Source organism: Notamacropus eugenii, chromosome 2 (genome assembly GCF_028372415.1).
Source record: "Notamacropus eugenii isolate mMacEug1 chromosome 2, mMacEug1.pri_v2, whole genome shotgun sequence".
Classification (NCBI taxonomy): Eukaryota; Metazoa; Chordata; class Mammalia; order Diprotodontia; family Macropodidae; genus Notamacropus; species Notamacropus eugenii.
This window is the reverse complement of record NC_092873.1, coordinates 51204892-51311838: the sequence shown is the minus strand read 5'-3', so window position 1 is coordinate 51311838 and position 106947 is coordinate 51204892. Positions and strand designations below refer to the sequence as shown.

Genomic DNA, 106947 nt, shown 5'->3' with positions numbered 1-106947 from the left:
TACCCCTCCCCGATTTGGGGCAATAATGTATAGATTGGTATAAAATATTACTAAGACCTGAAAAAAATAACACGATATATAAAAATAACATAATAATTCTTCTAATAAAGAGTGAGTGGGTCATTAATGTCATCTTCAAGGTTTCTATGTTGAAGCAGAGTCCTAAAAATGGTGCCCCATGTTTGTACAACACTTTGCAGTTTATAAATTACTCGTACGTACTTATTTTAGCCCAGGTGCCATCGATTTTTACCAGTGAAAAAACAGGCACAGAACTAGAAAGAATGCTGTTACAGCAGAAGAGACTTTAGAGACTCCATTCCAACCCATCTGTTATACAGGGGAGGAAACTGAGCCCTAAAGAAACAGGGATTTGGCCATTTGGTGGCCACTGTAGAACTGTAAAACCCAGTCCCCTTATTCCCAGTCCAGTGCTTGAAAAGGATTCTCATCACCCATAGTATTGGAAGAGGAGAGAACAGATAACACCCTGGCAAAGCACCATGATTTATTTGCAGTAGGGGATACCTTCCTAATTACAAATGACCTAGGTTAATAACAATGTCCTGTGCATTCTTGGAACATGCAGAGGTCAATGAATGGGACTGGCAAGCCAAACCATCATTTAAAATGAGTCACAGATAATCAAAAGCTGGTTGTATCTAAAAGGTACCTTTTAAGTAAATATTCAGATATCTGTGAAAACCTCCCAGATAGTCTCAAGTGGTGGTGACATTTAGGTGTCTATAATGAATTTCATCTTTACAGATAAAACAGGCAAGAAAGATAGTCTGGTTCGGTAATGACTTGCTCAGCTGGTTAAAACATGCTAATGAAGCGTGGTGGGGCCCTATCCATGAGGCGGGAAATGTCAACTCTGTTCCTAGGGAAGCTACCTTGAAGGCAGAAATTGTGGCTCTGTCCCTCAAAGTGCTTTATTTTTCATAGTGGGGCACTCAGTAAGTGTTTGGGTTTGGCCACCATTCAAACAGACACCTTTGAACATTAATGGGGATGGTTGAGACCATATATCCATTAGCACCATCATTGGGCAGGGCAGGGGGCGTGGGGCATGTACATGGCTCTGTACATGAAAGTAATTATCACAAATCACAAAATTTAATAAAACTGGAGGCAGGTGGGGAAGATGTCTGTTTGGTTCAGGACTTTTTAATGGGATTGGGTTTTTGTTTTTTTTGACAGATAAGACCCTCAAATTGGCTATACTCAGCCTTTGTCTAGTAGCAGTCTTCCTGCCTCCAATTTCTTTCCTCCCAATCCATCTTAGGCAGTTTACAAAATCTCCCAAATGGGGAGAAAAGTCTGACCATGTCAGTCCCAAGACCTTCAGTGGTTTTTCTGTTGTCTACTAGATACAATACAGAAGAAGCCTTGTCTACCCTGCTCTAACCTACTCCACTTTATGCACTCTTAATAGTGATCCAGCTGGGATTCTTCACCTGGTTTGTGTCACAGACCCCTTTGGACATCTGGTGAAGTCTACAGACTAGACCTCAGAATGTTTTTAAATCCTTAGGTTCTCAAAGGTAACCAAGTACGTGGAAATAGCTATCAGAATATGTTCGCAGGCCCTAGTTCAAGCATTCCCTCTTAGAGGTTCTTTCTATGCAGAAAAGGAAGACCCCTTACTCCATCAGAACCTGTTGAAGTCACCTTCCTCCCTAACCTCATCACCCCATCAAGTGGCAACCTCCTCCATCAAGCTTTCCCAGATTCCCCCCCCCCCCCCCCCCCCGCCCCTCCAAGCTGAAAGTCCTTCCAATTGATGTAAAACACTTTGGATCTCTCCTACATCCAGTCTCTGTGAACATACCATATCTTCCTTAGATTATCCATAGGGCCAAAACTATGGCTGCCTCAATGCCTTGTACGCATACCCACACATGTTTGTTGAATTCAGTAAACTGAGTGTGTTGTTTGTAAGGTAGGGTGGGATAGTACCGCCATTTTGCAGATAATGAAATTTAATCTCAGAGAATGTGACCTACCCAAATGAATGTCGGAAGGACTGCAGAGAGATGATCAGAATTTAAGCCTCACTCCTGTTCTAATGGCCTATCCATTACATCAAACTATATACACTTGGGAATGTTTCTCTTGCAGATGGAATTGTGGAGAGAAGTAGGGAAATAGGATATCTTTGCCATGGATTTCTGGCTCACAGTGCACATACTCTGGGTAATGCCCATTTCCTCTCACAGTTTACCCATAGATCAGTGTAAGGAGCTCATGAAGAAGTAAGGCTGTTCTAGATGTTTTGATTAGGGAAGGAACAATCTCTATCGATTATTAGCCATTTGACCTTAGGGAGTCACTTCACTGAGACTCAGTTTCTTGCATGAAAAGAGAGGGCCACACTAGGTGATTTCTGAGAACCCAGGAAGCTTAACTTCCTCTAAATGACTGCCCCTGCCTCCCTCTAGAGGTAAGGAGCCAGAAGAAGATCTAGAAGCATTACCTGCCATGAGCAGGTCAGGGATGTTCCCTGCAGAGATGAGAGTGAAACTGGACCCCTTGGGGAGCTAACTGTGCCATCTTTATTGGGAACATTTCCCAATTTGCTTTTTCAAGGAAGAAACTCCATGGAAAGTGCTTCTCTGAATCACTACATTTGTAGCATTTTTTCTCTCTTGGGAGCTAGGATCCTGTCACTGCCTGAAATTTGAGGGTCTGTGCTCACGTATCTTGACCATCAGAGAAGCCAGGCCCTGGAAGAAGCTTTAGATTTTTATCTCCCTCCCCTCCCTTTACTGGTAGCACTTTTTTTCGGTGTGGTAATTTAGCACCTGATGGAAAATTAGAGGAGACTGGAAGGTAGGAGGCCCACCTTCCCAGGTCCCACAGAGGAAGCCACTACTACACACTGGGAGTTCTCCCTGTCTAGGCATCAACTCTGATTTGGCAGCAGGAAAACATTTCCTTTGCATGGATTAACTGTACCCCGCATCTGAGCCTATAATGCTTTCCTCTGGCAATTGGTATTGATTTGACCCACTTAAAACCAAGTTGTATCAATACAGGGGCTGAAGCAGGGTCTTTATGGGAGCAAAATGACCTTTGTATGTTGGTGAACTGCTCTTCAGCAGGTAAAGGCCAGGGGATCTTTGCCAAGTTCCCAGGAATATCAAATACGGGTGAGGATCCCCCCAGAAGGGAGAACTGCTGACAGGTTTTTGAGGACCCCTAATGAAGGACCATTTCTATTGCCTGAATGGAGGGGGGCATGTACATTCCATCCTGCACACCTCAGTGGCCCCAAAATTTCTTCTTGGACAGGAGGGATCCTGAGGCAGCAGCTCCCACTAGGGACCTGGGATGGGAGAGATGGCATTAAAAGCAGGGATGGGGTGGCAGCACCCAAAGCATATCAAACATTCCCAAGTGAGGAAGCAGACCCAGCCCTTCCAGAATGGGAGCTTCTTGCCCTGCCCCCACGAGGTATCAGAAGTGTAGGCTATCGATATGGGCTTATTCCACACAATCACACACCCAAGCCGGTGGTAAGGGACCTCCACAGCCAGCTTGTCTAACCCCAACCTGAACAGGAACCTTGCCTGGCCTCTGCTCAGAGACCCATGAGAGGGACAGAGAGCTCACTACCTTCTGAGGAAACCAATTACCTACTGTACAACTCTCATCACTTGAAAGTTGTTTTTTCCCCTGAAATCAAGCCCAGATCTGCCAATCTGCAATTTCATGGTATCCTAGATGTCAAGTTGGAATAGTCATCAAAGGTCTTCTGGTCCAACTCTTTTATTTTATAGATGAGGAAACAGGTCCCAGAAAATGAAATAACATTATAGATTGAGAGCTGGAAGATTCCCCTTCATTTAGAAAATAGAGGATGTCCAGGGAGGTCACATGGGGAGTATGCATCAGGGGGAGGAGTTGAACCCACAGCCCCTAACTCTAATTAAAGAGTCAATGCTCTCTCTACCGGGGCCATATCAGTGTACTCTTTGGGGCCAAGCTGATAAATTTACTACTTCTTCAAATACTAGAAGAATCTTTAAGTCCCTCCGTGTGGCTTTTCTTCTCCAAGATAAATACCCATGGTCTCTTCAAAAAAGCTACATACAGCATCATTCAGAAGCTCTGGGTGTACAGGAAAGTACAAATGGGGTACCTTAATGGACCCAATACTCCAGATACAATCTGACCAGGGAGGAGAGGACTTTGAAAAGTCCTGGACTTTGAAGATCTCATTCCCTTTTTTGGCGAATGACTCCCTCTCTTGATTCATTAAGGCTGTAGTCCACTAACACCCCAGGATCCTTTTCAGAGGACTGGTTGCATGCAAGCACTGACTGGGTGCTTGTGGTGGGGCAGGATAGGTTGGTCAGGGCTAGACCAGTCCCAGATCTGGAAAGTCCTTCCTGCCTCAGCATCCTTCTCCCTCATCCCACTGCAAGGCTGGGAGCTTTGGAGGCTGAGCGGGCTGGGAAGGTTCTCTCATGCTGCCACCTTCAGAGAACAAGCCTGAACTGCAGCCTGCAGCTGGACCAGCGAGTTAACCCAGACAAGCTTAGGGTGGGACTAGGGAAGGTCATGGAGGCGGAGGAGAAAGGAAGGAGCCCAGACTCCCTCCTCCCTAGAACTTAGAGTTTTAGGGAGCTGCCATCTACGCTGAGAGGTTGCCCATAGTAGAACCCAGATGTTCCTGACTCCAATGCCTTGTCCTCTACCAGACTGTGATGGCTATCACCTAGGCCAGAGGAGACTGGCAAAACATTCATTTAGGTCTCCAGTCGCCTGTGAGGACCTTTGGGCTACAGATTTGGGCAGAAAGGAGAGCCTTTCTCGGTGCCTTCTACAATATTTGAAAATCAGATTTCCTTGAGTTGTGGGACTTTAACGGCAATGGGACATTGGGACGTTGCCCCATTCAGACCACGGAGTCAGTGTTGAGTATTCTCTCATCATAGGCCGTCTTTCTGCACTTTACTCATGTGTCTTTAACCCCAGGTTTGTAGCTTCGTTGTGTGTCTGGGGACCAGTGCCCATGCACGAGTCTTTGTCATGTCTGTACACGCAGGACCTAAGTTTGGGTGGGGCTGAATGTGTCCAGTTCCGGATTGGGAGAGAGACAGACTTCTAGCTTCCACTTACCAAGAGACCTTGGCCAAGTGCCTTCCCTCCTGTGAGCTCCCCACCCCACCCCCAGTCAAATGATCATCCAAATGAAGGACTCTGGACTACTCTCCAGCCCGACACCCTGCTTTGCATCCCTAATGCAATCTATGTCCCTCACTTCCCCAGTGTCCCCAGAATTAAGCCAGTCCTTGGTACGTGGTGGGCGCTGAATACATATCTGTTGACTTGACTGTCTAGTCAAGGGCTGGTCTGGGTCCGGCTGTTCAGGCAGGCTTATGTTCAAAGGTTCTTGTTCTGCCAAACGTCGCCCCCACGTCCTGTACTCACTCTACACGCTGCACCCACCCTCCTCACTCCCCCGCACTCTGCATCCGCGCCCCAGTTCCCTCCACACTCTGCCCAACACCCCAGATTCCTAGTTTTCCGCGTTCGCTCCCACACTCCAGGTTCCCCCCACCTCTTCTCCCGTGGACTCCTGTTCCTCGCACTACACCCCGTACCCCTAGTCTGTCCCCCCACCCCCAATTCTCTGCGTTTGCCCTCGAATCCCCTCCCCATATGGACCCCCACTGTCTGGTATCCGCCGCCCCCTACCTCCCCAGCCTCCCTGCATCCCTGCATCCCCGCATCCCCGCATCTCCAAGCAGTTGGTTGGATCAGCTAGACTGCAGCGGCACGCCCCATCCCTTGGGCAAAGGCTCAGTCCACCAATCCCGGGTCAGCACGGCCAGCCAATGGTAGGGCGAAGGCTTCTCGCGCTACTCCAATGGCCTGCCTGTTGCTAAGGCTGGGCTCCCTTCTTTCTTGCCTCGGGGCAGGCTAGCGCTTCCGCGCCCCCAGTCCTGGTAGGAGAGTGAACGCGCATGCTCGGGTGAGGGAGGGGTAGGTCCGCCCCGCGTCCTCCTAGAAGCTTTCGGGCGTGGGACTCTTGTTTATTTCTCTGGTTCACGTGGGATCAGTTTCTAATAATCCCAACTCGGGGGAGCTTTATTTCTTTTTCTGGAGGGGGATATGTGTTAGTGATTGTGATGCAAAGTAACAGAAAAAAGAAAAATCCTTTCTAAAAATAGAGATGACAATTCAGCAAGGGTTGAGGACCAGCTAACTGGGCGCCTGAAAATTTGTGTGTATGTGTGCATGTGTGTATGTATGTATGTATACACACATATACACGTATGTATACACACATATAATATATTTTAAAAACGAGCTATATGGAATACATTCAGTTTCGTATACAGTCCTCTTTATGACCTTTACATATGGAAATGTTCATGATTTTCTAGTTCTAATTAAAAAAAAAATAGCTCTCGTCCGAAGCCAAGTACAAGGTAATTTGTTATTGGTCTTACGGTGGTAGATGTGGGCTGCAAGGGACCTTCAGGGTCATCTCTTTTAAAAGAGAGGAAACTGAGGCTCCAGGAGGGCAATAGACTTGCTAGTTAGTAAGCAGTTGAACCCAGACCCTGGGACTCCATATCCAGAGTCAATCCCAGCCACGACTCTGCGACTGGAAGACGTTAACAGAGATTTAAGCGTTAATCTTTACTTATCAGTTTCCAAGGTGTGAAGAATGCAAAATCCTTGGAGTCAGCCACTGTTCCATTTTGTTGTTTATAGCTGCAGCCCAGAGCACTTAAGAAATATTTGTTGAACTAAAATACTATTGTGAATAATAATATTATAGCATGTATATAGTGCTTTGCAATAATATAACAAAATAGTATCCCATTTATAAAATGTGTTAGGGATTACAAAGCACTTTACACATTATCTGATTTGTAACAGGGATGGTCAGAGGAATAGGTCTGGGGAGCCCTTCCCATCATCCAAGTTAACATCTAATTACTATCATGTACTATTATAATTGCTGTTACAGTACATCATGTCATGTCTACACAGAAGACCTATTGTGTCCAGGATGGAGAGTGAGGAAGGGCAGAGTGAGGCACTCCCTTCTCCAACCAGCCTCCATAGCTGCCAAATGAATCTGCCTAAGACACAGGTCCGCCCATGCCAGCCCCTGCTCCAACAGCAACCTGCTGCCTCCATCTGAAAACATAAACTTCACAGTCTGGCTCTTACTTCCGTGTTCAGATTTCCTTCCATTTACTTTGTATATATCTTGAATATGCTGAGTTATTTACATCCCCATCCCCACCAAGAGAGCAGAAATGTTTTTTCTCAGTGCTAGTATACTACCTGGTACCTAATAAATGCTTACTCACCAACTGGCAGGCACATAATTCCCCACTCATTCTCCTTTTCAGCCAAATTGGCCTTCTTTCCGTTGCTTGGACATTTCATTTCAGCTCCTGTTTAGGCTGGGTGTGCTGGTAGATATTTAACAGCTCAGTCACCGAAAAATGTAGCCAAGACACACTGTTTTTTTTTGGAGGGGGGACAGCAAGGCAATTGGGGTTAAGTGACTTGCTCAAGGTCACGAAGTCAAGTGTCTGAGGTAGGATTTAAGTCTATTCACTGCACCACAAAGCTGTCCCAAACACTTTTAAGTTTAATCTGAATACCTGACATTTTAGTCTGTCACTTTTCTTAAGCTTAGACAATCAACAAAAACAATAAATGAAGCCTGAATTTTTAGCACTGACCAGTTTCCAACATGTAAATGCTTATGTTGAAATTTTAACGATCAGAGTTGCCTTTAGGCTTTGTCCTGGCCTCATTGCTAGATTTCTGTGTGACCTTGGGCAAGTCACATCCTCCTTAGCTTCAGCTCCTTCTTCTCCAAGAAGAGAGCATTGATTTGTTGAGCTACCAGATCACTGACTGGGAGGGTCTTGAGTTCTGCGATCAATCCCTGGTGTTTGCAGAACACTGCCCTAGGTGGTGGGGAAAAGGCAAACGCAAATAACCTGAATATGCTTCATTATGAATGAAGCCCAGTAGAGTGACCCACAGCAGGTAGTCCCAGCTATGCTACAGAGAAGACAGAGGCTGACGGATCTCCTGTGTTCTGCAGTTCTGAGCTGCAGTTGGGCTAAGGTCAGCCAGTGTTCTCAGTGAAAGTCAGGCACGATATGATGAGTCTAAGTGGTGACTGTCCAGGAAGCGGCAAACTGGCCCCAGTCAGAAGCAGAATTGGTCCTGTACAAATAAAATAGAATCAGGCTGTGAGTGGCTGCTGCCCTTCCAGTTGAGAGGAGATGGGAAAATTAAAAAAAAAAAAAAGGTAAGTGCATGAGAGTGGCAAGCCATGTGTCATATGAGGTAGAGGGAGACATTGGAGAGGGAACCGTTGGTGGGAGCTTCTTGGAGGAGGATCATTTGGACTGAACTTTAAAGGATACATAAAAATTCAACTGGGGGACAGAGAGTGGGAGCCGGCATTCTGGGCATGGGAAGTAGCCTGGACAAAAGCACAGATACGGGAAATCCGAGTTCTCCATAGCTGCAGGACTGAAGAGCTGTCCAGTTTGGCATGATGGGCCTCGGGACTGCAAAGACTTCCCCTCAGGAAACTGGCCAGAGTCCCAGGATCACACCTTCATCCCTTCTACAGGGAGATGCCAAGTGATGAAGTAAGCGATGTGCTCCCAGATTTTGGAGAGCCTCGAATGGCAGGCACAAGATGACATGCTACCCAGCTTAAACAGATTATTTCTGAAGGTTGTTCCTGGTTCAGCTGTCAGATAACAGGAATATATTTAGAAGGTGCTTCATAGTGATCAAGAGCTTTACCCACTTGAGCCTCAAAACAGCTCTGTGAGGGAACTTGGCTGTTTTATAGTGGAAGAGGCAGACATCCACAGACTCCCAAAGGTACATAACTGAGAAAAGAACCCAAATAGGGTTCCCAACACCTCCAATGTGTTCTTTCCATTGTACCACACTGCCTCACAGAGGTGACTTAGTCAACTGATGTTTGAAGGTTGAGGCCAAAGAGCTGTCATTCGCTGTCCTGAAATAGAGCCAAAAAAAAAACCAAAACAAAATGAAATTCAACTGGTAGGGTTCAATTAAACAGTGCTGGAATGGTAGAATTTCCCAATACAGCTACTCCAGGGTGGCACACTCCAGGATGAAAAGGGCAATGTGGAAATTAAGCTAAAAACCAGATATTCCCTAGGGAGTGAAGGCAGATTTCATGTACCCACCAGGCATTGCAGGAATCTGCTGGATTTAAATGAACAGTTCCAAGGGTGTGTGTGTGTGTGTGTGTGTGTGTGTGTGTGTGTGTGTGTGTGTGTGTGTGAGAGAGAGAGAGAGAGAGAGAGAGAGAGAGAGAGAGAAAGACAGAGAGAGAGGACAATGTGTGTTGGTGTGTGTGTTTGAGAATATGTATGAGAGAAAATATGTGTGGATGAGTGGGTATAAGTGTGAGAGTGAGTGTGTGTGTGTGGGAGAAAGAGAGAGAACGTGTGTGGGTGTGAGAAAGAATATGTGTGTATGTGAGAGAGAGAATGTTTGTGGGTGTGTGTTTAAGAGTATGTGTGAGAGAATATGTGTGGGTGAGTGTATGTGTGTGTGTGTGTGTGAGAGAGAGAGAGACAGAGAGAATGTGTGTTGGTGTGTGTGTTTGAGAATATGTATGAGAGAGAATATGTGTGGGTGATTGGGTATAGGTGTGAGAGTGAGTATGTGTGTGGGAGAAAGAGAAAGAACGTGTGTGGGTGTGAGAAAGAATATGTGTGTATGTGAGAGAATGTTTGTGGGTGTGTGTTTAAGAGTATATGTGAGAGAATATGTGTGGGTGAGTGTGTGTGTGTGTGAGAGAGAGAGAGAGAGAGAGAGAGAATGTGTGTTGGTGTGTGTGTTTGAGAATATGTATGAGAGAGAATATGTGTGGGTGAGTGGGTGTGGATGTGAGAGTGTGTGTGGGAGAGAGAGAATATGTGTGGGTGTGAGAAAAAGAATATATGTGTATATGAGAGAGAGAGAGAGAGAGAATGTGTGTGGGTGAGTGGGTGTGGGTGTGAGAGTGGGTGTGTGTGTGAGTGAGAGAGAGAGAGAGAGAGAGAGAGAGGTAAGGAGAGAGAGAGAATGTGTAGGGGTGAGCGGAGATAGATTTCTGGATCCCCTCCCACCACCGGAAGATTAGAGAAACAAAAGGACCAACAGTGCAGGAGAAAGGCCTTGGAGTCCAGAAACTTGTGTTTGAACCCTGAATCAGCCATCATGGCCCTTGGGCAGCTTGGCAGGTCAGTGAGACGCTGCCTATGATTCTGGGCAAACCCCTTTGCCCCTACCAAGTCATGTCAGCAAGCACTTCTTAAGCACCTACTGTGTGCTGGACGTCGTGTTTAGCCTGGGGATACGAAGGCAAAAATCAGCCCCTGCCTTTGTTGTTGTCTTTCACTTGAAGAGGAACAGGACCTCAGACAGGTGATGCTCTAACATGCAGGTGACTTGGATTGAAGTGAGGCAGGGCTGGGCAGTCACCAGCCTCACTCTCTCCTCCAGAGCCATTTGGGTCTAGTGGCCTGATGGAGGTGAGGATCACTGGAGAGGGCCCAGGATGCCATAGGACACCTTGGTCTTTTCAAGCTCAGGTCTTTAACAGGTCTCAGACTGAGGCAAGCCCCTTATCATGATCAAGGCTGAGCAACACAGGGAAACAAGATCTGGACAGGGTAAACTGGAGATAACCTCAGAAGGAAGACATTAGCATCGGGGAGGATCTGGAAAGTCTTTCTGTAGAAGGCAAGATTTTGCCAGAGATTTAGCTGCCTGCCTCAGTTTCTTCATCTGTAAAATGGCATTAATAATACTACCTACCTCCCAGGATGGCTGTGAGGATAAAGTGAGGTTTATTGTAAAGTGTTTGCAGACCTTAAAATGCTATATAAATGCAAGCTATTACTTAGCATCTCTAGGCCTTATTTTAGTGCTCCATAAAAAAGAAAATAACACACATAGGACCTGTGCCTCAGAACAAAGGCCCGGAGTCTGATCTTGGCAGCTTCTCACACTTCCCCACCCTGGCAACATCGGAAAGTGGCTGGAGTCGAGCCCTCTACAAAAAAGATAAAGGGCCTTCAGCTCCCATGCAAGCACTCAAGCTAACAAAACATCAAATATAGGACAGGTTTCATTTATCCTGACCCAGAAAAAAAAAGCTATGGAATACTTGAACCCAAGCTCATGAAAAGGCAAAATGCCTGTCTTCTCCTGCCCAAAGAGCCCCACCCTCTCTGGGGACTTATCCTCTAAACTTATAGGACTACTCAGGGGTTGAGTCCCCAAGTGCCTGTGTATGCTCCAGACTCTGATCTGGGTTCCCTCTCCACCTTCTCCTCCCCTCCTTACCCTTCTTTTTCCCTCTCTTCCCTTCTCTTCTCCTCCTTTGCCCTCCCTTCTTATCTCCCCTCAATAATAGTTGATTATACAGGTGACTCCAAAACCTACATATCCAGCCCTTACCTCTCTTCTGATTTTCCAACTTCTTTCTAGACACCTCCACCTGAATTCAACATATCCAAGGAAGAACTTGCTACCTTTCCTCCTAACCCCACCCCTCCTCCCAACTTCGCTCTTTCTGTTGAAGGTACCACCATATTTCTAGTCACCTAGGTTTCCAAGAGTCTTCCATACTCTTCACAAGCTAGCTGTGTTGCAGTGTTGGGAGCAGCCAAGTGATGCAGTGGATAGATTGATAGAGTGCATAGAGCAAAGACATCTTCATGAGTTCAAATCCAGCCTCATTCACTTACTAGCTGTGTAACTCTGGGTAAAAAGTCACTTCAAACTCTGTTTGCCTCAGTTTTCTTAACTATAAAAATACCTCTCAGGGTTAATGTGAGGATCAAATGAGATAGTATTTTGTAAAGCACCTAGCACACGGTAGTAGCTATATAAATGCTCAGTCCCTTCTCCCTCCCACTTTCACTTACCACCCTCCCAGCCAATTAGTTGCCAAACCTTGTTAATTCTATCTCCTCAACATCTAATTCTCTGACTTCTTCTTTCCTCCTGCCACATCCACTCCAGTCCAGGCTCTCATGACCTCTCTCGCCTGCATTATTTCAATAGCTTCCAACCCCTACTCCTAGAATCTGGTCTCCTCCTTCTCTGATCCAACTTCTGCACAGCTGCCCACCGATATTTATGAAACAGGAGTCTGAGTTTGCCGTTTCTCAGTTACAAAAGTTTCAGTGACTCCTCTTTGCCTTAAAGATATTATCAAAACTACTCTGGTATTTAAAGCCCATCATGAACCAAATCTAACCTATCATTATTGTCTCATGTGCATTCTGGGCTCCCACCACACCAGCCTGATTTCTGTTCCCCATGCACAGAATTTCAACTCCCTCCCCTAGGCTTTTGTACAAAGCTGGTCCCCATGCCAGGAATATGTTTCCTCCTCATCCTTACCTTTTGAAGTCCTTCAAAACGTTCTTCTGCAGTGCTACCATTCCTGACTCCCTCTAGTTATTTGTTCCCATCTCCTCCCAATTACTGTGCATTGATTTTGTGTTTCTCCTGTATCTACTGTTACATGAACATTCTATGTTCTCTGAGTAGGATGTAAGCACCTGGAGGGCAGACTGTCTCACTGCAGTCTTTATATGTCCAATACCTACCACATTATCTAGCTCATTAATAAAAAATGTTTTGTTGATTGATTAACAATTAAAGTGCAGTGAAGGGTACAGTTTCGGGAAATACTGTTTGTCCTTTGTTCTCCAAGAGGACCATGGCATTAGGGAGGTGAGGCCAAGACCTGCAAGTGAATTGGATTTAAGTGAAGGAGGGCTGTGCAAAGTCACCAGCCTCACTTTCTCTTCTGGAGTCATCTGGGCCCAGACATAGATCAGGAAAATTAGAGATGGTTCAGGATGAAGTCGAGGACTTTGGCCTTTTTAAGACAAGATCTTTCCCAGGTCTCAGTTTGACTGAGGCAACACCCATTCGGTGATTAAGGTAAGAAATGAGGCAAAGAATGACCTCTTTTATCTAGTTAAAAAAAAAAATCATAATACTTTTGGAAAATGAAGTTTCTTATGTAAGCACAGCCCTGCTTATTAGGTCTAGACAGACTATAGACCAATTAGGAGAATCAGGAAAGGGGCTGAAGGCTGTGGAATTTTTTACAGAGACAGACAAAGGCAGACAGAGCCTCTTAGAAATGCACCAAAGCAAGGGGTGCAGCTATCAGACTAGATAAGGATAATGAGAGTGGGGGTGGAGGTCCCCAGGGTGTCATGGTCTGCATTCCTGGCTTCATCAGTCATTCTAGCTGTTTCTGTCCACCTGGCTCCCCTCCTCCCTGTGGTGCATGGGGCCTGGCTAAACTAGCCTGCATCAATCTCCTCTTCTCAGTCTAGGAATCTCACCCCTTATCCAGCACTGCCCTCCTTGTGTAGCAGTGTGGCAGTTTTAATCGTGGCTCAGGAAGCTTTTTTACCAGGTACCTGCTGCCATCTCCAGGGCCTTGTGCTTCCCTGGATGGGTTTTGAGGAAGCCAAAAGAACCTCTCAAATTATCTCCTCCCCCCCAGATGTGTCCAAACAAATGCCATGTGGCCACATCTGTGGCATAGTGGAAAGCACAGTGACTTTTGAAATGGACAAGGATCTGGGCTCAAATCCTGTCTCTGCCATTGTGTGAATTACCTGTGTGATTCTGGGAATGTCCTCTAAGTTCTCTGAGTCTTCTCATTTGTGAATGGGCTGGACTAAATGGACCCTAAAATTCACTCCATCTATGATCCTGTATCTGTTTGTTGTGATGTGCCATCCAACAATGGATTCCTATACTGAGTAGCAGAGGCAGTAAGTTTTGTAGCCTCAAAGAAATCTGGTCTGAGGGGGAGCCCCTGTCCTCTGGGTGCCCCCAATCTGCCCTAAGGAAGCCCCTGTCCTGAGGGGGAAGTACAACCCCTGCTCTCAGAGAGTCCCTGGTGAGAAGGTGAAGGCATGGTCACTCAGGGATGACCAGAGTCTCCTAAATAATGCTATGAACTCCTGCAATCCCTTGGGGGATGGGAAAGGCAGAACCCTCCAGTCCTGAGTGAAGGAAGGATAAGGCTCAGCAAGTAGATAGAACCCTTTGGGAGAAGGAGCAGAGGGACTGACCCTCAGTCAGTCTGAGGTAGAAGGGGCTTGATGGAGAGAAAGTGGGGGGAGGAGCTGCTCCCCCAGTGAAAAAGGAAAAATCAGGGAAGGAAAAGGGAGGCACCCAGCAGGGCTGCTATTGTTCTAATGAATGAATTAAAAAGCGGTTTCTCCCTGAGAGCCAAACAAGCAAATAAATAAATTAAAATTATTCCGAGTATGGAATTTTCCTGCCTAAAGGGCCCCCCGGGGTGATTAAGGTCTGTGAGCCTAGGAGAGGTGTGGGCACAAGTACTCGACCCTTGCAGGGAAGGTGGGGAGGAGACGGAGAAGGGAGGTGGTGGACGGGAGTGGGAGGGGTTCGTTTATCTAAGAATAAGATTTAACCTTGCTAAATTCTCTCCCCTTCTCTAATTTCCCTGGTTACTCCTGTAGAGCTTGGGAGATGGAGGAAATCTGGGGTGGGGCGGGGCTGGGGAAGAACAGGTTTCTTCAGTCCTTTCTTTCTCCTCCTCTTGGTTCCCGCTCCAGCATCGTCTGCTTTTCTTTTCCCTCCAGGGTCCTCCTGCTCACCACGGAGCTGCTGGAGTTGTGAAAAGGCTGAGGGGTTGAAAGGAAATCACCAGACAATGGGAAAAGGCTTATTTAACAAGGAAGAGGGTAAGGGGAGGGGGAAGAGAGAGGATATGGAGGAAGGTGGGGGTGGGGGGGGCTCTGAGTTTGTCATCCAGATGCTTTCTCATTAGCCATAGATCTTTTTGGAATTGTCAGGCGCTGCAGCTCTGCATATAGAAATGTGGGAAGGTGGAGATAAACTGCAGGGTTCTTCTTTGGCAGATCCCAAATAGCCCCTCCAGGCGTACTGTTGGGGAATGGGGTGGAATTGAAAACCTCAGGGCTGAGAGAGGGGAGACCTAGCTCCTGTCTTCATGGAGCCCCTGGTCTGATGGGGAGGGGAGGGTAACACAGCTCCTACCCTCAGAGAACTCCTTATCTGATGGAGGGACATAGTTCCTGTTCTTAGGGAGCCCCTAGTCTGATGGGGGTAGGGAGAAATAGCCTTTGCCCTCAAGGAGTCTCTTGTCTAATGGGGAAATAAGACAGAATGTTGGAAATGGAATGGACCTTAAAGATGATCAAATTCAACTCTTTCATTTTACAGATGAGGAAACTGAGGCCCAGAGAAGTAAAGTGACTTGCCCAAAGATCCCAGGGCCAGTTAATGCCAGTGCCTGGGCTCTCAAATCTAAAGGCTGTTTTTGATTCACTAGGTACAGCTTCTCTGGGAAGTCCAAGCCTGAAGCAAGAGACGACATCATGAAAAGGATGGCTTAGCATTCCATAGCTGGTTTCCACATCCTAGATACTAGAGCCAGCACCTAGTCAGAACTGCAGGGAAGGAGTCTGAGGAGGAATTAGATGCCCCAGGAGTGTCCATTGTGAGGAGTGACTTTGTTCCCCCTGGAGGTAAGTGAAGTTCCAGATGGGTGTTGAGTAATTACCAGATGGAATGACAGATCCCAGGTGAACTCTTCATACATTTGTTTTACAGAATGTTAAGAGTGGGAAGGTGCTTTAGAGCTCACTTTGTAGCATCCATGGCCCTTCACATGTGAGCCCTCCATACCTACCCTAGGTTTGCTGTGTTCGTCCTTGGTTTTCCAAAAGGACTCTACCCTAGGTTTGAAGTCACTTTGGGCATCAGTATCCATTCAAAAATGCCTATGAGCCCTCACTGATATTTGCTTTTACTAGACCAGCCAAAGGACATGTTAGCTCAAAGTAAAAGGCATTTCATCAAAGAGTATTGTGAAATAAGTGAAAAGATCCCCCAACCAACAAGAGTTACACTCTCCCACAGGTTATCACACTTATTATCTGGGAGGGAACATATGCAGCAAACACATACGACCAGGGTACATGCTTGATGGGATACCCAAGTGTTAAGGAGCAACTCATGACTCCCAACCTTCTGTGATACTTACTTCATTTGGTGATGTCATTGAACAAGCTGCTCTCTCCCCTGAGGTGGGGGGGCTCTACTGCTCTGGCTTCTCTCGTTATTGAGTGCGTTTGCTGGGTATCTCCACTGGGCTGCTCCTCTTACTGCTGCTGGCTAGTGCCAAAGGCTGGTCTTAGCTACTCTGTGGCTTCCTCCCCACAGCATTGGTCAGGGGTTAGGTGGGGAGAGAGGAGGGACTGGCAGCCGTTAGGTAATAGCCCAGGGGCTATCCTTGGCTTTATCATGAAACAGACACTACTAGGGGCATTCACCCAGCCAGCTAGCAATTTTAAAGGCTTGTCCTTCTAACCTTTGGTTCTATTTTAATCTCTTAGTCAGACTCTTACCTGAATTCTAGTCAGAAAGTTCCTTTGAACTCCTATTATTTCTGAGTTCTGACAGCTCACTCCCAGAGCCTCCATTTAGCAAAACTGCAAAGAGGAAGCTGGGCCAAGCTGTGGTGAGGACACTCCTCTCAAGCATCGTTAAGTCCCCTGGGTTCCATGCAAATCACAGGAGTTGGAGTAGATGATAAACAGCAAAGGGGCTGGTGACCTTGATCTTATTCCACACTCCCCACCCCCAAGCATCACCAAAATTGTTGTTTTTCTACAAAATAATCCACTGGTTCCCAACCTTGGTCCACAGATCCTGTAGCAATTGCAAGAAGTGTTTTAAACCATTTACATGCCAGGTACGGTCATTTTTATCCGTAGAGCAGATAAATAATACATCTTGCACGTATCGCTATATGACTTTTTCAGCTGTATGTTGTTGTGTTTGTCCTTCATTTTCGAAGAACATGACATCAGAGAAATAATGACTTGCACTTGACTTTGTCTGAAGTGAGGGAGAGCTGAACTGTATGTAGAAGCTTAAGAGAATACCAATTCATTTAAAAGCTTTGCTAAGTTCCGAGAAGATTTTTGTTCTCCTCTCTCAATCAGTGGCTAGCAATTGTATAATTACTTTCACATGGGGCAGTTAGAGGGGGCAATGGATAGAGTGCCAACCCAGGAATCAGGAGGACATGAGACACCAGCTGTGTGACCCAGGGCAAATCACTTCACCCTCTTTGCCTCAGTTTCCTCATCTGTAAATGAGCTAGAGATAAAAATGGCAAACCACTCAAGTATCCTTGCCAGGAAAATCTCAAATGGAATCACAAAGAGTTGGATACACTGACACAAGTAATTCTCATATGGGGGGGTGCAAGAATTTTTTTTAATTTGCCTCCTAATTGGTCTCTTTGCTTCAAATCTCATGTCTCATGATCCATCTTTCACACAGATGCTAAACGATTTTCCTAAAGTGCAGATCTGACCATGTCACTCCCCCACTCAATAAAGTTCAATGGATCCCTATTGGGATCAAATATAAATTAATTTTGTATTGAAAACTCTTCCTAATCTGACCCCCACATACTGTTCTGACCTTATTGTACATCACCTCCTGTCCCCTTCACTCACACTCCCTTGGGCCAACCCAACTGGTCTTTTATCTGTTCCTTACATAAGGCACTGCCTCCCACCTGTATGTTTTTGCCCAGATTCTCCTCCATGTACAGAATGACTTCTTTCTCTTCTGCCACTCATAAGTCCTAATTTTCTTCAGGGTTTAGGTTCAAGCAATGCCTTCTACAATCCTTTCCTGATCTTAGGTGGCAGGCCTAGAGTTAGGGAGACCTGAGTTCAAATCCAGCCTCAGACACTTACTACCTGTGCAGACTTGAGTAAGTCACAACCTTGTTTGCCTCAGTTTCATCTCTTGTAAAAAGAGCTGGAAAAGGAAATGGCAAACCATTCCAGCATCTTTGCCAAGAAAACCCCAAATGGAATCACAGGGAGTCAGACAGGACTGAAAAATGACTAAGTAACATCCCTTCACCCTAGGTAGAATGTGAACACTTGAGGGCAGGGACTGTATTTGGTTTTGTCTGTGTACACCCAGCACCTCCCAGAGTGCCTGGCATATTGTTGTTGTATGTTCATCCTTCGTTGCCGAACAAGACCAAGCCATCAGAGAAATGATGACATGACTTGCACTTGACTTTGAGTGAGGGAGGGCTGTGCAAGGTCACCAGCTTCACTTCTTGGCATATAGTAGACACTGAATAAATGCTTTCTGAATTGGACAGGATTGACAGAAAGCTTGCCTCAACCATCCCTAACAGTCAGGAGAATGATCAGGTCAACAGTCAGTCAGGAGAGACTTTTTGGATGGGATGAACTTGAGACTAAGAGAGGCCATGGAAAAGCATAAAGTTTGGTCCACATGGGACCTTTGGAAGCCCCAGAGCGCTGACAGGGGAGGTGTTTTGTCTCCTCATACACAGACTGTCCTTCCCATTAAGAATTGCCTCCAAGCCCCAGTCTCCCCTCCTTCCCAGACCAAACCCCATTTTATGCCTACAGCCCTTCCCTCTCTCTGTTTGTCAGATAGCCAGGACTTTGGGATTCTGAGAACAGTCTTCATTCATTATAACCATTAGGCTGAAGGGACATAGAATCAGAGAAAAATCGATTAACCCAGAAATATCTTGCCCTTCCAGACAGACGACTTCCCAGCAGGAAAGTGCGGAGGGTGCAGCCAGTGAAGCCATAAGCAAGTGCTAAGTGCAAAGGAGGAGGGATAGGGAGTGTTGGGGAGGGGCTAGCGCTGAGGCTCTGAAAGTGTGCATGAGAATTTATCTGGGTCGTTCAGTGGATTTAACACAGAATGAAGGTTCAGGGCAAGAAAGACAGAATCAGAGTTGTCACCCCTGACTTTGGTGACAAAGAATTCAGCAGCAGGGGTGGGGAGATCTATCAGAGGGAGGGGTGCTTAGCACTGGGAGATGGTCTCAGTGCTGGTGGTAGAGGTGTCATGTCACAGATGGGCACCAACTGTCCAGAACTGGTGACCAACTCCTTGACTGATCACCGTGGATGGAATCTCAGTGTTGGAGACTGAAATTGAGCACCAGGGATAGAGCCTCAATGTTAGGGATGGGAAATCAGACAGAGAATGGGGCTCAGTGCTAGAGATGGTGACTCCATTGCAAGGATGTTGGCTTATTGCTGTACAGGGAGACCTGAGGGATCATAAGAGGAGCTAGTGACAGAAACTGGTTTTCTGTGCTGAGAACCAGTGAGTGGCTCATGGAGTGAAGACTTTATGCTGGGGCTGTTTCAGAGATGTGGGCTCAGAGTCTGACATGGGGGCCCTGAAATGGGGAGGGTAGCTCAGTGCTAGGGATGTGAGACTGATATCAAATCAATTTATTTCCTAAAAAATAACCTGTTATTAAGTAAATCAGTGTCCGTGGAAGGTGCCCACTTCTCAGGAGGGGGTCTGAATTACAGGGATAGAAACATGGTGAAAGATTCAGGGCTCACTGCCAAGGATGGGAGCTCAGTGTCAGGGACAGATTGCCGTTATGGGGATTGAAAATCAATGTCAGACATGGAGACTCACTGTCTGGTGGGGGTGGAGCACTCAGTGCTGAGGATGAGGAGCCAGCATTGGGGATGGGGACCTTCATCTGGTTATGGGAACTCAGTGATAGAGATAGGAGCTTATGTTCTGGAGAAGAAATGCATCTTGGGCATGAATAGGGCCTAGTAGTACAGGCGTGAGTCAAGATTGATGGGATAGGATGGTTAGTGGGATGGGGGTTTAGTGTGGAGAAAAGGAGCTCCATTCCAGTGATAGATTAGTGACAGAGATGGGTACTTCAGTGGCACATGGCTTGGGAGAGGGGCCCAGTGAGGGTGATAGTCTTGGGCATAGGGGCTCAAAGTAACAAATAGAGACTCAGTGTCAGTGTCAGTGACAGATAATCCAGTACCTGGCATGCTCAATGTTTAGAGATGAGGACTGTTTCAGGTTCAGATTCAGAAATGAGGGAACATTATTGCAGATAGGGGCTGAGAATCACATCTTTCCTCTTCTTTCCACCCATGACACCAATATTATAATTCATTTTGTCTTCACTTCTTACCTGAGCTACTAAGGTAGTCCTTGATTTGCTCTCTCTATTTCCAGTTTTTCCCTTTCCAAACCGGCACCCACACTGCTAAAATAATATTCCTAAGGTATATGTCTAATCACTTCACTAGAACCTGACTTTGATCATGTGCTTTACTTCAAATCACCCCCAGCCTTGGACAATCTAGACAAAGATCTATGCCCCTGCCCATATCACCCTGAGTGGAACACAATGGGCCAGAATTTACCTTAGGTCAAATTCTTTGTAAGATTTTCTAGTTGGGTGAGGCAGTAACTCTACCAAGATAAGATAGTCTAGGTGGGATAAATTTTTGGGAAAGGTCAGTGATCTCCCCAATAATTTGTTATTTAATAATAATTTCTCTCAGGGAGTAAGTGCAGAGAGACAACTCATACCTCTGATCTTCAGGACATTTTCTAATGATTATCATACTGTTTGCAGTGGGTTTGCTCCTCTCTGAGTGAGCTATCTCTGTTGGATTTGCATGTTGCCCCACTGGGCTTGATGGGCCTTCTTCTCGTCAGGTGTGCCAGCTCTGCTTGTCTTTCAGTTTCTGCCTTGCTGGGTCTTCATTCTGCTAGGGTATAGTGATTGTGAGGGTAGACCCTGACCTGATAGATACTTTGACAACCTTTTTTTTTTAAGTGATACTCACCACAGATAACTAACAAATGGTGGGAAGAATGCCTTAGAAGACTAAGATTAGGCCTGTTCTTTTCAAAACCAACATCTGAATTGGAGATCAAACCTTATTCCAGGTATATGTGTGCCCACCAACTGGGAATGGCTGAATAAATTGTGGCTTACAAAAGTAATGAAATATTGTTGATATGTAAGAAATGGCAAATATGATGGATTCAGAGAAGATTCATATAAATTGATTCAGAGTGCCATGAGCAGAACCAGGAGAATAGTTTGCATTGTGAATGCGATATGTAAGATTTCAGAATGTTGATGAACACAGCAGCCTATCCTAACTTCAGAAGACCGATAGCAAAGTATACTTCTTGACTATTGACAGACAGGTGATAAACTAGAGATTCCAAATGAGGCAGCCATTTTCAGTCATGACTTATATAAACACTATGTTAACTTTACTGTACTTTACTTGGTGCTCCTTGGCTTTCTCCCCTCTTCCCCTCACCCAAAAAAAACCTCCAAGTGAAAGAGCTGATGCCTGGAGAGAGACCATCAGGGTTGTGCTACTGCTGGATTTGGGGTTTGGCTTGAGACCTCTGACTCTGAGAGGGGAAGACCATGTTCACCCTGCCCACATCTGTGTTCTGTTTGCACTTGGTACCTGTGTCTGTCCCTGGCACTCATGGGGTACTTATTCTCCCACGTCCCCCAGCCCCATCCTCTTTCTGCTCTCACTTCTCTGTCTACAGCCCCTATGTGTCATTGAACTGTGTGCCAACCCCTCTCTCCACAAGGGTAAGACCCCCTTTCTGCCTCCTTCTCTTCCCCAAGTCCTCAGGCAAACTTGCATTATATAAAAATTGCTTTACATAAAGGTCTGCAGAATGGTCCACTTACATAAAGTGAGAACTCTCTGTACTTATTTGTTCCAAGGAAGGGCTTCTATTTGGAGTATGGGAAATGTTAGTAGGTAGTGATAGAGATGAGGAAAAAGAGAGAAAGAAGATAACATCAATAATCATTCTAAAATAAAGAGAAGTTCCGAGGAAGACACAAACATGGCGATTTAGTTAAAAATTTAAAATTATATTTGTTAAAAAAAACCAATACATAGCAAAAGTTCATATATAATTCTCTTGTTTTGTTACTTGGTTTTTGAAATATTCCTCTGTTGATTATTAAATAAATAATTAAATTGAATCATTTAGATTAATTAATAATTTGAATATTAAATATTAAATAATGTTAATTATCATTATCAATATTATATTCATTATTAGATAAAATAAACATTCAATAAAATTAAATAAAATAAGTTTAATAAAATTCTGTAATTAAAATAAGTTTAAGTTATATCGTTATATAATAATTTTTAGAGGTATAAAGAATATTCAAGAGGAGGGCATGGTCAATTGTTTCAAATGCTTCATAAAGGTGGCAAAGATGAGGACTGGAAAAAGGATATCATATCTGGCAATAAGAGATCACTGGGCACCTTGCAGACATGAAGATTCGATATTGGGTAAGGGTCCATAGCCAGGGATGGGGGTTGGGGCCAGTGGATGGGGCCCTGAGTTGGGAATGGGGATGAAAGGGTGTTATCAGGGATGGGAGCTCATTATTGCCAAGGGATAGAGGCTCAGTGGGTGGGAGGGAGGAAAGAGTACTCGATGGCAGAGATGAGGGTTTAGTATTGCTAGTGTGGGCTCAGTGCTAATAAGGGAAAACTTGGCTTCAGGAATGAAGCCTCTGCACCAAGAATGTAAACATAATTCTAGGCATCAGTACTCTATGTGAGGGACAGGGACTCAGTCCTAGAGAAAAGAGTTCAGTGGCCAGGATAGAGTTTCAGTATTTAGAAATGGAGTTCACTGCCGGGAACTGGGGCTCGATAACAGGGTGAAAGTTCAGTGATATAAATGGGGGCTTAGTGCAGAGCAATGGGAGCTCCTAAACGGGGCTGAGCTGAGAACTCGGGGTCAAGGATGGCATGAGACATCAGAAATGGGGAGCCCAGTGTTTGAGGAATGTGCTCAGCACTAGGAATTGAAGCTCAGTGTTGGGGTTGTGGGATTAGTGCTGGGGACTGGGGCTCACACCTGGAGATGAGTGGCTCGGGGCTTAGAATGGGAACCTAGTATAAGCCTGGGGGCCTCACTAGCTATGTGACCTCCTAGGCAAGTCACTTCATCTCTGTTTGCCTCAGTTTCCTCATCTGTAAAATGGGTATAATAATAGTCCCTACCTCCCAGGTAGATTATTTCGAGGATCTAATGAGATAGCAATTGTAAAGCACAGTGCCTAGCATATACTTGTATGTGTACATGTGTATGTATGTGTATACGTTCAATAGAACTTTAAGTTTATGGAGCATTTTCTATCATGTGCCTCTTATAACGATCCTGTGACGTAGAGGGACCAGGGCCAGCAAAGCTCAATGGGATACAAAAGAAGGCTACACAGGAAGCCCAGATTAAAAGCGAAAGGAAACAAACAAGATCCATTACATTCACACAGTGGTTTGTGTCTTTTTAAAAGGCAACATGAAGCAGGTTGTGAAAGATATATTATCCCCTTTTTACAGATGAGGAAACTGCATCTCAGAATGGTGAATTAACTTGCCCTAAGTCTTTTCTTCTCAGCTTCCTTAGCCAGGACAACTGGGAAACCTCTCTTCCCATTTTTTAGAATGAGAAGCTGAGACACTGAGAAAGACTCCAACTGGTCCCAGATCCCATGTGGTAATAGGATTCCCACTGGTAGGTCCCAGCAGCCCACTCCCCTCAGGTCCCACCTGAGTGGCCTTCCTTCTGTCCATTGGCCCCTTGATCTTTCAGGGCTGACCTTCCTCTGATTTCAGCTATACTTCTTCACTTCATGCTTTCCCCTCTCTACGCCCCCTCCTACCCTTTTTGGCTCTGAGCACTAGGGCCCAGCTCTTTCCTGCATTGCAGCAGAAGATGGGACGACTGCACTCTCTGGGGTGGAGCCAGGGCCCTGCAGCTCAATCCCAGCCCCAGCCCCTATGCTGCTGCAGCCACTGCTGGAGAGGAGCCCAAGGCAGAATCTCTTCTCAAACAAGAGAATAGACTGGACAGGTCAGTCAAGGAAACTCAAAAACAGAGCTGGGAGATCTGGGCAACTTTCCTGACTCTGACCTACATACCATTCCCTTCAAGATGACTTCTACTTCCTCAGACACTTGCCATAGAGGAAAGCCCTAGCTTCAAGCCTGATGCTTGCTAGTTGGGGGAGGTTGGATAACTAACTTAACCTCTCTGGGCCTCAATTCCCTCATCTGTAAAATGAGGAAGTTCCACTAAGAGCTGCAGGGTCCCTTTTAGCTCTAACATTCTGTTATTCTGTGTTCTTTCTCCTTAGAAGCTTAGTTCCCTCTCAGACCAGGATGGGAGATGAGAAGGGCAGGAGAAATTCATAAGTGAGGAAGTCTTTGTAGTACTAGCACGGGAAATAGAAATTACCTCATCCATTCATCTGTCTGTCTGTCCATCCATTCATCTATCCATCCATCTATCCATCCATCTACCTGCTCACCCATTTATTCATCCATCTATCTACTTATTCACCTGTTTATTCATCCACCCATTCATCCATTAATCCATCCATCTATCCATCCACTAATTCATTCATCTATCCATACATCTGTTCATCGGTCCATCCACTCATTCAAACAAACTTGGTGGGAGGAGATGTAATACTAAGGTTAGGGAATTGGAAGTAGGGAAGTTTGATTGGAATGCTGACTGTATGGAGGAGAGTTATGTACCCAAGGCCTTAGGGCAAGTTAATTCACCATTTTGAGAGTCAGTTTCCTCATCTGTCCTTCACAGTCTACTTCATGTTGCCATTAAAAAAGACACAAAACACTGTGTAACCAATCTTGTTTGTTTCCCTTTGCTTTTAACCTGGGCTGCCTGTGCAGCCTTCCTATGTATCCCACTGAACTTTGCTGGCCCTGGTCCCTCTACTTCACAGGGTTGTTATGACAGGTAAATGAGAGAAAGTGCTTTGTAAACTTAAATACATATATAATAATAGCTAACATGTATGCAGCACTTACTGTTTGCTAGTGTTTTTTTTACAATGGTTTATATTTGCTTTACAAAGATTATCTCATTAGATCCGTGCAATAACCCTGGGAAGTAAGTGCTATAATGCCCATTTTACAGATGAGGAAACGGGGGCAAACAGAGGTGAAGTGACTTGCTTAAGGGGTCACAGAGCTAATAAATATCTGATGCTAGACTTGAACTTGGGTCTTCTTGACTCCAAGCCCAGTACTCTACCCACATTGCCACCTGATTGCCCACATATGTGTGTGTATAGATGACACAGTTTTTGAAGAACAGGACCTGTGATTTCTTCATATGCAGAATTCCTGAAAAGGAAACTCCCTTTCCCAATGTTGATAGTCACTTGCTCCCACAAGTTAATCTTAGAGAATTGCCTGCAGTCAGGTGACTTCTTGACTAAAGTCTAAAGTGCCACATAAATGTGATGTGTGTGTGTGTGTGTGTGTGTGTGTGTATTCTCTAAATGGGATTACAGAGTCCAACATGGCTGAAAGGACTGAACAACAACATACATATACATATATGTGTATATATGTATGTGTATGTATATGTGTGTACATTATATATAAGTATATATACATATCTACACCTACATACCTGTTTATACACATGCATATATACACACACACGTATTTATATACACACATACCATATAAATCTGTCCTCTAGATTAAGAAGGGGCATCAGAGCTGTCTAATAAGAGAGTATTGAGCTCCTGGGCTCCCTTTGTCCAGTCCATTGCTGGTTCATGGCTGCCTTCCCATTCTCCCTTCCCTTTCGATACACAAGCCTCCCTTGGGGTATCTTGGGTAACTTGTAAAATCTGTCTTTTGGGCATCTGCCCCTTCTCCCAGAGGCCTCCACTTCCTAGGACATAGCTCTCAGCTGTCCATATCATCCTTTCTGAGGTGATGACTGATAAGGCTTAAGACATTCCCCTTCCCTGGGGTGTCTGTTTTGGGAAAGGGGACTCTTGGAGGACGACTCCAAGGAATAGGGCTCTAATGATGGGATTTTCAGATTGACCCTCCAAGTGGGAGAGTGATCTGGAAGGCAGTTGTTCACTCTAGCTACTCACAGGCCTGTTTACTTCCACCCCCTCCTCCTTCTAGTTCCAGACCTAAGCAACTTTCCTAGAACTGTCAGAAGTTCCTCCCCACACCCTTCCTCCTCTCTCCTAACTCCCCACCCCACTCCCTCCATCCTCATCTTCTCTAATACCTGCTTGAACTGCGGTCGGGTCCTCCACTAATTCAAGGCAAAGATCATAACTTCAGTGTTGGAAGGGACCTTACAAGTATTTGGTCCAACCTCTTCATTTTACAGATGAGGAAACTGAGACCAAGGGAGATAGTGACCTGACCAAGGTCACACAGGCAGTAAGCAGAATTTGAATCAAGGTCTTTGGATCCCAGTAGTATGCTTGCTTGCTTGCTGTGATGACAGGTTATCTCCTCAAGAGAATAAGGACATGCCCAGACCTTCCCCTTCTTGCTCCCCTGTAGCTCACTAGAATGACATCTTGCTTACTTGCATTTGGATCCCAGCACACAGTGCAGTTTCTCTAATGTAGTAACGCCTTAATAAATCTTAATAAATCTTCTCTAGTCCACGAGTTTAAGCCTCCCAACCCTGGGGCCTTTGGAAGAGCCTTTTGTGAATGAACAAGAGATCCGAGACTCTCACCTGGGCAGGGGCTGGGCTGTGCTTCTTTGGATCTCTGCCCAGCCCTCCCTCCCTCCCTTTCTGGGTATGTGGTCAGACACAGCAGGAAGGGGTCCTAGAGGCATCTAAGGGTCCCCTAAGGAGGGGAAACCCATGGTGGTGAGATGACCTGGGACCTGGAGAGGCTTGGTTCAAATCCCAAGCATCCAAGCACTTAGCCCTCTGCCCACTGCACCCACTAACTCTGATTTCACTCTTCTCCTTCCATTTCTAGATGAGGAAGATGGGGCCCAGAAAAGCTAAGAGACCTGCCTGTAGGGTACTGAACTCAGCTCCTTGAGCTCCAACTCCAGGATGCCACTGGGGCTTGGTATTAAAAAGGAAAAAAAATAACCCAATGGGACCCTCCCTCCCAGGAGGCACTCCCTCTCCCCACCCCCACCCCTCATCTGGAACACCTCCATCACAATCTGCTTCCCAGTGACAAAAGCTGCAATGACTCTCACTTAGGATCAACTCTGATCTGTGGGGATCATCCCTTTTCTGGGCATTTGCCTAATGCAATGGGAATGTGGGGGTTGGGCTGGGCTGGAGCTGAGCCAGCTGCGCTGAAGACTCATTGTTTCCATTGTACTGTCAGGATCTCCAGCAGGCAGCCCTGGATCTGGGCCCTGTCCCTTCTTCCCCACGGGGCTGGGACTAAGACTTCTCATCTAAGGAAGATTCTGGAGAATTTATTGTTTTAGAATCTGAACTTTGGGGAATGAAATCCCTGAGGTCCCAGGCTGAGGGGAGAGACCCAGTCTTTATCCTTGGGGAGGTCCTGGTCTGATGGAGGAATAGGGAAAGCACACACAGTTCCAAGCAACTTACAAAGAACTGTGTATTACTATATTAGCCAAGTCCTGTTATATCAAATGAGGCCTGGTGACCAGGAGACAACTCTGATTACTTGGATCTGCTGGCCTGTGTGGGACCTCCACGATCACGCCCCGTGGATTACTGTTCTCTGAAGTGTTCTCTCCAGCCTTAGCACAAAACTGAGACCTTTTCCCTCTTCCTGTTGGGAGGTAGCTAGCTGAATTAACAGTCACCAGATCACCTCTCCTTTGCATGCAAACATTTCAATCCTGGCACTACAAGCCACTGTATATTCAGGGAGTCAGGAGCTCAAAGACAGATAGTTTCAGGCTCTCAGATCCCTACTTTTCTCTAAATGGGTCTTTATCCTGATTGTCTGACAGACTGTCCCACAGGCCTAGGATCCGGGCTCTTGTTGGCACTGGGTAACTGTGGACCAATGAGGGCTGTGTCTCTGCCTTAGTTTCATCATCCTACTTTCTCCATGATTTTTTTTACTTGGCCTAAAAACACCAGGCAGCAGTAAAGCATTTGGTTGACTCATTCCCCAAGCCCTCCCCCCGTTTCAGATCTGTCTTGGGGGATCTAGGGAGGTGCCACAGTTTCAGGTAGCACAGATGGTGTATTGTTTTCCTCCCTGTATGTCTTCCCCAGTAGCCAACACCCCACTGTGGAATCCCCTCAATGCTGAATGCAATCCTTCTATAAGGGGTTCTACTTCCCCTATCTACCAGGGCTCTAATGATTGGGCAACCATAGTGGCTGTCCTAGTCCTAGAAGAAGGGGAAAGCCCAGGCCTTGGCAGAGGTGAGTGAGTCAATAAATACTGATTAAGCGCTTGCTATGTGCCACACACTGTGCCAAACTCTGGAGATACAAAAAGAAGCAAAAGATAGTCCCTGCCCTTAAACAGCTCACCATCTAATGGGGAAGACAACAAATACATGCAAAGCAAGTTCTATACAGGACAAATAGGAAATAACTCAGGAAAGGCACTAGAATTAAGAGGGGTTGACAAAGGCTTCCTATAAAAGATGAGATTTTAGCAAGGAGGTCAGTAGATAAAGTGGAGGAGGGAGGACATTCCAGGCATGGAAAACAGAGAAAATGCTGGTCTCTGAGGTCCCTTCTCCCCTTGATCTACAATCCTAAGATGCTATAAAACAAGAAAAGGAGAAAACATGGTCCCTACTTGGAGCTTTGTTAGGGGCCACAAGACTGAACAACTATGTCAACTCTAGCACCGTAGGAGATCAAGGAAGTCACTGTGGCCAAAGATGCCAGGGAAGATTGTAGCCTGGGAGTGTGGCAATTGGGCTGGGCCTTGAAGGAGGGAAAGAGTGTAGCTAGACAGAAAGGTTACGGGAGGGATCTTGTGCTGCGGAGGTATAAGGAGGCATGATCTTGGAGGGTGCCCTACAGGGAGGGCACAGGGCAGTGGGAAGAAGCCCCAGATTTATAGGAGCTGCTGAATGATGCTGGTAGGAGACATAGAACAGGGAGAAAGGAACCCAGAGATGCCTCTTGGTAGAATCCTGGGTGTCTGTTATCTCCATCTGGGCATCCCAGCTTCCTGTTGGCTCAGGTGTTGCTAAGCAACAGTCTTTGGATTTCAGGAGGGACAGACGGGAGAGGGAGGAAGGGGGCGATAGGGAGGAGACAGCCTGGGAGTGGTTCAGACAGTGCTCATGTTACCATTCTGAGTGCTACAGATGACCAGTGGTCTCAGTGAGGCCACAGAACTCTAGGACAATTGGGGGCCACCCCAGGAGGCTGAGAGAATTCTGTCTCTCCCATAAATCACATCCCTTCTCAGGGCTTCAGTTTCCTCATCTGTAAAAGGAAGGCGCTGGATGCAATGGTATCCAGGGTCTCTTCTAGCTCTGAGTCTTAGATCCTAGTTAGTCTGCCCAGGGGCTCCCCAAATTCTGAGGCAGCTATATGTCTGCATCAGATGCTCTCAGACTGAGTCTGTCCTTTAAAGAATTAAATCTGATGGATCCTGAGGCTTGTGGGAGAGGCAATTTTCTCTGTCTTAGACTATCTATCAGTGATTCAATAGGACAGAATGCCAGAGTGAGGAGAAAGATTGTTTAGTTCGACTTTCTCATTTAACACCAGGGAGAAACAGAGGCCAGAGGTGGGAGGTGGAGGAGGTGGGGAGTGAGGGCAGGTGTAAGTAACTTGTCCAAGGTCACAGGTAGTAGCAAAGCCAGAATGCAGGCTAGGCCCTTTGGCAGTAAAAAGAACAATGAATTTGGAGTCCGAGAACCCAGGCTTAAACTGTGCCACTGATGATTACAGCCTGGGAGACTTTGTACAAGTCACTGAACCTCCCTGGGCCTCAGTTTCCTCATCTGTAAAATGAAAAGGTTGGACTAGGTGCCTCCTGAGGTCACTTCCAACTCTAGTTCTATCAGCCTGTTCTTCAGAAGGAAGCAGGGATAAGGATTTTGGATTCCTGGGCTTTCTTCTGACCTAGCTTAGGTCTGGTTCCAGCATTTTCTCCCCTTTTCTGGGGCTCTCAGTAGGGAGAAGTTTGCCAAATCTCCCTTGCTGAGTCATGGAGGGGAGGGGCAGGCTAGGGCAAGCAACCTGGCACAGTCACTCTGGGCATCTTCCCTCATTCCCCCTTTCCAGCCTTCCCTCTCCAGAGCTAATCCTACCCCCTGACTCAGATGGCTGTGACCCCATAAGAATTTTGGAGGCAGGATTGAGGGGAGGGGCAGGAGGTGTGGCATGTGAGAGGGAGAAGGAGGCCTATTTGGGGGGAAAGTCTTGGAATGGCCTGCTTCTAGCTGCCAGAAGCGTGCCCTGCTCCCCTACTCATGACCCCCAAATTGCCTCCTTCACTCTCCCTGCTCCTGTTACCCTAAATAGACAGGTAACAGGCTGGATCTTGCTCTCCCCAAGGGTCTCTGAGGGCTTCTCTCACTGATGCCTGTTCTGTGGAGGGAGCTGGGCTCTGGCAGGCCCAGAGAGATAGAATCCTGCATCATTGGAGCTGGAAGGGACCATAGAGATCACCTAGTCCAGTGTCCTCTTTTTTTTCAGAGGAAGAAACTGAGGCCAAAGAGTCTTAGTGACCTGCCCATATGATTGGTGGCAGAGCCAAGATTCACATCCAGATCAGCTTGTCAAGGTCTCCACGGGGGCGATGCAGAAGGAGTCAACAGCTTGGCTACAGACAAAGTTTGTCATCTCTCCTTCTCATCATGTCTTCCCTGGGCTTGTGTCATTTAGGGTCCACTGGTGATTAGCAATTTCCCTTTGATTTTTGTCTGCCTATTTCAAGTAGGTGAACCTTAGTTGTCTAGTTAGATCTAGAGTTCTCAGGTACGACCAGAAAGGCTTCTTTCCCTGCTGGCCTGGGCACTTGAAATACCTAGTGACTGAATGAATAAATGAATGAACCCAGGAAAGCCTTAGTCATCTGCCATCAGAACAAAACTGACATCACTGGGAAGGTGAATCAGAGTGAAATTCATCATCTGATGCCTAGTCTACACCTGCCTCCTTACCCCCAGGCCTTCCATTGTTAACTAGAAGAACCAAGTCAGTTTGATACTGAATGCTGACCCCAGCCTTTTGTTGTAGCCTCCTCACTCTTTACTTCCCTGCTCAAATCCCACACTCCAACCAAAAGGACATATTCACTAGAGACAGGCCGAGGGGTAGATAAAGGGGGCAGCTTCCTAGGGCATCACAGCCAGTAGGACTTCTAAAAAAAACATTGCTCAGTTAGGTAGTGTGATGGATAGCATGGTAATCTCAGGGTCAGAAAGACCTGAGTTAGAATGCTGTCTGGGACCTGTACTAGTTGCGTAGCAATGAACGAATCACTTAATTTCTCTGTCCCTCAGTTTTCTCATCTATAAAATGAGGGAGTTGGACCATATGACCTCTGAACATCAATGACCCTATGATCTCCAAATCTCCTTCCTTTTGCCTGAAATCCCTTTTCTGCCCACTCTCCCACCTTTCAGGCTTGGCTCAAAGGTTACCTCCATGAAGCCTTCCCCAATTCTCCTTTATTTTCCTTTTTTATATCTCAGATGCACTTATCACTCTATATTAGAGGTATTTCTATACATGTCCGTTCAATTAACTTCAACAAGTACTAAGTGCCTACTATGCACACTGTACTAGCCACAAGGGCTACCAGGACAAAAATGCTCTCAAGGACCTTACATTTTTCAGGATTTTAATGGATTGGTGACCTCACCAATAGGGTCACCTCTTCCAGTGAAACAAATGGCAGCCATGAGACCCCAGAGGCATAGCTCTAAAAGGGATCTCAGAGGCCATCCACTCCAACCCCTCATTTTACAGATGGGGAAACTGAGGCCCAGAGAGGGGAAATGATTTGGGCTTGGTCACAGGGCCAGAGTCAGAGCTGGAAGGAATCTCAGAGGACACCTAGTCCAGTCTCACTATATCATTACAGGAAAACAAAGCCCAAGGATGTTGTGATTTTTCCCAAGGTCCCACCAATGGTAAGTATCAGAGCCAGGATTTGAACTCAGGGTCTTCTGACTCCAACTCTTGAGTTTTTTCCATTGCTCCACATTGACTATAACTGAGCCACACTTGCCCATATTAGACAACTATTATCCGTGTCTTTGTATCAGTTGACCACAGAGGGTCTGTCCAACATTTTTTGGGGGAATGAGGTTCCCTCAAGTTCTATCTGAGGAGTACTGTAGTGTGTAGAATCAGGAAGACCTCAGTTCAAATCTGACCTCAGACACTTACTAGCTATGTGACCCTGGGCAAGTCACTTCACCCTGGTTGCCTCAGTTTCCTCATCTGTAAAATGGAGATAGTAATAGAACTTCCCTCCCATTGTTGTTGTAAAGAGCAAATGAGACAATAACTATAAAGTACACAGAACGCCTGGCACATAGTAGGTATTATATAAATGTTAGCTATTATGTTGTTTATAGTTGTGTCTGACTGTGACCCATTTTGGATTTTCTTGACAGAGATATTGGAGTGGTTTGCCATTTTCTTCTCCAGCTCATCAGATGAGGGAACTGAGGTAAACAAGGTGAAGTGACTTGCCCAGCTAGTAAGTATCTGAGGTTGGACATGACCTCAGAAAGATAACTATTCCTGATTGCTAGCCCAGTGCTCTATCCACTGCACCACCTAGTCCCAGGCACTCTGGGACAACTCTAATCTTGAGGACATCAAGCCTAAATATGCAGCGTCATTTGGGAGCCAGCTCCCTGGCTCCTCTTTGTTAGCGCTTCGGTGTGAGCATTTATACCTTGGAATTCAGCAAAGGCTACAAGTCAGAGCTTGATCTACTGTTCTGGTGATTGTCTAGTCTTAAGAAAGTGATGGAGAAGATGTCAATAATGCTTAAGTAATAATATTATTTAATAAACATGATTAACTTAACTGTGTCAGGCCTATGCCTCCCCTCCTCCAGCTGAAACCTGGTTGTAAAACACTAATCAGCTGACCCCTGCTTCTTCCCATCACTCCTGGTTCTGCCCACATAGAAACCCTTCGGACACTTGAGGACAGCTTTCATGCCTCTCCCTGAGTCTTCTCCACGTTGAATGTCCCCTACCCTGTCAACTGATCCTTAAGTGGCAAAGACCCCCCCCCCCCCCCCAGCAGCCTAGTGGCCAGACTCCAGGCTCTGGGGGTTGCAAGTGGCAAAGTGCCCCCTCCCCCCAGCTGTTCCTACTGTACCCAAGGGAGAGTGAGAGAGGGGAGGGAAGAAGGATCTGTTCCTGTTCTTGGAGGAGCTAAAGGGTCACAGGGGAGTCCTGGGAGATATCAAGATCTATATCTCTCCTGAATCTAGATCTATATGTTATCTATATTTACAGAAATAGATATGTGTGTATATGTCTGTATATATGCATATATGTGAGCATATGTTTATGTATTTACATGTGTATTTATACGTATATATAAATACACACACATACATAACTATATATCTGTTGATCTATATCTATCTTCCTTTTCCACCTCTTTTCCTTTTTCTTCTTCTCTTCTCCTTTTTCTCCTCCTTCTCTCCTCCCCTTCCTTCCGCTTCTTTCTCTCTGTCTCTGTCTCTCTCTTGTATCTCTCTGTTTAACCTCTTGGAGGACTAGGAGAGGTTGCTCCCAAGGCATGTAAGCTTCTTGAGTGTCAAGGGTTTCTTTTCCTTTTCTCCTTGTGCCCCCACAGCCTAGCCCAGTGCCCTGCACATAGTAGGAATAGGATGAGGGACTTATTATTTCACTGGTACGGGGAACTCAGTGTCTTCCATGGAACATAAAAGTCTTGGAGGGTTTCTCTGAGAAGTGAAGCTACTTGCCTGGGGTCAGCCAGCTAGGATGGGCCACAAGTCAGCCCTGCACTCAGGTCTTCCTGACACCATGGCCAACTCTCTCTATCACCCACTCTACCTCTCATTGCTTTCACATAATAAGTGCAGAAAGGATCAGATTGCTTAGGTGTACGAGTTCTAACGAGACCCTGGGATCAAAGCTGAGCCTAGAGATGAGCTGCACTTGGTGTGGTCATTGTCTTCCCCAATTACCATCCAGAAAATCTGTTCCTGAAGAAAATCTATTATCTCTGATTATTCTTTCCCAAGTTAGCCCTTCCTTTCATTTCTACCTCCCTTGTAAAGCTCAAGACTGTCATTGTACCTAGTAGGGTTTTTATTAATGATCTCTATTGGTAATAAGAAATGGGGCAGGCAAGCTGCAGCCTGGAAGCCTGAGGCTTTGGAAAGCTGAGGGGTTGAGAGCTGGGGGCATTGGGGAAGGCAAAGGGCTGGGGACGTGAGAACAAGGTCAAAGGGTATTGAAGAGCTTGAAATTAGAGGTTGGGGTTTTAGGCTCTGAGGGCTGGAGCTGGGGTCTAGGTTAGGGAATATAACAAGTGGGGAGTATGAATTCCCTGAAGACAATCAATTTTGATTTTGTCTTGTATCTTCTATGGTTAGCACAGTACCTGGGACATGATAGGTGCTTAATAAATTCATGTTGACTATATAAAATTTTATACCATCTCAGGGAGGGAGTGGGGAGATGGGGGGAAGGAAGGGGAGGGAGGGGAAAAATCTAATATATATGGAAGTGATTGTAGAACACTGAAAACAAGTAGAATAAAAATAATTTTAAAAAGTAAAAAAATAAATGCATGTAGACAGATGGATCCTGACCCCTTAGAAGAAACTCTTTAGTCACTGGCCACCTGTACTCAGGAAGTTGAGAGATAATGTAGCAAGCGGACTTGGTCTGGGCTCAGAAATTATCTTCCCCCACTCCTAACCAGACTCCACCTGGGTCAATTGTTATCATTGTTGATCTTTGTAGGGCACTTCCAGTGTGAAGATTCTCTTTATCAATACTGATTGACAACTTGTATGCAACTGATAGCTTTAAGGATAGTTCTAAGAATTCAAGTGGCTTACCCAGGTCCACAGAGTCCAGTGTATCAGAGGGAGATCTTGAACCCAGGTCTTCCTAACTCTGAGGCCAGCTTGCTACTCATTAGGCCATACTACCTTTCATCTGGGTCATTAACCCACCAACTTTTAAAAACCCCTTGGGAGCAGATGTTATTAGATGAACTTTCACTTTGAGGCTCCTTCAGAGCCCTTCACATACCTTTTTCCCCAGGGGCCCCACCAAAGTATCACAGTCACTCTCTTCTCATCCTCTGTAGCCTCCTAATGAGGGTGTAACAGACACCTTATAGTCCATCTTGGACGGTTGGGCTGGAAAACCATTGACTCTAGAACTGGAGACTTCTTGCTATGGTCTTCATAATGGAAATGTCATTACTGAAGATCCATCACCATGAAACTTTGCCTTTCTGCTCTAAGGCCCATGGTATGTTCCCATTCATCTGATCTCCAGCTGAAACCTCTCCATATTTCTTCCCTTTAATAGAACATGAACACCTTGAGAGCAAGACTTGTCTTACTTTTCTCTTTGTCTCTCTCATGCTTTTTCATTCACCCATTTGATAAAACCTTTAAAGAAGCAGAAGGCTCCACCCAGTCACCAGCTGCCCTAAACCTACCATATCCCACTCCCCCTTTTCACCATGTTTACAATCCAGACCAGTAACTCCCTAGAAACCATAGCAAATAAAATATAAGCTCTTTGAGGGGAGAACTGATTTGTTTTTGTTTTCATACTTCTAACCCCTTATGTAGTTCTTGGTGCATAGTAGGTGCTTAATATATACTTGTTCAATTGAACTGAATTGGTAAGCACCAACCAGTCTGCCTCAGTTTCCTTAGCTCCCCCCAGCAGTAACTCAGTCAGTTCTATCATTATGGTTTTTTTTTTTCAGCTTTATTTAGGAAACACAGTAAATGTTCCAGTATAAAATAGCAAGGAAGCAGGGAGGTAGAGGTAGAGAGCAAGTAGACTGACAGGTATGCTTCAAGGCATCAGTCCAGGAGAGAAGGAAGGACACCCACTGGACTCAGGGCCTGGGGTCTCTACTTGGCAGCTGCCCCTTCTGACTTCTTGTCCTCAGCACCTCCGATCTCAGCACGGGATTCAAAGGTGACCGGGATGGTGACTTCTGCAGACTGGATGGCAGGCTTTGGAAGAGGGGCTTCCACAGACAGTGTCCCATCGGGGGACAGGGAAGACACAACCAAAGTGGCATCTACACCAGGGGGCAGGCTGAAGAGAGAAAGACAGAGAGGTCTGAGGTGCAAGGCCTGTGTTAGGTATGCCAGGACTGTCTGTCAGAAGCTGAAGGGGGCAGGGGCCATGTCTTTTCTCAACTTTATATCTCCTCTAGTCCTGACTGAGTGTTTTGTATATCATAGACATTTAGAGGGTTAGAGACTGGATTTGGGATTTCCTTGATATAGGAACTTCTGGGTAAAGAAACACCTAATAATTTAGGCTGACCCCTTCTCTGAACCTTAAAGTTTTAGAGTTACCTAATACATTGAGAAATTAAGTGATTTACCCAGGGTCACATAGCCAGCATGTGTTGGAGGAGGGGTTCTTTCTGGCTTCAAGGTTTGCTCTCTGTCAGGTAGGACACGCTGCCTCTCTAGACTCTTAATATATGGAGCTTTTTGGGGGGGAGGGGCGTGGTTGTTGCCCCTGAGCCCTTAGCCCTAGCACTGAACTGCTCTAGTCACCAACAATAAGCCCTCAATCTTGACATCTGTGTGCCCATCTCTAGCAATAAACCTCCATTCCTGTCATAGGGATCCATTTATACTCATACAGATCATAGTTTTACAGCTAAAAGGGACTTTTCAGGGATTCTAGCCCACTCACCTCTTCTTAAAGTTCATGAAACAAAGGTTCAAGTCAAATAATTTTGGGGGGGTCATCTAGCTAACAAGTGGCAAAAGTGAGATTTGAATTCAGGTCTTTCTGACCTCCAAGTTCACCACCAGGCTTTCCTTCTATTCTTGGGTCAAGAAGCAAACTTCCTTCTGCTTGTACAGGAGAACAAAGGACTGGGCACACACTGAGACTTCAGACCCAGACAATTGCTACCAGATCCTGCCGTCTGTCTGGAGTGGGTCTGTGTGGGGGGTGAGGTGGGGGGGTGGGGGGGTGGATACAGGAGGGGTAAGTAGGCATGGAGGGAATACAAGGGGCTATGACTGAGAATTGGAGACCTCTCTCCAAGGGCCAGCCCCCTCTCCCAATACTCACGTGTATTTCCTAGTAAAACATCTGGAGATGAATCCATGCTCATCTTGTCTTTCCTCATGTTTGCCTGGGGGAGATGGGAGAGAAACAAATGAAGACTGGGGGCCTCTGGGAGACACACATTAATACCATCCACCCTCCCCCCAGCTGTTCTCTCAGAATTCCATTAGAGACCATTATTTAATAGAAGAGGAAATAGAAGCCCAGGGAAAGGAAATGACTCTTTCCAAGATTACACAGTAAATGGCAGAGCCAGACTTTTGAACTCTGAACCTCTGACTGAAGATGCAGTGGTTTTCCATAATCCTTTGTGATTTCCCTTCTCTTGAGTGAGTTCTTGTGGGAGAGGGGATATGGGAAACCTCCACATTTAGTGCACTGTCCTGAAGTGGTAGAGGTAGGTGTGGCCATCCAAGTGCCAGGGAGCTTTTTGAAGAGGGGCATGAAGCTTTCTCTGAAGTCCTCAGTAAAGGGCTGGAAGCAGCCCCAGCCTCTAAGGCTGAGAGGTGGGAGTTGGGCATGGGAGCTTAAATGGCTCCATGGCTCTGGACAGACAGGATCAGAAGGTTCCAAAGGTAGGAAGATGGCTGAGCACAGAGGCAAAGTGGGGTTTCACCTTCCCTTGTATCTCCAGTTCTCAGTACGGTGTCTGGGACACAGTAGGCACTTTTCTACTAATGTTTAACGTGGAAAGAATGACAATCTGCCAAAGGAATGGGGCTCAGCCCTGTAGGGGGCCTAGGGGTGGAGTTTGGGTCTGGTATTTGGGGGGAAAGGTTTCTGAGCCAAGTCCCATCTAGGTTCCTTCCTCCCTCATGTGCAGCAGCAATAAACATGTTTTCTCTCTGCAAGTCCAGGCTGGGAGAGAGAACAGCGTGTGCCAACTTTCTTCAGGATGAAGGTATGAGGGAAGGATGCTAGGAGGAGCCTCTGACTAAGGCCCTCTGATTAACCCATCACCTCCTGCCCCAGGATGAGAACCCCTGGCCCAGGGTCTGGGGTATCCAGCCCCTCATGCCCTGCCCTATCCCAAGACAGCCAGGAGCTGATAGCATGTTCAATGTTCTCCCTCTGAAGGCCCAGGAGGAATGCCTGTTCTGCCCCCCAACTCTCCCTTCCCCTTGGCCCATAGCCAGGACTAACATTCCCCTACCCCTGCCCCCCCAAACTGGGCTGCCCTGGGTAGACAATAAAGTTCAGGGGCAATATGGAGAAATGGGACAAGGGGCTGGGATGTCTACTCACCAGTGATTTCTACCACGCCATCCTTGGTCTTCACAGTCAGCTCCTCAGGGGCAAAGTGGTTGACATCCAGGGTTACTCGCCAACGGTCAGCTGTCTGCTGGATCTCTGACATCCCTCGGCTCAGCTGCCTGCTGAGTGCTCTGCTAAAGGCCTGGCCGGCAGCGGGTGGGGGTGCCAGGGGCCCAGCAGCAGCAGCAGCGGGAACCTGCTCGGCCACAGGGCTGGGCAGCAGCCGGACATAGCCTGGCCAACTGGTGTGGCTGGGCCATTGATACCAGTCTTCTGGAAGGCGGGGCAGTCCAAAGGACTGGTCGAAGAGGCGGCTGCCGGCTGGGTACCAATCCCTGAAGGGGTCCCAGCTGGGGTTTCGCAGAAAGGTGAAGGGAACTCGTCTCTCAGTCATGCTGAATTCTTAGTGTTGGGTGGGTAATGCTCAGGACCTACAACTCTCCCCTGGAGCTCTGGGACTGAGTGTCTAGGCTGGGCTGGCCCCGGTTATAAAGAGCCAGAGCCAGTTATTTTTAGAAGACTGTCTCAAGACTCTATTAATGGTAATTACACTGGGGCAGAAAGCCTGGGGGGGCGGGAGCAGGGGGGCCGGGCTAGGACAACGTCCACCCCCTTAGATTCCTTGGGGAGGGAGAGAGAAAAGGAAAAGAGGGAGGGAGAACAAGCCCAAGCCCTGCCCCAGACCTCGAACCTTCACTCATCTTTCTGGAAAATGAAGGAAGAAAGAGGGGAAGGTGGTGAGAGACTGAGGGACGAGGGGGATGGGGGGTGGAGAAGAGAATCTCCTTCATCATCCCCCCTTTCTTATGTACTTGGGCCAAGACTGCCCAGGGTACAGAGAGTACGACTTTAGCTGGGTGTCCCAGGGAACAAGGTGTGACTGGATTGCCCCTCTCCCTATCTATGACACCCCCTCAAAGAGATGCCTCTCCCCATTGCCCAGAAAGGGTTGCAACTTTGCCAAGGACACACAGAACAGGGCCTTGAACCAGCAAACTTGTAGGTTCATGAAGTTTAGAGCTGGAAGAGCCCTTAAAGCCCTTGCTCCCATTTTGCTGATGAGGAAGCTGAAACTCTAGGAGTCAGCTACTCCCCTAAGGTCATCTATTGTACATTTTCAAAAGCAGAACCATGTTACTCCTAACTCTAAGCATTCACCCTGACAAGAGGATACTTGGGGAGGAGGGCAGTACAAAGCTGACCCTACAGCTAGGGGCTGGGGGTGGGGAGTGAGAAAGACATAGGACTGTCTTATTGGTACAATATCTTGAAAAATCTCAGCTTTAGGTCTCAAATGCTTTTTTCTATTCTCCCCTCCCCCTCCCTTTCTCTGCAAGGGTATTTCCTCTCCTGTCTCTCCTCTGCACTCATGTCCTGACCCTGTCCATCTCCTGTCCTTAGCCCCCACGCCAGGGGGGTCCTTTGCCCAGGCTTGAGTTAGCTCTTAGCTAGGGCTGTCTCTGTGATATAACCCTAATTCCCAACAACAGGCACACACACGTTGATCTCCCACTTCACAGGGAGGTTGGGAAACTGGGGACCCCCAAGATCTATTCTTGGGGCAGTTATTTGTGAAGCATAGCAAACATCCCAGTATAAAATAGCTTGAAGAGGTGGGGCAGGGACTGGGACTCTATCAAAGAGACACTGAGGATACATCACCCTCTTCATCTTCCAGGCTGGGTAGCACAAAGTCTTCTGTCTTTCAAAACCTTAATTTGTCCTCTGTGGACACTATAGAAAGAACTCTTTAAAACCTGATGTTCAGATCTCACCTCTGAAACAATACCTGTGTAACCCTGGGCAAGTCATTCACCGCCTCAGACCTCAGTTTCCTCATTTGTAAAACAGACAGACAGCCTCTGAAGTCACTTTCATTACTTAAGCTAAGCTGCTGTGAAGGGCTCCAGTCTGCCCCACCCCCTAACTCTTTGGGGTCTCAGTTTCCTCATATCTAAAATGAGGGGTTTGAACTAAATGACCTCAGAAGTCCCCTCCAGCTAGTTACGATTCTATGATCTGGTGACCTCTAAGCTCTATGTGAGATCTAAATCTTTGTTTCTATTACTCATCAGTGTCTCCCCACCCCCATCCCACCCCTAGGTCAAGGAGAACTGGAGAAATAGAATGAGTGAGCTCAAGCCCGTAAAAGGCTCCAAGCTCAGAGATGAGACAGATGATTGAAACCCACACCAGGTCCGTTCCCAAGGGGGCTGGGTCAAGGCTGGTGAGATCACACCTATAAAGTGCTTTGAGCAATCTGGAAGAAAGAGAGCCGAAGAGTTGAAAATATACACAGCTCACCCTGCCCTCATCTCCCCGCTGCCCCACAGTTTCCAATTTAGGAAAACAAGGCTAATCCAAAGAGATAGAACAAAATAATCCAAGCAGGATTCTTCTATCTGAATTGTTCCCACTGACTCTCTCCTCCCACCAACAGGTTACTCCAGCCAGGGGCAGGGCTGGGCTCAGCATCAGACCCGGTTAAGTTGAAGGGGTAGAAGAGGTGAGCCCTGGAATCTTTAAACAATGGATGAATATGTTTGTGGATGCCTTCATGTTTCCATTGGGCAACCTCCTCTTCTCCTGCTTTCTCTTTTCCCCAATCCTCTAGGGATGGGAAATAGTAGGGATGGAGGGCTGAGGAATTCTGATCTGCTTCTATGCAGCTTGACTCTTGGTCCTCCCAAGCCCCACCCAACCATGTTTTCTGAAAAATAGGTGAGATCAGAAACCACAAGGAATGTCAATCTTCCCTGTTCACCTAGTCCTTGGGTGGGGTCTGGGAGTCTCTCCTCATTGGGAGGAGGAAGCTTTGAGGAGTTAGAATCTCAAAGTCTTTTATAACTCTTGACAAATGCCAGCTGTGTTCTGTGGGTGTGGGCTCCAAACAACTTGACAGGTTAAATCTCCTTTCATCATCCCCTCCCCTTGTACTTTAGAACTGTCCCCACCCTTAGAAAGGTCTGGAAACCAGGGGAAGGTCACACAGCTGTCAGTGGTGAAACTGGGATTTAAAACAAGAGTCTGTATCCCTGAATCTGTCTCTCCTTTCTCCCATCCGTCCCATCCCTGCATACTCACGCCCTCTCCCCACAACCTCCTTGAATCAGTGATATCTTAACCAAAGACAGATTTGTTCCAATCACTTCCTAAATCCCTGGTTATAGTAGGTGAGTTCTTCCTTGAGAATTCTCCTTGGTCAGTACTCACTGCTCTCTGCCATCAAGAATAAGACACAAAGTGTAGCCAGGTTCTAGACGTGGGCTGCAGCCCAAGAGGGAGAGAGTAAAAAGGACATTTAGAGAAAGGGAGAAGGGCCATTAAAGAGAAAACTATGACTAAAAAGAGGAAGGATATCTCAGGCAGCCAAGGGGATCAGCTCAGAACTAGAACCTTGAGGAAGTAAAGCCATAGGGAACAAGCACTGGGGTCATGCTCAACTCTGAGGAGTGAACTTGGAGGGACATGAATCTCCAAGGCCAGCTACCCTTTGTATCTGCCTGCCATGGAACAGTCTGTCCATATACCATGAAGTCATCAGTCCAACCAGCTTAGAGTCATCTGCTCCAACCTCTCATTTTACAGAGGAAGAAACTGAGGTCAAGAGGAAGAAAGGAACTTGCCCAAGGTCACACTGTGACAATGACAGAATTGGGAAGAAAGCTCCGGTAGCAGCAGCAAGGGTGTTGGACCAGGAGGGAGAAGTGGGTAGGTATTTCAGCTCTGTCATTTACTAACTGTATGCTCCTGGGTAAATCACTTCCCCTCACCAGTGCAATGAACAGTTTAGACTAGGTTAAACTCTAAGCTGATCTGACTGATGTGATGACTTCCCAGCTCTAAATTCTCTGATCCTATAAGCCTAGATTTGCTTTTCCTACTCTATCAGGCCCTGGGGGTGGGAGGGTAGCACTCAAGACAAGAATACAAGGACTGAGCAGGCAGCAAACAACTCCCATGGCAGAACTTGGTGGTCCCCATTCCCCACCTAGCCCAGGGCTTGGTCTCTCATCTTAAACCTCCTGATGTATCTCCCTGCCCTGCTTCATCCTTCTGAGTCCTTTTCACATCCTTATCTCCTTTTAGAGACTGGGCTGCTCTAAGATGAAAAGTGTTCTGGGCAGAGAAGGTGCTGGGCATGTTTGGAATAGACTCAGGAGGGTTACACGACTTTCCTAAGGTTACACAGTAGTAAACAGCCTATCTGAGCCTCAGTTTCTTCAACTCAAAAATGGGATACTAGTAGCACTGCTTACCTAGGGTTGCTGTGAGACTCAAGAGTTCATAAAGAATCAATGTTAACAGTGTCTACTATTACTATTATTATCAATTATTAGCAGTTTGGAGGATTGGGTAGAGAGCTGGCCTAGGGACCAGGAAGATCTGGATTCATATCTTCCCTCTAACACATCCTGGCTGTGTGACCCTGAGCAAGTTATTTAATCTCTAGGAAACCAAGACTATATATTTTAAAGAAGGTGGTGTTCTGCATTGGTGGAGAGACTTTCTTCACCTGGGAGTTCCCCAGGTGAAGCTCTCCAATGAAATTACAGGGCCAGTCTCTATCACATGATGATTATAATATATTTTATAGGAGAGAGCCCTCAATTGGGAGTCAGGAGACTAATGCATGAGTTCCAGCTTTGTCACTAATACCACAACCATACTGTGGGACCCTGAGTAGGTCACTTGCTCTCTCTTGGTCCCAGTATCTAGCTCTACTCTAAGTTCAAAGCTCTCTTTGAAGTCAATTACATTTTTCCCAACATCAAGTTGCCTTATGTAAACTGAGGAGATTGGACTAAATGATCTCTAAGACCTCTTGATTGGGCTGAAACATTCTACTATGTAGAGGCAGTGTGGTGCAGTGGAGAGCAAGCATAGGCTTTTGGAAACGGAGGACTTGGGTTCCAATTCCACTTCTGACCCTTTCCCTGAGTGACCTGGGCACATAAGTCCCCTGTTTTGGGCCTCAGTTCCCTCATCTGTAAAATGCTGGACTTGGTCTAGAAGACCTCAGGACTCTGGCTTTCTGATCCTAATATCTCCAAGGAAGAAGAGATCTTAAAACTGTGGTTTTCAAAAAATTATTTTGTTTTGTTTTTGAGAAAAAGGCAGCTCAGCTCTAAAGGATTTCCTTAGGAAAACAAAGGCACAGTCACCCTACCACCTACTACTGGGCTGGGGAGGGCAGTGGGGAAGAAGCGTGCAGATTGGATCACTTGGTCGGGGAGGCTGTACCAACCCCCACCCCTGACTAGAGTGGGTGTGAGTAGGGAGGAGAATTGGGGGGGGGGGGCAGGAAACGAATATTTCAAATTGTCCCTGATGACCCCAGAAGGTTTAGGAGAAACTACTGTGTCCACAGTCAAGGTCCCTGGGGCCAGGCCCCATTATGCCTTCTCCTGCAGGATAAGAATTATTGATCTGATGGTAATATTGTCGTGCCGGCTCCCCCCTCCCCGCCCCCCCCCCGCCATTTTATGAGTGGCAGGTGATCCAAATACTAACGACAATTTCTGTGTGAGAAGCGTTGCCAAGAACATCGCAGGGGACCCAAGAAAGGCAGTGGGCTGAGCCACAATTGAGGAGTGGGCCTTCGTGGGTCTAAAGTCGCTTCCAGTTCTATGTCTGAGATCCTCGGGCCCTGTAACAAGCTCGGGGCTGCCCAGGCACCCAGCGCTCCAGAGGAAGCACCCACCTGCTGGAGATTTACAAAGACTGAGAGATGGTGACCAAGGGTCCAGCAGGGGAAGATGGCATATACCCTGAGGGAGGGCCCACATGAGTCATGAATCCATCCAAGGGAAAAAAAAACCCTCTTCTCCACGTCTGCAGGTCCGGCAGGGGTCCGGCAGGGGCCCCGCAGTACCGTGAGTCAGATCCAGAGCCCGATCCTCTACCCCGCCTCCCGGACTTCATTTCTTCCCCTTGGCCCAGTTCAGGGAGGGGCCGGCAGGAGTTGGGTGGGGCGGGGCTGAACCTTGGGTCCCCAAAGCCCTAGGTGGGGAGACAGACACCGGAGGGGGCAGTAGGGCGGGGCGGTTTCCTGAAGGCAGCTTCGAGAAATCTCTTCTTCGTCTCTGCCCCTCCCCCGGCCCAAAGGAGAGGGTTTTCCTCCTTGGCTGGCCAAGTAGAACCCTGCTCCTGTCTCTGGGGACCATCGCGGGGGCTGCTTTGCGGGTGAGTCGGAGTAGCCTCCACCCCCATCATACTACCTGGTGCAGGGGTCAGACGGAACGCTGGAAGTGGCCTCAACCCGCACTCAGTTTCCCCATCCGGAAAGCAAGGAGGTTGGACGAGAGGAGCTTTAAGACCTCTTACTGGCTTTGTCATTTTTGTCACTGGATGGATCCTTTTCCCTACCCACTCCCCCCAACCTGCTGACTCACGTTGCATCAAATATTAAAGAAGGGGGTGGGGCAAGATTGGGAATAGTGGGGCCAGCAATTTATGTAGTTGCTCATGAAGACCTTGAGGGCTGGATCCTGCCCAGCCTAGGGCAAAACTTCCCCTCCCCCAGACTTTGAAGATGAAAGGCAGAAGGGAGATAATGTAGTTCATTCCCTACTCAATCAATATGCATTTATTTGGGAGATGGGAAGACAAAAATTATAAGTTGAACCTTGGTCTGACTGAGGTCGTATAGCGTAGCATTCATTAGACTTTTCCATTACACTACACACAATTGAGTCTTATCCCCAGCGCTGAGCTTCCTTTCCTGAAATCCAGTTCTCCATCCCTGACACTGAGCCTCCCTTCGTGAAATGATCTCACATCCCAGACATGGCACCCTTATCGCTGATCTTGAGCCTTCATCCCCAACAATGGGCACCCTCTCTGGCATTAAGTTTTATGATTCTTGACACTGAGCCCCCACATTCGGTACTGACTCCGGGTTTTCACGTTCAGCAGGGAGCCCCTGTGCCTCTCATCGAGCTCCCCATCTGTATATTTAATCTGCCTCAGGGACTTGAAAAATTTCATACTCTTTTCCTTGGAGCCATTGAGGAAACAGAAGAAATCTCCACGCACATTTTCAAAGTCTCTGGCCCTTGGGCATGTCTCAACTCTTAAATGTAATTGGCTGTTGGGGCCACTGCAGCTGTGCACACTCAGCACAACCCTGACCTTCTCCAGCCCTATCCCAAGTCAGCACCTGAAGTCCTTGCTGCCTCCTCCTGTTAGAACTTGGCATCGTCAGCCTCTTCCTAGTCATTGTTCTCCCTTTGGACGCCACTTACTGCCGGCATCATCTCTAGAAGCTGCCATCCAAGAAGGTAATCTGTGCTCCTCAGCCCTCCCCTTCTTCAGCCTGATCTGCGCTTCCACCACTCTTGCTGCTGATCCTGGAACAACTGACCAATCCCAGCAGTCAGGGAGGTAACAATACACAGCATTCTGTTGCCTAGCAATGGTGGATACTCCTTGACTACTGTGGGAAGATGGGGAAGGGAGATGAAGAAATTGATATATGTGAGGCAGTGTAAGTAAATAGGGAAAGGAGCAGATCCAGTCTGGGGGGCTGAATGGCTCTCTCAGAGAATAATCTAAGGGACGGGGAAGCTGCCTTGGTTCTTTGTTTTAAGAAGGTAGTAGGGATTCCTCATCCCCGTTCCCTAATGGAAAGAGGACATTTCAAACCACTTTTCATTAAGCAATGGGGGACTCAAGAAGCCCAATAAACATCTAAGTACCGTCCCAACCCTGGACATAGGGTATCCCCCTTCCCCATTCCCTGGGCACAGCCTCCAGGTTTGATTATGAGAGCCATCAGATAATTTCTCCATGTCCACAGGCTGTGAGGTCAAGGAGCCTGTGAGTCCTCTGAGAATCCTTTTTCTTCCCTTGGAAAATCTCCCTCTCCCCATTCCACCCACACCCTGTTGTCTAAGGGTAGATGGCTGAACTAGACTCCTGGGGGCCATGCACGTGTGACCTTCCCCATGAGGAGTTTTCTGATCCCTACACTTCTAAGAGCCCTCTAGATTCTGAAATTGTTGTAGTTTCTGATCTGTCCATAGTGATTGATAATGATCAATACTGATCCCTTTAGTAAAATATTGTCTGTATAAGCTCCTTAAGGACAGGAACTGGTTTTTTTGTTTTTTTCTGTCTCTGATTTGCTGGATGCAGGGAACTCCAGGGAGGAAACTCCTTTCTTCTGCAATGTACAATCTTAAAGAGCCACCTCAGAAATAGAGGTTAAATGACTTGTCCAGGGTCATACAGTCAAGGTCAGCTACCATCCCTTTGCCTCTGGGTATGTGTGAGAAGTAGGGGATTGAATTCGTGTTTTCCTAAACTCCAAGGCCAGCTTGCTCTCCATTGGGCCATACTTCCTTTAATGTAGTAGGTGCTTAATAAATGTTTGTTGAATTGAATTGAAATCAAAGAGAGTAAGGCAAACCCTGTGCAGCTGCTTTCCCCATTCAGAGACACTATTATTATTATTACTGATGCCAGATTCTACTATTAGAAATTCATTCCTTTGGATTGAACATTACCCTCTCTAGGTTCCATATCTCATACTTCAGAGGGAATGAAATGATAGGACTAGGTGTGTCTTCAGGAACTCAGAATTCTTCTCTTCCTTCAAGACTTAGCTTGAGCCTCAACTTCTCCAGGAAGCCTTTCTTGCTTTTCCCAACTGCTAGAGTCACCCTGCCCCAACTACCTAGTATTTGTCTGTATTTATTCTCTTTATATTTGTTCTGGTTATACTTATACATCCACTTGCCATCTTCCTCCCATCTCTACACACACACTAGGACAGAAGCTCCTTAAGTGTCTGTATTTTTTTTTTTTTACATTTTTTTGTGTCTCCAGTGCCTAGCACTGTGCTTGACCCACAGGGAGAATATAAATGCTTGGTGATTAATCAGCAAAGTGAGGGGATTGGATTCAAGGATCTCTAATGTTCCTTCTGGAACTGACATTCTATAACAAAGTTGCTAAAAAAAAAATCCCCCTTTAAAAAAAGAAAATAAAAAGTCAGCCCCCATGTACAGGGGAACAACTGAACGCTCAGGCCACATGACCGGGACAGTGTATACTTTGTGTTTTATTGTTTTCCAACCATCTCAAGGAAACTACACCTCGACTCAGGGTCAGAAAGAAATAAAAGAAAAATGGAAGGGCAAACCAGGCTGAATCCGATGTCAAAGATTATCGAGGCGGAAGAGCGTCCTGGCCTACCTGAGGGGACAGGGCTCGGGCTTGTTCTCCATTCTGTGGGGCAGCTCACCCCTTCTCCCTCCCCCTGATGGAGACTGACTGGACTGAGGAAGACTTGGTGATATCCCTGATGCACAGCTCCTGGGAATGGGGTGGGGATTAGAAGGGATGAGGGAGTTCTGGGGGAATCGAGGAGGAACAGGGCGTGGTGGGGTCCCTAAAGGTCCCTAAAGCCCTACGGCATGAGAATTGTCCTTTGCCAGGGCCAGAGCTATGTGTGCCTGGGCCAGGGGTGGTGAGGGAAGAAGCAGCAAGGGCCAGAGACCTTGACACCTGGCCTGGCAAAGTGGAGAGGCTGTGTGTGTGGGGGGTGGGGAGATGAGTGGTCCTGGCCTTCAAGGCCTGGGGGAGAATAAATAAGACACAAATAAATTAATTAATAAATAAATTCCATAGCAGCCTAGTTCCCTGGGGGGAGGGGAGTGTTGCTGACTTAGAGTAATACTGGCCCTGGAATTCACAGTCTCTCTGAGGCTCTAAGCCCAGCTTTGAGGGTTAACTAGCTCTCTTCAAGTGACTGCCTCTGTAGGTCTCATTGGAATTGGAGTCTCTTCTCAGGCCCAGGTCTGTAGATCCCAGGCCTGACAGATGAAAGAGGTGTGAGTATATGTAGTGAAGGGTTATCTCCTCCAGAGGAGGGCCATGCTAAAGGCTTAGTTGATGGAGCCACACCCCAGACAAAATTCATAATGATAGGGGATATTAGCCCTGGGGAGGAGAAAGGACATCTGGGGGGAGATTTCCTTCCTGAGTCCCACAGTCAGACTGATTCAGTCACTTGCAACTTCTCCCCTCCCCCACAAATGTCCATCTCTGTTTCTTGGGGTGGGAATTCCTATGCCTCTGGGTATGTATATACCATTCAGCTACCTTAGGCCAAAAGCCCTGTCTCCTTTCCTTCCTTGGAATCACTAGAGGTCCCCTTGGGATCACTCCATGAATGTCCCCATGGCTCAGTGGTCAGGGAGTTTTTCCTTCCATTTAATCTAGGTCCTACTCACTTCATTGTTGGACCATCCCTCCCAGCTGTTTCTAATGGAAATTGAAAGCAGATACTCTCTTTTTCAGTAGCATTCCTGGACATCAAGCATTGAGTTCCCCCAAGAGAAGGCCAAAGGAAAGTCCAGAAGGCTAAGGGAAAGAAAAGAAGTTCTGAGAGAGGGAGGCAGATGTGAAGGGAGTTGAAGGCCTTGGAAAGTTACCAGGCCTCATGTCTTCTCCCAAGCAAACAGGAAGGGGAAAGGGGCTGGGGATACATTCTGGGGGGGAGAGGTTTCATCTCTTTGTGCCAGCTCCCCAGGAAGGCCCCTTCCCCATGGGGTGGGTGGTTCAGGGCAGAGTAGGGCTTGGGGGCAGGGATTGAGCACGTCCTGTGTTCAGTGGCTCTTGGTGCTCTGGGGCAGTGCCCTGCCCCAAGGAATGGAGAGGGCACCTTCTGGAAGCAGTAGGATCCCGATCTTTGTCATCAGGCCCTTTGCCCAAATTGGGCAGAGGTCTCTGGGGTTCTGGGGTGCACCAACCCCATTCCCATAAGGACAGAGTTCCCCTGTTGCCAACCCAACCTTGTACAACAGGGTCAGAGGAAAAGGGGTGAGAGGATGGGGGAAAATCTTTCTTCCCCAGTCAGGCTTAGGCCCTTCCCTAGACACTCCCTGCCCTAGGGCCAATCCAGAGGGCAAGAGTCTCCATCCACCAGTTGCTCTTCTCTTTGCCCCCAAACTGGAGGTGCTGGTTTGGAGGGTGACAGCGATGGATGAAATGAGTGAGTTTGGCCCAGCAGGGCCTTTGGCCTGGGCTGCCCAGATACTTGGGTTTACCCTGTGGGGTATGAATGGAGCTGGCAGTGGGGGAAGTGAGTGGGTATGTAGGGGAAAGTCTCTCACTCCACCCCCCAGGAGAATGGCTCCATGGGCCCCTTCCCCCTGGTTCTGGACTGCTTCCTGGTCCTCTGAGCCGAACCAAGGTGGGGCCCTTGGGCCAGGAGTAGGTGGGGGTGGGAGCAGGAAGGAGCAGGCATCGAAGGGAAAAGGAGCATGGATCTCTCGGGGGTTCAGAAGCCCCCACTTTCTGAGCTGCTGCGGCTGTTGTAGCTGGGGCTGGGGCTGGGACTGGGGGTCCTGGAGGGGCTCCGGGTTCGGCTTCGGCTCCCGCTGCGGCTGCTGTAGCTGTCTGGGCTGTGGCTGCCGCTCCGGCTGCGGCTGTACGAGTGGCTGCTCCAGGAGCTGGAGGAGGAGGAGGAGGAGGAAGGACTGGGCCGGTAGTAGGGGATCGGGCGCTTCCGGGCACTGCAGAGGGAAAGGAAGGGCACCAGGCTCAGCAGCAAGCAGAACCAGCAGGGCTAACGTGGGGGAAAACATCTGAGCCCTTGGGTAGAGAAGTGAGGGATAAGGGGGGGGTGGGAGAGAATCACATTTTCCAGTAGAGAAAAGATCCATAGGACCTGACAGAGCCAGAGCTGCAAGGGTACTTGGATCCCACTGAGTCTAACCCACCCATTTTACAGATGAGGAGCTTGAGGCAATAGAAGAGTGAAGTCAATTGCTAAGATCAAACAGAGTGGGATTCAGTCAGATCTGCTGCTTCCAACGCCAGGAAGTATTTTCCACCAATCTAAAGTTGGCAGAGTACTACCCAGTTATCTGAGCTCATTTTGTGCTCCAAGAGAGTGGGAAGGGAACTGGTGGCCCAAGCTCCAAAGGCACCTTCATTCCCTGGCCTTTCCTGTCCAGAAGAGAAAACTGAGGCCCAAGTGGGCAAGTGACTTGGCCAATAAATGTCATGGCGTGGGGAGGTCAAGGCTGGAGCTCTAGCCCAGGGCTCTTGAATCTGGGTCCAGGGCTCTTTCCACTGTACCAGGATATCTTGGGGAAATGACCCTATGGGCCATTCTCCCTATTCCCAGGAAAAACTAGGTACCCACTCCCTCCCCTTTCCCCTGCTTCCCTCTTAGGTGTGCTCAGGTTTCTAGAGATTAGTTTAGAGTCAGGAAGCTGTGGTCCATAGAGGAGAAAGGAGTGGTTAGAAGGTAGCCCCCCACATTCCCCAGTTAATACAGAGAAGGACGACACCATGGAATTAATGAGGGGGAGGCAGTCTAATTCGGGGGAGGACAGGAATCACCTTATCCAAGGACAGGAATGGTCCAATGGCCAGAGCTGGTGCCTCTCCCCACTCACAGATGGGAAAAGATAAGACCAGAGTTTGGGAGCTGGAAGGAGCCTCCAAAGTCATCTAGTTCAACTCCCTCATTTTCCAGATAAGGAAACTGAGGCAAAGTTGCTCAGGGTGATGGTGGTACTACCTTTTAGCACAGTGCCTGGTACATAGTAGGTGCTTAATGATGTTTATTGATTAAGTAGAAGAGCCTGGAAGTAAACCCAGGGCCTCAAACCCCCAAGCCAGAACTCTCCACTGTACCATATTGCCTCTGAGCCCAAAAGTCACCATCCTCAGTCTTCACACCTTGCATCTGGTGGATAAAGAGAAATCGAGACTTGGGATGGGGAAAGATACCAATAGTGGGGCCTAAGTCCCAGTCAGTTCTGGGGATGAGTGGTGGCCCTAATTCCTAACTGGCATCTAATAAAGACACTAATTGCTTGGATGTCAGAGCAGGAACTGGCATTTAGACTTTTTATCTCATCCCAGAGGTGGGGGACATTTCAATGGGTTTCCGAAGGAATCCATGTCCAAAGGGCTAGGCTATCTCTGCCCTCTACCTGAGCTAGCCGCTGGGATCATGCCTGCTGTTTTCTCCTGTAATAGATGGAAAGAGAAATATAGTGGAAAGGCTGGTAGAGTGGGGTGGAGGGAGGGAATGGCATGTGTGGAGCTTGAAAGAAAGGGAGAGGCCCCTAGCCACTAGGTCTTGTTCTCCTCCCTCTCCCCCTGCCCCATTTTCTAGAGAAGGCTGAAAGCAAGTCAGAAAGGTTAGTCTTGTCGGAGGCAGACAGACAGACTGAGAGAGCCAAACACCTCACACAGGAATTTTCCAGGCAGCCCTCAGGGATGGGGGAAGGTCCTGATGGAAGGTTACCACAGTAACCGAGCTGGTTCCCCCCTCCCCCATCCTGGCCACAGCTTCTCCAGGTGGAACCTTGAGACAAGGAAAAAAGAATATGTCAACTGGGGAATGGGGCCCTAGGGGTGGATGGGAGGGGTCCTAGAAGACCCTGCCTCACCTAGCCCTGCAGAGAAAAGCCTCACTAACTTCTCCAACTCTTTTCCATATCCAGCTCCTGAATCCATAGAATTCAGTACTGAGCTTCTCCCATGCACTGGTCCCTTGCTTATCAGTGCTAACATGGAGCCTTGAACTCTGACACACAGCCTCCATCTTGGACACTGATCCTCTGTCCCAGACATTGAGCCACCATCCTTGACATGGACTCCTGATCTCCAACCCTGAACTCTCAACCTTGACACTGAATTTCCATTTCCATCAGAGAACCCTGATTCCTGATGTTGGTCAGTGAACCCAACAGTGAGCCCCTACTCCAGCCCTGACCTTGTGAGATCAAAGTCATTTTCTATGCAGCTTTCAGGGATTCAGATGAATTTTCATTCTTATTTTCCAAGCTCAGGCACCCAAGCTTGCCTTTTCCATTTCCCATGGCCATGGCCACAATATTGCACCCTGGATCAGGACCCTCACTAGTCAGTGACCATCCCTACCTGCGGAACCTACCTGGTTATCCGCCTGGGTTCCATGAAACTAGGTGAGTCCCGACGCCTCTTTCGAATGGGTGAGTAGCTCCGGGACCGCCGCCGGGGCCTAGTGGTTTCCCCCTCTGGGTGCCTTGTCCGGCCATCACCTTCCTTCTCTCTGAAACAGACAGGCTCACATTAATTGGAACTAATGGTGGATTGTCAACCCTGGGTCCAGACCTTAGATTTCCAAATCTGTTCCCCAGCTCTCCCATACACTCTTTTCCCCCCTATCCCCTTCTCTCATCCCTGATACTTTCCCATAGACCCTCTGACCCACAGGCCTTCCAATTTCCAAGTTTCAGGGCTGCCTTCCTGAAATGACCATGGCTGCTGCAGCACTCTCAGTATGGCCCTAATAGATTCTTTCAGTAGGAATTCTTTGAGGATCTGACCTTTCAGGGGCTGCAGCTCTGTTTGACCCACCCCCACTCCCACCAGGTAGGGGCTTGCCAGTTTGTGGTTTTCTTCCATAGAGGAGCAAGGGTGTGGCTCCCATCAGCCCTTTTCTCCTAGGGGTGGAGTAGGGGAGTCAGATTTGGAGGACTAGTAGCTGGAGGTCCAGGTACGAGACCTAGAAGGGGTACCAAGCACCACCACCAAGCTTGGATGGAAACCAGGTCTACCTAGAGAAGGTATTTTATCACATTGAGGGGTGTATATGGGAGAATTCAGGAGCCTTTTCCAGGAGGCCCAGAGGGGCTCCAGACACTAGGCCATTGCTTAGTCACAATCTTTAGCTTGGTAGAGACTTTAAGCCCCTAGTCATGTGTGCGTTCGTTGCCGAAGACCATGCCATCAGAGAAATAATGACATGACTTGCACTTGACTTTGTTTTGAGTGAAGGAGGGCTGTGCAGGTCACCAGCTCCTCCAGAGCCATCTAAATCCAGTGACCAGATACTCATCAGGATGACTGGAGATGACCCAGGATGAGGCAATTGGAGTTAAGTGACTTGCCCAAGGTCACACAGTAGTGAGTGTCAAGTGTCTGAGGTGAGATTTGAACTGTGGTCTTCCTGACTCCTGCACTGGTGCTCTATCCACAGCACCACCTAGCTGCCCCCTAACCCCTAGTCATATGGCAGAGGAGAAAGCTGGAGCCCACAGAGGATAAATACATTCCCAGAGTCACACAGGTTAAAGGTCTTGGTGCCAGAATTCTGTTTCAGCCTTCAGATTCCAAATCCATTGGGTTCTCTCCACTCTGTCACTCAGTAGGTAATACAGGCTGGGTCAGCTAGATGCTGGCTAAATCTTGATTCTGGGAAATGTGACTGGACAAGCATTCGCGGGTCTCTTTCCTTCTGGACCTCAATTTCCCCAGATGTAATGGAAAGAGGTTGGAGTCATGATTTTTCAAGTAAATTTCAACTTCTGTGATCCTTACCAGCTAATGGTCCAAACATGCTCTTGGTTAGTAATTTGGGGTCCTCTCAGAACCTTCTCACTATATTCCCAATCCCCTTGCCTATAAGCAAAAGAAGATTCCTCCAGAGACAGAAGGGACCTTAGGGACCACTAAGGCTAGACTCAGTTTACAGTAGAAGAAATTGAGGCCCACTGAGGTGCAGTGATTGCCTAAGATCACATGGTAGTGAGTCAAAGAGTTGGGCTTTCAACCCAGGTCCTTTAGATTTCAAATCTACTTTCTTTCAACTGTGCCATGATGTGCATAGGAAAGCAGGCCTCCTTTGAAGATCCATCTAAGAAAAGTGTGTAACCAGGCTAGCCTGTCTGCTCAGAAACAGGCCATCTAGAATCTACGGGAAAAGGAGAAGAATTTTTGATCATCCAGAGTTCCATTCTACCCAGTCAGTGGAATGGAATGAGGGGTGTGTGTGTGTGTGTGTGTGTGTGTGTGTGTGTGTGTGTGTGTGTGTGTGTGTGTGTGTGTGTGTGTGTGTAAGAGAGATAGAGAGAGAGAGAGAGAGAGAGAGAGAGAGAGAGAGACAGACAGACAGACAGACAGAGACGGAGACAGAGAGAGACAGAGAGACAGAGAGTGAGTGAGTGCAAGAGTCTCCTTCAGGTTGGGAATGTATTATCCAAGGTTGTGTTGAAGGTGGGGCTACTGGGATCAAATTCTGGGGGCTGTCATGGGATCATAGCTCTAGAACTAGAAGGGACTTTAGAGGCCATCTAGCCCCCCCCCCCATTTTACAGTTGGGGAAACTGAGGCCCAGGAAGGTGAAGTGTTTTGACCAAGGCCTGCTGGTCAGAAGCAGTTCGGACCCAGGGCCTCTGCCTCCAATTCTGTTTCAGCAGTTGGCCTGAGCATTGACTCCTACACAGTCTAAGCTGGCAGGCACCTCAGAGAACACTGCCTGAACTCTTCATTTTCCAGAGGAGGAATGAGGTTCAGAGGAGGCCCCACAGCCAGTGAGTGGAGCCCCTTGTTCCCATTCATTGCCCCACACTGCCTATCCAGGGTCTGGAGTGAGGCAGGGAATGCCCTTTAACCCCAAGGTGGGGAAAGTGCTGTCACCTCCCCTCTATAGGCCTCACTTTCCACCTCTCAATCAATCTATCATCCCCTTTGCCTTGGGCAAGTCACAAGTGTCAGGGCTTAGGTTTTCCCATCTTTAAAATGGAGGGTTAACCTGGATGACTTCTGAGGTCCCTTTCAGTTTGGATCTGTGGTCCTCTAGTGCTTACACTTGGACTGGGCTAGGCTGGGGTGCTAGGTGTCAGGCTGGGCTGGGGTGCTAGGTGTCAAGACTAGGTAGGCTTGTAGCCACCAGCTGAGGCTCCCGAACCCCAGTCCAATCCCAACTGGCAGGCCCGCGGGCTCTCACTTTTTCCCAGGGGCGCAGTGGCTCCGATCCTGGCTGGGTTCCGGACCCGGCTGGTGGGAGGCGCCCGATGCATCCGAGTCGCTGCTAGAGCCTGCGCGGCTGAGCGATCGCGGGGAGCTCCTGGGGGCCGGGGCGCGGGGCCGCCTGCGTCCTTTACGACGCGGGGCCGAAGTGGCGGAGCGTGAGCGCCGCCGGTGCTTGGCTTCTCCTGCTACGCTCCCGCAGGCGCCGCCTCCTCCTCCGGGCGCACCACCTGGGCCTCCTCCGCCTGGGCCGCCTCGGCCGCCCCTGGCCAGTGGTGGCGGTGAAGCCGAGCTGGGGCTTCGACCTTCTTTCCCTCGAGGCGGTGTGGTCAAGGCTGGCTCCGCTTTGGTGTGGCCTCGGGGCTCGGGCGAGTTGGGCCTCTGAACAGGGGACACAGAGAGAGAAAGAGAGAGGAGACAAGAGACAGAGAGGGAGAGAGAAGGAGGGGAAAGGAGAGAAGGAGACATGGGCTTTTAAAGAGAACCTCCCGGGACGCGCTGTCGTTCACATCGTCAACGCACGGTGCATTCTGCAAACTACACAGACCCTGCTGCCCTGCCCTGCCCCTTCCTTCCTTTCTTCCTTCCTTCTTTCCTTCCTTCCTGATCACACCTTCTGGGTGGGCCTCCATAAATGCAGCTCATGCAAGTCTCTTCGCATGCAAAAACACCAAGGAACGGATCGGAAAGAGAGGAGAAGGGAGGACCAGGTGGGTTGGGGGAACAGTGGAGAGAGAAGGCTGAGAATGGGGATGGGGAAGAGGTGATGAAAGAACGATTAGGAGGTGGGGAAGAGAGGAGAAGGGGGAGACCAGAGCAGGGCAAAGAACCCAAACCGATAGACTCTTCCACCCGAAGGGGAAAAGGGTGAGGGAGGGGGTGAGGAGAAGAAAGGAAGAAAGGAAGGGGAAAAAAAGGACAAAAATAAACCCAATACAGGAATATCACAGAGATGGTAGGAACAGAAAAGGTGGCCGTAGGGGAATAAGGGGGAACAGTGTGTATATAGAGACCAAAAGATATAGATGGAGCTATATAATGAAAAGATGAGGTGAAACAACACAGATGGCAAAGGGCTGGGGAAGGAAGGGGGAGGGGGGAGGGTAGGACAGGGAAAGGGTGGGCAGAACTCAACTGAAAACAGAACCAGAGAAAAGAAGAAAAAAAAAACAGAAAAATTTAAAAAAAAAACACAAATGTCATAGATACTGAAATAAAATATGTCTCTGAACTCCTGGGAAACTGGTTTTTTTCTCTTTTTGGCCCTGCAGAGAGCTGTTGAGCTGTAAGTAGCTTCATCCTACTGTCTTTCTGTTTTCTCTTTTTTTTAAAAAAAATTCTGATTTTAAGTCCCTCTTGGTTAACGTCCACTTACCAAAAAAGTGGCATTTCCTCCTTTAGTAGGTAAGGTGTGAAGAGAAGGGAAAAGTGGGGCAACATAAGTTCATCATTAGATTCACAAAAATGCAAGAGAGATAGATAGAGAGAGAGATCAAAATGAACCAACCCGTTTCCTCGACCTTGGCCTTGCCATCACCAGGCATCACCAACTGCTGAGCCACTGACTCAGGAAGGAATGACTGGTGAATTAGCTCACCTGGATCTTTGCTTTCCTGTTTTTAGGTGTGTGTGTGTATAGATTTTTAAAACCAAGTTATGAAACAGGTTGGATAGGGATCACCTTGGATTTTTGGAAGCTAAAACAAAGGCTGGAAGCAAAAAAAATAAAAATAAAAAAAAGGAAAAGGCTACTTGTGCTCAGTAGTATTCTGCTGATCTGTCCTCAGCAGAGATCAATGGCTAACCCTGGCAGGAGGATCCTGAAAGAGGTGACAGGAGCCTTGGAAAGAGCCTTTGGAAGGGGCTAAGTGGAGGGCATGGGAGGAAGCTAGTAGAGAGGTACTCTGTTGGTACTCTCCTCAATTTCCTTCTACCATCAATACCACCAGGGAAATGTTTTCTTTTGGTCCTTGGATGGGGGTGAGGAGTTAGAGAGGATTATAGGGAATAGGTCTACGAGGAAGGCTCAACCCTTGAGCAATAGCCACACTTCAGCAAATGCCAAGTGGTTTCTGGGGGAAGAGTTGGTTTCCTGAGTATGATGTAAGGCAGTCTAGGGGGTCAGTTATAAGGTATCTGTCTGCAAGGTATTTAGGACCCTGGGGTTAGGAGAGGAGGCTGCATGCCTGTGTCTTCCTCTTAGCCAAAAACTGACTTGACCTCAACTGAGATCATCCCAAGGGGATCTACCCTAAAGGATAGTCAGACTCCCAAGACTCTTCCACTCAAGCTTTGGTGGAGAGCCACCAACTGGTAACTTGAGTAGACCAAAGGCCACAAATCAAAGAGAGGGATGAGGACAGTTTCCCCAGGGCAGCCAGCACTGGGAAGGCTCAGACCTGGGAACCATGGTAACATCCTTTAGTTCCCTTGGATGAAAAGAGGGCAGAGGTTGCAGGAGGGAAGAGCTAATTGCTTGATCCAGACCTGTTCCCTCTTCACCACTAACCCCATCCTCCATGCTCTAAGTCCGGATTCAATGTCATGAGGTGATAAAGCAGCATTTGCTGGAATGGCTCCTCAGTGGCATGGGAACCCAACATGTATGACCAGTCTGACCCATGACCCTGAGGAATCATCTCAGTTGCACCCCAACAAGTATCCAGAACCTACTTTTCTTGATTCCCCAGGGGCTCAAGTCGCTATCACCTATCACCCTCCTCAGCATCCAGTCACTGCCCCCAACCCCAACCCTGGACTGGGAGGTCAGGAAACCTAGGCTCTAGGTTCATCCTCATCATGAACCCACCACGCATCTTGGGCCTCAGCTTTTTTTCCAGGATCTTTGAAATGAGGAGAATTATCCCTGCTTCCATCTCAGTCTCCCAAGACATGTCATGTAAATAAAATGAGTAGCTAAAAGATGGGGAATAGCTTTGGAGGTGAAACTGCAGAAATACATAGAGATCGATAAGCCTAGTTGCCAAACTTAGGCCCTACCTACTCAGGAAGTCTTCTCATTATTTGTACCTTCAGCACCTAGCTCTATACTAGGCACAGGCCTAGTTAATGTTCATTAAATAATTCAATACTTTGTTGATCTCTTACTCTCTCTGCTCGTATCTAAAATATTCCATTTGGCAGTTGATTGAAGTTTCTGTATTTGCTGTTTATCTTGTCTGCCCAATCGCACTCTGAGCAGGGCCTGTATCTCCTTCTCCTGTCTCCCTGAGAGTGATGCCTAACTCTGGGATGGGTATACAGGAGACAGTCTGGGAGGGCTTGGACAACCCTTGAATGAAACACTCAGGGGACTCAATGACTCATAGCAGGCAACTTGAATCTTTCAACCCCATTTTTGGCCAATATTTGAATCTCTCCCTCTTACAACATCTAACCATTACAGACATTGCCCTCTTCTTGCCACCTCATAAGTCACCTAAAGTTAAATCTACAGTCTTATGCATCCTTTGCCTCTCTCTCTCCCCAAGTACCACCTTCCTACCCCAGGACCAAGAAGAATATGGAGAGGGTTCATCTGGTTGAGAAGTTCGTTTCCCTGGTGACCCCATCCTCTGCTCTTGAACTTGAAACTGGGGGTGGGGTGGGGAGGGATGGGAGGGAGGAACTGTGAGTTTCTGGGAAAAAGGCACCCTAGGATTCCTCTCAGAGATGGAATAAGTGTGGAGATAGGAATAGACCGCTCTGCCTTGTGAGCCATCAAGTGAAATTGTGTGTGTGTGTGTGTGTGTGTGTGTGTGTGTGTGTGTGTGTAGTAGTAGTAGTAGTAGTAGTAGTAGTAGTAGTAGTAGTAGTAGTAGTAGTAGTTTTTGGGGGGAGTGTAGATCAAAGAAGGCATAAAGCTTGCTACAAACATGAGTCTGCTTGTAATAAGAAGGGTAGTAGCACAGGACAAAGGGCAGGAATGAAGCCTCTATGGAATAACCTGATAGCATGGAAGGAAAGAAAAAACAATGTCGTATCCAATATTTTTGCAACAGCAAAAAGGGAAAAAATAAAAATTCCTTTGCTTTCAAAAATCCAATCTCAGACCTGCTGGAGGGGAACGGAACTTGGTCAGCACAGTGGGCCTTCCAAACGTCCTTCTTTGGTTAGGGTGTGTGAACTCATGTGGTAGCTGTCATTCAGCTTTAAAAGTCTCTGGAACCTTGGGGGAAGGAGGTAATGTGTGGGGAGGTCAGCTATTATTGGTGCTCTGAGAGAATGGGTTGAAGGGTCTCTCATGCTGAAATTGTAAGGGAGGGGAAAGCAGAGGAAGAGGTCAAAGGCAATAGAGTGCCAGCTATCTTACCAAGGCAAAACCCTCTCCTTCTAGCCTTTAATCCCTCACTCAAAGCTTCCTTTGAGAGAAAATAGCCTCCGACTCAGAAACACTTGAGTTCAAAGCCTGCCCTGATACAAACTAGCTCTGTAGGCTTCTATATATAGCTTCCCCATTAGATTGTAAACTTCCTGAGAGCAGGGACTGTATTGGAATTTTCTTTGTATCTCTAGGGCTCAGCATAGAGCAGGGTATGAGGCAAGCAGTCTATATATGCTTGTTGATAGATTGGGGAGGTCCCTTACCCTGTACCCTCAGGTAGTACCTCTCAGTACCCCTAGGCAACACTCTAAGACTACAAAATTACAAATTCAGTTGCTGATCTGCATCCTTGGAGAGGATTTAATACACCAGGAATCCCCTAAACTACTGAAATAATGGGTCTGTAATCCTCTCCTCTCTCTATCCCCAAAGAATTTCCCCAACTCATCTACATTCCTGAGGAAGGGTCATAAATGGAGATGCAAATAAACCCAAAGGAAGAAAGTTTCCTCTCCCTTCCATGGGAGACAATGGGATGCGAAGGCTGCTAGAGGAAGCCTTTCTTAGGGTGGGAAGAGAGATCATTAGGGGCTTGAGCTCCTGTGTGCCATGGCACATCCTCCTAAGGTTGATACCTAGCTAGCTCAGGAAAAGGGACCTCTATGTTCCCTCCCAGCTCTGATGAAATCCAAAACATCCCAGCTGGATTGGACTCCACCATATTTTAGAAATTCTAGTTATCCATAGAACTTTTTGAGGTGGGAGGGAATTCAGGGACCATATACCTATACCCACAAAGCAACCCCCCCCAGCCCCGATATCACATACCCAGCAAGGGGAGGGGGAGAAGAAGCCTGTTCCATCTTTGACAACTCTTATTTTTGTGAGGACTTTCTTTGGCAAGGCAGCTCTCAAAACCCAGACTTCTCTCCCTGAAGGCCAACTAAAATCCAGTGCACACAAAATAGCCATGCTGCATGGCTCAGGCCCCACTTTTGGTGCAGAGACTCCAGAGGCTTTCTCCCATCCCTGAGGATCTCCAGGAGGCATTGCTGAGCTGTCCTAGCATCCTCCCCCTATCTGCAGTCCTCAGCTGATATCCAGGCTGCCATTACCTCTGAGACCCCAGAGAAAGCCCAAGGGGAGGAGAGAGGAAGAACTCATTCTTCACCAGGCTTCCCCTCAAATGTTCTCCTGGGGGATGTTCAAATAGCCCTTTCATTCAACGGAGCCCAGCCAAAACCCACAGGGGAAGGAAGCAGGGATTTGGGGTAGGTAAGAAAAGAAGGGTAGATTGCACTCATTAGAGTCTCTTTGAGAAAGATCCCTTTTTATAATGGAAGAAGAGTGAATTATTTCTCTTCATCCTGGCTGCCATCCTGAAACTTCCTTGAAAATCTTGATGCTAACGTTTAGCACCAAAAGGTTGTAACCGTGTTGAGGGCAGCTGGGATCAAAACCAATTGATCTTCTTCCTCTTTCTTTCTCAAACTAGCCCCCAGCTTGGCCAGTCTGAGAGAATGGCTTCGCAGGTTGGGTGAATTTTGGTTACCTGCCACTTTAGGCAGCAGAGGAAATTCAATGGACTCAACACAATGCACTGTTCACAACAGGAAATACAGAGTCAGGAGGCTAAAACCACACAGAAATGCATTCTAACAACAACGAGAGAGAGCAAGAGAGAGAGACAGGCAAGGAAGAGGGAAGGAAGGAAGGAAGGGAAGAAGGAAGGAAGGAAGGAAGGAAAAGAGTAAAGAAGGAAGGGAGAAGAAAGAAAGAGAAAGGAAAGATTATAGAAGGATGGGAAAAGGAAGGAAGAAAGAGGAGGGGGATATAGAAGGAAGGAGAAAGGAATACGTGAGGGAAAGGAAGGAGGAAGAAAAGGAAGGAGGAAGGGAAAAGAAAAAAGATGAATTAGAAGGGGGGACAGAAGGGCAAGAAGGAAATCCCACCAAACAAAAAAAAAACAAGAAAGGAGAAACAAGTGGCCTTTTAGCTTTAAAAAAACAACATAGAACCACCAAAAAAATCATATGAAAGAAAGAGATACAGAAACAGGAGAAAGACAGAGAGAGAGAGAGAGAGAGAGAGAGAGAGAGAGAGAGAGAGAGAGAGAGAGAGAGAGAGAGAGAGAGAGAGAGAATATCACATTAAAACCAAGCTCAGTGCTGCAAGGCTTATCTGGAGATGGGAACGTGCGTAGCCAGACAAATACCTACCTTCTGATTGGTCAGTGACAGGAATGCAATAATAACAAAGAAAAGGAAAATCTCCCATTTGGATGCAGAATGGGAAAAAGACAATGACGCTTTTTAGTATTTGCCACTTTCCACCCCTGGCTAATAAAGCAATTGCTTTGGCTGAGGCAGAGTAGAGGGGGTTGTGCCCCACCCCCCTGTAGGGCGGCATTTCTGGACACCCCAAGCAGCCATTTGACTTTTCTCTGCTCTCGTTCATTTTTTGTTCTTTTTGTTGTCTGAGTCAAGTTGCCTTTAACTCTCTTACCAACAGAGACCTTCCAGAGAGCATGCAATAAGCAGCAGATGGAGATGGAACAACATGGAGGGAGCCCATAGCGGGGAGAGGGGAGGGAAGAGACAGAGATGGGAAGGGCAAGGAAAGGAGGAGACAGACCCAGAGATAGATAGATAGAGAGAGAGAGACAAAGAGAGAGAGAAAAGAGGGCAATCCAAAAGAAGCCAGTCAGAGTGGAAGGATGAAAGTGGAAAGGAAAACTGTCCATTTAAAAGGGAAGTCAACCAGGCTGAGTGTCTAAGGTTTCAGCACTTGCTCCCCACTGGCCATTCAGTGTGTCCTGTACAAGTGAGAGCTAATGCATAAAAAGATGATTCTCAGTCCAGTTCTTGTTTTTCTTTCTGACAGGAAGCAGAAAGGTGACCCTTAAAGCACTTTCAAGATTTTCTTATCTCCTTTCTCTCTGTTAGAACTTCCTCCCCAACTACCTTTAGAAAATAAGCTCCTTGAGGGCAGGGACAGTTTTATTTTGTTTTTGTATTCTTCGCACCTAGGTCAGCTTCTGGCACATGGTTGGAACTTAATAAATGCATGTGGATTAACTATTTAATTCTCCTATGGATGACAGGACTTGGGCGGGGAGATGCTGGTATCTTCCTGGTGAGTCCCAGCTGGACCTTTACCCTTCTCTTGGATTCAGGCGAATTCTAAACTGACTAAGGGTGGGAGAGAGCCAGAGAGGGCAATTCCAGTCCCATGGAAGAAGATCAAATCGAGATCAATGGAAGGGATAAGTGGAAGAACCCTTAAGTGCCATGAGGGAATATTAGTTGCCAGCTTTAGTAAGTATCTTTAGAACCTGTTTCTTGGGATAGGACATAGAAATAGAGACTAAAGCCGAGAATTCATTGGTATAGAGAACACCCAGATAAGGAAAGTCCCTCTACCAATGCAGGTCAACACCCTTTCTGCAACTTCTATTTGTTGGCAGAGCTTCTTAAACTGTGAGTCAAGACTCCATATGGGGTAGAGAAAAATTTGGCAACAGTAAAGATTTCTGAAAGTGCAATGACTGAAAATTAATTAAAAATCAAAGGCGTCATGAACCTGAGATGTTTCTGGCAGTGCTTTGCTGGTGCTGCATCACGCAACTTTGATGCGGTCTTGGTTCTGAATGCTTAGCATATGCACTTTACTTGCACCAGGACACACAGCATCAGCAAATGCTGCTGAAAACACTGAACAGTTACATGTCTTGTCCAGTTGCAGCCTGTAGGTGTCAGAGATAACAGGTGACTCCAGGTTTTCATGACTTTGAGGTCAACTCTATCCCCTCAGCCATGTTGTCTCCCTCAGGATGAATGAGGGTTAAATCAACAACTTGGGGGAGGGCTTATGGCTCTGCTTGAAGTCCAAGGATGTCTAGGGAGGACAAGGGGCCCACTCATGACTTCTTCCAAGAAACAGATGCACACTTTAGGCACCCAATGTGTTTCTGAAAAGTAGGAATGGAAATGAATATTTTGTAAATTACATCCCATTAAAAATCATGTGAGGGGAATGAACTATTTAAAAGGAAATCCTTTAAAAAGTGGACAGAATCTCTGGTGAAATGAATACTCACCCAGCTTATTTGGTTTGGACATTTCCTTCTCCTGTGCCCCTAGGGCTGGGATCCATGGGTTTTGTGAAGGGTTATCTCTCTGATCTTGGTAGGAGAAGGATGACAGCAGGTGTGTGCTACTCTGATGGGACAGAATCTGGGCAGCCACCACACTGAGGCATTTGGAGGAAGCTGAAAGTGGGAGCATAGCTAATAGTAGTCTTTTCCTATATCTTCTCCCAGGTTATTTAGAAGGATTTATAAAGTGGCAAAGGAAAAACCAGGTATTATAAGGACTCACCTGGTGTTTGAACCTAGCATTTCCAGAAATGCAGAACATCCTTGAATTTTCAGGATGTTGCCTAGCGCCTATCTCTTATGGTGAGTCAGTGGTGGGAAGGAGAGGACAGGATTCTTCCCATTGGCTGTCTGAGCTACTAATGAACTTCAAACCAGCCACTGATAATATACCAACAAATTACAAATGATCACTGACAGGCTGGTCTCTCACATCCTGCTTCACAGCTCAGCCACTCAGTGACATGGCAAGGTGGGAGAGCAAGGTGACAAGTGTACTCCTCTATCCTATGTATCCTATAACTTTCTGGAATTCCACTGGTATGGAATTTTTGCTTTGAGCTCTAATTGGTTCCACAGGCCTTGATTGTTGAATTATAGAGTGAATAATGACCCCCCCCCCCAAAAGGATCCCTAGGTCTGCCCTAGAGCCCATCCATGAAGGGCTGCCAAAGAAATGTTCCAGAGAAGACCAGAGGCCATACTCGCTCTCCCTAATGCTATCTTTACAAGTTAAGAATATTCCTCATTCGCTGGACACTCCTTGACATTCTGTTATGAATCTATGCTTCGTACCATGGGTTGCCTGACAACCATTCCTTTGTCTCCCTCCTGAATCTTGGAGCTCCAAGTGCCTGGCATTCTGGAGGTTATATAGATCTTTGTCATATCTTGTCATATACCCTCCCCATCCTCCTTTTTTGGAAGTTGAACTAGAGTGGAATGAAAAGACCATCAGCCCAAGAGTCAGGGGACCCCCAGGCTCCGGCATTTATGAGCTATGGAACATGGAGTGGATGACTCCCCCTCTCTGGGAATCAATTTGCTCATCCATAAATGAGAAGGTTGAACAAAATGACCTCTAAGATTCCCTTCCTGTTCCATTATCTTATGGGCTCTGTTAGTCCAGGACATGAAGTAACCCCAGGCCTTACCCTCAGAGGGGCAGCTAGTAGTGGATGGAATGTTTGACTTGCAGTCAAAATAGACCTGGGTTCAAATTACACCAGATATTTGCTGTGTAACTCAAAACGAGTCACTTATCTTCTCTGAGGCCCAGTTTCCTCATCTGTAAAATGAAGAGGTTGAACTCAGTGGCATCTAGGGTCCCTTCCAGAACTAAACTATAATCCTATGGTCCTAGAGGAAGGGAAACTCACTTGACAAGGGTATTCCCAGTGTGAATTGCTCCTTTCTACAGTCATCTTCCCTTTTAAATTCCAGTCACAGAGGAGGGGTAAAAAGAAACAGTTTGAAACAATGATCAGTGTCCACTTGAAATTCAAAAACATGTCTCTGCATTGACGTGGCCAAAGGCGTCCACAGCAACACACACAAACGCAAAATTCTAGAACAACACAGTAGATACCAGAAAAGAAAATAAATGGAGAAATAGTTTGCATTTCTGTACATTACAAACGGGAAAAAAAATATAATAAGATCAAGAAAAGAAAGGGGGAAAAACACAGGACAAGGTAGGTGAACTCCCCCAGCCCAGCCCTTGCCTGCTGTAATTCCCCATATTACCACGGTTCAAATGGGAGGCTAAAAAACAAACAAAAACACAGATGGAATTAAAAAGTGTTGTGTGGCTTTTTAAAGACAGAGTAAGCAAAAGTCTCCCCCATCACTTTGCCATCCCCACCCCCACCCAAGACATTTCTCATCATTTGCTAAACTCTGTGACACCCCAATGTGAAAAAATAGGGGGCTAGGTTTCCTCTTGGCTTTGATTCTACTTCCAAAATACTTTCTCCAGGGGAAGAATGGGAGATTAGAAGCTGGTGGCCACCCCACCCAATAGCATCTCAAGCAAAGGGAGAAAAAGAAGCCAGCAAGAGTATTCCTCAGTGAGTTATTTTCAGAAGAGGCTTAGGGGGCATGGCTATCTTGGGATGGAAAGGGTGGGCAGATGGTTGAGGATCCCCAATCTATGAACAGTAAAGAAGGTAGGGTAGTAGGGCTCATTTGACTTGTTTTCTGGGAGAAGGGTGATCATTGGCCAGTCTCTCCCACTCCCTTTCCTTGCTACCTTCAACCTGGATGAGTTCCCTTGAAACTGATTCAAAATAAGCCAAGGTTGAACCCTTTATTGGGGGGAAACAGTGTTGGGGAGGGGGTGATACCTGATCTCTTCCTGGATTTCAGGGCTCATGTGGTCCTCTGTCTTACTGTTATTGCCCTAAGGGAGGGTCTTGAAAATCATAGGATAAAACAGCTGATAAGTCCCTGAGAGAACTTGACAAATTTAAAGCCTTGTGGAAGGGGACTTTTTTTCTTAGTCTCAGTGTTCTAAAAAGCAGTAGGTAGAGGACTTTAGAGGGTGGAAAGTGGCATAAAGAGTGCCGTTTTGACAGTCTGACCTTTAGTTGTCTTTCATCCTACCACCATGACCACATAGTTGTTGCTGTCCTAGGTGCTAGATATAACCAAGGGAAAGAGAAGGTCAGGGTTAGACAAGATTTCCCTTTTTTTTTTTTTTTTTTTTGATATGCTTTAGGAGTGGATACTCTCTAGTGTGAGCCTGATATGGGGAACTCTGAGTAACCTAATGTCACCCCTTTTCGGCCTTCGCAGAAGGCTGGGCATTACCTTGTATGAGCTAGTTAACGAAGGCCCTGAGGCCCCTAGAGGATATTGATATATTGGGAAATTCATGTTCTGTCCCTTCCTTTCTGGGTGTATGAGTTCAGTCCTACTGAGAATACAAGTGTTGTTCTCTTTAGATTTAGGGGTTCAATCCACTGTAATGTTGTGGGTCCTGTTTTCTTTGGGTTTATGCATTCTGTCTCCATTAGTTTTGTGAGTTTGTTACCCCTCTGAGTCAGTCTGGACTATGCCATGTTGAGTACATCCTGTGGCTTTGAAAACCAATAGTTAATGATCCATGTAGATATTTTCTGGACTGACCTAGAAAAGGGCATATCTCCTCCCTGATTCACTCCACTGCCTTTCTGTTATGGAGCAAGGGAGGAACTTTTAACCAACAGGAGGTTTTGGCTGAAGAGAGCTCACGGCCTGGAAGGCACCAAAGAATGCTCCATCCAGGCTGGATTATAAATCACTTTCTTGAAATAACTTTTTAAAAAAAAAAAAAGCCATGGGATGATAACATCTAGAACATAGAGGTATTTTCTTGAGTTCCTTTAGGATTCACAAAGTAGTTGCCCTTCATTTTCTTGTCTAAGGAAATGGGAAAATTTGTTTTAAAAAAACAGGGAAAAGGAATGAAAGGAAACAGCTAAAAATTGAAATCAAAATCAAAACCAACACATACATGGCTGCTGCTATGCTAAGGCCTGAGAGGTGATCAGACTCTAAAGGCTCGGGAGTGGGGGAGGGGGAGTGGGAATTATACTATACATAGCTCCTGCTCTGAAGCAGGGGTATGACCAGAAAGGCTATCCAAGGCAGCTGATATTCTAGAGTCCAGAGGGCTTAGCTATAATTCTCTAGCCTCAGAAAGACATATCTTGGCCTTCATGCTTAGAGATAGGCAAAGGAAATTTTGGATAAGACAAGGTGAAGTGACATTATGTCCCAGGGAAATCAGGGAGAGCTGGGCTAAATATTCAGTGGGGTGAGGCACATTAGAAAGAAAACTGGACTGGAAGATAGGAAACTTGAATTATGCTCCTGGGGCTGGTACCAACTCATTTTGTGACTGAAGATGAATCACTTAAACTTTATGGGTCTTGGTTTCCAATGCACAGGGTTGGATTAGGCAATCCTCAGTTCCCTTCTAGCTCAGAAATGCTGTGATTCTAGTCTCAAAAAGGAGACAGGTTACCCTGCCCCCAGCCCTGTCTCCACCTTCTTCATAAAGAGGAGTAAAGAATGTGGAGTTGTGGAGACTTGGGTTTAGTTTAGTCCTGATGACCCTCTCCCCATCTCAGTCTGTGATCTCCAAGACCTCCTGTGGGCCTCAGAGAACCATGCCCTCCTACAAAAAGGATGAGTATAGATAGATCTCAGTCATGCCTTGAGAGAGGAATGAGCTGACCAGATGGTCAATGAATCTTTTAATTTGAAGGGACATCAGATGTTGTCTAGTTCAAACTCTCAGCCAATTCCATAATCACATCGATAACATTCCTGACAAGGGGCCATCCAGCGTCTGTATGAGTATCTCTAACGATGGGGTGTTCATTACCTACCAGACACTCCATTCTGTTACTGGACAGCTCTAATCGCTGGGAAGTGATATGGAGCAGAAATTGGCATCTCTCTAACTTCTAGTCTTCTGTCCCATGGGGTCAAGCCAAAAACCCCTCATCATTCTTCAAAGCAGAGATGTCTTGGATGAAAGGTGTGGTAAAAGGACAAAAAGCAGGGTGGGATGAAGAAGCTGGTCTTTCAAAGCAAAAAAGGTGGGACTTGGGGCCAGGCACTTGATGTGGGCATTCATAAATTAAATGCAATGTTAGTGGTGGAGAAAAAAAAAATTGGACCAGATACCAGGGGCTTTAAAAAAAATGAGTAAGAATTGTACAGAGCCTTGAAGGTTTCATGGAGTCTAAAATATTTCTAGCTTTGGGGGACTCAGTCCTAGACATGAGGACCTCAGTTCTAGGGGCAAATAGGACCAGAGATCAGTGCTAGGGATGGGTGTTCAATGTTACAGATAGGGAGTAGCACTGGGGATAGGTGTGGAGGAGGGCTTTTGAATGGGGACTCAGTCTTGGGGATGGGACATGAGTGCCAGGGATAGGGATTTGTGGACTAAGTAGTACTCTGTTGAGTCATTCAAGTTGCTTTTGGGGACAAAGGGATCAAGAAGAAGCCCTCTTTGACATCACTATCCAAGGCTGATGCCAGAAGTTGAAATTTAACGATGTCTCCTTAGAGCAAATGCTCTAAGATCATCAAAGAGAAGTGGACATTTCCTATTCAGAGATCCCAGAAAACAAAGGCAGATGGGTATAGGGGGTTTGGGCAGGAGATACCACATTAACAGTTTGGGGAGAACACTTCATCCCTTAAGCCATTCCTCTTCCCTTAGGTTTCTCATCTGTAAAATGAGGGGGTTGAATTAGGTGGCCTCTGAGGTCCTCTCCATCTCTAGATCTATGACCCTTGATCCCAAGGCATCCTAATCTGTTTCCCAGGATCATTGCCTCTGTTACACATTCCAAATGGGGTACTTGAGCCTCCCCCCACTCCCAGCTAGGGGAAGAGGGTTCCTGAAGGGCCTTGCTCTTGTACCATAGGGAGCTTTGACTCAGTCATTGGGACTTCCAAGGTCACTGGGACTACAAGGACATATGGCTGTTAGAAACTCTAAGTTCCAAGTGCATCTCTCCCTCTGCTTACTAGCTGTACCTCAGTTTCTTCATCTATGAAATAGGAATAACATTTTCCATACCTTCTTCATTGGGTGGTACTGAGAGATCAAATGGGGATAATGGATGGGAAAATCTCTTGAGGAAGGATAAAGCACCAGCACAAATGGAGAAGGCTACTCTTACAACTAATTTCATTCTTATTCTACTGTCACCTTGGTGTCCATCCATCCATAGCTCTAGGAAGATCTTCATCTTCTCTTTCCACCTAATTAATTTAGCTGTCCACTCAGGAACTTGGGGTGGGGAGTAGGGGGTCTGGTACGATCTGTCCTTTTTGGGGTTCAGGATGGGTGGGGAGGAGGAGAGGCAGGGGCAATGGATTGCAGTCTCCCCTAATCCCCAACACACACACACATACATACACACACAAGGAACAGGATTCATCTACAAACTTGGTGTGAGGGAGGGTCTGAGCTTGACCCCACCTGACCTTCTATAAATTCGAAGTGACCTTTGCCAAAGACTGAGGAGGTGGGTGGAGAGGGGAAGGTGGTGGCAAGAGCCAGGGATACGTACATCCAGTGGGGTATCCGATGGGCTGCCTCGGGACTGGCTGGGACGCCTGCTCCGCTGGCCATTCTGGTGTGGAGACCCTGATCGGCTGCGGCCCGAAGGAGAGGATGTTCTGCTCCTGCTGGACCGCTGGCTACTGGCCTTGGGGCCATCATCTCTGGGCTTGGGGCTCAGTCTGTAGCAAGGGGAGGGATGGAGGGAGCCAGGGTGGGACCCTCCTACTTCATTCCCACTTCACTGAACCAGTCTTGGCTGCACAGACTGGAAGCACAAACCTTTCTGATCATGCAGTCCACCCTCACCCCTCCCTTGTCCCCTTTGCCTTAGAGATCAAGGTCCAGATCCCTTAGGTGATGCATCATCTCTTGAAGGATGTCTTCCCAGACTCCTCCAGCCCCCAATAATCTCTGCTTGCTCTGACCTCTTCCACAACTTGGTATGTTCAGCTAGTCAGGCAAACACTTAACTTCCACTCCCTCATATTACTCTCTTTCTCCATGCCTCTCCCATGAGACCATCGGTTCCCTGAGGTCAGGGTCCCTGTCTTCTTCTCCTGTAACCCCAACAGAATTGGGAGCTCAGCCCTGGGTGGGGGAGGGCTGATGAATGGGCTGATTAACTGACCCACGACCTTTTGATTTCATCATAGGCATGCCTCCATTGCTCAGTGTCCCAACTCTCTCCCAACCACATTCTAGACATTTAGACTGTCCACAGAGGACAAGGGCCCCACAAGACTCAGAAGAAAAACTACAGTTCTCTCACACATTTTCCAAGCCCCCAGCCCCTGAGGTCAACCCAAAGGCCTGGCCACATCCCATCCACCATGCCCTCAGCATGGCCATGGTTTGCTGTAGGCTGGCCAGCCTACCTGCTAGGTGATTTGGAGCTGCTGTAGTTGGAAGATATAGAGGCGCTATGAGAGCTACAGCTACTATGTCGATGAGACCTTCTTGATGGAGATTCACTATGAGGCCTGGAAGAGGAAAGGGTGATGGGGGCAAGCTCGAAGTGGAGGCCAGCCCACTACTGCAGCCCTCAGACTGAAAGAAGCTCTGGTCCCTAGCTATTTGGAGTATAAGCCTGAGGCCTCACCCAGAAAGGTGTGTGTGTTGAGGTGGCGGGGTGGGGGGTGGGGGGGTGGAGTGGGTTCTGGCCCCCATCAGAGGGATAGAAAGCAGTAACAGAGGAGAACAGATAGTGGAGATATCTGGGGGTCAGGAGGGTCTTCATCTGACCTCTAGTCGCACCACATCAGTGTCTGCCTACTGTTCCTCTGGTTAAGATTGGCACTGACCAGTGCCCCGATGTGGGCCTTAGTCAACCCCACTGCAACCCCTTCTACAAAAAGGGCAGGGGTGAAGGAGAGAATATTTGCCCCAAACACCTCTGGCCACTTCTCAAAGCCAGTAGCAGAACTCAAGCTAAACCAAGCTCTTCCCTATAGTTTCACGGCAGGCCTCAAACCAGTTTCAGCTGGTTCTTGTCATCCCACCCTGAAAGAAGCAGAAATGTGGGTCTCTTACCTCTTTCTGTCTTTGTTTTTCTCTTTTCTTTTACTTTTGGGGCTCCGGGACCTACAAACAATAGGGCAGTTCAGTGTCCAGGGAGTTAGGAGTGGGGAGAAGTGACCTGGCTCCTCACCTACCTGACCTTTCCCTGAGAGCTGAGTCCTATGATGCGGTGCCCCACAGCTTTATTATCCCAAACACAGGGTCTGTTCACCTCTACTCCAACAGCTTTGTGAAGATCATAGACCCCCTAGACCACCTCCAAGCTTATCTCTGCTGAGAAACTTTCCCAGACTTCTTTTCATTCTTTCCCTCTGGGCAGCTCAATCCTTATGTACACACTTATTCTGGAGCTGACTTAATTAATGTGAGAGAGATGAGGACAGTTTATTCACATTCAGGGCTGAACCTCACACCCTTAGAGTGGTCTCAAGTGCTCAGCCATCAATGAGCCCCTCCCAGAGCATAGACAGTTCAGGAAGATCCAGTCAAAGCTGGAGTGAAATGGTTTGAGACCTTTCTGAAATGAAAGGCTGTCTTATGCCAGCCCTCCCCCTCCTCTTCCCTCCTCCCACCTCCTCCTCCTCTGAGTTTCTAGATTAGCTTTTAGGTCTGTGTTCAGCTGTTCCATTAGGTTCAGATATCCCTTCCAATCATGCCGCTTGATCCCAACCCATTCAATGCCAGCTAGCTGGCTCCCTCAGTTTTGCCTTAACCCAAATAATTTCCAGTTTTCACCAGATCACAGCATTGTAGCAAGTTAGTGAGCAAGGGGCTTATGATCTGGAAGGAGCCTCAGAGATCTAATCCAACCCCCTTATTTTACTGGAAACTGAGGCTCAATGAGGTCATTAACATGTGACAAGGTCATGTGACAAGGTCATGAAGATTACCGGGATTTAAACCCAAATTTTCTAATTCTGTGTCCTAAGACTATAGGATTTAGAGTGCAACCCTCCCCAGCTGCCAGGTTGTACAGGGAATAGGCCTGGTGTCAGGAAGACCTGAGTTCAAATCCAAACTCAGACACTTATTAGCTATGTGTCTTTGGGCAAGTCACTTAAACTCAATTTCTTCACAATGATAGCGCCTGCCTCCCAGGGTTTTTGCAAAGATCAAATGAGAAAGCTATGTGTGAAGTGCTCAGCACAGTGCCTGACACACAGTAGGTGTTTAATAAATGCTTCTTTCTTTCCTTCCTCTTGGCTATGCTGTCCCTCCCTAAATTACCTTGTTTCTCTTTTGAATTTATTTTGAATGTATTTATGCATGTATGTACTATCTCTCTCAATAGACTAGAAGCTCCTTGAGGGCAGGGTCTGTTGTATTTTTGCCTTTGTATGACCAATGCTCAGCCCAGGAGCTTAAAAAATGACTACTAATTGGTGAATAGCATTGGTGGGGGCCTTGAACATCACATCTAGGGCTCTGAGACAGTCTGGCCTCCTTAGTCGGGCCAACCTTCCAGAGGGAATAAAACATGTCTTTGGACTGCTTTGCACTAGAGCAACCTGGCCTGGGATTGGGTCCCAGTCAGTCTTTGGTAGAACTGCCTAGAAGTGGGCTCTTAATGTTGAGCTTCTCAGTGGGTGCCCACTTCCGGAGATTTTCACCACTGGAGGGCAGCAGAACACCAGTTCAGTTTCTGGTTCAGTCAAGTCTCTAGGGTTCCACTGTGGGAGCCTGGGAAAAGAGGAGTAGACTCATGGGTCTAACGCTGGAAAGGATGTCTGAGGCCATCTCACACAATTTCTTTATTTACAGATAAGGAAACTGAGGTCCAGGAAGATTAGGTGACTTAGATTCATAGATTTAGATCTGGAAAGGACCTTAGAGGTCATCTAGTCAACAAGCATTTATTGAGTACCTACTGTATTCCAAAGAAAGGAAAAAATATCCCCTTCCCTCAAGTTCACATTCTATGTTACAGATAGGAAAACTGAGGCTGAGAGGTCAATAACTTGCCCAAGGTCACAGAATAAGTCACAGGGATGCTCCTATACCAGTAAGATAGATTGAAAGGTAAGATGAAGTGGAGTGTGGGTCTTTTGGCATCTCGGAGCATCTGAGCTGCTTTATGCTGAGCATACGGTGAGGAAAGTAGCTTCAAGGTGACCCAGGAGTCACCCTCTCCCAGCCCCAAATCTCTCAGGATCAGGTAATCTGGCAAGAGCCTTCATCATTACTGATGAGACATCCAGCACCCACTTGGAGAAAGGGCTCCCCCCTCAAGATCTTGTAGAACTCTGTTCTTAGGGAACTCACAGTATTGGGAGCACGTTTGAGCTTGGTAGGCTCTCAATCTTAACATTGTTCCTCAGTTTCCAGGTCGAGCCCCCGTGTATCAGGGCTCCAAACCAACCTCGGTCCACTTGGACCCGATTCTCCAGCCAGCCCCGACACCCTCTGCATGGTCCTGCTCACCTGTGTCTCCTCTTCCTTCTGGATCCTGAGTCAGACCTGTTGGATGTCACAAAATGGTACTCATTTAGCAGATATTTGAGGAATTAAGCTCTCCCTCCCTCCCTTCCATGCTGGGCTGCCTGATTCTTGAGCTCTGGTGAGTGGGAGTGGGGGAGCAGGACAGACCTGGGAAGGAGGTTCAGGGCTTCAAGGTTGGGGAGGGGAGACTTTTTAGATACCTGTCACGTCTATGTTTCTTTCCATTTTTCTTCTTCTTCCGAAGGGGTGAGGAGCTCCCACAGCTGCTGACACAGGGCAGGATAAAAACCTTTGACCTCTGTCACTTTGACTATTTCTTTTCTATCCCCCCCAATGCTTCCCCTGCCCCTCCATGCCCACAGGATTGCAACAGGTGTAGAATAGGGCATGCCATCTTAATTCTTCCCCCCCCTTCAAATCGCCCTACACATCAGATGCTGAGTTAAGTTCTTTATGCCTAGATCTGACCAGTTACTTCTTTGTTCAAGACCCTTCAATGTCCCCCTATTTCCTCAGAGGATAAAATTCAAAGTCATTTACATGATTCAAGGTCCCCATCCCCACACCTGACATCACCTAATCCCTTATTACTTGCAAAATCAGAAACAAACTCTCAGAACCAACTAGGGCCACCTTGTCCAATTTGCTGTACTTGACTGACAGTCCCCTCGGATATCCCCAACACCTCATCATACTGCCTTTTCTAGAAGGCCTTCAGGGAGGGGTGGTCCACCACCTTGTCCACACAATGGCTTTCAAGTCCTCCCAGAGTCTTCTCCAAATTAAACCCCACCAGTTCCTTAAACCAGGTGTTATATAAATTGACCTCATTATCCCTGTCACCCTCAACCTGATGCTTTCTCCCCATATCGATGCTTTTTCTAAAATGTAGTGCCTAGCTTGCCCCTTCTGGGTACAATCCACCTACCATCTATAATCTGTCCAAACTGGATCATTGACCACTTGGGACCTTGTTCCCTACACCACCACCCACAGTCTCTTGAATTCCTATAATTATTTTAAAGTCCAACTTCAACACCACTTACTCCAGGACTGCCCTTTCCCTTCCCCAACCTCATAACACATTGACTGCCTTTATAGTGTTATTTCAGTTTTTGATGTATGGGTTATCCACCCCCCACCTCGGACTGAGACCTCTCCAAGGCAAGGACTGAGTCTAATCTCAGCTTTGGAACTTCCCCCCAGCTATCTAGCACAGTACGCTGCCTGCACACAGCAGGTGATTAACCAATTATTTTCAGGTTAAACTGAATTAAACTGAACTAAACTGAAATGAATTGAACTGAATTTCATTGCACTATATTGCAATTCAATGGTGAGGCCAGGGCTGGATATGAGGAGATAAATCCTGTCATTCAAGTTGAAAAAAATCCCATATCCCAAGGTGGGGGTTAAGTACCTGGGAATCAGGAGTCATAGAATAATAAGGGCTGGAAAGGTCAGTGGTTATCTTCCTCTCATTTTACAGGTGGTGAAACTCACTCTCAATGACTGGGTCTTATTGTGAAGTTTGATATCTGCCAAACCCCTTGTCGCTATTGCCTCTTCTCCCCCGCCCCAGGTCTCTGGCCCATGCCCAATTCTCCAAGGACCTTGTTTTCACTGTTGTTATAATCCTTGCCCTTGGCTGATAGCAGCTGTCCATCTGTCCTCCCATGGGAATCTGAATCATAATAGTGGACTCAAAGGAATTAAGACCTAATAGAGAATTCCTAATATGAATATAGTGTGAAGTATTTGCTTCGCCCATAAGCATAGGTCTGGGGTTGGCCTGGAACAGCCAGGATGGGGAGGCAGAGGGCACAGGACCTCTGGGTTTGGCTTTGCTGCAATTCCTAGCCTGTCCTTTGCAAGGACCCTTGGGTGTCCTCTATACTGCATTCAGGGTGGCCATCTGTCTAGCCTCCACAGCCCTTGCCTTCTGCAGAGTCTCTGAGGCCCGAGACTGACACTCCCACCAGCCCAAAGCACCAGCCAAGGCCAGCTCACTGACCTGCATTCAGAGTCTAGCTTCCTCTTTTTGCTGAGAACAGGTCCCCGGGGAAGGAAGGAAGGCAGGCAGATAGAAAGACATAGGTGGAGGTGGTTAAGTGGGTCAGGGCCCATTTTTCAGGACAAGAAGTAGGGGAGGGGGAGCAGAGACCCAAAGGGATGATGTTGGATGCTGTTGGGCCAACTTTTCTCCCTCCCTCTCTTCATCCCTTCCTCTCTCCCTCCCCCTCTTCCTGTCCCCTCCCCCCCATCAAGCAGGGCATTGAGATCCAAGAAGAAATAGATGGCAGCAGAGAAGGGGGATCTGTCTTTGACTATCTCAGCCTAGTTCCCAGACTGAGAGCTAGAAGGGACCTCAGAGCACATGTAGCCCAACCTTCTTGTTTTATTTGTCTGATTTTCCCAAGGTTATAGACAGAGTTCTGAGGTAGGATTTGAACCCAGGTCCTCTGACCACAGGGCCAGTGGTCATTGTGCCAATGTTAGGGACATCAGCCCTAATTCCCAGGTGACTTGGTTAGAGCCTCTGGGCTCCTCTTTCCACAAGCTCAGGGGCTCCACCTACTCACCGACTTCTCCGATGGCCAGATTTCTTTTTCTTCTTCTTCTTGGGAGGGGGTGAGGCTGAGCTGCTTGACCAGTGCTTGGTTCTGGGAGTGGGGTGGGAGAACGAGAGATGAGATGTGGTATGGAGAGCAAGGAGAGCCCAGTCCTCAGTCTGGCCCCCTGATCCCTAGTTTCGAAGTATTTACAGCCTTCATTTCTCCAGACTACCACCTTTCCCCCACCTCCCTGACTAGCCACCCTTCCACTACCACCAATACCTTTCCTTTCCAAAGTTTGCCAGTTCCCCTGCCTTCCCAGCCCACGCAGTCACCCAGTCCTACTCCCAGTTCCCATATAGAGAGCTCCCCCAATCCCTACTCCCTCCCCAGGGCTTCCTTCAGGGCCTGACCTGTACTCCCGGTGCCCACCATCAGCCCGGTAACAGTCCGCAGGACAATCACATTCCAGAGGGCAGTCTTCCTCATAGGGCAAGTACTCCAGACCCTGGGCGTCCCCCTCAATCAAGTAGTGGCTTTCCATCACTCTGCCCGGGAGATAGAAACAGAGATAAAGGTCAGATTTGGAGCTGGGAGATCAACTGCAAAATCCAGGTGATGGGATAAGGGCCTAGACCAGGGTGGTAACAACCTGAGTAGGGAAAGGGGACAGCTGGGGGAGATGTGCCACGAGAAACAACAGAATCAGTGCAAAGTCCTTGTCCTGGCTTTTAATGCATGCCCTCATCAGTATTTTGTCACCACGGCTGATCCTTTGCCTTCCATGCTCCGCATTCATTTAGGAGACCCAGTTCCTGCTCCTAAGAAGGAACTTGTTGCTGTTATTATCCCCATTTTTACAGCTGGGGAAATGGAGGCAGACAGAGATTGAGTGACTTGCTCAGGGTCATACAGCTAGTAAGTGTGCGGGGCCAGATTTAGACCTGGGTCCTATGCACTATGGCTCTTCCGAGCTGCCTCTAGTCTGATGAGAAGATGGTTCATGCTTTAGGGATCCACTGATTTCACTGAGGAGACCACACTTCTGCTGCCAGGGGGCCCTCGTTGATGGGAGAAACTGAAGCCTCTGTCTTTGAAAAGACCTCGGTGTCTGCCTTGGGGGAGCCCCTAGTGTGATGTAATTCTCCCTTCGTAACCTCTCCCCAATACCTCCTTCTCTCCTCTGCCCCCACCCTGGTGCAGTCTTCATCATTTCAGTGCCTGGACCAGCACAAGAGCTGCTGGGGCATCTGCCTACCTCAAGTCTCTCCCCACCAATCCATCCTCCATTCAGCCACCAGAGTGATTTTCCTAAAGGGCAGATCCAATTATCTCACCCCTCTATGTGATAAATTCCAGTGGCTTCCTATCCCCTCTGTTCAGCATTCAAAGCCCCTCACATCCTAGCCCCCCTCTTTCCTTTCTAGTCTTCTTAGGCATACTCTGTGATCCAGTGGCACTAGCCTTCTTGATGTTCTTTGTACAGGACATGCCATCTCCCAACTCTGGGCATTTTCCCTGGCTGGCCACCATAGCTGGAACACTCTCCCTCCTTGTATCTGCTCTTGGCTTTCCTGGCTTCTATCAAGTGTCAGCTAAAATCTGATCTAAGAGAAGCCTTTCCCTGTTCTCCTTAATGTCAGTGCCTTCCCTCTGAGATTATATTTAATTTACAATTACATATTTACATACTTCTACAATCCATAATTATGTATAATTTATTGGTAACGTACAATTTACCATATGTGTGTATGTGTATATATATATGTGTGTATATACATATATGTATGTGTATATATAGTCTTGTTTGTCCACAGCTGTCTGCATGTTGCCTCCCCCATGAGCTGTTCGAGAGCAGGGATGGCTTTTGCCTTTATTACTGTTTAGTATAATGTCTGGCACTTTTGTTAGTCATTTCAGTCACGTTTGACTCTCTGTGACCCTATGTGGGGTTTTCTTGGCAAAGATACCATGGTTTGCCATTTCTTTCTGCAGCTCATTTGATAGATGAGGAAACAGAGGTAAACAGGATGAAGTGCCCAGGGTCACACTACTAGGAAGTGTCTGAAGCTGGATTTGGACTCAAATGTCTTCTTGACACCAGGACTGGCACTCTAGCTACTATGCCACCTAGCTTCTGCATCTGGCACTTAGTAGGTGCTTAATAAATGCTTATTGATTGAATGGCTGAAAGAGGAGACAGCCTCTGTGGTCAGCCTCCTGTCCTCAGGGAAGCTGGAGAGACTAGCCTTCTGGGTGTACGTTCACTAGGCACCAGACATACAGGAGCTGAACTGAACAGAATAGTCCTACACTTGTCTCCTTTCAGGATGCCGAGCACTTTCTCCATTTCTTCACATTAGCCCTGTTCCTCCTCATTATCCCACTTCCTACATCCTCTCCGCCTTGGGAAGATGCCACCTTTCAAACATTTATAGACTGATCATGCTTCCTTTGCCCCTCCCAAAGTCATTGCTTTACCAAGCTGCTGCCGATACTTGGCTCCAACCATATTTCCTCATAAATCAATCCTCTCCCTGGGCCCTTAATCATCTTGGCTTCTCTCCTCCTAACTGCCTCCAATTTGTCTTCTTGCAGTGATGTGCTGCTCTCCATGGAATGCCGCCCTAGTCCCCCTCCTCTGGACCAGCTCCCCTTCTCTCTCTTCCAGAGCCGAGGGGCTGGGCAGAGCCAGATTCATCCACTTGTGGGAGGCTAGTGCTCCCAGAGATGCTGCTTTGTAGCTTGTACATCAGTTAACACAATAATACATTCTGCTCTCAGTTATCCATGCTCAGGAAGGTGGTGGCAATGTCATGGATGATGCAAAACACAACAATCTCCAAATCACAGAGACTCCTCAAGTCTTTGTCTTTGCAAAGTCTTCTGATGTTTAATGTTTGGGCGTGGCACAGTGTCTGTGAAATGAATGAATGTGCCAATGGATGAGGGGCTAACTGGAGGTCTGGGGCTATCGGGTCATAAATATATGGAAAGGTTCTTCAGAGATAATCTACTTGAATTCTCTCATTTTACAGATTAGGAAAATTGAAGGCCGGAGAAAGCTGACCCTTGCCCAAGCTGACACAAGCAGTGAGTTTATAGAACCATAGATTTAGAGCTTGAAGTTACTTCAGAAACCATCTAATCCAAACTCTTCCTTTTCCAGATGAGGGAACAGGTTCAGAGAGGTTGAGTAACCTGTCTAAGGTCACACAGGTAGTAAACACACCCAGAAGTAGAATTTTCTTTTCACTTAAAGGAAACTGAGGCTTACAAATGTGAAACAAAAATTTGCCAAGGTCAGAGAGCTAACCAGGAGCAGAGTCAGGACTCAGCCTGGGTCTCTTGGCTCCAAATAATAGGATTCATAGGACTGAGAGCTGGTACGATCCTCAGAAACCATCCCATCATCTAGAGAAGGAAACAGGCTCAGGGAGGGGAAGTGACTTAGATGTAGTCCCACAGGATCAAAGCTCTACTGCTGGAAGGGACCTTAAAAGCCGTCTAGTCCAATCCTTTGATTTAACAGGTGAGGAAACTGAGGCCCCCTGAGGGGGTGGCCCAAAGCCAGTGCTCCTTCCATTATGCCATGTTACATCTCACAATGAAGCTGTAAAATGAAGAACACATCCAGGGAAACAAGGATGAAAATGGCTTTCCACACACACTCTCAATCAATTCTTCCTATTAGAATGAAATACATCACCTCTGGAAGTGATGAGCTCCCCCCTCCACTCACTCTCTCTAACTCCACTCCCACTCCCACTTGCTACCTGCCAATCTCCAAGCCTCCCTGGGCACGGGGATGCATTTATGCATTTGGGTCCCAGGAAATTTGCTAGAAGTTGAGCCTGAATGGGACCAAGAAGGAGTCCCTTACCATCCCCTCCTCCTCTGGCTCCTCCTGGGCTGCCGCCCATAGCAAAGGGATTAAGAGTGGTAGGAGCAGGTGAATTAAGCAAATGTGAGAAGCAATAGCACCTGAAAGGAATGAGTAAGATCTGCCCTGGATAAGCACTAGGACAAACCCAACAGTCAACTCTGACCATACCTCCTCACCCCCTCCCAAAGTCATTGCTTTACATTAGGGCATAGGCCATATGCCCCAAACAGACTATAAACTCCATGTGGGCAGAGATTGTGGCCGGTCTGAACTTGGTGTCCTCCTCTCCTTTCTCCTCTCTTTCCCCCTCCCTTTCCTCTTCCACCCTGAACCCTCCTCCTCCCCCCTCAGTGACAGTAGGATCTTAGAACTAAATGGATCTTAGATCTTAGGATCTTAGAGATCTTAGAGACTGTCTAGTCCAGAACTTTAAAAACAAATATTTTGACAGGAAATTCAATATAATTGCTTTCCTTTGTAATTCTATGTATCTTATTTTGTGTATTTCAAAACATTATTCTGAGAAGGGGGTCTATAGGTTTCAGTAGACTAGCTAGCTAGATGGTGCCATGATGCACAGACTGCTGGGCCTAGAGTCAAGAAGAATCCTCTCCCTTAATTCAAATTTGGCTTCTGACATTTATTAGCTGTGTGACCCTGGGCAAGTCACTTAATTCTGCTTGTCTCAGTTTCCTCATTTATAAAATGAGCTGAGAAAGAAATGGCAAACCACTCTAGTACCTTCTCCAAGAAAACCTCAAATGGGGTTGTGCAGAATCAGACACGACTCAAAAGTGACTAAACAAAAGCAGCAGCAGAGGTTGAAAGGGCCTAGGACACAAGAAAGATTAAGAACACTTGCTTCTAGTCCAATCCCTTCTGTTTTACAGATAAAGGAGTTGTCCAAGATCACTTGGTTACATAGGATCATAGTTCTAGAGGTAAAAAGGACCTCATTAGCCAATTCCTTCATTAGACAGATGCAGAAACTATATAGAACAGTGAAGGGACTTATTTAAATTCACACAGGTCATCATTGTCTAAGACAGGATTTGAATCCAGGTCCTCTGACTCCATGACTCCTCTTTGCCCTGCACTATGGAAGTTGTTGTGTTAGTCTTCTTTTTGTGACCCCATTTTAGTGGTTTTTTGGCAAAGATTCCGGAGTGGCTTGCCATTTCCTTCTCAGCTCATTTTACATATGAGGAAATTGAGACAAGCAGAATTAAGTGACTTGCCCAGGGTCACACAGCTAGTAAATATCTGAGAGTGGATTTGAATTCATAAAGATGTCTTCCTAATACTAAGCCCAGTGCTCTATGCACTCTACCACCTAGTAGTCCCCATGTAAGACCCCTCAAAAAAAGACAAATAGACCTCATCATAAGATCACAGATCTAGAATTAGAAGGTCTTTCCAAGACCATGTTGTCTAATCCCCTCATTTTTTAGATGAAGCACCGGAGGCCCAGATAGATGGTAATTTGTTCAAGATCACACAATAGAAGTGCCCTCAGAGCCAAGATTTGAACCCAGGCCATCTGACTCCAAATCCTCCAGTCTTTCCACTGTACCACACTGCCTTCATGGTGGGATTAATTATTGAGAGCTGAGGCTGCTGGGAGATGGGGGAGTTCTTTAGCTAGAAGCTTTGTTGAGTAAAGGAACTCATTATACGTACCCAAAGTGGTAGCGTCAACCCTTGGAAGTAACCCATCTTAGCCAATCCACACCTTCTTCCAGATCTTACCTGGATCCCCTCAAAGCTATAGTCTTCCTCAGTCTCCTTCTAAGGCTGACCCCAATTCCCCAGCATTCTTCAGGCTCCATCACACATACAAGGGACTCCACTTAGTACTGGGGGTAACCAAGGAGAAGGAAGCCATAAAAAGAGATGAGGAAAAGCTCCAGAAATTCTCCAGGAAAGGTTAGCGAGAAGGACTCTTAGGAAGCCTTGGAGGTCATAAGGAGTTGGTAAAGGGAGATCACTGTCAGGGATTGGATGCAGGGATATGGGGTAGGGAGGCAGGAGTACCCAAACTTGAACTTGTCCCTTAGTAACTTGGATCTGCTGCCCTTTCCAAATGTCTTGTTTGAAATATTCCATCCTGGACTGCTAAAAGTACCCCTTGCTGAAGGTACCCTGAGTGGAGGGGCCTTTCTGAATTAGGGCCATAGAGAGAATGCAGTCTGAAAAGTCTCTCACATGGGAAGAAGGCAAAGGTGGACTGAAACTGAGCTTCCCCTACTGTAGTACTAAGGCCCTATCCTCAGCACTGAGCACTACCCTCCCAACTTTGGTACAGAATGGCATTGAGTTCCCAACTCTGGCACTAAGGTCCTTTTGCTATCACTGAGTCCCTACCACCATCACTGAATGTACCCCCTCATGCTGGCACTGAGTTCCCCATTTCCATCACTAAACTCTGATTCTAAGAAAGAAGAGGATAAGGAGGAGATAGGAGAGGAGGAAAGAGAAGAGGAGAAAGAAAAGGGGATAAAGGAGGAGGAAGAAGAGGAAAAGGATGAGTGCTTGATTGAGAAGGCAAGTGTTTTCAGCTGAGTGACTTAGTGGTAACCTTCAAGGCAGAGCCACATCCTCTCCTTGATGAGGTCACATTATTGTTCTAAGCAATAATAACCATCTCCCCTCCACATCCCAAACTGCCCAAAGGAAAGGACAATCCCCTTAATGAGCTGGAAGATTAATAAGAGATTCTGAAGTTGAGTGAAAAGAGGGAGCTGGGAAAGGAGAAAGAGGGACAAGAACATTGTGGATGAGATCGATTATCGAACCAGAAGGGGTCCAGGCATTTGGGTTTGTCCTCTGCTGTGCAGGAGGGACTCCTCCCAATGGAGTTGGAGTCAAGCTTGGAATAGTCCAAAGAGCCTTATATTCCAAATCATTGGACCTAGGCTTGAATTCTGGTTCTGCTCTTTATTCCCTGGGAGACCTTGATCCAGTCCTTTTCCCATCCTGGATCCCAGAACATTAGGCAGTGCATTGTTTCTACGTTTCTAATTATTATTATGTTATTTTAAAATTATAACCATTACCTTGAAGGTAAAACTGATCATGAAATGAGGAGGCATGTGTGTCTTAATTGAATTCATTATTCTTCTCTTGCTTTTGTTTCAAAATGCCTCTTATGCCCTTTCCCACCACCAATTCTTTCATCAAGGAGCAGGCATGAATAAGTGATCAATTCCCTTTCAGCAATGTAATGATGTTTTTTCTTGCACTTCCTTAACTCCTGAGGTAATTCTGAAACAATTATTCTGAGAAGCAGCATGATGTAGTAGAGAGAGAGATGGCTACTATTCCTTCCTCTTCTCCCTTCCCCTCATCTCGCATTATCAACATTGTTATGTTCATTGAGGCTCAGGAAATTTGTGACTTGCTTGAGCTGAGTTTCTTTGCTGGAGCTGACCAAAGCTGGAAGCAACCAATGATCCTGCTGATGCCAGATGCACCAAAACTGCTGGATGTGATTAAAGAAAACAACATCCTGAGCACCAAGCCCTCCCCAGTTGTCAGTCTTTTTTGTATTGTGGATGGGTGAAATCCATAGCAGGCCACTGCATACTTAACCTCCTCAATTGTGTTCACCTCTGTTTCCCAATGGTTAACCTAATTACCTCTCTCTTCTTTTCTGCTGTCAAAGATGGCAATTGTCTATTGTCAGGAAACTTCATTCCTGGATGCAAAAGCCTCATATGGCAACTCACAATTGGCTGGCTCTGCTCAAGGAATTGGCAATCTATGCATTGGATTGTGCTCAAAACTGAAAGTGGATGATGCAGTGTTCAAAATAAAGGAGGGGATAACCCTTGCTGTGCTCTGCCCATGTCGAGCCGCGTCTAGAGCATTCTGGTCCATTCTGTCTAATGAATTTTGGGGAAAGATCACAGATGAAGAACTGGAAGAGACCTCAGAGGTCACTTAGGTTAACCCATTTATTTTGCAGCTAGGGAAACTGAAGCCTAGGAATAGGAAATTAGTGGTCCAAGGTCACACAGCAAGCATCAGAGGTAGAAATTTAATCCAGTTCTTCTGATTCTAAAGCCAATGTGCTTTCTACTGTTGCATGACTTCAAAAAGATTCTTAAGGACTGGAGACCATACCAAGTGAGAGACAGACAGACAGACAGACACACACACACATATGTACAGAATGTAGGGGGCAGAGTCATAAGATCACAGGTATAAAGATAGAAGGGACCTTAGTGGCATTTCAATTAACTTCTTCATTTTACAGTTCATAAGACCTTTGCATTAGAACTGGAAGAAGGTCCAACAGGCCATCTATTCTGACCTCTTCATTTTACAGATGAGGAAACTGAGGCTCAGGGAAGTTCAGTGACTTGTTCAAAGTTACACAGTTATTAAGAGTCAGAGACAAGATTTGAACCCAGGTCTTTTGACTCTAAAGCCAGTTATTTTTTACAGTAGTACAAAGAGACTGAGGACCAGGAAAGGAAGTGGATGAGTTAAGATTTATCAAATGTTTTGCTCCTCTAGACCCCATCCTACTGATAGCAAAACCAAAAGTGGGAAAAAAAACCAACTTCATCAATCAACCAACCTGCATGAACACCAAATCCCTGGTCTGGGGGATATTGTCTTACTGAATTAAATGAGTTATCTACACCTTGGGGACATCATGGAAAAGTTGATAGATTCTGGTGGGAGTCTGGCTTAGTATGATGAACAGCTCCCTCCCATGATTGGGGCTACATTTGGTTTGTTTTTGTGTTTGGGGATTTTTTGTTTTGTTTTTTTGTTTCTGGATGAATTTTCTTGGTTGCTGTCAGAAGGGTCACAAAAACAGAATGAGAAGGCCCCCCTAAAGGTCATTAAGTTTAGTACACTGTTTGCAGGTCACAATGTTAGACTTAATAATCTCTGTTTAAGGGCAGCTCAGAAAGAATGCTTCACAATTTCTAGTAAAGGCTCTGTTCAGTCAATGTGGAAGAGTGGACAGAATGCTGGGCTTGGACTCTAGATTTCTAGTTGTAATACTGTGCATAACTTGCTATATGACCTTGGGGAAGTCATTTCTTTTCCTCTAGCCCTTAGTGTCCTCCTCTGTCAAATGCTTAAGGTCCCTTTCAGCTTGAATATTTTTTGAGTTTATGATCCTAATTTCTTCTCCCTCTTATCAAAAACCTGACACTAGCCCATGCTAATATCTCTCTTCTGTTAATGCCTATGGTACTGAGAATCTGTCCCACACCATTTAACATGTTATTCTAGATTTCATTTTTATCTTCTTAACTATTCTATGTTTTCCAGAATATAAGCTCCCTGTGGGCAAGGATCCTTCTTCTCTGTCTGCCGAAGTGCAAATCACAGAATATGAGATGGGGGGCAGGAGAGAGACTCCATCAAGAAAGGTCTCAACAATCTCAAAATGACCCTTAGTCAAGGACTTTTCTCTTACAAGAAAATCAGGCTCTGGGTTCAAATGCACCCAGATTTTTCCTGGACTTAGGCTTCTGTTACCCATTAGCTCATTGCCATATAAGCTCTGCCATAAAACTCTGAAAGAACTTTTAGAACAAAGCTTGGGTATAGATTCATTAACTCAGCTTGTCTTTTCAGAGCTCCTCCTTTGAATGTATATATCATTGTGCTCTAAAAAGTTCTTTATTCTCTCTGAATTAAGTCACTCTTGTTCTAATGGTCCATTATTAATGGAGGTACTTGGAATTTTCTCTCTGTGATCACCCAAGGCATTAAAATAGCCACCACCACCCCCCATTTTTCATAGGGAGGATGAGAAAGGTACAATGGTGGGATGAAGAATCTATGAGATTAAAGGAGAGAAGAAGTCAAGACTCTTGTTTATCTAGTCTTCTCCTTGGAGTCTTTTGTTTGTCATCTCCCACTATGCCTTCCATAGAGATGATTTCCCCCAACCCCCAATAGTACCTCCAGACAAGACCCTCTACTAGAGGAGAAAATCTCAAAAGAGATTACTTGCACCATTTAGAAGACTACCCATCTTCAGCTTGGATCCATCCCAACCCCTCCTCACGCCCCCATACCTCCTGACTTCCAAGCATCTAGTGCATGATGCATAAAATTGTGTGGTTTATGACAAATGTTCATGGGTACTCATGATGATTCAATTGGATGGGATTTTCTAAGAAGAGTGCCTGGGAATTCAAATGCATTTCTATGTGAGTGAACTTGGAAAGAGAGCTGTGGCCACTGGCCCCCTTCCCTTAATCCTCTCCCCCTTACCCAGCTCCCCTTTTTCTCTGGCCCCCAGAGTGCCATCCCTGAGGAGATAAAGAGCCAGCAGAACCATGATGAAGTCAGTGCCACCGAGCTTTGTTGTATCCTCTTCTTTTCTCCCCTTTCGCCTTTCTTGGGATGCCCCCCCCATCTTGGCACCAATGCCATGTTCATTCTTCTGCATCATGTTATCAGTTGCTCTGAGATAACGGGCCAGCCTATAACAACATATTCCCTAAATGGATATGGAATTGGAGAACCTGGGTTCAAACCCCAGTTTTGTTACTTAATACATATTTGACCTTGAGTCAGTTGCTTTTCTCAGGGTGTGAATTTCTTCATCTATAAAATGAGATGATCCTATACAAAATGCCTCCATGACTGAATGTAATAGAGCTAGAATGATGATATTTCAAGTACTATAATAAGTAAATGGGGAAGGATTTGGCAGCCCTGTTCAGCATCACTCAGACAATTCCACATACCAGGCCATCTACTCTGCCTACTGATAGGCCTAGATATGCCTCAGTTCCTTTCATACCTCCTTACTCCTAATACTCTCCCCTGGCCTCATCCCTAGTCTTTATTCTTCCAATGCTAGTACCTAGAAATTGATATTAGTTGACCTTTGAGGGCTCAGAGACACTCTAAGGGACAAGTTTAAGTGATCTCATACCCTGTAAGAATTTACCAAATGGTTGTTGAATTGAATACTGAGAGCCACATCCTCACCAGAGAAGCAGTGAGTGGAGGGCAGGAGAGACCTAGGTCTTTTGAACCAGACTTATCAATTGTGTAAATCATAGGTAAATGGAGAGATTTTCTAATAGAAAGGCTAAGTTCTATGCAAACCACCTATTCGAAGAAGAAAGGACTAGAAGGAAACACAAGCACTCATTTTCTCGCAGCCCTAATCTTTGTGTAAACTAGGATTTGGTGTGATGGAATTCTTATTTCCTAGAGGCTACTAGGGTTGGGGGCCCAATGATGGGAGTTGTGCCAGCATGTAGGATGGCTTCATGGATAAAGCTACATTTAGTGGTGTCACAGGATTGTGAGGAGGAGTTCAGACATTCAGTCCTGTCCTTGGCTTGCTGTTCTCTTGGCATGATCATCCTTTTTCTCCTAGGGAAACTTGTTCCTGTTTTTAGAGATGGTAGAGGACAAGGGACCTTTTTTCTGGATGACTCAGCTACACTTGAGAAGATGGTGTTTTGAAGAGAAAAGAGACCTGGATTTGGAGTTGGGAATCTGGTTCAAATACCGACTTTGATGCTCACTACCTGTGTGCCCTTGAATTCCTAGAAGCCTTCTGGGCTTCAGTTTTCTTATCATTGTATTAGATGCTTCAGAGGTCCCTTTTATATTTTAAATTTATGATCCTATGACCTGAAGATTATGAAATCCCAGGTTTGGTAGGGAACTTTGAGGTCATCTTATCCAGCTTCTTGTCCCAGACAAAAATAATTTCTATCACATTCCTGACTAACTTGAGCCCTTGTCTGGGAATCAGGACAGTCCCAGTTTTCTCATTACTTCTTGTGTGTGACCTTGAGTGTGTGATGCATTATAAAGAACAGTGTCTCTAGAGACAGAAGACCCAGGTTGATATACTACCCCTGATGCTTATTCCCTATATGAGCTTGTGTGAATCACTTAATGTCCATGACCTCAGTTTTCTCCTCTATAAAATGATGGGCTTGGACTAGGTTGCCAATAAGATCTCTGCCATCTCTTCACCTATGAAGTATAGTAATGCAGTGATATCAGAGAAGTCAGGGCTCTCATTTCTCTTTTCTGGGCTTCAGTTTCCTGATTTATAACATGAAGAGGTTAAGATTCCACGATATTGAAGGTCCATTGTAATCTTCTTTTTACAATTGAGTGGAAAGAAAGATGGTTTTTGGAGTGAAAACCTAGGAGGAATATCATGTCTGCTACTTGTTAGCTCTGTGTCTGAAGGCAAGTCATACCAAAATCTCTCTGTTCCTTAGGATCATACACTGTACAATGACAAGACTGGACTAAGCCTCATTGTATGCCCACCCTATGATCTGTGGTAAGGAGGAGAGAGGAAAAGGAGCATACATGGTCCTTGCCCTCAAGGAGCTCTCAGTCTGGTTGGTGAGACAAAGATTTCATACGTAAGGAACAGTTTAAAAGGTCATACTCAGGGGACTAGGTGATCTCAGAGGTCCTGTCCAACTTAACTGGGACTTCCAGTAGCAAGGAGATCAGTAGTCCACAGGGCAGTCCAGTTAGCAGATGGAAAAAAATGAAGGATTATAGGAAGTAAGTGATCTCTGTCCAAGGTCCTGTAGTCAGTTAGTGGCGATGTTTGACAGGAATCGAGGGAAGGAAACATCTGACCATTAGAAAGTTCACTTGTACACTGAGCTAAAATCTGCCTCCCTTCAATTTCCACTCATTTGTCCTAGTTCTTCTCTCTAGGGCAAAAGAGGATGAATCTAACCCCTCTTCAACATGACAGTCCTTCAGATAGTTTTATTTTTATTTGAAGGATTGCCATAGTCATCACCTGTCCCTATCTATGGAAAGCTGAGAGTAATTAAGGGCTGTCTTGATGGGTTGGTTTTCTGGGCAGGAGACAGACTGTGCTCATTAAAGTCATTCTCCTTCCTCCAACCTCATCTAACCCTGGTTTGCAGTTTTTTTTATGACTCTTCTCAAATTCTGCCTCATGTTGCAGTTACTGACTATATGCACACATACACATTATATAAACTTATATAAACACATAATAACACATGCATATATATAAATATGTATAACACATGTATATACATGATATATATGTATATATACATTATATATGGATACATATTACAAACAAATGTGTTTGTGTGTATATATACATATGTGTGTATCTGGATTGATTTATATGTACCAAGGGTACCTATCTTCTCTATCACCCACAGGAATTAGTATTTCTAAGAGAGAGACACACACAGCAGAAAAAGGGGGCCATGGGGCAAGGTCTACAAGGTGATAAAATGAAAACTGTTTAGAAGGAGCTTAAAATAGGTACCCTAGAAGCTTGAATTCCATGAGGAATATAAAGACTACAGAAGGAATAAATAAAGTAAAGGTCATGAATCAAAGAATAAAAATCTAGAATGACAGAAATGGAAGGGAAATAATGAGGAGAAAGAAGGAAATAGCTTCTTTTCCCCAAAGAAGGTGCAGAAAATGAAATGTAAAAACTAACAAGCAAAATAAGTTGGAGAGAAGAGGAAGAGGGATGTTACTTGATTATTTAGTAGAGAAGAAAAAAGGGGAAGAATTTGAAAGCTAGATAAAATAAAGACATGAAATCATAAATATGACAAAACTCTAAAACTAGGTAAAGGGATGACAAAGGTCTGGGGGCTTGAAGTACAGGGGAAGAGAGCTGGTGGAAATAGGGTTGCCTTAAGGTAGAGTAAGATAAACTGTCCAAAGAGACACAGTATTGTATTTATGAAGAGGAAAAGAGTCTAATTGAGAAAAAAACATTAGTGGTAACTGGAAGAAAATATAAACCTCACTCTCATAGCTTTAAATGTAAATGGATTAAACATCCAATAAAGTGAAAAAGAGTGACAGATTGGCTAAGAAAAGAAAGTCTTAAAATTTGTTGCTTACAAAAACACACCTAAATAACAAAGACCTATGAAGTAGACAATGAATGATTTTCATGACAGTTATAGTATAGTAGAAAGAACACTATATTTGGGGTCAGAACAGCTGGGTTAAAATCCTGGTTTGTCACTTGTGTGACCTTAGCATATCATTTAACCTTTCTGGGTCAGAGTTCCCTTTTCTGTAAGATAAAGTGGGTAGACACTGGTCCCTTCCATCTGTAAAGATATCCCATGGGGTGGTGATACGAACAATAAGTTTGGAGTTGAAGGACCTAGTTTGAACCTGGGTTTATGTCACAGCTCTGTTAATTACTAGAGGTGTGATCTTGGACAAGTCCCTTTCATGCTTTGAACTTTGGTATCCTTCTCTGTAAAATGAGGGGTTGCACTCAATGATCTCAAAGACACTTGGAATGGCAGACCTTTCAACTTTAAATTCTATGATCTGATCTTTTGCCCATCCTACTCCTTGCTCTGGGATTAGCTTTTCCATTACCATTTTAATGCCTTTTTTTAATGCCTTTATTCCTTCACTGACCTTCTAAATCTCAATTATCCAGACTACTCTGCTGCACTAGTGAGTCATTCTCTACTGAGTTCCCAAAGCACAAATCTAACCATGTCAAAATATGCCTTCTCCTCCCCTCTCTAATAAATTCTCGTGTCTCTCTATAACTTCTGTCTGGCATTTAAAGCCTTTTACAGTCTGATGGCAAACGATCTTCCCAGTCTTATTATACATTGTTCTTTTTCACATGGTTCAGTCAAACTGGCCTTCCCATGTTTCTCATATATTACACTTCACTTTTTGCTTCAACCTTTTCACCGACTGTCTGCCATTCAGAGAATTCACTTCCTCCTCATCTCTGACTTAGAAATCCCTCATTTCCTTCATGACTCAGCTCAGATGTCATCTTCTACATGAAGTCATTCTTTCTCCTCCCTCCCCAGATACTAGTGCCTCGTCCAAACAAGATTATTTTATATTCATTTTCTATATACCTATATATGGGTATGTTGTCTTACTCATTTGAATGTAAGCTATTTGAGGACAGGTATTATTTCACTTTTGTCTTTGTATCCCTAATGCCCAGTGCAGTTCTGGGCATACAGTGGATGCTTTCTAAATGCTTGTTGGTTGGTGACTTTCTTAAAGTATGTGTTAGCCTGCTTTTATAGCTTGCACCTTTTTTTTTGAAATAGAGAAAAATGAAGGCATGGATCAGGAAAGTGAAAGCATGAATAAGGAAACTTCTCTAAGGTCACATAGTCAGTTTATGACAGGACCAGAGCTAGGGAAGGGATGTTCTCTTGATTACAACTCAATGCTTTCTCTGTGCTGATACATAGTCTTTTTCATTGTTCTGAAAACCCTGAAGGAGAAGGAGGATCTCAGTTATATATGGTCTTATATAATTCTCTAATCATTTTGAATAAGTCCTGTTTTTCCCCCAGCTAGATCCAGAGCTCTAGGGATGAATCATACCTTTTCCTGTCTTCCTCTCATAGAAACCTAGCATGAAGTGATGCCTTGGATGAAGTAACTTAGGATTGTAGGATCCTAAATGTAGATCTGGAAAGAACTTCAAAGGACATCGAGTTTTCCTCTCATTTTTCAGATGAGAAAACTAAGGCACAGTGTGATGAAGTGATTTACCCATGGTCACACAGCTGGTAAATGTCAAAAGTAGGATCTTAACTCAGGTCCTCCTGACTCCAAGTTCAGCAGTCTATTGATTATTTTACCACTGGATTAATACAAAGGGGCAAAGGGGACTGCCGCCCTGAGTTTCTCAAGCACCTCTCAACCTGCTGACTCTCATATTCCTCCTCTGACCCCACCCCCTCTCCTGCTGATCCTCTTCAGCTCTTCCCATAGGAGACTCACATGTGGCGACCATGTTGATCCTCCCTGGTCAAGACTCCCTCCTTCTCCATCAGCATCTGTCGGAAAGTTCCCACCTTCTGTCGGATCTCCTCTTCAGAATACCTGCAGGAGGCAGAGAGGATGTAAAATAAGGATAAGGCAAGGATGGTATCACTACAAAGCTGGTATCACTACAAAGCTTGTATCACTAGGGTTTTTTACTTCCTTTGTGCCCCAACAACACCTTCCTGCCTTTGAGAAACTGAAGATCTTCCCATTTTGTAGGTGGAAAACTGATGAGGGATATAATCAAGGAGGGACTCCTTTTGATTAGATGCTCCTTCTATTGGTTGGAGGTGGAGAGCAGGGTTTGAGGGCAGAAAATGTTCATGCCCATTTCTGTTTCTGTTCCATCACTGAAATGTGAAGCTGGTCATCTGGTTGTTGATTACACTTTTGGGACGATGAGAAGTTCATTACCTCATGAGGCATCCTGTTCTGGTGTTAGACAAATCTGGAGTGATACAGGCAGGAGGGAGAGGTTGAGGGGAGGAGGAGATATCATGAGTGGCACCTAGGATCCAGGGTTAATCCCATTTCTTTTCTTTCCTTTAAAATATGGTTAAATATTCAAGAATAAGGCAGACCTCAGACCTGCCTCACCCCTTCCACCACAGACCCTTATTGATTCCAGATAGCAGGACTGAACTCGGGAAGAACTGGCAGTAGAAAGACTGAAAGCACCAGTCTTTACGAGTGTGAGTGTGACTGAAACAGCACTCCAAATTATTTTGGGGATGCTTGTTTCTTGGTGTTTTCCACATTAACCAGGTGATTCCTCCAGCTACACATCTTAGGGTCATAGATTTAGAGCCAAAAGGGACCTTAGAGGTTATCTAATTCAACCCCTTCATTTTACATATAAGGAAATTGAGGCCCAAGGAGCCTATAACTTGACCAAGGTCATACATGTAATAAGTGATGGAGTCAGGATTTGAACTCAGGTCTTCTGACTTGAAATCTAATGATTTTTCCCATTATCCCTTTCTATGTTTCTGTAACTAAAAGGTGCCTAAAAAGATAGTTCTGGTGCCTAACAGGGTATTAGTTAAGAATGGCTTTCTCTTCCTGGCAGCAGACTGAACAAAGAGCCCTCCAGTGGCACTGGACCATCCCCTCCCCACTCTTTAATCTGCTTCCATCCATTCCCATCTCAGTGGTCTCCCTTCCAGTCAGACTCTTTCCCCATTTTTGGATGAGTCATAGGGACAGACGAAGGAGAAATATCAACAGCTCACATTTCTATAGGACAAAAGCATGGGAACACATTCTCATTCTAGTCTTGTCATCGATAAGCTGTGTGACCTAGGCCCGGTTGTTTTTCTTCTCTGGCTTAAAATTTCTACTTCAGTAAAATGAAGAGGAATTAGACATTGTGATCTCAAAGGCCCCTTCCATCTTGAAATGGTCTGAATGAGATGGCTTCTGATGCCTCTTCCAGCTACAAAACTTCTTGACTCTAAACTCCATGGGATTTAAAGGACTCTTCTACCTGTTCTGCCAGAGAGGTCTAGCAGCTTACTGACAATCACACAGCAGAAGAGCCAGTATTGAAACCCAGGTCTCTTGACTCTCTCTCCATCCGAGAGTCTTGCAACCAATGAATCTGCAGTCATAATAGGCTGGTGGGCCCCACCCTCTCAATGAAACTTTGCTTGCTCTCCCCAGTTGTTATTGCTTCTATTTCCTCAAATCACTTTGTATCTACTTCTCTGGTTATGCACTGCAGCTCCCTACAGGAATATAAGCCCCTTGAGGGCAAGGACCAGTTTCCTTTTTGTCTTTAACTCTTTATTGCTTACACAGTGTCTGGCACATGTTAGAGACATGATATCTCAAAATCCTGTGATTTGTCCTAGGAAGAACAGATTGAACCTATTTAAGATTGGATGGGTATGTCTCAGGGAGTCATTTCAGGATTTGGAGAGGAAGGGATTTGCAAAAGCTGACATTAGGTCACCAATGCCTCCATATAGGGATGGGGACTGGCCCTGACTGGTGCCAACATAGGCTTTGAGCCTTCTCATAGTCACATCAGGTTCCCTGAAGGGAAAGTGTTCATAACCCAAATTACTGAGCTATCAAATAAATATTAAGGGTTGGAATATTATTTAATAGTATAAAATGAATATACTCTCCTGTAATTGTTATGAATATTAATCAAATATCTGAATACAGGAAAGAAATGCTAATAGATTCAAGCTGAAATAAATGAATATGAATGACCAGGTGATATAAATGAAGAAAAATCTGTGAGCCTGGAGAAAATATAAGAAGTATGTGTGGGTATGTATTTGTGTTTGTTTTTAAAATACATTTTTGTTGATTTTTTTGGTTATTTACAAAAATTTTCACTGAATTTGCCTTTGTATCTCCTTTTTTTCTTTCTCCCCAAGAACCTACCTCTCTCCCTCTGTGTGTGTGTGTGTGTGTGTGTGTGTGTGTGTGTTTAAAGTGGAAGAGGGGAAAGAAAGGAATGGATACCAAGGAGAATGACAGATGGTAGCTCGGAAGGAGAGTTTTGGGATAATAGGATCATAAGATTTAGAATTACACTATTCTGGAAAGCAGTTTGAGACCATGCATCAAAAGTCACTAAACTGTGCATACCTTTTGACCAAAGATACCACTACCATGCCAGTAACCCAAAGAGATTAAAGAAAGAGGAAATGGATCTATGTGTACCAAAATACTTATGCAGTTAATTTTGTAGTGGCAAAGAACTGGAGGCTACAAGGATGCTCATCAATTAAAGAAGAGCTTGACAGCTTATAGTCTGTGGATATACTGGAATATTATTGTGCCATAAAAAATGACAAAGGAGATGGATTCAGAGACAGCTTGGAAGATTTATATGAACTGATGCAGAATAAAGTGAGTAGAACCACGTAAATAATTTTTACAATAACAGTAAAACCGAAAAAGCAAATGTCTTGGGAAGAAGTCAGAATTCTGCTCAGCGCAATGGCCAACATTATCTTCAGAGAAGTGATGAGGAATCCTGCTACCCACCTCTTCATGAGTGATGACAGAGACAAGGTGCAGAATTATATATATATATATATATATATATATATATATATATATATATATATATATATACACATATATCTCATATATACGCATATATGTGTGTATGCATATATGTACATGTAAGCATCTATATATGTATATATACAACATAATACACATATAGATACATATTTGGATGTAGCAAATGTGTAGATTTGTTTTGATTGATTGTCTAATTTGTTACAAGAATCTGTTTTTCCTTTTTAACTTTGGGGAGAGAGATTAAGGATCATTTTGCTATTAAAAAAAAAAAAGAGGGCCATTGAAACACCTTAAAAATGCTCAGAAAGGAGCTGAAGGAAGATCAGTAGAAAGCAGAAACAAGCAGAACAATTTGGAAAGGAACACGTGATAAAGAGAGGAACAGGTGGCATTTTATATATACATATATATATTTAAAAGCAAGCTGTATTTGATGTAGATTCATGGCTTCACATATAATCTTTTCCTGTCTCATTTTGTATGTGGAAATGTTCTCTTTCTTTTTTTGGTGTTTGTTAAATTCAGTATAAAATCTAAAAAAATAAGTAGATTTAGAATTGGAAAGGATGTTAGAGTTCATTTAGTCCAACTTCTCACACACACACATCCCTCCATTTTACAGTTGGGAGGCCCAGGGAGGTAAAGTTACTTGCCCAAAATAAGGAGAAAGAAAGGAAACAAGTATTTATTAAGTGCTTACTATGTGCCAAGCACTGTGCTAAGTGCTTTACAAATATTTTCATTTGACCCTCACAACTGATCTGTGAAGTAGGTGCTATTATGATCCCCATTTTACAGACAAGAAAACTGAGGCAGACAGAGGTGAAGTGATTTGCCAGATAGCTAGTATGAGGCCAGATTTGAATTAAGGTCTTCCTGACTCCGAACTCAACACTTCATCTATTGTGTCACCTAGCTGTCAAGTACCAAGAGACAGAGCCCAGATTTGAATTCAGTTCTTTCTGTTCCTAATGTAGATCTCTTTCCATCACACTAAAATGCCTCCTGAAGGATTTAACCACCAAGTAAAGACCTAAGTGGTTGTGGCTTGGGACATGCTTCCTTCTTGACTCCTGTGGTGATCATGGCTGCTTCATTAGGGTCAATTGCCTCCCCATGCACACCTCTCATCCCCTCCCCAGTCCCATGGCACATGAGGATTATTCCACAAGTGATGGGTTTGCCTCTTGAGGTAATGAGCTCCCTGTCACTGGTTGTTTTAAGAGAAGGCAGGAGCAATTCTTCAATCAGTCAACAAGCGTTTATTGAATGGCTGCCGTGTGCCAGGCACCAAGCTAATGATACAAAGACAGAAATGAAACAGTCTTCACTCTCAAGGAGATTACATTCTAATAGGGCACACATCATGTGTATACAAGACACCTATCTATACAGCAAATAGAGTCACCTTAGAGAAGAAGGTATAGGCAGCTGGATTCTACAGTTGCTAGCAGAATCAGGAAAAGTTTCCTTTAAAAGGCATTTCTTGATTTGAGTCTTAAAGGAAACTAGATATCCCAAGAAGCAGACATGAGGTGTCTTTCAGGCATTGGGCTCAGCCTGAGATGGGAGATGGAGAGTCATGTATTTGGAGTGCCAAGGAGGCCAGTGTAGCTGGGCTACAGAGTTTGTGGAGAGGAATAATGTGTAAGAAAATTAAAAATGAGGGAAAAGGCCTGGTTGTGAAGAGCACTGAGTGATAAACCAGGGAATTTAGTTTTGCACCTAAAGGTGCTTGGTATTAGGGAGTAACTGGAGTTTATTGGTGAACAGGATGACATTGTCAGCTCTATGCTTCAGGAAAATCATTATGGCAGCAATGTGAATGATGGATTGGAGGAGGGAGAGATGAGGCAGAGAGATCAATTGGGAGGTTATTTCAAGGGTCTGTGCATGAGGTGATGGGAGCCTGAACTAGGGTAACATCTGTATCTGTAGAGAGAAGGGAGACATTGTGAAAGTAGAAAGAAGATTTGGTGAATGAGGCATGTGTGGGGTGAAGCAGGTGACCAGTTATCAAGGATTCTCTGAAGGGCATTTCTTTCTGGGACAGATGTTGGACTAAATGACTCTTAAGATCCTTCCCAACTACCAACTCATATTGCAACCCTCTCCACACTTTCCCCTAAATTCTCCATAAGGGAGCTATCCAAAGTGCTAGAGAGTTTCTTGAGTTCTTTCAGAATCTCAGCAATATCACTGTTTCACTGCAGCTGTCCCTCATAACCACACACACAGCAGGTTGTGGAGACAAGTGACTTGGTTTATGATGCTGTGTGACCCTGAGTAAATCACTTTACCTCTCTGGGCCCCAGGTTCCTCCTTTTACTCTGAGAACCAAATCAACACTGCCACTGTAAAGGGAAAATAAACTAATCCTTCTCCCTCCCAACTTGTTCCATTTTCTATCTTTGTATCTCTCTAAAATCAAAATTCTTTTCCCTCTCCTCCACTCACCTATATGTGCTGTCTTTCCATTAAAATGTCAGCTCCTTGAGGAGGGACTGTCTTGATCTTGTGTTTATATCTCCAGCATTAGCATGCTGCTTGACACATAGTAAGTACTTGAATACTATTCATTCATTCATTCTGCAGAGAGTGAGAGAGGACCTCTGAAGTCCCTTCCAGTTATCAGTCTATGAGCCCATGGTCTTATTATCTGCTGGTCATACATAATATCTATTTGTTATCAGACTCATCTCCTAAAACACTAGAGCCATCACATCTCTCTCTTGCTCAAAAACTTTTTTTATTGACACTCTATTGCCCACAAAGTGAAATGCAAAGACTTAAGCCTGAAGTTCAAGGTCTTACATGATCTAGCCCCTATGCCAAATATCTTTGCCTCCTACCACTCACTCAAACCCAGCCCGTGGCTTTTCTAAGCGGAGTTTGTCTTTTCACTGTCCCTCACACACACCATTCCATTCTATCCAATAAACTTATATTAAACACTCTCTGTGTATAAGACATAGTGCTGGTTACTGGAAATAAAAGATAAATCTGACATCTAGCCAGCTCTCAAGAAGCTTATACTCCAATGGAGGCAGAGAAGGAAGGAATACACAAATAGTCATGGATCAAGGAAAATTGAGATCAATGCACAGAAGACATAGGCAGATCAGGAGGAAGGAGAGACCTCTTTAATTGGGGAAAGGAGGCAAGGTGAGTCAAGGGAAGATTCATGGAAAAGTTGGTGCCTAGGCTGAGCCTTAAAGAGGGCAATTTCAGTTGGTAGAGATTCAGGTTGACACGAGTCCATTTCAGGCTTGGGGAAGATTTAAGCAACAAAAAAGAACAGGACAAAGACAGGAAACAACGAGGCATCTATTTGATGGGAAATCGGGCATGTGAAGGGGAACTGAATGAAATTAGACTAGAAAGATTGGTTCAAACAAAATTTTGAATGAGTAGCCTTGAGGGTGACTACCACCTCTGAACCTTAACTGAAATTATTCCCCCACCTGTAACGTTCAGGGCCTCTTGCCTTGATTGCCTAAATCCCGTCCATCCCTGAAGGCTCAGCTGGGGATTAAGGCTCATTGTCAGGAGTGGGGATAGGTTTCAGTGCTGGAGATGAGCAGTCAGTAGTGAGGATGGAAGTTTATTGCTAGAGATAGGGACTTAGTGTCAGGGACAAGGGGTCAGTACTAGGGATGAGGATGCATTTTTTGACTAGGAGCTCAGTGTGAGAGATGGTGCTTTTGTATTGGGTTTGAGGGTTGGAAATGGAGGTTTCAGCTCACAGTTGCCTGGGTGACAGACTCAATGCTAGGGATGGGGCCTCTGCTTCAACTATTGGAGCTTAGTGTTGGGATAAGGGCTCAACACTGAGGACTGGAGGGTCAGTGTCAGAACTCAGGGTCAGAGATAAGGACTAAGAGTTGTGAACTAAAGATCAGGGGAGGGGCCTCAGGGCCTGGAATGGACACTAAGCCCCCAGGCTTAGTATCAGTAATAAAGGCTTAGAGTTAGGTATTTGTGTTCAGTATTTTTCCCATTCTTGGAAATGATTTTCTGTTGTTTTGTCAAATCATTTCCACATGCAATATTGCAACTTGATTCTCCTAACCATGGAGATAATGGCCTTTAATTAAGGCACCTGTAGACCCACCACTCCCTCTTCAGGGACCACAGCCCACAGTTTTGCTACAGGAAACAGAATTTTCTTTTTTTGCACATCAATAGCTCATCAGCTCTTCAAATATGTTTGTATTGCCTGCTAATAACTTGCTTTGTGTGTGTCTCCGTCTGTTTCTTTCCATCTCCTCTTCTCTCAGCATTCCATTTGGAGTTCAGGAAACATATCCTTTCTCAGGATGAGCCTAGTAGCTTCCTGAGCCTCCTTATTCTGGGTCCTAGCACCTACAACCAAGCTCTCTTTCCTTGAATTGAGACTTTATCTCTGGAACTAAGACCTCATGCCAACACCTGAGCCCCCACCCTCAGAATGGAACTTACATTTTTAGAATCTCCTCCCACATCCCTAGTTATTAACACATACACACAACTCTCATCCCTTTCCCCCAGGAAATTGGCCCTAAGAGGCATGATACCCTCTCCCCATCAACTGCTAGATTGGGGAATAAGATGACCTTGGAATGACTTCCATGAAGGCATATCACCTCCTGTTTCCCTGGGGTGCTAGGCTGACCTTCTCTAGGAATTTCCTTGCAGAGTCAACAGGAGAGGATTGGAAAGAAAACTGAGCAGCAATTACTTCACCTACTCTTTTTGCCCTGCGGCTAAGTGATCTCCCTTGGGGAAGGAAACTGGAGCAGGAAATCCAGCCTCAAACCTTTCCTGGGAGGAGCTGCTAGCTGAAAGACTCACAGACGTATCTCTTCCCTTCCCCACAAGGAGGCTGGCAATGGCTGTCTCCTTCATCCTCTTGTCTCCAGAGTGTGGTCTGGGCACCTCACTGAGCACCAAGCAGCAGGATGAGAGTTGGGAGAAAATGAGTGATTTCAGGCAAACCATCTGTGCATTGAAAGACTCAGTTTCCTAATCTGTCCAAAGAGGGAATTAATTCCTATGGCCTTATTGGATTGTGACAAAGATCCAATGGTAGAATTGTGGAAACATCTTGGCAAATCTAGCTCAGTGAAAGGGGAAGAATGAATAAAAAGGTGACCTTAGAGTCAGTAAGTCCTGACTCTAACATACACAGGCTTTGTAATCCTCAGTGCTAAGTCATTTCATTTCTCAATGCTCCAGGGAATTCTTTAAGACTATAAGGCGCAGAGCAGGTGCCAACCTGCATTGGCATAGGCTGTTTCTCCATACCAATAAAATCACAGATCTGATTTTTTAAAAAGTCTCTCTTGTTAAGCATAAGTGAGCTACAATGTCACTGATCATATTATTGATCTCCCCAGCCCATCAAGAACTAACCCAATCTTCAGGACCACTAAGAGATGGTGGAATTCCCCAGTCTTCCTAGCTCCCACACCTGTAGGTGTAACTGTATTTTTGCTGGTCTAGGAGAGATGAGAGAAAAGGAATTGTGTCTTCCCCATCAGACCAGGGGCTCCATGAGGATAAGGATTGTATCTCACCATCCCTTCCTTGTAGGCAGGGGTGGTATCATCATATCAAGGGCTTTCTGAGACTTTCTTCCCCATCTTCTGCAGTACCCAGTCCAGGACTGTGCCCACAGGAGGGGCCCATCTGTGTGACCTTGGGTGGTTCATTTAACTTCCTTGGGTCTCAGTTTCCTCAGTCATAAAATGAAGGGGATTGGACTAGCTAACCTTCCACGTCTGTTCCAGCTCTATAATAGGATTCTACGCTTTTAAGACTGACTGTTGAACTTAAGCCCCTCCTCAGACATAGGATATCAGAATCCCACAGCAGTGCTGAGCTGAGTGGAAAGAGTCCTGCACTGAGAGACAGGGAATCTGGGTTCAAATTTTGACTTTGGCATTTGTCAGAAGGGTGACTTAGGGTCAAGTCTTGAATCTCATTTTCTTGGTCAGTAAAACTACTGACACTCTCACAGAAGCATTGTGAGGAGTGAATATTGTAAATCCTAAAGAGACATAAAAGTGGGAGTGTATGGTTAGAGGAACAAAATCCCCTCCAAATTTACCTAAAGATTTGAGGTTGACAAAGCCTATTGCTTACAACAAATCTTTTGAGTATACCAATAATTATCCCCATTTTACAGACAAGAAAACTGAGGCAGGAGGTGAAATGACTTTCCCAAGATTCCCTCTTTCAGGGCACACCAAATAGCAGGTGTCTGAGCCAGGATTTGAACCCAGGTCTCCTGACTCTAAGTATTGTGTTTTTTCCTTTATACTATGATACCCAAAGGCTCTGAGTCCTGTACTATTATCCATTCTTCAGGGGGATAGGAGTACAGTTACTATCCTTCCTTAGCAGGATTAGAGAGCTAGATTAAGAAGGAACCTCAAAGGCCACCTAGTTCAACCCCCTCATTTTACAAATGAGGAAATTGAGGTTTAGCGTGGTTAAGTGAATGTCCAAAGTCACACAAGTAATATGGACCAGAGGCAACATTTGAGCTAGGTCGTCAGGCTCCAAATCCGTTGCCTTTTTCTCTTGGTTTCTCAAGACTCTGACATCTGAGAACAGATCCTGATTCCTATTTCCAAAGCCTCCAGGCTCATGACTGGCAGTCCTTACTTTCATCCCATGGCCACCCAAGGCTTGTTCCAGCATAGGGTGCTGGCCAGCTACGGGGGGCCTTAGCAGCCGATTTGCCATCAGCCTAGTTGGTATTCCTGCATCCCCAGGATTGCAGCTGCATCAGGGAAGTATGCTTGTCAGGAAACCAGGCTCACCAGCCAGTAATTTCATTGCTTCAAAATTACTCTGCCATCTGGGATGCAAGGAAATGCAGAATGGCACAGGGATCCACAGAAATATTACAGAGGCATTGTGGTTGCTGTTGGTGGTGGGCTTTTGTTTTCAAAGAGAACCAAAGACATCCCGAGGGCTGTGTCCTGACATGCATGTGAATTGGATTTAAGCAAGGCATTGTGGAGGAGTGGAAGGAGAACTCCCTCTACCTCAAATCCCACCTGCTTCTTCCTACTGGGCAACAAGGTGGCACAGTAGAGAGAGATGGACCTGGAGTCAGGAAGACCTGAGTTCAAATCTGACATCAGACACTCACCTAGCTGTGTGACCCTGGACAAGTCACTCAGCCTCTGTTTATTTCACTTTCCTCATTTGTAAAAAGGAGATAATAATACCTCCCAGGGTTGTTGTGAGGATCAAATGGGATGATAATTGTAGAGCTCTTAGCATAGTGCCTGGCACATAGTAGGTGCTCCATAAATGTTAGCTGTCTTCATTCTTATCACCTTAGAGTACTATCTACGAGAGAGACATCAGACTTCTGGCCTGCAAAATTCTGGAGTGCTGCTGAGACCAGTGTAAAGTATATTGGGAGATATTTAACAAAACCAACATAAATAGAAAAAAACAAAGATAATGTTAATTTGTGGTTTTTTTAGTCAATATGTATCCTGTGGGGATCTGTTTTGACTACAATCTGATGCCACTGGAATAGAGCACTGAGAAATTAAGGGAACTGCCCAGGGCCATACAGTCAGGACATTGGTGGGACTTGAACAGAGTCTGCCTGGTTCTAAGGCCAGATAGATAGACATTATGCCAGCATTGTATAAAATGATTGCTGGGATTATTATTAAAAATGATGGGCTGGCTCCAAATGGTCAGGTGGGTTGTAGTGACTCAGTCTTTGGGTTACCTTCTATCCACCCGCCTGGACTCACTCACCCTTGTTCCTCCATCATCTCCTGCAACTCCATACACTTGAGTTCCACACGCCGCTTCCTCTCATGGTCCAGGATCTCCCGGTGGGCCTTCTTCACCAGGCTGGGCTCCACAACCCGTAGCTCCTCCTCTGGTCTGTGCCAGGCACCCGAGGCACTGGGTTGGGGGAAGCCATTGGCGGCATCTGGTGGAGATGGGATGCTGGCTCCATTATTGAAAGTGGAGGACATGGCTGCCTGCAGAGACCTGCTGATTGTGGTCTCTGTGGAATGGACAGAGAGGGAGAAAGAGATATTCAGTGGCAAACTCATTTCTTATCTATCCTTCTTAATGCTACACCCACCCAGAAAAGCTCTCCTCTTTAACCACTCTGCTGAATTCACGATGATGACTCAATGGGAGAAACACTGTTCACATCAACTTCTGGTCACAAGAGAAACATAAAGGGGCAGCCAGAGGGGAGAGAATTCCCATAGAGGACAGAACTGATCAATTGTAGAGGTGACAGAATGGGGGGTGTCATACAGTTAGGCCTGCAGTGTCAGGAAAGAGAAAAATGCCAAGGAGATACAGCCCCCTCTTCCTTTGGGAAGCAAGTTAGTGTCAAAGTGGTCCGTAGTCTGGCGGAAAGTCTGCATCCCTGAGTCATCTTTCCCCTTCTCTCAATTAACTACTCTGAACTTCAGGGTTTATCTTTCCATCCTTAGTGCTGCAGTTAGGGAGGAATGTGTGGATTGTATAATGTTTTGGATTGAACAAGAGAGGGCTCTGAAAAAATTTCATCAGAACATTCCCCTGTAATTAGATTGAAATTTCATTATTTTGAGAAGGGCTCAGTAATTAATGGCTGACCAGAAGTCCATTATTGTGGGATCACATCTAAACAGGAGGTCTCTGAACCTAAGTTTCAACACTGGTTCTGCCACTTCGTAATTAGGTGATTCTGGACTAGTTAATTTCCTCTCTAAACCTCAGTTTCCTCTTGTTTGAAATGTAGCTGATTTGGGGGGGGGGGGGGGAATCTCTCCTAGTTCTCCAGTCCATAGTTCATAGACTTAGGACTGGAAGGCACTTTAGAGGTTATATAGTCAAATCTGTTCATTTTACAAAGGAAACTGAGACCCTAAGAGAACCTATTACAAAGATACTAAATAGCAGTGCCTGAATCTGAACAAAGGTTCTATGGCCCCAGATTCCATATTCTGTCCACTGTGCCACAGAGATTCTATGACCTCTGAACTCATGGAAACATTTTAAGTGCTGACAGTGTAAGGACTAGCATGAGTCTCCACCCCCATCTTTTTTCACTTAGTCGATAGCTGTACCCACACCAGCAATGAAACTGTTCAGAGCTTCTACTCGTTGGGCCTTCATGGGACCAGCTCTTCATGAATTTATAGCTGGAAAGGACCATCAAGATCAATTAGACCAACCCTCTCATTTTTCAGATGGGAAGGCTAAGGTTCAGAAAAGTTATGTTACTTGCCCTAGGTCACACAAGGTAGTAAATAGAAGAAATGAGATTTGAACCCAGGTCCTCTGACTCTACATTCACCCTTGTTAGCAACAACCCCCAAGTGAAAACATTCCTCGTGTCTCTGAGGGTATATATGTATATAGCATATGTATGTATCTATGTATATTGACAGATGTCTCCAACAGCTCAAAATTACAAGGGACCTTAGGGACCAAACTCAACCTCCCATGACAGCCAACATTCTGGAGTAAACCTTAGAAAATGTAAGGAATTGTGGGAGACTGTGGAGTCTCAGGTATGCTTTATTAAGCCCCTGTGGGCTGTGCCATAGGAATCGATGGGCTGACATATGTGATTACCCAGAGACAGGGGGATGACTTGGATTACCTCTCAAGTTCCATTCAAATGCATAATTCTGTGATTTCAAGCCAGCCCCAGCCCTACCTCTCCTTTTCAATACCACACCATCAGTTCTTCACAGAGCTAGTGTCTCTACAGTAAATGCACAAAGGATTGGCACCCAACCCCCAGCCAACAATTCAGTCACAAAATCACAGCCTCTCAGAACTGAGATACTTCAAAGGACATCTAATCCTACCTGTACCGAAATAGGAATCCCGTCTAAAGAATTTCTCTTTCCTTGCCTTGCAGATAGTGATGGGGAACTCACTTTGTCTTGAAGCAGTCCATTCTGCCTTGGGACAACTGTAGTTCTTAGGAAGTTTTTCCTTCCATTGGGTCTAAATCTGCCTTCCTGTGGATCTTTCCACCATGACCAAAACTATTGTTCTGCCCAGGGCCTAGTAGAACAAGTCTGATCCTTTTTTGATGCGATAACCCTTCAAGTAGATGAGAGCAGCTACTCTCTGTTTACTCCTAAATCTTCTAAATGTCTCTGGGTCAAACACCCCTGTGCCTTAAACTAATCCTCAGATAACAAAAGAAAACAGTACAGTCAAAAAGTCATCACCTAGAAGGAGGGATGAACTTGGAGTCAAGAGATCTGAGTTCAAATCTCAGCTCTGCCAGTTATGACCTGTATGATCTAGCACACTAGGTCACTTAATGTCTCTGGGTTTCAGTTTCCTCATCTGCAAAATGACTTTTCAGATCCCTTCCAGTGTTATATTGAAGCTCTTAGAATCATGTTCTGTCTTATCACTGTCCTGGTCACCTTCTCTTAAACATGGTCCAGGTTGTCAGCATCTTGCTTAAAATGTATCCCTTAACACTTGATGTAATACTCCAGATGAGGGACTTCAGAGGTACTTGGGTAAAACACAAACTCCTCAGTATGGTAGTTGAAGCCCTACACAGTCAGGTTTCAGCCTCCCTTCCCAGGTTTATTGAACACTGTTTGCCTTTAAGCACCTGTCCAACTGACCTGCTTGCCAATTGCCAAAATTGACAAACCATAATCTACCTCCATGACTTTGCAGATACTGTCTCTCATGCTTGTAATGCATTCTTTTGTCACCTCTGCCTCTTGGAATCTTTAACTTCCTTCAAGGATCAGCTCATGTACCTTATTCTATAGGAAACCTTTCCTAATCATGTTAGACGTTAGGGTTCTCTCTGTTCCTCAGGTTACCATGTACGTTATATACATATACACACATATGCATGGATGTACACACATACAAGTCATATCCTCCAAGAAGAATATAAAGTCCTTGAGGGGAGGGACCTTTTCATTTTGCTGCTGTCACTAGCATCTAGCACAGGTCCTTGTGTGTAGGAAGTTCTCAGTAAATGTCTGTTTGATGTGATTTGGTCAGAGCACAATATCATAGATCTGTGTCACTCCTCTCATCCTGGCTGGTAAACTTCTGTTAATGTTGTCCAGGAAGACATTAGATTCTTTGGCTGCTATATCATACTATTGACACTAAGTGAGCTTGGAGGCCAACAAAACAGAATTGAATTGAATCAGGACCATGGACAGGGCCACTCAGCCCATAAGTAGGTCATACTTTTGTGTACTTAGAGAAGATTTAGAGGAAAGTGGAAATATGAAAAAGCAATAGTTTTCTTTTCCCTCTAACTCAGGAAGACTCTTATCTGGTGGTGAGTTCTTTTGATAAATGGATTTCAGTCCATCAACAAATATTTAATATTAATTAATATTCAGTGTAGTCGATAAATATTTAATAAGAGCCTACTATGTGCCAGTCACTATTCCAAGTGTTGAGATACAAAGAAAGACAAAGGACAGTCCCTGTCTTCAAGGAGCTTCACAGTTTGATGAGGGAGACAACTTACAAACAATTACATGTAAACAAGTCATAGAAAGGATGTATTGGGAATAATTAACAGAGAGAAGGCACTTGAATTAAGGGGGATCAGGAGGGAATCCGAGAGGCAGAGTCCAACAGACCAAAAAACCATTTTCAGTTGTAAACCAGGTTTATGTGGGAGTTAAACACGGGTACTTTCAGCCTCAGCCATCCATACTGCTGGTGTCCAACTCCAGGACAAGATGATACATGATCATCTAAGGAGCAGAGCTGATGGTGAGAAAGACCACAAGATGTTAAAGGCAGAAGAGTCCCCTAAAATCTTGTTTTGTCCACTATGGATCCCACTCCCTTTGCTCCCCCACATTTTACAGAGGAGAAATCTGAAAAGCCCAAAGAGGGAAGTGAGTGCCCAGGATCACATAGTGAATAAGTGGTAGCACCAGGATTGTAACCCTGGCACTTATTAGGAACATGAACACAAAACCATAACATGCATATTCAGTGTTCCACAGCTTGGACTTAGAATATACGCATGTATATGTGTGTGTGTGTGTGTGTGTGTGCGTGTGTGTGTGTGCAT

General features: G+C 46.0%; 2 protein-coding genes and 2 long non-coding RNA genes across 4 annotated transcripts; 2 read left to right on the top strand and 2 right to left on the bottom strand.

Moving 5' to 3' along the window:
• The first annotated feature begins 14625 nt into the window (after window positions 1-14625).
• Window positions 14626-32875, top strand: LOC140525159 (uncharacterized). The gene is made up of 3 exons (XR_011973946.1): window positions 14626-14789; window positions 15401-15596; window positions 32367-32875. It is a non-coding gene; the product is annotated as an uncharacterized lncRNA (long non-coding RNA).
• Window positions 32876-35680: 2805 nt separating this feature from the next.
• HSPB1 (heat shock protein family B (small) member 1) lies at window positions 35681-39180 on the bottom strand. The gene is made up of 3 exons (XM_072640265.1): window positions 38286-39180; window positions 37044-37107; window positions 35681-36041 (listed from the first exon to the last, which is right to left on the bottom strand). The coding sequence occupies exons 1-3, from the start codon at window positions 38686-38688 to the stop codon at window positions 35852-35854; spliced, it is 657 nt and encodes a 218-aa protein (XP_072496366.1). The 5' UTR covers window positions 38689-39180; the 3' UTR covers window positions 35681-35851.
• LOC140525157 (uncharacterized) lies at window positions 37300-47473 on the top strand. The gene is made up of 3 exons (XR_011973945.1): window positions 37300-37941; window positions 41883-42005; window positions 47386-47473. It is a non-coding gene; the product is annotated as an uncharacterized lncRNA (long non-coding RNA).
• Window positions 47474-48801: 1328 nt separating this feature from the next.
• On the bottom strand, window positions 48802-102908 carry SRRM3 (serine/arginine repetitive matrix 3). Its single transcript, XM_072640266.1, has 13 exons — window positions 102654-102908; window positions 91788-91889; window positions 76540-76674; window positions 76154-76234; window positions 75586-75615; window positions 73772-73834; window positions 73554-73589; window positions 71145-71195; window positions 70490-70594; window positions 69622-69793; window positions 55039-55442; window positions 52222-52359; window positions 48802-49819 (listed from the first exon to the last, which is right to left on the bottom strand). The coding sequence occupies exons 1-13, from the start codon at window positions 102878-102880 to the stop codon at window positions 49585-49587; spliced, it is 1779 nt and encodes a 592-aa protein (XP_072496367.1). The 5' UTR covers window positions 102881-102908; the 3' UTR covers window positions 48802-49584.
• Between the last annotated feature and the right edge of the window lie 4039 nt (window positions 102909-106947).

What these genes read in the sequence shown, in the direction of transcription:
- HSPB1 (XM_072640265.1), bottom strand. Translation starts at nt 38,688, where the DNA reads ATGACTGAGAGACGAGTTCCCTTCACCTTTCTGCGAAACCCCAGCTGG. An exon ending in TGGCGTGGTAGAAATCACTG is followed by an intron (nt 37,108 to 38,285) that starts GTGAGTAGACAT and finishes CATCTCCCCCAG; the next exon opens with GCAAACATGAGGAAAGACAA. An exon ending in TGTTTTACTAGGAAATACAC is followed by an intron (nt 36,042 to 37,043) that starts GTGAGTATTGGG and finishes TTCTCTCTTCAG; the next exon opens with CCTGCCCCCTGGTGTAGATG.
- SRRM3 (XM_072640266.1), bottom strand. Translation starts at nt 102,880, where the DNA reads ATGTCCTCCACTTTCAATAATGGAGCCAGCATCCCATCTCCACCAGAT. An exon ending in AGCTCCAAATCACCTAGCAG is followed by an intron (nt 69,794 to 70,489) that starts GTAGGCTGGCCA and finishes CCCTTGCTACAG; the next exon opens with ACTGAGCCCCAAGCCCAGAG. An exon ending in CACTGCGCCCCTGGGAAAAA is followed by an intron (nt 52,360 to 55,038) that starts GTGAGAGCCCGC and finishes TGTCTGTTTCAG; the next exon opens with AGAGAAGGAAGGTGATGGCC.